A 144,179-nucleotide genomic window follows, 5' to 3' on the forward strand; every position below is an offset into this window, starting at 1 on the left:
AAAAGGTGAGGTACGCTCATTTAGCAGTACCTATGATTGGAATTATCAAGGCATTCAACCCAGAGGTCAATGACTGTGGACTATACATATTAAACGGGATATTATGAAATAACATTAGGAAGGTTATTTTGCTTATTGTCATGGTTCACAGACTTACAGCTTAGTGAGAACATTAACTTCACCAAATGCTGCAGATAGGAAGCTTGCGGAGCTGATCAGAAATCATTTTAACCACCGCCCCTTGATCATTAGGCTGAGATACAAGTTTCTTTCAGCAATCTGTGAGCCGGGGAGACAGTCTCAGGTTTCGTTGATAGTGCTGTGCCAGTCCCTTGAATCTATCAGTTCAGCCCAGCATTATCTGAAATGTTAAAGGACATAAAGGGTGGCATGGTAGCACAGTCGTTAGCCCTGCTGCTTCACAGCTCCGGGGACCTGGGTTCGATTCCCGGCTTGGATCACTGTCTGTGTGGAGTTTACACGTTTTCCTCGTATCTGCATGGGCTTCCTCTGGGTGCTCTGGTTTCCTCCCACAGTCCAAAAATATGCAGGTTAGATTGATTGACCATGCTAAAAATTGCCCTTAGTGTCCTGAGATGCATAGGTTAGAGGGATTAGTGGGTAAATATGGAGGGATATGGGAGTAGGTTCTAGTGGGATTGTGGTCAGTACAGACTCGATGGGCCAAATGGTCTCTTTCTGCACTGTAGGGTTTCTATGATAATGGCCTATGGTATAAACAGCTTAATAATACAAATAAAGCTACTGGCAGAGACCAAAATCACCTTCGGAAAAGCTGTATGTACTGGCCTAGGTGACTAAATGTGCAGAGCAGAGCGTAACAGAGTTGCAAAATTTGCAAGGTATGCCAAGCAAGATAAATTGTTTGTGGCAGGAAACAGCTGTGGTGCAAAACGACCCAGAAGATTGCAGGCAGTGCCTGAGAGAAGAAGTGCAACTTGGGAGCTGAAGTGCGTTTTCAACGTACGAGTGAACACTCCCAAAAAGTTCATTGGTGCAAGAACTATGCGTGCTTCAAGTGTATCAAGAAAGGTCACTTAAAGGACTGCTGCAGAGCAAAGCAACCAGAACAGTGAATGCAAAAAAAAAGTGACTGTTAGCTTAACTCCTGTAAAAACATCTGGAAGAGGGGCCCTACACGGGGTCTGACTCGTTCACCCTCAACCAGGTTCAGCTAAACAGAGGGACCTCAATAGAGAAAACTTTGCAAGTAAATGTCAAAATATTTATAATGCAAGTGGATACAGCAGCAGCAACACAGTCATAGCGAAATAGGCATTTTGTTATCTTCAGAAGAAACTTCAATCATTGAAACTAAATGAATCAGATGATATTTGTCCACAATCACTGGAGAGATGCTGCTGATTTTAGGTGCAGCAACACCTAAGGTGCACCACTGCATATCAGAATCGGGCAAAGCTGCCAGCATTGGTAATCACAGGTCTCAAACATTGTTCAGTTTGCTGTGATTGGTTAAAGCAGATATGTTAAACTGTTAGGAATTATTAAACCTGACAGATGGAGGCTTTCAGAAGCTGCTGTGTAAATATTTTGAGGTCTTCGGAGATTAATTAGGATGCATATGGGGAGCTAAAACTCAAATCTATCTAGATCAGAAAGCAATGCCTAATTTTTTTCAGGCCTGCCCGGTGCCTAATACCCTTCATTAGAAGGTGGAAATTGAGCTTAAGAGGCTGGTAGATTTGGCCATTATAAAGCCCATACAATTCTCTGAATGGGTTGCATCCAGTTTTAAAACTGGATTGGACAGTAAGAATTTGTGGAGCTTACAAATTAACTGTTAATAAAGGAGTACAGGTAGATAGATACCCTATACTCAGAATTGAACATCTCTATGCTAAACTGACAGGAGGTTTAAAATAGACTAAATAGGACCTCAGCCATGCTTATCAGCAGCTGGAGTTGGATACGGATTCACAAAAGCTAGTAAGAATCAACATGCCACTTGGAGTTTCATCAGCCATTTTCCAAAATATGATGGAGAGTCTCTTGCAAGGCATTCTGAATGTAGTGTTTTTTTCTCGATGATGTACTAATCACTGGTACCTTACCTGACGACAGTTTAAGGAAGGAGGGGTTAGGCTGAAACAAGAGAAATGTACATTTCAATCAGAAGAAATTGCCTTTTAGGATTCAGGGTCAATTCAAAGAGTCTGTATCCTGTGGAAAAAAAAGGTCAAAGCTATCAAAGCCACATTCAACCAAGTGTGGCATCAAGGAGCCCTAGAGGAACTGGAATTAATGGGTATCGGGGGCAAACTCTCCTCTGGTTGGAGTCTTATTTGGTACATAGGAAGATGGTTTTGATTGTGGAGGGTCAATCATCTCAGCTCCAGGACATCTCTGCAGGAATCCCTCAGGGTAGTGTCCTTGGCCCAACAATCTTCAGGTGGTTCATCAATGATCTTCCCCCTGTCAGATAGTCAGAAGTGGGGATGTTTGCCGATGATTGTACAATGTTCAGTACCATTCGTGACTCCTCAGATATTGAAGCAGTCCATGTTCAAATGTAAGACGGTCTGGACAACATCCAGGCTTGGGCTGACAAGTGGCAAGTAATATTCGCGTCACACAAATGCCAGGCAATGACTATCACCAATAAGGCACTCTAATCACTGCTCCTTGACATCCAATGGTGTAACCATCACTGAATCCCCCACTGTCAACATCCTTGGGGTTACCATTGACCAGAAACTCAACTGGACTCACCTCATAAACACATTGGTTACAAAAGCAGGTCGGAGGGTAGGAATATTACGGCAAGTAACTCACCTCCTGATTCCCCAAAGCCTATCCACCATCTACAAGGCACAAGTTGGGGCGTGATGGAATATTCTCCACTTGTTGGATGAGTACAGCTCCAACTACACTCAATAAGCTTGACACCATCCAGGAGAAAGCAGCCCACTTGATTGGCACGACACCTACAAACATTCAATCCCTCCACCACCGACACTCACTAGCAGCAGTGTGTACGATTTGCAAGATGCACTGCAGCAATTCATCAAAGATCCTTAGACAGCACCTTCCAAATCCATGGCCACTTCCACCTAGAAGGACAAGGGCAGCAGATAAATGGGAACATCGCCACCTGCAAGTTCCCCTCCAAGCCACTCACCACCCTGACTTGGAAATATATTGCTGTTCCTTCGCAGTGGCTGGGTCAAACTCCTGGAATTCTCTCCCTAACAGCATTGCAAGTCAACCCATAGAACATGGACAGCAGCGATTCAAGAAGACAGCTCACCACCACTTCTCAAAGGCAACTAGAGATGGGCAATAAATGCTGGTCAGCCAGCGATGCTCATGGCCCATGAATGTATATAAAAAAATCATGTCCCACTGTCAAATGACATATCCGAGCTGAAATCATTTCTGAAATCATTTCATAATTAAATTATGAATTTAAATTATTACGGTAGATTTTTTGAAAAATATTATCATTTTAGCCCCATTTCACCAACTATTAAAAAAACACCAAAGATGGAAATAGGGAGAAGAAAGCTTTCGCGGAAGTTAAACATGTTCTCCAATTGTCTGCCTTGTTGATCAATTCAACCCAAATAAACCCTTAATAGTAACTTGTCATGCTTCACTGTATGGAGTGGGAGTTGATAGTGCGGAAAAGTCGATTGCCTTTGCTCTAGGACAGTGCTCAATGCGGAGAAGAAATACTCCCAAATAGACAAGGAAAGCTTGGTTGTCATCCAGACGGTCAAGGAACTCCAAAAGAATATACATATATAGAGCCAACATTTTACAATAGTCAGAGACCACAAACTATTGTTAGTTCTATCCAGAGAAAATAAGCTTGTGCCACCCAACACTTCTCATAGAAGACAGAGATTGGCTCTTTTTCAACAGTATACAGTTGTACATTTCAGCATTGCCTCAGCATGCAGATGCACTTAACTGGTTGCCTTTGCCACAAACAGTAGCATCACTATTGGTTCCTCAAGAAATTATACTGGCTCTGTATTTGACAGATGCCTTGCCAGTCTTGGCAAAGCACATTAAGTTGTGGGCAGAAAGAGATCCTGTATTGCTGAAAGTGAAAAAGGTGGTCATACAAGGCTGGCACTATGAGAAGTCAGACATAAAGCCCTATCAAAGTAGAAGGTCTGTGAAGATGGGGTGTTATTGTGTGGGGGGGGGAAGAGGATAAAAGAATTGCATGACTCTCATCCAGGTCAAAGCAGAGTGAAGGCCCTAGATATGAACTATGTGTGGTGGCTGGGCATTGACTGAGATGGTTGGTCAATGCCCCAGTTGTGAACCTCAATAGGCTTTACCACCACCGGTGAATTTGTGACTATGGGAGTGGCCAGGCTGTCCATGGTAAGGCTACATATTGATTTTTCTGGGCCATTTGAGTCATGTGTTTCTTATATCAGTAGATGCACACTCCAGGTGGTTAGATGTGCAGTTGATGAAGTCCACAACAGCCTCAGCCACCATTGACAAGTTAAGGATGATATTCACTATCCATGGCATTCCAGAAGTGGTGGTGTCAGACAATGGCACATCATTCATGGCAGAAGAATTCCAAAAATTTCTCAGGCCCAATGACATTCACCATGTGAGGTCGGCACTGGACCACCCAGCATCAAATGGGCTAGCAGAGCAGGTGGTACACACATTTTAAGTTGTCAATAAAAAAACAGGTGAATGGGCCCCTTTCTCTACCTTTCTTTTATCATATAACATCCTGCCTGTGACCATAGTGGTCACACCAGCCGAAGTCAGTTATGCACAAGATTAGACATGACATTCCTAAATTTGAAGGGTGAAGGCTAGGCAAGCCTCCTAGAAGATAAATCATTACTTTGGAAGGAAAAACAGTATTCAAAGTGGAAGATGCAGTCATAGTCAGATACTTTGCAGCAAGCCCGGAATGAGCAGCTGGTGGAGGTACAAGGTTGCAGGCTTAGGAAACATGTGGACCACCTGAGGAGGACAACCATGTAAGAAGGAAACATAATTATGGATTATTACAACAATTTATTAGGGCAGACAACAATCATGCTTTATTAAGGGATTCTAAAGGTCAAAGGATTACAATCAAACAACCAAAAGAAACTAGTAACTTACTGAAGAGACTTTTCAGGGTTTTTTTAAAAACTATATAGTGTAGTATTGGGAAGGATAAGTAAAATATCACCCAGTTAACATGCTAATGTGGCATGTGGTTTACAGCAGTACTGGGAAACATGTCTGTGGTTTACTCCGATGGCCTGAATCAGCCGACAAAGTTAACAATGCAAGACCAAAGCCTGGTAGCAACAAGCACTGGGAAAAGAGACTGCATGGAGCTAAAGAGAGTTAAGACAGACAGATAATTCTCCAGATAGTAGGCACATTGTCTTGTGAACAGCCGCAAATTATTTAATGTAAAGCCTGAACCAGCCAATATTGGAATGTAAATAATGTCTTTCCTATTTTACCTACAATGTATAAATATTGTATGGTTCCTCAGCTAAAATAGAGTCAATCCCAGAGGCCTTCTCTGGGGTTGAGCGCTCCCAATGCGTTGGATAATAAATGATAGTTCTGTACTGGGTTTCTCCTGAGATAATTTTGCTCCTCAGAATCTGTAATGGACACAAGGCAATCCTTGCAGATGGTTCAAGGTTGCCAGGTCTGGCTATTGGATTTTGGTGGAGAATGTGGGGCCTGAGCCATCCACGTTAGAGGTGATGAAGGAACCTGGAGCCTGAATTGATTTAAGCCATTGGATACAAGATTAATGAGCCTGCCATTCTCATCTGTCCAATCTGGCCCTTTTAATGTAGACACTGGACTGAGGGACTCTAACAGTAAGTCTCTGCACCGATAGAACTTTTGATGAGTTTTCCAAAGGCTTCTCCTGATACCCTTTTTGTAGAAGAACATGTGGTGTTTCTACTAACTCCGTCCTTTGTTTTTCCTTTGCAGTGATTTGAATGTTAGGGGGAAGGAGTGTAGCAGCGTGGCCCTTTAAGGAAGAATATTACCTGAGACCATGTGATTAGTGAGGACCCTATGGATGGCCCCAGCAGGAGCTGACCCAATCAGCAGGATGGGGTGAACTACGGGTCAAGGAGGGACTGGCAGTTGGAGCCCAGGAGTCAAGAAGAGCAGTCTCATTTGTAATCTAGTCTTACCTTTTTGTACGTGTAAATTATTATTCTGTTAGCAGTAAAGCCTTTATTGTTCAAGTTGCCCTCTGTCTATTATAACGTCTGTATGTGGTAGGTTAAAAAAAAGCTTTCTCTTTGTTACAAAGGTTAGCACTTTGTACAACTTGCAAGAACTGTATAATCTGACCTCCTTAGCAATAACAAGCTTTGGAGTCAAACAGCAAAATAGTGGGTAGTCATACTAAGATAATTTAGGAGCATCTGCATTGAGTACAACATTAAATATGTGACTAATACAAAATGTACCCCTTTTTGGCAAAACCTATCGAAAATTAAACAATTTCTGTGGACATGCAAAGAATGGTACAAATATATGCAACTTTCCTGTAAATATCAGAGTTTGCTCCAAAGGCCTTTCTCTAAAGTAGAGCTCTCCCTGCATATGCTTAAATAAAGCGTATGGCTCCTGCTTTGCTCAAGACCACAAGGAACTACAAAAGGTCGTGAACATAGCCCAATACATCATGCAAACCAGCCTCCCATCCATTGACTCTGTCCACACTTCCTGCTGCCTCGTCAAAGCAGCCAGCATAATTAAGGACCCCACGCACCCCGGATATTCTCTGTTCCACATTCTTCCATTGGAAAAAAGATACAAATGGCTGAGGTCATGTACCAAATATTCAAGAACAGCTTCTTCCCTGCTGCTGTCTGACTTTTGAATGGACTTACCCTGCATTAATCTGATCTTTCTCTACACCCTAGCTGTGACTGTAACACTACATTCTGCACTCTCTCGTTTCCTTCTCTTTGAACGGTATGTTTTGTCTGTACAGCGCACAAGAAACAATACTTTTCACTGTATGTTAATATATGTGATAATAATAAATCAAAGCAAATCAAATCAAAACCTACTCTGAGTCTCCTGCGATTAGTTCATAAGAAATCAGTGATAACACCAGTGTTCAGTTGCACATTTCAAGATCACCCTGGAACATAGGTATCACATGCAGACGTCTTTGCCACAAACAGTAGCATCACCACTGGTTCCTCAAGAGATTATACTGGCTTTGAATCTGGTAGAGACCTTACCAGTTTTAGCTAAACATATAAAGTTGTGGACAGAAAGAGAGAGACCCTGTATTGTCAAAAGTAGAAAAGATGGTAATGCAAGGGAGGTGATATGAGAAGTCAGAGTTGCTAAAACCCTATCAAAGTAGAAGGATGGAAATAACATGTGAAAGCAGAGTGTTACAGTGGGGGCTAGAGTTATAATCCTACCCCTGGGGAGACAACTCCTGGTTACAGGAACAACATGACTTTCATCCAGGTCAAAGTAAAATGAAGGCACTAGCTAGGGATTATGTCTGTGGCTGGGCATTGAGAAGGAAATAGAAAGGATAGTTAGTCAATGTCCCAGTTCAAAAGCTGGAGATCTGAGTGAATGCCTCCCATTAAGCATATTTTTACATTGCTAAAAGTGAGTGAATCTCACCTGGGAGGCACTGCCAGCACCAGCTGGAAACTCTCTGGTCTTCCGTTTGATAAGAAATCTCACAATACCAGGTTAACGTCCAACAGGTTTATTTGGTAGCACAAGCCACTAGCTTTCAGAGCGCTGTCCCTTCATCAGGTGAGTGGGAGTTCTGTTCACAAACAGAGCATATAAAGATACAAACTCAAATTACAAATTGGAATGTAAGCCTTTACAGGTAATCAAGTCTTAAAGGTACAGACAATGTGAGTGGAGAGAGGATTAAGCACAGGTTAAAGAGGTGTGTATTATCTCCAGCCAGGACGGTTAGTGAGATTTTGCAAGCCCAGGCAAATTGTATGGGTTACAGATAGTGTGACATGAACCCAAGATCCCGGTTGAGGCCGTCCTCATATGTGCGGAACTTGGCTATTAGTCTCTGCTCAATGACTCTGCGTTGTTGTGTATCATGAAGGCCACCTTGGAGAATGCTTACCCAAAGACCAGAGGCTGAATGCTCGTGACCACTGAGGTGTTCCCCAACAGGAAGAGAACACTCTTGCCTGGTGATTGTCGAGCGATGTTCATTCATCCATTGTTATAGGCCTGCATGGTCTCCCAATGTACCATGCCTCAGGACATCCTTTCCTGCAGTGTATCAGGTAGACAACATTGGCCAAGTTGCAAGTGTATGTACAATATCCCTGGTGGATGGTTTTTTCACGTGAGATGATGGCATCCGTGTCGATGATCCGGCATGTCTTGCAGAGGTTGCTGCGACAGGGTTGTGTGGTGTCGTGGTCACTGTTCTCCTGAAGGCTGGGTAGTTTGCTGTGGATAATGGACTGTTTGAGGTTGTGCGGTTCTTTGAAGGCAAGAAGTGGGGCTGTGGGAATAGCCCTGGCACAATGTTCGTCTTCATCAATGGCATGTTGAAGGCTCCAGAGAAGATGTCAACTTTTGGTGGCAGCACTTGTTTGTGTTCCCCCTGAGAATCACAGCCATTATTTAGCATATGGTCCATAGTTCTGGTTTCTACATTACAAAGGAGTTAGAGAGGTATTGGACGAGGTACAAAAAAAATTTGCAACCATAGTACCAGAATGGAAATGTTATAATGATCAAGAATGATGGAAAAAGCTGAAATGCTTTTCTCCAGAAAAAGGAGGGTGGAGGGATTCCAAAACTAAGGGCCACAGATACTAAAAAATCCAATAAGAAAGCAGGAGAAATGTTTCTACACATAGAGTGATAAAAACAGGGGAGTTGTTTCTTTGGGATAGTTACGATGAATCATGTGAATGTATTGAAGGGGGAGCTAAATAAGCACAGCAGAAGGCAAGGAAGGGAAGATTATGCAGACAGAGTAAGTGTTGTAAATTCTCTGTAAGCTTATGACAGTACAAATAGAATTTAGTGCCAGGAAATAAGGGGATACAATCTTCCCTTTTGGCTCAATTATCTCATGGCTGTAAACATATCTAACCACAGCACTCAAGAAGAATTATTGAGAAAGATCACAGAGCAAAAGGCAGAATTAGAATCAAGAAATCGCAGAAAACAATTGGGTCAAATATCAATGACTACTTACATTTATCAATATTTGCATTGATATGGTTTTAGATGGGGAAACACCCCCAGGTATATTATAAAGGAATGGGGGGGAGATTTTTACTGGTCACTTGGGGTTTTACTGACTATCTGAGGTGGCCAGGATGTGGTCTTAAACTGAAATGGCACTTAGTCCACATTTCACACATATGATACTTGGTAAAATATTGAAGCCAGCACCAGGAACAGGAACAGAAAGCCTAGGGGTTTGTTAAACAGTGATTGCTGCTGTAGAAACGAGGCTACATAGCATTCTGGTCTCTAGCTTTCAACTAATGCCATTTCCTAACATCAACCAGCTGTTTGGGAATAAACAAGTGCCAAATGTCACTTTTAAGCCCAACTTAAAATATACTCACCATTTCATGTTCACTAGTTGTTGGAGCTGTGAAATGGATCTCTGAATCATATTTTGAGACTCTCCGTGATATTTTATCAAGAGTTCACCAACACTCAAATAACATTTACTCAATACCCAAAAAGCGTGACAAACAGCGTGATTTCACCTCATCTGACACCATCATTGAGTGGGCTGTTTTGTCTTGGGTGTTTTTGGAGCTGCACTCAACCAGGCAAGTGGATAGTATTCCATCACATTCCAAACTCCAGGGGGCAGGCTTTGTGGAGTTAGTGGGACAGCTACTCAATGCAGCTTTGCCAGCCTCTTTTTAGCTACAGTTTTTAGATGGCTGGTTAATGCTAACTCCGAGGTATTGATGGTGAAAAATTGATTCAGCGATGGTAATGCCAGTTATGCCAAGAGGAGATGGTTAGATTCTCTCTTACTGGAATGGTCATTGCTGACATTCTTGCTACTTGCCACTTGTCAGCACAAGCCTGACTGGTGTCTGGTAACATGCTCCACTTCAGTATCTGAGGAGCCGTGAGTAGCAATGAACATGGTGTAAAATTAGTGCCAGGGAGTTTGGAATAATGTCTGCATCAGGAAAGATTATTTTCCAAATTAGAGACATACATAGAAACAGAACATTGCAGCACGGTACAGGTCCTACGGCCCTCAATGTTGTGCCGAGCTATGTCCAATCCCAAGATCAAGCTATCCTACTCCCTATAATCCTGGTGTGCTCCATGTGCCTGTCCAATAACTGCTTGAAAGTTTCTAAAGTGTCCGGCTCCACTTTCACAGCAGGCAGTGTATTCCACACCCCAACCACTCTCTGAGTAAAGAATCTACCTTGGACATCCCTCCTATATTTCCCACCATGAACCTTACAGTTATGCCCCCTAGTAACAGCCACATCCACCCAAGGAAATAGTCTCTGCATGTCCACTCTATCAATCCCTCTCATCATCTTATAAACCTCTATTAAGTCGCCTCTCATCCTCCGCTCTAAAGAAAAAAGCCCTGACTCCCTCAACCTTTCCTCATAAGACCTACCCTCCAAACCAGGCAGCATCCTGGTAAATCTCCTCTGCACTCTCTCCAATGCTTCCACATCCTTCTTAGTGAGGTGACCAGAACTGAACACAATAGTCCAAATGTGGTCTCACCAAGGTCCGGTATAGTTCCAGCATAACCCCACGGCTCTTAAACTCAAACCCCCTGTTAATAAACACTAACATAGTATAAGCCTTCTTCACGGCTCTATCCACTTGAGTAGCAACCTTCGGAGATCTGTGGAGATGAATCCCAAGATCTCTCCGTTCCTCCACATTCCTCAGAACCCTGCCGTTGACCCTGTAATCCGCATTCAAGTTTGTCCAACCAAAATGAATCACCTCGCCCTTATCAGGGTTAAACTCCATCTGCCACTTTTTGGCCCAGCTCTGCATCCTATCAATGTCTCTTTGCAGCCTACAAGAGCCCTCCACCTCATCCACTACTCCACCAATCTTGGAGTCATCAGCAAATTTACTAACCCACCCTTCAGCCCCCTCTTCCAAGTCATTGATAAAAATCACAAATAGCAGAGGACCCAGCACTGACCCCTGTGGTACACTGGTGACTGGCCTCCAGTCTGAAAATTTTCCCTCTACCACCACCCTCTGTCTAATATGATACAGCCAGTTACTTATCCAATCAGCCAAATTTCCTCCTATCCCACACCTCCTTATCTTCTTCATGAGCCTACCATGGGGACCCTTATCAAACGCCTTACTAAAATCCATGTATATGACATCAACTGCTCTACATCCGTCCATAGACTTAGGTACCTCCTCAAAGAATTCAATCAAATTTGTGAGGCAGGACTTACCCCTCATGAAACCAAGCTGACTATCCTGGATTAAACTGAATCTTTCCAAATGGTCATAAATCCTATCTCTCAGGACCCTTTCTATTAACTTAACTACCACCGAAGTAAGACAACTGGCCTATAATTACTAGGGTCATTTCTATTTCCTTTCTTGAAAAGAGGAACAACATTCGCTACTCTCCAGTCCTTTGGCACTATCCCTGTGAAAAGACTGACAACACCAGGTTTTAGTCCAACTGATTTATTTGATAGTAAACTCACTAGCTTTCGAGGGGATTCCCTCTTCTTCAGGTGAATGGAGAGCTCTGGCCTCAGACAGAGCATATAAAGCACAGACAGTTTAGAGATTACTGATTAGAATACGAATCTTTACACCTAACCTGCTGTTCAAGTCCTAAAGTGGCTGACAATGTGTGTGGAAGGAGCACTGATCACAGGTTAAAGAGATGTGTATTGTCTCCAGACAGTACAGTAGGTGAGGTTTTGCAAACCCAGGCAAGTCACGGGGGTTACAGATAGTGCGACATGAACCCAAGATCCCTGTTGAGACCGTCCTCATGTGTGCGGAACTTGGCTATCAGTCTCTGCTCAGCGACTCTGCGCCGTCGTGTGTCATGAAGGCCGCCTTGGAGAATGCTTACCCGAAGGTCAGAGGCCGAATGCCCATGACCACTGAAGTGTTCGCCAATAGGAAGGGAACAGTCTTGCCTGGTGATTGTCGAGCGATGTTCATTCATCCGCTACGACAACGGATGAATGAACATCGCTCGACAATCACCAGGCAAGACTGTTCCCTTCCTATTGGCGAACACTTCAGTGGTCATGGGCATTCGGCCTCTGACCTTCAGGTAAGCATTCTCCAAGGTGGCCTTCACGACACACGACGGCGCAGAGTCGCTGAACAGAGACTGATAGCCAAGTTCCGCACGCATGAGGACGGTCTCAACAGGGATCTTGGGTTCATGTCGCACTATCTGTAACCCCCGTGACTTGCCTGGGTTTGCAAAACCTCACTTACTGTACTGTCTGGAGACAATACACATCTCTTTAACCTGTGATCAGTGCTTCTTCTACACACATTGTCAGCCACTTTAGGACTTGAACAGCAGGTTAGGTGTAAAGATTTGCATTCTAATCAGTAATCTCTAAACTGTCTGTGCTTTATATGCTCTGTCTGAGGCCAGAGCTCTCCATTCACCTGAAGAAGAGGGAATCCCCTCGAAAGCTAGTGAGTTTACTATCAAATAAATCGGTTGGACTAAAACCTGGTGTTGTCAGACTTTTTACTGTGTTTACCCCAGTCCAACGCCAGCATATCCACATCATGACTACTATCCCTGTGGACAGTGAGGACCCAAAGATCAAAACTAAAGCCTCCGCAATCTCATCCCTTGCCTCCCAAAATATCCTAGGATGTATCCCATCTGGCCGAAAGGACTTATCCACCCTCAGGTTTCTCAAAATTGCTAATACACTAAACAAGACCAAACTAGACCAAACAAGGAACGGTATTCCAAGAAATCAATTTTCCAAAATCAGATGCTCTCAGTGTCTATCCTGTCAAACTCCTTCAGTATCTGGTAGGCTTCAATGAGATCACCTTTCATTCTTCCAAACTCCAAAGAGTTAGACCTAATACATTTGTCCTCTCATCATGAGACAACCATTTCATTTGAGAAACCAATCTTGTGAACCTTTGCTTTACCACCTCCAAGTACTTCCTGCCATAAATATGGACACAAAACACCAGATTTTTGATCAGGTGGTGCTAAAGATAATACCACCAACACACTTCTTCTTCTGGAGCTACTTCTGTGTCATTCTCACTCGGTATAATAGCAAAGACAGAGTCATCAGGCAACTCAGATTTCCGCAGTAGTTCTCACAACAGTCTGGATGAAAGAAACTCGTGCTTCTGGAGATGTTTCTGGGAAGTCATTTTGAGATGATAACAATTGGTCAGCATGGCATTGCCAAACTAGTCCATCTTCTGTTTGAACCACGTAAAAATTAGAACTATGGCTGATACCATAGTTTTAGCAAATTACATAATTACACCCAAATACACGATCTCTTTGTTGAAATGAGTGTTGTTTCGCTCTCACTTCTCATCTTAACAACTTGATATTGTTGTTGATACTCTATTATCTCTGATGTTTCTGGAAGTAACAACAAACCAAAAGTTAGTCTCAGCTTTCTCTTTAAGAGTGATCATGCAGGTGAGATTGGGTAGTCACATAGGTAGTGTATCTAGAAGATGCCAAAAAGCTATTCACACAACATGATAATGAACCTTGCTCTTTTGAAGCAGGGTCCATGCACTGTGAGGGACTGTGTTAACACCTGCTTAGCTCTCTTGATTGGAGTAGTAGCTGCCTGACCTGCTGCCTGTTACTGTAAATGAGGCCTGGGATGCAAAGTCTGCACTCAGCCACAGTGCCTGTCCAGCAGACAGATTGCAGGGCAAACAAGTCGATACTCGTGGGGTTGATGGGTAGACCTCAAGTGGCACCCCTCGGGGGTCTCTCTGCAGCCAGAAGCAATGCACTCATGATGAGCCTGGAGCCAGCAACACCACCCATTCTGCGGACTCCAAGACTGACATAGGCCTCCCCCAAACCCCAGCATCCATGCAAACACCCAGCTAGCACTTTGCAGCACCGGGGTACTACGCCCACCCTCCTCCCGGCATGGCATCACACCAGAAAGGGGAGAAAGATACAGGATGGGAGAAATGTCTTGTCAAACTCACTAATGATATGGAAACTAACGCAAAAACATTTAAATTGATGTGCAAATCGTGCTAGAGAAAATGGCCTGGAAAGATTGCAGAAGGCCCAACACCGGGCGCGTTTCGTGTTTTTCTGCTTCCTGCACATTTTCCCTCCCTGCTTTGCTACTTGACCAACACAGTGGGGGAAAAAACCCATCCTGTATTTTTGCACTCAAAACACTTTTGTAATAACAGCTAGCAGCCATTTGCCTTCCTGGTTATATGCTGTATTTGCATGCTAACCTTCTATATTCCTGATATGAACACCAAAGTCACACTTAACATTTTTAAAACTCCTGCTTCTCTATCTTACAACTAAATTGAATAAGCTCATACTTCCCCACTTACTTTATCTATATCTCTTTGCAGCCTTGTGATGTCTTCTACATTGTTTACATACCTACCTATCTTTGTATTATCAGCAAGCTTAGATACATCGCTCCCAGTTTCTTTGCCTAAGTTGTTAAATATAGTTTGTAAATAGCTGAGGCCCCAGGACTAATTCCTGTGGGCACTCCACACTGAGAAGAAAATTTGCAGATGTCATTAATGCTGGCCAGGTAGTTAACATGACTAAAAAGTCTTGTAATTAAATTAAAACTAACCTTTATCATCAGCTCTGAGGTTGGTATCTCCAAGACAAATTTTAGTCCGAGAAGGAGGCAGCAAGGACAAAATGTGAGGAGAGGATTCCAGCTACATAAAAAAAATCAGGAAAAAAGTTAAAAAGAAGGAGAACTCAGGAGATGTTATTAATGAAAGTGTTAGACTTCAAAAAATGATACAAAAACTAGCATAAGGGCATTTTATCTGAATGTTCGTAGCATTTGAAACAAGGTAAATGAGTTGACGGCATAAATCATTGCGAACGAGTATGATTTGGTGGCCATTACAGAGACATGGTTGCAGAATGGTCACGACTGGGAGATGAATATCCAGGGGTATCAGACTGTTCGGAGGGATCGACAGGAAGGTAAGGTTGCTCTGATATTTAAGGATGATATCAGGACGGTAGTGAGGGATGATATAGGTTCTATGGAAAAAAAGGTTGAATCCATTTGAGTGGAAATTCAAAATAGTAAAGAGAAAAAGTCAGTGATCGACGCAGTCTATGGGCCACCAAATAATGACATCATGGTGGGGCAAGAAATAAACAAAGAAATAACTGATGCGTGTAAAAATGGTGCAACAATTATCATGGGGCATTTTAATCTACATATCAATTGGTCAAACTAGGTCAGTCAATGCAGCCTTGAGGAGGAGTTCATAGAATATATCTGCGATAGCTTCCTTGTAGGTAATGGAACCTACAAAATGGCACCGAAAACAAAACAAACTGCTAAAATAGATCCTGCACAAGAAACCTGACCTAAATAAATTTCTTAAAGGTGCAGTATCATTACAATATTAATGTAAAAGCAAAATACTGTAGATGCTGGAAATCTGATATAAGGAGAAAAATCAGGCAGTATCTGCAGAGAGAAAAAGTCAAAATTCGTATTGATGATGATTTCAAAGTACTAAACCTTGTCTAAACTGGAACAATTATTTGTGAATTGTTGTTTATAAGGAAACCAAAGTTCCCTTCATATAGTTCACATTAATGTTGTATTGTTTACATTTTCCCAAAGCCAGGTTTTACAATAGCTGAAACTGAAGCTATCAGCATTGTTATGGTGGAAATTAGTTTTGGCATCCACACATGCACAGTAAGACATGGAAACCTGCATTTCCCGATTCTCTCCTGATTTTCCCCCTACTTCACCGTCATTCTCTGACGGCAAGCTGAAAATCATGCCAAAAATGTCTTGTTGGAGAGCAGTTCAGAGAAAACAGGAAGTGTGGCTCAAAATGTCTTTGTAGTATCGAGGTATGCTGTAATACATAAAAGTTTGGGAACCACTTGGTACAGAGTTGACAAGGCTACCGGAATCAAAAGGCGAATATTTGGACAGAAGGTCAAGAAATCACGAAAATACTGATGTCAAAAGATGTTGGCGGGATTTTACAGCCTCATTTGTCCCAAAACCATAAAGTCCCACTCGAGGTCAATGGACCTTCCCACTGTCCGCGCCTCACCCCCTCCAATTCCCATGGTGCTGGGGCAGTAAAATTCCGGCCACTGTCATGGAACAGATTGATTTAATGTCAGATGTAACACATCTTTCTGATCCATATGACAAACATAGTTCTTATTTTCCAGAATTCACAACCAAACAACTGTCACATACTCGTGGGCTCCAAACCACTTTTCAAGTGAATATTCCCACGATCTGTCTCTAGAAATCTATTTGAAGAGCTCACTGACGTTCCATCAGACACAGTTTTGAGATTTCAATGAAATGCTGCCAGAGTGAATACTCCAATGAAAACAGAACTTCTGCTTTTGGAGCGGTGAAAATATTTGTCCAATTTGGTACAGCCAATACACGCAAAGCTGGATTTTAAAGAAATAGCATTAAATGGGATTAATGAAAACAAAACACTGAAGCACATTGAACATTGTACATGTGTAAAGATATTATTGTCAAAGACATCTTATGCGGAACAGTTGCCTAGCATCAACAATAAGCTTTACATTGTCAAACAAAACACTAACGAATATATGTAATGAATTGCATAATTATTTTAACACAGGAAAAAAAGTCTGCTTCTGTCACACAATTTGTAACACAGAAGGCGTGCCTTGGAAGCAAAAAGGTTGTGAACTCCTGCATTAGATTACATGGAAACTTTTGAAGCTTTGTACTTTCGTCTTTACAGTGTGCTCCAATATCAGCTAAACTGGCTGCACAGTAAATACAGTAAGAAGATTCACAACACCAGGTTAAAGTCCAAAGGTTTATTTGTCAGCACTAGCTTTTGGAGTCTCAAGCTCCTTCATCAGGTGAGTGAGAACTCGTGTTCACAAACAGGGCATATAAAGACACAAACTCAATTTACAAGATAATGGTTGGAATGCTGGTCTTTACAGGTAATCAAGTCTTAAAGGTACAGACAATGTGAGTGGAGAAAGGTTGGTTGGTTGGTCCCCCCATTTGGCCCTGTGCTTGGCCCTCTCTCCACTCACATTGTCTGTACCTTTAAGATTTGATTACCTGTAAAGACTCGCATTCCAAGCATTATCTTGTAAATTGAGTTTGTGTCTTTACATGCCCTGTTTGTGAACACAAATCCTCACTTACCTGATGAAGGAGCTTGAGACTCCGAAAGCTAGTGCTGCCAAATTAACCTGATGGACTTTAACCTGGTGTTGTGAGACTTCTTACTGTGCTTACCCCAGTCCAACTCCAGCATCTCCACATCGTGCATGGTAAATAGCAGATACCCATCTCACAGGGTACAACTGCAGCCTTAGCCACCATTACTTTGGATTTTTAAATTCTATCAAAGGTATTATTGCAAATTGTGGTTCCTTCTGCAAATATGTTCATTTAAAAACTTGTTTCAAGGTTGAAAGGTAGTCACTGAAATGCAGGAACTGACAGCTATTATTTGGTTATTAACCACTGGACTGGGTCAGAGGTGGAGGTGAGTAAGGGGCAAGTTCTGGAAAAGCTATAGCATGTCTCTTGGGATTTTGAAATAGGGATTCTACAGACGGCAAGGTCCGGTCTGATCTCCTGTCTGTGTTGTTGTGGTGGTGTACACTCCCTCTAGAATTATACAGTTTAATCAGGTATGCGGAACACCTTGTGTGGGGGTTGGGAGAGTGATACCTGGTTAATTAGACATTTCAGCAGTTAAAAGTGGAAAGGCTCACAAAATTTAACTCTGGCTAGTGGAGGATTTCCAAAGTAGGGAGAAGGTCAGCAATTATTATCCCAGTTTGCTTTAATCTATTTTGATTTGACGTGGTGCTGTTCACAGCTGGAGCTGGCAAGCTCTCATTGTGATTGTTAGTGTCAGCTATCGGTTTAGATGACTGGATTTATTAAGTCGAAATATTTTAAACATGAAATCGTGAGGTCACATGTTTGGCTTTGATTAAACCTTTGGGATGAAGCAGATACTACAAAAGGGGTTGGGACTCAGCCTGTGGGGTGCGGAATCTGTGTAATCAGAGAAGACTTGGTGAAGCTAAGCTGGGCGAATGGAAGTTAAAGTACAGATCAACCACGTTCTCATTGAATGCAAGATAGGTCTGAGGTTGAACTGGGGTGATCCTATGATTTTATGTAGGAAATATATAGAATATAGGAAAGGAAGTGGGCTTGGGAAAACAGACAGGAGACAGTCCAGATCTCCTGAGCATCGAGTTCACTAATAGCTTGAGGGAGGGAAAATTTTGAAATGGAACTCGGGACTAGCTCCGAAATAGGAAGAAATAGTGATACAAAAGCTGGATTTTCTTGGATGGAATCTAACGAAATCAAGCAGGTACAAAGCTATTTATCTCCAACCTGTCCATCTTAAATGTGAGGGAATCTGCAACTGCAGGAACTATTCCTTTTCAATATCCTTTGCATCCCTTCCTGTGCAATAACATCCTTCCTGTAATATGGTGACCAGAACTGAAGTGGCTGTGAACTCAAAGTTTTATGCAACTCCAACATGACTTTCCTGTTTTTGTAACCTATGTCGCAACTGATAAAGATGTATCCCATATGCCTTTTGAACCATTGTACTAACATGCTGTTCCACTTTCAGAGATCTATGGACAAATATGCCAAGGTCTATTTGTTCCACAGAACTTCCTAGTGTCATGCTGTGCATTGAACACTTCCTTGTCAAATTACACCTCACATTTTTCCAGGTTAAATTCTATCTGCCCATCGGGTCTATATCTTGTAGCCCAAGACATTCAGCCTCATTGTTAACCACCTGACCAATCCTAGTGTCATCTGCAAACTTATTAATTCTATCTCCCCCTCCCCACCTCCCCAGCCCCCCATCCCATTCAGCCATCTATGCCTTTTATATAAATTACAAATAATAGAGGATCCAACCCTGTGGTATACGTGGTATCTAGTCACCTGACAAAGGAGCAGTGCTCTGAAAGCCAGTGGCGTTTACTACCAAATAAACTTGTTGGATTTTAACCTGGTGTTGTGAGACTTCTTACTGTATCTAGTCATTAAAGCAGTCTTCTGTCATCACTCTCCGTCTCCCACAACTGAGTAAGAAGTCTCACAGCACCAAGTTGTGAGACTTCCTACTGTGTTTACCCCAGTCCAAAGCCGACATCTCCACATCATGGCTCTCACAACTGAGCCAATTTTGAATCCACTTTATCAAATTACCCTGTATCCCATGTGCATATATTTCCCTTTTTATAAGTCTCCCATGTGGGAACTTATCAAAGGCTTTACTGAAATCCATATAAACTACATCGACTGCACTGACCTCACCTACACACCTGGTCACCTCCTCAAAAGATTCAATCAAATCTACACACCGATCAGAGCAAAGAACCTCATTGGACACACCCATACCCTTAACACCACAAACCATTCTCACCGTCTCCCAGGCTCGAAAAGAAGCAGACACTCCAGAAAACATGGAAAGTGTGCATGCCTGCAGGTGAGAGTGAAACAATGTGGTCCCAAGGCCCCCCTCCCTAGCTTATTCCTTGCAAATGACCAGACTCTGGAAAACAAGCTAGACGATCTCAGAGCCAGACTCACTTTTCAAAGAGAACTGAGGGATGCTGTGTACTCTGATTCACAGATTCGTGGCTCACTCCTGCTTCACCGGACAATGCCCTACAGCCAGAGGGCTTCTCAATCCATTGAATGGACCATACAGCGGCCTCAGGCAAAGCTAGGGGAGGTGGTGTCTACTTCCTAATCAACACTTCATGGTGCCTAAACATAGCAACACTGGCAACTTTCTGCTCCCCAGACCTAGAATACCTTCAGCGGGAATTCACCTCCGTTATCCTGATGGCAGTTTACATCCCACCTATGCGGATGTGAAGATTGTGATGGACGAAAGATACATCATTACGAATAGCCTTGAAACAAACTATCCCAAGGCCTTGTTCATCATGGCTGGGGACTTCAATCAGGTCAAGCTTAAGAGCATACTAACAAGTTACCACCAATATATTGTTGAAGTGGAAATTTTCCTGTTTCTCGACTGTGGTAGAAAGGCTCAACAAAGTTCGTTCCAACAAAATAACTAGTCTTTATTTCCGAAAGACTGCACGCAAAATCTTGAGTTTGGAGAACAGTTGTTACGAATTGTTCATTCCTTCTCAAGTCTGCACTTTACATAAAGAATCAGTTCAGTATTTATACATAATCATTGTCAGTTTGTGTGTTCAGAGCTTATTCAGGAATTCGATCAGTAGTAGCGTCATAAGCAATACCATAAATCATGGTACAACCTGCTGACCTCCTAGAACTCTTTGTCTCATCAGTCATACCTTTATCTTGTCCTTTGATAGAACAGAAGAAGGTCGGTGACTCCTTCATCCCTGACCTTATCTTGTCTTACTCATACAGCCCTAGGTTATGTGGAATCCACCTTATCAGGTCTTGACCTTCTCCAGTCTTATTCATGTCTTAGGTTATGTGGAGTCAGTTTTCCTTACTTTGTACCAAATAGTTGACCAATTTTCCCATCATGCCACTACTTCATTCGTGCAACTTCACAATGCCTCCTTTTCCACCAGAGGCCCAAACATCCTAGACCACAGCTACACAAATATTAAACATGTCTACGCTCTATCACCCACCCACACTTTGACAAATCAGACCACAAGGCTATGCACCTGCTCCTGGCTTACAAGCAAAAACTGAAGTGGGAGCATCTATCAAAGAGAGTCACACTTCCTTGGTCTGATGAATCGGATGATCTCCTATGGGGCTGCTTGGAGTTCGTGAACTGGTCAATATTTAAAAATTCCCTGACCAGACTGAACAAGTACACCACTACTAATTAACTTCATTAGTAAGTGTATAGAAGACTGCGTACCAAAGAAGCAAATCCATGTGTTCCCCAAGTGGAAACCATGGATGAAAAGGGATATCCACTGCTTGCTGAAGTCCAGGTCTGAGGCGTTCAAGTCAGGCGACACTGACCTATACAAGAAAGCCAGATACGATCTAAGGAGATCCATCAAAGATACCAAAAGACCGTGCCATACCAAGCTAGAGTCCCAGGCTAGCACACCGACCCCACCGACTATGGCAAGGTCTGCAAGACCTAACAGGCTACAAGATAAAGGCATGTAAAATCGATCCTTATTTTCTTCAAGAAGACGACTATCATCCCGGTACCTAAGAATAACCAAGCAACATGCCTTAATGGCTTTCGGCCGGTAACCCTGACGTCCATCACTATGAAGTGCTTCGAAGAGTTAGTCATGGCACGAATCAATTCCAGCCTCCCAGATTGCCTGGATCCATTACAATTTGCCTGCTGCTGCAACACGTCCACAGCAGGCGTCATCTCCCTAGCCGTGTACTCAACCCCAGAACACCTAGATAACAAAGACACCTATGTCAGGTTCCTATTTATTGAACATAGCTCAGCTTTCAACACCATTATTCCCATGAAAGTCATCTCCAAACTCAGTGGCCTAGGCCTCGGCTCCTCCCTCTGCGACTGGATCCTGAACTTCCAAACCCACAAACCACAATCAGTAAAGATCGGTAACAACACCTCCTCCACAATCATCCTCAACACTGGTGCCCAGAAGGTTGAGTTCTCAACTTCCTATTATACTCCTTACACACCTATGACTGTGTGGTCAAATTCCCCTCCAACTCGATTCTCAAGTTTGCTGACAATACCACCATAGTGGGTTGGATCTCAAACAATGACGAGACAGAGTACAGGAATGAGATAGAGAATCTGATGAACTGGTGCGGCAACAATAATCTCTTCCTCAATGTCAACAAAACAAAGGATATTGCCATCGATTTTAGGAAGTGCAAAGGAGAACTTGCCCCTGTCCACATCAATGGGGATGAAGTAGTAAGGGTTGAGAGCTTCAAGTTTTTAGGTGTCCAGATCACCAACAACCTGTCCTGGTCCTCCCATGCTGACACCATAGTTAAGAAAGCCCACCAATGCCTCTACTTTCTCAGAAGGCTAAGGAAATTTTTGGCATGTCAGCTATGACTCTCACCAACTTTTACAGATGCTCCATAGAAAGCATTCTTTCTGGTTGTATCACAGCTTGGTATGGCTCCTGCTCTGCACAAGACCGCAAGGAACTACAAAAGGTCGTGAATGTAGCCCAATCCATCACACAAACCAGCCTCCTGTCCATTGACTCTGTCTACACTTCTTGCTGCCTCGGCAAAGCAGCTAGCATAATTAAGGACCTCACGCACCCTGGGCGTTCTCTCTTCCACCTTCTTCCTTCGGGAAAAAGATACTAAAGTCTGAGGTCACATACCAACCGACTCAAGAACAGCTTCTTCCCTGGTGCTGTCAGACTTTTGAGTGGACTTATCTTGCATTAAGTTGATCTTTCTCTACACCTTAGCTATAACTGTAACACTATATTTTGCACTCTCTCATTTCCTTCTTGATGAATGGTATGTTTTGTCTGTATAGCGTGCAAGAAACAATACATAATTTTACAAACTTTTAGCTGTCAGAGCTTTCTCATATTTCCCCTTTGCATTCCTAATTGCTTTCTTAAGTTCCACATCGAACTTCCTGTGTTTCAGTAAGGCCTCTGCTAATTTGCTCCTGTTATACCTGCTAAAAGCCTTTTTTGTCCTTCTCATCATATTGGATTAGTAATTCAGTGATAGTACCATTACACCACCACTTCTCAATCTTCTAAATGTCAATGGATACATGACCAACCTGTCCAACTTTTCCATTAAAGTAATTCCTCCATTGCAGGAATCAGTCGCGTGAACTTCTGATTGTTTCTCATGCAATTATTTCCCTGTTAAATAAGGAAATTTAAAGGTGTCCTCCTGTATGAATCAAAAAGACTAATGCACAGTACAGTGAATTATTAATAAAGCTAATAGAATGTTATTGTTTACTGTGAAGGGAATTGATGACAAAGTTGAAGGTTATGCTTCAGTTGTATGGGGCATTAGTGAGACCCCATCTGGAAAGACATAAAAGCATTAGAAGCAATTCAGAGGAGATTTACTAAACTAGTACCCCAGAAGTGGTTAGGTTTCTTATGAGAAAAGATTCATGAGATTAGATTTGTATCCACTAGCGTTTGGAAGAGTAAGGGGACTTGATCAAAGCCTTTAAATCCTGTGGAGTATTGACAGGTTGGATGTGGAGAGGATGCTTCCGCTTGTGAGAGAACCTAGAGCAAGGGGTCCCTGTTTAAAAATAAGGGGTTGTTCATTCAAGACAGAGATAAGGAGAAATTCTCTCTCTCAGAGGGTCTGAGTCTCTGAAACTTTCTGCCTCAAAAGGAAGTACAAACAGAATCTTTGAACATTTTTTAAAGCAGAGCTAGATAGATTCATGATTAACAAAGAGGTGGAAGGTTATCAGGGATGTGGGGATGAGATTACAATCATGATCTTATTGATCATGCTCAAGGGGTCACATGGCCTATGCCTGCTCCTAATTTGTAAGTTCCTAAGGCGACCACAGCATTCTAGTTGTGGTTTCACCAATGTTTTGTATAACTGCAGCAAAACATCTCTACTTTTATATTCCATTCCCCATGCACCAAACAGCAACATTCTATTTGCCTTCCTAATCACTTGCTGTACTTGCATGCCAACTTTTAATGCTTCATGTTATAAGATTTTGAGAGTTCTATTATTTTTTATAATTAGTAATATTTATGGATTTTATTCTGTACACACAGTTTCATTTTAAGTGGTTCAGTTCTGACTTGCTGAGCTATTAACACTCAAGATGGCTGGGAAAACATTTTGTACAGAAAATATTTGTGCAGAAACAAACTTGTTCTATTATTTTATGATGGAGCTCGTTTGAGTTGAGCTGAAGATATCTTCATAGAATCCCTGCAGTATAGAAGGAGGCCATTTGGCCCATTGAGTCTGCACTGACCTTCATCCAACCCAGGCCCTATTTCCATGACCCCATACATTTACCCCACCTAGTCACCCTGGCAGTAAGGGGCAGTTTTACATGGCCAATCCATCTAATGGAGACATCTTTGGACTATGGGAAGAAACCGGAGCACTTTGAGGAACCTCATGCAGACACGAGGAAAACACACAAACGCAACACAGACAGTGACCCAAGCCAGGGATTGAACCTGGGTCTCTGGCACTGTGAGGCAGCAATGCTAACCACTGTGCCATCATGCCGTCAGTTTGAAGGAATGGCTAAAACATTGTGAACTTAAATGGCATCTTACGTTAAATAAATTATGCATGCTTTAATGGATGTATACCAAAGAGGAAACTCTTATGCTCTGATATTATAATAAATGCTCTTAACTGTTGATCTGAATAGCTTTAGTGTTGAGCTTGGGTTAAGATATATTGACAAGAGAATGTGACTTTACTTATGGCTTCTCTGTAGTTGGAAGAAGATGTGCATTCGTTTTGATGGAATGTAAACTTCTGGAGTTTATGATCCATAAGGCAAAGGTGGGGTGACATGAGCTGAATTGTGTCCTATAGCCAATAAGATGAATGAATTTGGACCATCTCCAAAAACAAAGGAAGGGAGAATGGGAGACTGGGGGATAAAAGTTGAGAAATAGTTCTCATTGGCACAGTGATACCATCGCCAGAATTCAACTGCCCCTCCTGCCATGGAATCAGGGCAGGAGGGGCATCGTGGCTTCTGGGATGTGACTCTTCTGGAGTATGATGCTATTGTCAAGAAAGCCCACCAACGCCTCTACTTTCTCAGTAGGCTAAGGAAATTTGACATCTCCACTATGACTCACCAATTTTACAATGTACCATAGAAAGCATTCTTTCTGGCTGTATCATATGGGGTATGGCGCCTGTTCTGACCAAGACTGCAAAAAACTACAAAACATTGTCCAGTCCATCACACAAACCAGTCTCCCTTCCATTGACTCCGTCTACACTTCCTGCTGCCTCAGCAAAGTAGCCAGCATAATAAAGGACCCCATGCAACCTGGCCTTACTCCCTTCCACCTTCTTTCAACAGGAAAAAGGTACAAAAGTCTGAGGTCACATACCAGCCGACACAAGAACAGCTTCTTCCCTGCTGCCATTAAACTTTTGACCTACCTTATATTAAGCTGAACTTTCTATCCATCCTATCTGTGACTATAACACTTACATTCTGCGCCTTATCCTTTCTTACTCCTCTATGTAAGCTATGAACAGTACGTTTTGTCTGTGTACTGCACAAGAAACAATACTTTTCACTGTATCCCAATACATGTGGTAATAATAAATCAAATCACATAAAGAAAAATCAAATTATTTTCAAAAGTCTTTAAAATAAAGTTCTCACTGAAGAATATCCAAACCAACTTCTTTTCTCAAGAGTGAAATTAAAGCCTGGCTTATTCATTTTTGTGAACTGAAGGTCCGTTTCTTGATTCTGCAAGCTGATTATAACTTTGGTGCTCCTGATGTAACTATATGATGTTTTACACTAGTTATAAAGCATTGAGACCATTCTGAATATTATAAGAGTGGCTTTTGCTATAGTATACAGGTAAAACTACTTCCCTTATCTCAGCTTGTTTGGATGTAAAATGTTACAGGGTGTAGGACTTGTAGTTTACAAGATGAAGACATGTAAAATCGCCAACTCCAACGCTCTCCTTCCTGATGAGCTCAATGCATTCTATGCCCGTTTCGAGCAAGAGGTCAGCGAAAGCATGTCCTCCATCCTGGAAGCCTTCAATAAACCAGTGCAGATGTCACAGCAGCTTTCCATGGAAAGCAACTGGCCCAGATGATTCTTCTAAATGGGGCGGCACGGTGGTTAGCATTACTGCCTCACAATGCCAGGGGCCCAGGTTCAATTCCAGCCTTGGGTCACTGTTTGTGTGGAGTTTGCACATTCTCCCCGTGTCTGTGTGGGTTTCTTCCGGGTAGTCCGGTTTCTTCCCACAGTCCAAAGATGTCCATGTTATGTTGATTGGCCGTGGTGAATTGACCCTGGTATCGGGTGATTAGCAGGGTAAATATGTGGGGTTATGGGGATAGAGCCTGGATGGGATTGTAGCCAGTGCAGGTTTGATGGGCCGAATGGCCTCTTTCTGCACTGTAGGGATTCTATGAATCAAATCAAGCATTAACCAAAGCTATGTGCTAAGGTTTGACATAGATAATGATATCAGTCAATCATGTGTTAGACTCTTAAGGGAGGGATTAGAATTATGCCCAAGAGCAACGTTCCTACTTACTTAGATGCAGTACTAATAAACTAATGTTAAGCAGATGTCCGAGTATGAACAGTCTGCCTAAGAACAAAATCCATGCTTGGAGTCCAAGATAGAACAACACATCTTACTGCTTCATTTCCCCTTCAGACGGCTGACTCTGAAAAGTTCTGATTAATGTTAGAGTTCCAAGTCTGGCCTTTGTTCTGCAGCAGGTGTTAAAACAAAGCCATTTTGAAACCAGTGAGGTAAGTTGAGTCAGTAAGTCCTTTGTGCCTTAGTGATTTAGTGTTGTAATCCCTTGGGATCAATCTTAAAGATAAGTCAGAAAAGCCCAGCAAATAATAATATTAAGTTTGCTGATACTAGGAAAAGAAGAAAAATTATCGCTCGAGCAATCAAATTTAAGGTTTTAAAATGACTTAAAGCCAGAGAATGAGCAGTCAATATTGATAGAATGCTTAGACTACCATCTAGCTCAGTGGGAACAATCTGTGGTAACACTAAACAAAGCACTCAGATTGTGACATCTTTAAGTGCTAGCAGAGTAAATTAGACTGGAAGCAGCATAACGGACAATATGGACAGGCTGTTGGCAATCTAGATCAAAGCCCAAATCCAGCACCAGGTGCCTCTTAGTTTGTTAGCCGTTCAAGCAAAAGCTTATATGAAGACATACAGAATGAGCAGGGCAAATATTCTTAGTAGAAAGTTTTGATGCTGGTCTTAGATGGTTTCAATGTTTCAATTCTTATCTACACAATATTAAAGTGACGAATGGAGCCATTAGTGCTAATGTAGGATGAAACATAAAAAATATAAGTAGGAGTAGGCCATTCAGCCCTTCGAGCCTGCTGCACCATTCATTTTCATCATGGCTGATCATCAAATTCAATGGGCTGATTTTTCTCTTTCTGCTTGCCATGGAAACCATAGAGGGAGGGGTGGGGGGTGGGGGTGAGCGGAGAAGGACCAGGCAAAGGTCTGTTGACCTCAGGTGGGATTTTCCGGTCATGGAGTGAGCGCAGCCGGAAAATCCTCTCCAATACCCTGATCCCATTCCCCTATATCCTTCGATCCCATTAGTCCCAAGAGCTATACCTAATTTCCTCTTGAAAGCACACAACATTTTGGCCTCAACTACTTCCTGTAGTAGTGAATTCCACAGATTCACCACTCTCTGGGTGAAGAAGTTTCTCTTCACCAATTTGAAGACAATCATTGAAGAAGGTAGGCTATTCAACAAAATAAGGTTTTAAGGTTGATGGACTAGATTTTATTGGAAGCGTATGCCACAGAGAATGTACAATTCCAAAAGAGAAAATGGTGCCAGACTTAAAGCTGCCAAAGATCACCTGATTGCTGTGCTTGATGGGAAGATGCACAGGGTTTCAAGTTTAAGCCCTTGGTGGTGTATCAATCTGAGACACCCAGGGCTTTGAGGGATTATTCCAAGAAACACCTGTGCATGTATCCATTGGAATTCAAATATTCCTGGGTGACAGAGGCACTCTTTCAAAATGGTGTTCTCTGTATGTCAATCCTGCCTTAAGGACGTATTGCACCAGAGAAAATATTGCCTTAAAGATATTGGCAGGAACTCTACCACCTCACCCGCCATGGAATCAGCACGAGCTAGGATCCAACAACAGACCTCGAGTGGGAATTTCTGGTCTCACCCTAGCAAGCCCATAAAATTCTGCCCAATGTTTCTCTTGGTATTTGCCCAGGTCATCCTATCAACCTTGATGAATAGTCTGAAAATGTGAAGAGGATTTTCCTGCCATCTAACATAACTTCATAGATATATCCCATGGATCAGGGAGCATTTGCAATATTCAAGGCTGAATACTCATTGCATACCTTCTCCCAGTTTACCCAGGCAACTGATGATGAGAATGCACCATCCATCTAAGAATTTTGGTGTGGCTACAGCATTCTTCATGGCATCGACAATATCGCTGATTCATGGACTGAAGTCTGAATGGAATGTGGCAGAAATTGTAGCCCAAATATTTTGGTGATCACAGTGAATTTTATGACACTGTACATGAGGCTGAGCATGAAGTCATCACTTTGGTGAAGGAGGATGGCTTTGATGAAGTGGATGATGCTGGATCAATATCCTGAAACTCCCTCTCTAACAGCACTGAGGGTGTATCTACACCTCAGGGACTGCAACTGTTCAAGAAGGCAGCTCAGCGCCACCTTCTCAAGGGCAACTTTGGATGGCAGTAGATGCTGGTCTAACCAGCAATGCCCACATCCCACAAATGAATAAATAAAAAAGCAGATAGGAAAAATGGTGTGGAAGCTGTCAGCCCCAAGGGTAATTTCCTCTGCTGTGTTTTTAAGAACATAAGAAATAGGAGCAGGAGTAGGCCATCTAGCCCTTCGAGCCTGCCCCGCCATTCAATTAGATCATGGCTGATCTGAAGTGGATCAGTTCCACATTCCCGCTTTCTCCCCATAACCCTTAATTCCCTTGCCTACCAAAAACCTATCTACCTGTGTCTTAAAGATATTCAGCGAGGTAGCCTCCACCACTTCAACGGGCAAAGAATTCCAGAGATTCACCACCCTTTGAGTGAAGAAGTTCCTCCTCAACTCCATTCTCAACTGTCCCCCCCCATCTTGAGGCTGTGCCCTCTGGTCCTGCTATCCTTTCTAAGCGGGAAGAATCTCTCTACCTCTACCCATCCATCCTTTTCATTACCTTATACGTCTCTATAAGATCCCCCCTCATCCTTCTAAACTCCACCGAGTACAGACCCAGTCTATTTAGTCTCTGTTCATAGTCCAACCCCCTCATCTCTGGTATCAGCCTAGTGAACCTCCTCTACACTCCCTCCAAGGCCAATATATCCTTCTGCAAGTGTGGCGACCAAAACTGCACACAGTACACCAGCTGCGGTCTCACCAGTGCCCTGTACAGTTGCAGCAAGACCTCCCTACTTTTATATTCTATCCCCCTCGCTATAAAGGCCAGCATTCCACTCACCTTCCTGATCACCTGCTGCACCTGCAGACTAGGTTTTTGCGACTCATGCACAAGGACCCCCAGGTCGCTCTGCACCATAGCATGCTGCAGCTTTTCGCCCTTTAAATAGTAATCCCTCCTACTATTATCTCTGCCAAAGTGGATAATTTCACACTTGCTAACATTGTACTCCATCTGCCAGGTCCTCGCCTACTCGCTCAGCCTATCCAGATCCCTCTGCAGACTTTCCACACCATCTGCACAATTTGCTTTTCCACTCATCTTCGTGTCATCAGCAAATTTCGTCACCCTACACTCAGCCCCCTCCTCCAGATCATCTATATAAATGGTAAATAGCTGAGGGCCCAGCACCAATCCCTGCGGCACTCCACTAGTCATCAACCGCCAATCAGAATAGCACCCATTGATACCAACGCTCTGCCTCCTATTAGACAACCAATCCTCTATCCACGCTAACACCTTACCCCCAACTCCATGCCCCCTAACATTCTTAAGCAACCTTTTGTGAGGCACCTTATCAAACGCCTTTTGAAAATCGAGAAACACCACATCCACCAGTTCCCCTCTGTCTACCGCACTAGTCACATCCTCATAGAAATCCAAAAAATTCGTCAAACACGACTTCCCCTTAACGAATCCGTGCTGCGTCTGCTCTATCAAACCATTCCTTTCCAGGTGCCTTGCTATTTCTTCTTTGATGACGGACTCAAGCATTTTTCCAACTACAGAGGTTAAACTAACCGGCCTATAATTCCCTGCCTTTTGTCTGCTACCTTTTTTAAACAGCGGCGTAACATTAGCGTTCAAAGTGTCACAAACCACACTGATATCACCTGTGAGAGTATCCCCCAACTTTAAACTTTGGAGTTTTTTGGAATATTGTGAGGAGTCACATTAAACTCCAGTGAGGAATCAGCCCAATAGCCATACAACAATTATTAAAGGATATTTATTAACTTAAAAGAAAAAACAAATTCCCACTGAAAAGGATTACAATGCTCTAAGACACTTAAGTACAGAAATAACCAAACACACCTACCTATAGGAATTACCCCTGAACTCACTAAGACTTCTCTTTCCCAGACAACATCCAACTAAATAGCTCTCTAAGTCAAATCCAGCTTATGGTTACCACAAAATACAGGGCTGATGGTCAAGTTTAGGAAACACATTTTCCTGGTCCAGCTAAGATATTTAAACTGCCTTTACAAAAGATTTCCTGCAATACCTTGGATCTAAGACTTAGATGTAACCACTGTAGCATCTCTGAGAAGTAAAAATGTTATAGGACCCATTGGCTGTGAAATGGGTCCTAGCCTTTTGGCTGTGAGTTACAGACTGGCTTTTGGCTGTGAGGTGTGGACTGACCTCTGGTTGTGAGCTGTGGACTAGCTTGTTTGCTTCTGAGATGGACTAATAGTGATACTGTTTCCCCTTTTGGTATTTCAAAATTAAAAGGAGGCTGCCCACATAATTCGAATGGCTTCCTTTTGTGGAGCTTAGCATTTCTATAATTATTTAGGTAAACTCTTTCTGCTTGAAGAATTTAACATTTATGTAGGAGTCATCAGTTTCTTCTCCTGCAGCAATTTATACCTGATCCTCTTTAGATGCTTTCATGCCTTTAGAATGCCCTGATCACTTTTACAGCCTGGGTAAGACTGGCTGTTACTGCTATTAGGCAGATTTCTACCTTTCAGGCCTTTCTAAATTCTTGTTGCTGTTGCTGCTAGGCAAATTGCTGACAACAGTTGAAAAAAGTTAAGGGTTGGATCCCATGATGTCATTCATGCCCTATTAAAATAGAAACACTTACCGACTCACCAATCAACCCTCCTCCATGAAGCCCCTGCCCTACAGAATGCACCCATTCTTCCACCATGGAAAATCCTCCAGCACTACCCGCTGGCATTGCCCACCAGTACTGCCCATGCAGTGTCAGGGTGCAATGCCAGTGGGTAAGTGCAAGGGTACTGTCTAGGCACATCCCTTTCTCCCTGGGGATGTACTTATCTGCATGTTCTGGTGGGTTGAGCTTGACAGGTGCATGTTATGGGGGATCTGTCAGGGTTTACATTGGTATGATGATTATACTTAAATTAATTCCAATAGTACCCCAATGTCCAACATCAGTATTCCTGTTACATCATTGGCAGGGGGTGGGGAGACATTCAGAATGGGAAATCCCACAGGTGTAAACTGCATTTTTAGGACTCCCATGGTCTTCTGTGCTTCTGTTGCCAATCCCAGCCTCCCAAAAGAAGGAGAGAATCCACCCCAACCCCCACCAGCCTTGTTGTTAGCTTCTAGGAGACAGTCTGTCGGATTGTCAAGGCTTTGTGTGTTTATCTTCTCTCAATCATTTTACTGGTGGAACAGTGCAAGGAGTTATGATGTTATCTCAAGGTCAATGTTGTCTCACTTTACAATGGTAACCAATTGTCATTTTGACTTGTGAAGAAGCCGCGGAGAGTATGTCTGACCAGGGTTAGCAATCCAAAGTTTTTGCCTCATTGAAGCTTCGGTTCTCAGTTAAAAAGTATTTGTCACAGTTAAACAAAAATGTGATTTGAAATGTGGGGCCATATGGTGGCACAGTGGTTAGCACTGCTGCCTTATCGCACCAGGGACCTGGGTTCAACTTCGGCTTTGGGTGACTGACTGTGTAGAGTTTGCACATTCTCCCCACGTCTGCGTGAGTTTCCTCTGGGTGTTCCAGTTACCTCCCACAGTCCAAAGATTCGTGGGTTAGGTGAATTGGCCTTGCTAAATTGTGCTTTTGTGTCCACAGGTGTGTAAGTAAATGGATTAACCATGGTAAATGTGTGGAGGGATCCTCTTGGGATGAGTGATCACAATATAGTTGAATTTCTAATACAGATGGAGGGTGAGAAAGTAGTGTCCCAAACCAGTGTCCTCTGCTTGAACAGAGGGGACTACAATAGGATGAGGGCAGAATTGGCTAATGTAGGCTGGGAGCGGTAGAGGACACTAATAGCTGACTGAAAATTGGCAGTTGTGGAACTGTAGGGGGTGAGGACCTTAAAACGATTGCTATTACTAAAGAGGTAGTGCTTGGTAGGCAAATGGGTTTAAAGGTAGACACATCCCCGGGCCCGGATGGAATGCATCCCAGGATACTAAAAGAAATGGCAGAAGGAATAGCAGATGTGTTAGTTGTAATTTATCAAAATTCGCTGGACTCTGGGGAGGTGCCGGCTGATTGGAAAACAGCTAATGTGACGCCACTGTTTAAAAAAGGAGGTAGATAAAAGGCGGGTAACTACAGGCCGGTTAGCTTAATGTCCGTAATTGGGAAAATGCTGGAATCCATCATTAAAGAGGAAATAGCAGGACACCTGGGAAAGAATGATTCAGTCAAGCAGACGCAGCATGGATTCATGAAGAGAAAGTTATGTTTGACGAATTTACTGGATTTTTATGAAGATGTAATGAGTGCGGTTGACAGAAGGGAACCGGTGGATGTGGTGTTTTTAGATTTAGAGGGCGTTTGATAAGATGCCTCACAAAAGTTGCTGCAAAAGATTAAGGTACATAGAGTTGGGGGTAAAGTGTTAGCGTGGATTGAGGATTGGCTATCTAACAGGAAGCAGACAGTTGGAATAAATGGGTGCTTTTCTGGTTGGCAGTTGGTGACTAGTGGCGTGCTGCAGGGGTTGCTGCTGGGGCCTCAACTGTTTACCATATACATAGACGATCTGGAGAAGGGGACCGAGTGTAGGGGAACAAAGTTTGCTGATGACACAAAGATGAGTGGGAAAGCGAATTGCGTGGAGGACACAGAGAGATCCGGATAGGCTGAGTGAGTGGGCGAGGACCTGGCAGATGGAGTATAATGTTGGCAAGTGTGAGGTTATCCACTTTGGAAGGAATAATGGTAAAATGGACTATTATTTAAATGGTGAAAAATTACAACATGCTACTGTGCAGAGGGACCTGAGGGTCCTTGTGCATGAATCGCAAAAACTCAGCCTGCAGGTGCAGCAGGTGATCAAGAAGGCGAATGGGATGTTGGCCTTTATAGCGAGGGGGATAGAATATAAAAGCAGGAGGTCTTGCTGCAACTGTACAGGGCACAGGTGAGGCTGCAACTGGAGTACTGTGTGCAATTTTGGTCCCCTTATTTGCGAAAAGATATATTGGCCTTGGAGGGAGTGCAGAGAAGGTTCACCAGGCTGATACTGGAGATGAGGGGATTAGCTTATGAGAAGAGATTGAGTAGATTGGGCCTGTACTCGTTGGAGTTTAGAAGGCTGAGGGGGGATCTTTTATAGACGTATAAGATAACGAAGGGGCTGGAGAGACTATTGCCACTTAGAAAGGAAACAAGAACTAGGAGGCTACAACCTCAAAATAAGGGGGAGTCAATTTAGAGCAGAGTTGAGGAGGAACTTCTTCTCTCAGAGGGTAGTGAATCTTTGGGATTCTCTGCCCATTGAAGCAGCGGAAGCTACCCCTTTAAAATGTTTAAGACACAGGTAGATAAATTTCTGATCAATAAGGGAATTAAGGGTTATGGGGCGCAGGAGGGTAAATGGAACTGAACCACTATCAGATCAGCCATGATCTTATTGAATAGCGGGGCAGGCTCAAGGGGCTACATGGCCTACTCCTGCTCCTATATCTTATGTTCTTATGAGTTACGGAGATAGTGCAGGGGAGAGGGCTTGGGTAAGATACTCTGTCAGAGAGTCGGTGCAGACTTGATGGGCCAAATGGGCATCTTCTGCACTGCAGGGATTCTATGAGAAGCTAATTCATCTCCAGGTGAAGTCAGGAGACCATTGGAGAATGAGGATCAGTGTTCCTAACACACTTCCAAATTCAGATGAACACATCTGTGACTTCAGTGAGAAAAAAAGACTTATTTATAAAATAACTTTCACAACTGGGATATTCCAGCATGCTTCATGCTTTTGTAGTGTGGTCATTATTGTGATGTAGATAACCTGACAGACAATTTACACACAGCAAACACTTAAAGAAATGCAATAATGACTAGATCTTTTATAGTGTTGCTGGTTTAAGGGTAAATATTCACCAAGGTATCAGGAACAACTTCCTTGATCTTTCATACAGTTCCTGGGAATCTTTTACATTCACTTCCAGCTGAACAAATGGATCAGGAAGAGGAGTAGGCCACTCAGCCTCTCGAGTATGCTCTGCTAGTCAATATGACTATGGCTGATCTAGAATGATAGAATCCCTACAGTCCAAAAGGAGGCTATTCAACCCATCGAGACTGCACCAAACACAATCCCATCCAAGTCCTATCCCTATATATTTACCCTTACAGTGTCCTGACATTAAGGGGCAATTTAGCATGGCCAATCCACCTAACCTACTCATCTTTCGGACTGTGGGAGGAAACCCACACAGACACGGGGACAAGATGCAAACTCCACACAGTCACCCGAGGCCAGAATTGAACCAGGATCCCTGGCGCTGTGGGGCAGCAGTGCTAATCACTGTGCCACCGTGCCATCTGCGACCTGATTGCAACCTAAATTCTTGCTAACCATCACCCCTTGCTTATCAAGAATCCATCTACTTCTGCTTTAAAATATTCAAAGATTCTGCTTCCACCTCATTCTGAGGAAGGAATTCCAAAAACCTGGCAGTAGATAGGACCTCGGTTTAACACAGGCTGTGTTCAAGTCAGCCTCAACGCTCAGTTCATTGCTACTAACCCAGGCATGAACTATCGGTGACCTATAAAAAGTTCCGGCCACTCAGTAGTGTGGGGGAAATGCAGAGATTTGAATATGGTTACGTGAACTTAAAAATCTGTAGCTTTTTGTCAACAAATGTTCTCAAATTTCTGCAGTTCCCGGGGTCATCAATGAACTCCTTGTGATTTACACTATGAAGCTGCATCAGTAATTGAGACTCCGCCTACTCCTCATGTGTAAGACAGTCCAAGGCTCGGGTTCCTATAAAGCTGGAGGATGAGCGGCTGAAAGCAGTGAGCTATTTGCAGCGCTCTCTCGCTCAGAATGGGCTGTTCCTCCGCACTGCTGCTGCTGGCTCTCTGGCTGCTCAGCATCAGGGGCACTCTTCCCTTTGAGCTCACGATTCTCCACACTAACGATGTGCATGCCAGGGTGGAGGAGACCAGCGAGGATTCGAGCAAGTGCAGATCAAACTGTTATGCAGGTGTGGCCAGGAGACTAACTAAAATCCGAGAGATCAGGAAGCAGGAGAAAAATGTGCTGCTGTTGGATGCCGGGGATCAGTACCAGGGAACCATCTGGTTCAATTATTACAAAGGTACTGAGGCTGCCCACTTCATGAACAAACTGAAATACGATGCAATGGTAAGAGAACATTAATGAGCTGGAAATATTCATTTTCCAATCTGAGTCAGAGGAAATCCTTAATCTCATTCTGTAGAAAGGACTGTCCTTTGTCATCAGATGTTAGGTAAAGCTTTCGTTTGCTGTTTCCTTTCCGAGAACTTGCATTTACATAGCCTCCTTCACCATCCCAGAGCATCTCAAAGGGCTGTATAGTCAATTAAGTTCTTTTGAAGTGTAGAAATGTAGGAACAGCCAAGGTGCACACAATCAATCCCTCAAATAGCAAAATGATAAACATGCTTCAGGTGTTGGTTGAATTGTAAAAGTTTGCCAGAATACCAGGAAGAACACCCCTTGCTCTTTCAACATTTCATGGAATATTTTCATGCTTATATTTTATGTCTACCTGAGAATCATAGATGATGCTTGGCTTAATGTCACATCCAAAGATAGCCCCTCTGGCAGTGCTGCCCTTCTGGCAGTGCTGTGGAATGTCAACCTACATAGTGGCAGGAATTTTACCACCCCATCTGCCATGGGAATCAGAGTGGGCAAGAGGTGAAAGGCCATTTGATCTTGGGAGGGGGAAGGGGACAAGTAAGGCCATAAAATCTCACTCTCTATCCAAGAGCCTGAAGGTATAGTTAATATCTAATGAGCTGATTTGTTTCCTTTTGATTTTATTAGTCAGGCTAATAGGTGTTGGAAACCCTGACGGAACTTGGAGCAAATCCATGTTCCTTTCACAAATACACAGCTTGTGGTAAATGGATTGTTTTTTTTTGGAGCAGACTCTTCTGTTCTTTTGACCAAATTTCAAAGTTCACTCAATTTAAGAACTGTTCTTTTAGATTGGAAAATTGATCATGTTGTTCACTATTCAAGAAATGAGAGCGAGACACTATTCTAGACCAGATAGCCTAGCATCTGTTATCAGGAAAATACAACAATCTTTAACATGCCGTCTCCATTTATTGCAGGAGTTTGGAGGGGGTTGGGGGGTGTGGTTGGCAATGGGGTAATATCTTTGTAAATCTCCTGCACATTTTTTTTCTTTTTCTTCTTTAACATATATGGACTGTACATTATATTTTCTTCATAAAAGCCTTGTGTTTAGTGTGTGCCTCTCATACCTCAAAAGTAAGGGGAGGCATTGGCCTAAATGTTATTATCGCTAGACTATTAATCCAGAAACTCAGCTAATTTTCTGGGGACCAGGGTTTGAATTCCATCACATCAGATAGTGGAATTTGCATTCAATAAGAATGTCTGGAATTAAGAATCTGCTCAAGGCCAGAAAACCATTGTTGTTTATCAGGAAAAACCTATCTGGTTCACTGATGCCCTTAGGGAAGGAAACATGCCATCCTTACCTGGTCTGGCTTATATGTGTTTGCAGAGCCACAGCAGTGTGGTTGACACTCAGCTGCTCTCTGAAATGGCCTAGCAAGCCAAGGTTGGTATAAAATCTTGGTACCTACTGTGCAGAAGGAGACCATTTGGCCCATCGAGCCAGCGCTAACAACAATTCCACCCAGGCTGTATCTGCATAACCCCACATGTTTGTGCTCCTAATCCCCCTGACACTAAGGGTCAATTTATCATGGCCAATCAATCTATCTACACACCTTTGGAGCATGGTAGGAAACCAGAGCACCCGGAAGAAATCCACGCAGACATGGGGAGAATGTACAAACTCCACACAGACCGGAGGCCAGAATCGAACCCAGGTCCCTGGCACTGAGGCAGCAGTGTTAACCAGTGGACCACTGTGCCACATATTGAGGGATATGGGCCAACATGGGCAGTTGGGACTAGCTTATGGATTAAAACTGGGTAGCATTGACAAGTTGGGCCAGAAGGCCTGTTTCTATGCTGTAAATCTGTGACTCAGTTCAAGAACACTAGGGATGGACAATAAATGTTGACTGGCCAGCAATGCCCGTGTCCCATGAATGAATAATAAAAAAAAACACTCACAACTTGTTGACTTTGATAAAATGCTAACAAATTACAATTCAATTGTGTGAATCCAAAGGTCAGTTTAGGCTTTACTAGTGAAACATAGCACAGGGAGAAATGTTGCAGGTGAACTTCATTTACTGGAATGGATGGATTTACTAATTTCTCCAGAAGCAATGACCCCATGAATTTGAGACTCTTCACTTTGCTGGTGGAGTTATACAGTGCAATCAGCATTAGAAATACTTTTACATCCTGCGATTTTTTTTTTTGCAAAGCACAAATGAATTGTACAGTGAAAACAAAAAATGTTTTGTACTAGAAACACAAGGACTAACTTCCTTGCTGGCAGGTTTACTTGTTGTGAAGAGTTTGAATTAATTTGGCAGGGGAGGGAACCTAGATGAATAAGGAATAGGGACACACTATAACATTGAAATACAATCAGGTCAAAGGGAATACAGTGGTGGTAAGTTTCAAGGAAGTAAGACAAGGCTGGAGAACCTCTACTTTAATGCCAGGAGTATTAATGATAAATTGGATGAGTTAAGGGCAAGGATCGTCATGTGTAATAATGATATAATAGCCATCACAGAGACATGGTTGAGTGAGGGGCAGGATTGGCAGCTCAACGTCTCGGGATATGGAATCTTCAGACAAGACAGAGGAGGAGGCATTGCATTATTAGTTAAGGAGGCAGTTACTGCAGGAAGGAGATGATATTTTGGAGGGGCCATCAAATGAAGCTTTGTGGGTAGAGCTTAGGAATAAAAAAAGGGACAGCTATGTTGCTAGGTGTTTATTATAGACCACAAGATAGGCAGCAGGAAATTGAAGAGCAAATATGTGTGCAATTCATGGAGGGTGTAAAGATAATAAGAGGATAATTATAGTAAGTGATTTCAACTTTGCCAACATTAATTGGGATAGTCATCAAGGGCTGAGATGGAGTAGAATTCTTAAAATGTATACAGGAAAATCTTTTTGGTCAATATGTAGGGGATTCAACAAGGGAGGGAGCTGTGCTGGAGCTAATTCTGGGGAATAAAGCCAGACAGATGGTTGATGTATTGATAAGAACATAAGAAATAGGAGCAGGAGTAGGCAAACTGGCCCTTCAAGCCTGCCCCGCCATTCAATAAGATCATGGCTGATCTGTCTTGGCTCAGCTCCACATTCCCGCCCTCTCCCCATAACCCTTAATCCCCTCTCTTATCAAAAACCCATCAACCCGCGTCTTAAAAATATTTAGCGAGGCAGCCTCCACCACTTCAACGGGCAGAGAATTCCAGAGATTCACCACCCTTTGAGTGAAGAAGTTCCTCCTCAACTCCGTTCTAAACCGCCCCCCCCCCCCTTTATCTTGAGGCTGTGCCCCCTAGTCCCACTATCCTTTCTGAGCGGGAAGAGTCTCTCCACCTCTATCCTATCCATCCCATTCATCATCTTATACGTCTCAATGAGATCTCCCCTCATTCTTCTAAACTCTAACGAGTACAAGCCTAATTTATTCAGCCTCTCCTCATAGCTCAACCCCCTCAACTCCGGTATCAGCCTAGTAAACCTCCTCTGCACTCCCTCCAAGGCCAAAATATCCTTGCGTAAGTACGGCGCCCAAAACTGCACACAGTACTCCAGCTGCGGCCTCACCAATGCCCTATACAGCCGCAGCAAGACCTCCCTACTTTTATATTCAATCCCCTTCGCTATGAAGGCCAGCATCCCATTCGCCTTCCTGACCACCTGCAAGCTGGGTTTTTGCGACTCGTGCACAAGGACCCCGAGGTCCCTCTGCACCGTCGCCTGATGCAGTTTTTCTCCACGTAAGTAATAATCCTTCCTACCATTATTCCTACCAAAGTGGACCACCTCGCACTTGCCAACATTAAATTCCATTTGCCATTTGGAGGAGCAAAGCTAATCAACCTAACCCACGCATCTTTGGAGCATGGGAAGAAACCTGAGCACCCGGAGGAAACCCACACAGACACGGGGAAAACATGCAAACTCCACACAGACCAAGCCACCCAAGGCTGGAATCAAACCCGGGTCCCTGGCTCTGTGAGGCAGCAGTGCTAACCACAGTGCCACCATACAATGTATAGAGGGATATGGGCCAAAAACGGCAACTGGGGCTAGCTTATGGGTAAAACTGGGCGGCATGGACAAGTTGGGCCGAAGGGCCTGTTTCCATGCTGTAAATCTCTATGACCCTATGATTCCATGACTCAGTTCAACAACATTAGGGATGGACAAAAATGTTGACTGGCCAGTGATGCCCATGTCCCATGAATGAATAGTAAAAAAGAATCCCAACTCACGACCGGCTGACTTTGATAAAATGCTAACAAATTACAATTCAATTGTGCAAATCTAAAGGTCAGTTTAGGATTTATTAGTGAAACATGGCTCAGGAAGAAATGTTGCGCAAGTGTTTGCAGGTGAACTTCATTTACTGGAATGGATGGATTTGCTAATTCATTTCTCCAGAAGCAAAGACCTCATGAATTTGAGACTTTTCACTTTGCTGTTTTTAACGCTCATTGGTTGTCATGTTAATTTACCACATGACCTACTTATCAAACCGTTTTAAGATAAATAGGTGCTATAACACCCAATGTGTGACTTTGGCATGAATACATTAACCAGCTTGCTCAAGATGGTATATAGAGAATCCCTCACGATGTTAATAAACTGTTCATGATTACATGACCTGCACCCTTTAGATTAACCTGTGTATCGATGATGATAATAGATATCAACAGAGTAATTGTTATTGCATTACTCTTTCTAAGTCATAACTTAATCACTGCTAGATTATGGTGCAAAGATTAATTGTCACTGGAGTTTGTCCTTGTCTTATGGTGGTGGCACAATGGCTAGCACTGCTGTCTCTTAGCACCAGGGATCCAGGTTCAATTCCCAGCTTGAGTCACTCTCTCTGTGGAATCTGCATGTTTTCCCTGTGTCTGCTTGTGTTTTCTCCAGGTAGTCCAGTTTCTCACACACTCCAAAGATGTTCAGATTAGATTGATGGACTTTGCTAAATTGCCCTTTAGTAGGTTAGGGGAATTAGTAGGGTAAATATGTGGAGTTACAGGGGTGGGGCCTGGATAAGATACTCTGTTGCAGATTCAGTGCAGACTTGATGGACTGAATGACCTCCTTCTGCACTGCAAGGATTCTATGAAAACTACTGGGCAATAATTTGGGAACTCGGGAAAAGTGATGCCAAATGTGCACTATCTTGAAGAATTAGTTTGTTTTGACCCATGCTACAGAATTTAACTTCAAGCTGATGGTCAGGGGCAATAAAGCTTCTGGAGAACTTTCTATCAGAAGAATGATGAAGATCTTACCCATCTTTCTTCTGTATTGTACGTATTTCACATAAACACCAACCTTGTAAAAGTTTACAAGGTGGGTAGGCTCTACAGTTTCCAGCAATAGTCAAAAGGATAGATCTATCAAAGATTAACTGGGAAACAATTGTCAAATCCAGCAAATAGTGTTTTACAAAAGTGAGGCAGTTCTTCTTACAAACTATTTTCACAGCTACAGAAGTTAAGAAAACCCCCAGCAAGGCCACAACATGGGTTGGAATGAATTTGTAATAACTCTCTCGATTTGGACACGGTTTCAATTCCCAATTTGGGTCACTGTCCGTGTGAATTTTGCATGTTCTCCCTGTGTGGGTTTCCTCCGGGAGTTCCAGCTTCCTCCCACAGTCTGAAAGGTGTGCTCGTTAGGTAGATTGACCCAAACAGGTGGCAGTTAGGGGAATCCGACACTAACTTCATTGCAATGTTAATGTAAACCTTATTTGCGACTAATAAATTTTTATAATTGCATTTAGCAGTAGGAATTGCCTCTTGTCACACATTTATAATTGTCCTAATCATTTTATGGCCTTTTCTTCATTAACATCAGTGTTTGTTATAACTGGAGGGCCATAACAGAGATGTGATTGAGTGAGGGCAAGGGTTAGCAGCTCAGCATCCTGAGATATAGAATCTTCAGGCAAGACAGAGGAGCAATAAAAAGGAGGAGGCATTGGATTATTAGTTAAGGAGGCAGTTACTGCAGTAAGGAGAGATGATATCTTGGAGGGGACATTAAACTTTGTGAATAGAGCTTAGGAATAAAAAAGGGACAGCTACATTGCTAGTTACTTATTATAGACCCCCAGATAGTCAGTGGGAAATTGAAGAACAAATGAGTGCGCAATTCATGAAAGGGTGTAAAAATAATGAGGGTAATTATATTAGGTGATTTCAACTTTCATAACACTAATTGGGATAGCCATCATGCTAAGGGCTTAGATGAAGTAGAGTTCTTAAAATGTACACAGGAAAACCTTTTTGGTCAATATACAGAGGAGGGAGCTGTGCTGGAACTAATTCAGGGGAATGGAGCCAGACAGGTGGTTGTTGTGTTGGTGGGGGAGCATGAGCAATCAACCTAATCCCTGCATCCTTGGAGCATGGGAGGAAACCTGAGCACCCAGAGGAAACCCACACAGGCACGGGGAAAACATGCAAACTCAACACATGGAAGTTACCTGAGGCTGGAATTGAACCCGGATCCCTGGCTCTGAGGCAGCAGTGCTAACCACTGTGCCACCATGCCAAGTATAGAGGGATGTGGAGCAAAAACAGCAATCGGGGCTTTCTTATTGGTAAAATTGGACGGCATGGATAAGTTGGGCCGAAGGGCCTGTCTCCATGCTCTAAATTTCTATGACTCTGATTCTATAACTCAGTTCAGGAACACTAGATATGTTGGCCAGCGATGCCCATACCCCGTGAATGAATAATTTGAAAAAAACAAAACTCACGACTTGTCGACTTTGATAAAATGCTAACAAATTACAATTCAATTGTGCGAATCCAAAGGTCAGGTCATGTGTATATAGTTGATAATAATTGGTTCATTGCGTTCTCCTTATTAGATTATAACTTAATCACTAATAGATTATGGTGTAAAGATTAATTGCCACTGGTGGCACAGTGGTTAGCACTGCTGCCTCACAGCACCAAGGACCAAGGTTCAATTCCTGGTTTGGGTCACTCTGTGTGGTGTTTGCACATTCTCCCCATGTCTGCACGGGTTTCCTCCCACACGCCAAAGGTGATCAGATTAGGTTGATTGACCATGCTAAATTGCCCTTTAGTGTTCTGAGATGTGTAGCTTAGGGTAATTAGTGTGGTAAATGTGTGAAGTTATGAGGGTAGGGCCTGGGTAAGATGCTCTGAAGAATCAGCGCAGACATAATGGTCTGAATGACCTCCTTCTGCACTGCAGGGATTCTATGAAAATTGCTGGGTCTGGGCAATAATTTGGGGACTCGGGGAAAAGTGATGTCAGAAAATAGTTATTGCCAAATGTGCACAGTCAATATTTTGAAGAATTAGTTTGTTTTGACCCATGCTACAGTAAAAGCTTCTGTAGCGCTTTCTTTCAGGAAAAATAATGACGATCTTACCCAATGAGGGTAGTTCTCTCTCTTCTGTTGTGTGTGTGTGTATATATGTCATACAAACACAACAGAGTTGTAAAAGTTTACAAGGTGGGTAGATTTTACAATTAGTTTCCAGCAATAGCCGAAAGGATAGATCCATCAAAGATTAGCATGGGGACAATTGTCAAATCCAACAAATAGTGTTTTACAAAAGTAAGACAATTCTTCTTACAGACTATTTTGACAGCTACAGAACTTGAGGAAACCCAAAGCAAGGCCACACAATGGGTAGAATGAATTTGTAATAATTCTCTTGAGTTGATATATCCAATTGCATTTAACAGTAGTGATGGTCTCTTGGTTAGGTGGATGGACTCAAACAGGTGCCGGAGTGTGGTGACGAGAGGAATTTCACAGTAACTTCATTGCAGTGTTAATGTAAGCCTTACTTGTGACTAACAAATAAACTTTATAATTGTATTTAACAGTAGGAATTGCCTCTTGACACGTATTTAGAACTGTCTAAATCATTTTATGGCTTTTTGCCTCATTAATGTGATATGTGAATAAGATAAGAACATAAGAAATAGGAGCAGGAGTAGGCCATCTAGCCCTTCGAGCCTGCCCCGCCATTCAGTAAGATCATGGCTGATCTGTCGTGGCTCAGTTCCACATTCCCGCCCTCTCCCCATAACCCTTAATCCCCTCTCTTATCAAAAACCCATCAACCCGCGTCTTAAGATGGAGATGAGGGTGTGAGTGAGCACATTAAATACAGTAGAAGTATTATTGTAAATGAATGATCAAAAGTTATGCAGTGCAATCAGTGTTAGAAATACTCCTACACCCTGTGATTTTGCAAAGCACTAATGAACTGTACAGTGGAAACAAACATTTTGTAATGGAAACATAAAAATTGACAATAAGATGCTATAGAATAAAGAAAGCTCTTGCTCTATATTAAGTTCTGTATTAGCTAAAAACATGCAATAGTGAACACAAAGTTCCACTGAGTATTCAAAACTTAAACATGTTTAATGTTACATCAGTGACGGGCATATAGTCGGGTACTAGGTACTGGTTGGTGTTCGACTCATATCACTAAGGTCAATGTTGGATTGACCACCAGCACACTTTTAATGCAAGTACAATCCTGCGAACAGTAGATCAAGGAGTATTTTTTTAATGGCAAAGATGTCAGATTTAGTGCATTATCTATGGCAGTATTTTGTTTCTGTCTTCACGGAGGAGGACGTGAATAATTTGCCGGGTGTTAGTGATGGAAAGGTGGTAGGACTGGAGGGTCTTAATGACATTACTGTTACTAGAGAGGCGGTGCTCGACAGACTGGAGGGGCTGATTGTGGACAAGTCCCCAGGACCGGACGGAATGCATCCGAGGGTTCTGAAAGAAATGGCGGAGGTGATAGTGGATGCCTTGGTGGTTATTTTCCAGACGTCGCTGGATTCCGGGGAGGTGCCGGAGGATTGGAAAACGGCTAATGTTATGCCGTTGTTTAAGAAGGGTGCCAGGCAAAAGGCGGGGAATTATAGGCTGGTTAGTTTAATGTCTGTGGTAGGTAAAATGTTAGAATCCGTCATTAAGGAGGAAATTGCGAGGCATCTTGAAGGGAATTGCTTGATAGAGCAGACGCAGCACGGCTTCATTAAAGGGAAGTCGTGTCTGACAAATTTACTGGAGTTCTATGAGGATGTGTCTAGGGCGGTGGATAGAGGAGAGCCGGTGGATGTGGTCTTTCTGGATTTTCAGAAGGCGTTTGACAAAGTACCTCACAAGAGGTTATTGCAGAAGGTCGAGGGACATGGAGTTGGGGGTAGGGTGTTAGCGTGGATAGAGGATTGGTTGTCAAATAGGAGGCAGAGAGTGGGGGTCAACGGGTGCTATTCGGATTGGCGGATGGTGACTAGTGGAGTGCCCCAGGGGTCGGTGCTGGGGCCTCAGCTTTTTACCATTTATATAGATGATCTGGAGGAGGGAACCGAGTGTATGGTGTCGAAATTTGCTGATGACACCAAGATTGGGGGAACGGCAAATTGTGCGGAGGGTGTGGAGAGTCTGCAGAAGGATCTAGATAGGCTGGGCGAATGGGCCAGGAAATGGCAAATGGAATTTAATGTTGGCAAGTGTGAGGTGGTCCACTTTGGTAGGAAGAATGGTAGGAAGGACTATTACTTACGGGGCGAAAAACTGCAGCAGGCGACGGTGCAGAGGGACCTCGGGGTCCTTGTGCATGAGTCGCAAAAACCCAGCTTGCAGGTGCAGCATGTGGTCAGGAAGGCGAATGGGATGCTGGCCTTCATAGCGAGGGGGATTGAATATAAAAGTAGGGAGGTCTTGCTGCAGCTGTATAGGGCATTGGTGAGGCCGCAGCTGGAGTACTGTGTGCAGTTTTGGGCGCCTCACCTGCGCAAAGATATTTTGGCCTTGGAGGAAGTGCAGAGGAGGTTTACTAGGCTGATACCGGAGTTGAGGGGGTTGAGCTATGAGGAGAGGCTGAATAAACTAGGCTTGTACTCGTTAGAGTTTAGAAGAATGAGGGGAGATCTCATTGAGACGTATAAGATGATGAATGGGATGGATAGGATAGAGGTGGAGAGACTCTTCCCGCTCAAAAAAGACAGTAGGACTAGGGGGCACAGCCTCAAGATAAAGGGGGGGCGGTTTAGAACGGAGTTGAGGAGGAACTTCTTCACTCAAAGGGTGGTGAATCTCTGGAATTCTCTGCCCGTTGAAGTGGTGGAGACTGCCTCGCTAAATATTTTTAAGACGTGGGTTGATGGGTTTTTGATAAGAGAGGGGATTAAGGATTATGGGGAGAGGGTGGGAATGTGGAACTGAGCCACGACAGATCAGCCATGATCTTATTGAATGGCGGGGCAGGCTCGAAGGGCTAGATGGCCTACTCCTGCTCCTATTTCTTATGTTCTTATGTTGTGATGGAGCCAGAACTTGGCTGACCCTTAGTGTAATGAAACTGTAATTGTAGAGCTGAGGACACAAATTCGTCATTGATGTTGGCACAAAGATAGTGGGCACTTTGTATAACGTGGTAGTGCAATACAAGACAAATCTCCAACTCCTGGTCTCAGTGAATTTGTTTTAGTTCCAGTTGACTTTTCATTTGAGAAGGTTAACTTCCAATCAGTAAACAACACTGTCCTCCCATGTGGCTGACCAAAAAGAGGTACACATCCTTCTCCTTTTCTTACCATGTCAAACTAACATAAACATTTTGAATATACCAATTAGGAGCAGGAGTAAGTTCTCTCTCAAACCTGCTCTGCAATTTAATAAGATCATGGCTGATATGATTGTAACCTCAACTTCCATTCTTGCTTACCCTGATAACTTTCATGCCCTTGTTTATCAAGAATCTATCTACTGCGATGACGCACTGCCTTTTAGAAATATATGTACTTCATGTTTCTTGTAAGGGGTTTGTTTAGAATTCGGATCTATTTTGTAAGTTGTCGATTTATTAAGCAAAACCTTTAAAGTGATAGCTGGGAGCACAGGATAAGTGCTCACTTTAGACCTGGAGTGTTTGTTTTAAGCAAAGCCAATTCATTTGTGGTTTTTTTTTGGGGGGGTTTTCCTTGGGGGCTTCAGTGTAGAGTTTGGATCAACTCGATTGACAAGGACAGAATCATATCTTTATTGGAAAGAGCTAAGCTGGCAGGGAAGAAAAAACTGAGGGTGATTCTCCCATCCTGCTGCACTAATCTTTAAGTGGGTTGAGTTGGGAGAATCATGTGCAGGTCAGTTTGCTGGATTCACGCATGCGTTCCTGATGCGTGCGTATCTCCCAGCGCCAGAAAACCAGTGCAGCCAGGACCATGCTGGAAACCAGCAGGAAGAGCAGGTAAGTCATTTTAATCTTTAATCTTATTTAAATGTGATTTTCGGGCCCAAGACTGAAGTCTCCAGGCTGGCTAGCATCTCCCACCCTGCCAGTAAAATTTCACTCCAGTGGGGTTAAGACAAGCTCCCCACTTCCGGGAAACTAGCGGCCTGACCCTGCTGGAGTGAAGGGGGAGCAATCAGGTGAGTTGGACAGTGGGGTAGTGCCCCCTAGGCATGAGTATCCTGGCAGTGCCAGCCTGTGCCCTTGGCACTGCCCAAGGGGCAATGTGCCCATGCCCAGGGAGCACCTTGGCATTGCCCACTGAGTGGATCGTGACTGCTGAAGACCGAGGCACTCTGGGATGGAGGGTGTTGGGGCTGGCCCAGGAATGCTTGTGAGGGCCACGATTAGGCCATGGGATCAGCACTGTGGATGTCCTGGGCTGGCCAGCAAAGTGCAGGCTGACAGGCCACTGCGCAAGCTCAGAGGTCTGGAACTGTCAGACTCTGGTGTGAACAGACCCCATCCCTGAGCTTTTAATTATATTCATGATTGTGACCTCTGCATTGCACAGAGCGTGGGAGATTTGAGTAGGAACTCCCACCGAAAAAAAACAATTGCAACTTACAGTTTTCCCACAAATTCAACACTTTTATAACATTTTTGGGAGAATCACTCCTACTGTTTCGGCTTAATTTCTTTAACTGCAGTTGCTGTTTGGACTGCCGGAAGAAACAGGCATCTCTCTCTCTCTCTCTCTCTCGGTGTTCCGAAGGCTCTAGGGCTGTTGAACTAAGACGAGCAAGTATGCCTGTGTTTTGCTAACTAATGTTAAAAATGAGTTTTAAGTCTATAAAAGGAATGTTGCTTAATTGGAACTCATAGCGAGAGATGAGCAGTTAAGAATTGTATGTTATCTTTAAGTATTGTTCAGCTGTTAAAGTTAAGCTAATTCATTTGTTATAGTTAAACCATGTTGTGAAATAAAATTTGTTTTACTGCTTCCCACTCTGTCATCAGAATTGTACCTAGATTGAAACATGAATTTCCCAGCGCACTATGCTGCTCAAGTAGCACAGCAGGCTAGAAAATGCCAGTGGGAGAGCTGAAACAGAGTTTTGGCTGGTCTTCAAGGGGAGTGTGTGTGGGCAGGCAACTGGAGGGAGGTCAGGGCCAGCGATCAGGAGTAGGAAGTGTCCGGTCCAGCAATTGGGGGAGGTTTGGGTAGCCACTGGGAGGCGGGTGATGATGGGGGGGGGGGGGGGGGGGTCCAGTGGACCACTCAATGCACTGATGCCAGCCTCTCAAGTGAGATTTACCCCCCAACCCTCCACCACTGCCAGCATGTAGCCCATACAGACTCTGCAGCAGAGAGTGCCAGAAATTCAAATGACTAAGTATGCCCAAAATACGGGTGGGAAAACGTCCCATTTTCCCACCCATTCGACACTCGGGTTTTTTTTTGGAAAATCGCTCCCCATAACCACTCAAAGCCCAAAATGGCAAATTGTTGGGGTCTAGCCTGACTTCGTAATATACCTTGGGGTTTCTGATCTGCTATGCTAACACTACTTCTGCCGTAAAACTATTCAAAGACTCTTCCACCGCCTTTGAAGAAGAGTTTCAAAGCTTCAGTACCAATTGAGAGAAACATTTCTACCCACCTGTCTTAAATAAGTGACCTTCTCTGAATTGCTTCCACTTCATTTATATCCTTTCTTAAAAAGGAGACCATATACTGATGTGGTCTTGGCAATAATCTGTAGAACTGATGCGTAACCTCCTTTTTGTTTCAATTCCCTTTGCAATAAAATATAACATTCTGTTAGCTTCCCTAATTATTTGATGTACCTGCATATTAACCTTTTGTGGTTCTTGTACTAGGACACCTGAATCCCTCTGAATTTCAGAGCTCTGCAATCTCTCACTATTTAGATAATATTCTGCTTTTTAATTTTTCCTGCTAAAATGGACAACTTCACCTTTTCCCACATTTTGCCAGATATTTGCCCACTCATTTAACCTGCCTGTATCTTTTTATAACCTCCTTATGTCCTCTTCACAAGTACTTTCCTACCTATCTAAATACCATGAAGAAATTCAGCCAGTGTAACTTTGATCCTTTCATCCAAGTCATTCGTATAAAATGTAAAAATTTAAGAAGACCTGTATTATAAATAATGGCTATATTCTGATTTAAGGAACATTATACCAAATCATACAAAAGGTATGAAAACTGACATAAAGGATGCTTCAATTCCATTGCTCCTGAGCATGTAATTTTGAATCATAGAATGATGTATCACAGAGGGAGACCATTTGTTCAGCTATGCCTGTGCTGTCTCTTTAGTACAGCTATCTCAACTGATCCCACTCCCTCTTTTTTTTTGCCATAACCTTCTACTTATACGCATTCAACTACTTATTTAATTCTCCTTTGATTGTTCTTATTGAATCTGTTTCAATTATCTTTTTAGGAAATACATTCCAAATCATAAAACTTGCAATATAAAAAAGTATCCTCATGTGTTTGGTTCTTTATAGTTCACTTTAAACCTGTGTCATTTGGTTACTGATCCTCTTTCCACTGGAAACAGGGTGGTAAGGGTAAATTAACTGCACCATTCAAGACTTTACAATAACACAAGAAATAGGAGCAAGAGTAGATCGCAGAACTCATTGAGTCTGCTTATGAATGACAGTGGATTTCAATTTCATTCTCTGCCCAATCCTCAAATCCCTTAATTCCCTGAGAGACCAAAAATCTGATTATCCCAGTCTTAGATGTTTTCAATGATGCAGTATCTATTGTCTTCTGGGGCAAAGATTTCCAACCATTTGAGTGAAATCATTCTCCTCCCCTCAGTTCTAAATGATCCTTGGCCTTTTCCTTATCCTGAGACTGTGCCCTTGCCTTTTAAAGCCTTAGTCAATGGAAACAATCCCTCAGCATTGACCTAAGAACATAATCGAACTCTGAATAGTGTGGATGAACAGAGGGATCTAGGTGTATGTGTACATAGATCCCTGAAAGTTGGGAATCAAGTAGATAGGGTTGTTAGGAAGGCATACGGTGTCTTGGCGTTTATTGGTAGGGGGATTGAATTTAAGAGCCGCAGCGTCATGTTGCAACTGTACAAAACTCTGGTGCGTCTGCACTTGGAGTATTGTGTGCAGTTCTGGTCCCCACATTATAGGAAGGATGTGGAGGCTTTGGAGAGGGTGCAGAGGAGGTTTACCAGCATGTTGCCTGGTAGGGAGGGGAGGTCCTATGAGGAGAGACTGAGGGATTTGAGGTTGTTTTCATTAGAAAGAAGGCGGCTGCGAGGGGATCTTATTGAAACATATAAGATGATCAGAGGTTTGGATAGGGTGGACAGTGATAGCCTTTTTCCTCGGATGGAGAAAGCTAGCATGAGGGGGCATAGCTTTAAATTAAGGGGTGGTAGTTATAGGACGGATGTCAGGGGTAGGTTCTTTACCCAGAGGGTGGTGAGGGATTGGAATGCCCTGCCTGCTGCAGTTGTGGATGCGCCTAGTTTGGGGGCATTTAAGAGATCCGTGGATAGGTTTATGGATGGAAAGGGATTGGTTTAGGTTAGAGGGTCATTGTTTTTTAACTGGTCGGCGCAACATCGTGGGCCGAAGGGCCTGTTCTGCGCTGTAATGTTCTATGTTCTAAACCACTTTATCAAACAAGACCTTATCAAACCACTTCAAAATTTTGTAGGTTTCAATGAGATTGCCTCTCGTTCTTCTAAGCTCCATTGAATATTACTTAGCCTGTCATCACAGGCAATAATATAGTGAACCCTTGCAGTACTCCCTCCATGGACATTCGTTCTTTCTTAAATGTGGAGGTCATATTTAGTACTCCATATTCAGTAGTGCACATAGTACTCCAAATGAGATCTCACCAAAATCCTGAACAATTGCATCAAGGCTGCTTTATTCTTGTACTCCATCTGCCTTCTATTAAAGGTCAACATGCCATCTACCTTCCTAAATGATAGCTGCAACTGCATTCTAACTTTTTGCATTCCTTGTATATGCACACCCAAATCTACTTGAACATCAGTAATATAAACAAGTTTCCCACTTTTTAAAATATGACCAAAGTGAATTACTTCACATTTTCTACATTATATACCTTCTGTAATCTTGTGGCTCATTCACTTATCTTGTCTATATCTCTTGCCAGCCTCTGTGTCCTTCCCACTAGCTTGGTGTCATCTGCAAACTTAGGTACGTGATTTAGATAAAGAAACATAGTCATTAATATAAATTATAAATAGCTAGAGCCCCAGCACTAGTCCTTGCAGCACTCCACTATTCAGTGCTTGCTAACTGAAAACTTATTTTGTTCTGTTTTTGCCGCTCTGTGCTTTCTATCCATTAAGCAATCCTTTACCCATTTTAAAACAGTACCTCCAACTCCATGAGCCTTTATCTTCCCTGTTTCCCTTTGTGTCACACATTCACAAATGCCTTTTGCAAATTCAGATATACTACATCTACTGGTTCCCCTTCCCTATAAGTTACATCCTCAAAAAACTAAATGGCCTGTAGTTAACTGTTTTCCCTTTCCCTCCTTTCTTGAAAAGCAGCATAACATTTGCCAACTTCCAAACTAATGGAAGCATTTCTGAATCTAAGGAATTTTGGAAAACTATAGCCAGCTTAGCCAATAGCTCTGCAGTGATCTTTTTAGAATCCTAGGCAATCAGCTCTTGGGGATTTCAGATTTTAGTCCTTTAAGTTTTGTCACTACTTTTTTTTTGTTGCTGATGTTAATTTCCTCACTCTTTTAGCCCCTAGATTATCATTGATTTCCGGTATGGAAGTGTTTTCTACTGTGAGAACAAAGTATTTGTTCACTTCTGCCATTTCCTCACTTCCCCATGCTAACTTCTCCTTTTTTTGTTTCTTAGAAACAATGTTTACTTTGACAGTTTTCTCAAAAATCTGTTATTAATGGCAAGCTCACTCTCATTCTACTTTTTCCCATTTCTGATAGCCTCCTCGTTTCTAAAATACTTTTAGTAATCATACTTCATATGTTTTTGCAAAATTATCATCTCCTTTAGTCTAATACTGTCCTCTTGAGTGAGTGACAGATGGGTCTTCCTTGCTGAGCTTTGATGTTTTTTTTCAATGGAATGTATTTTTGTTGAAGATTTTGAATTGTTTTTTGTAAATGTTTCCCATTCGTCATTTACCTCCATACCTTTGAGTCGATTCACCCAATTAAGCCGAACCCTCATACCTGTGTAATTCGCTATGTTTAAGATTAATATTCCTATTTGAGATTGGAAGATGTCACTTTCATATTTAATGAGGTCAATGGTATTACGATCACTATTTCCCAGTAGATGTTTTATGATGATATTATAAATTAACTCTGCTTTATTATTACCCCTCTTGGTAATCTTAACATCCACACTGATTCTACTTTCTTATTAATATCCTTATGTTATCTTTTACTATTAGGGCTACCTCCTTCTTCGCCACTGTCTTTCTGAACTAATGTGTACCCCTGGAATATTTATTTCCCAATCTTGATAACTATGTCTCTTTAATGGTGAGTAAATCTAAAGCATTTACCTCTTTGTGTTATTCGTTCATCTATCTCATTGCAGATTCTTTTGTGCATTCAGGTTTTAAAAAAACTTTAATTTAAATGTTTTACTTTTATCCTTTGCAACATCATTAATTGCCACATCATTAATTGCCAATGTACAATTTTTGGTGAACTCAAAGGGGCCAATTTTCAGCTTGTTAGCCATTAGTGAGAAAGGCAAAACGGGGAAAATCCCACAGGGATTGAAAGGTAATTGCCACTGGCAAGATCCTGTTTTCTGATTTTTTTTTTCCTTGCCCCTTATCAGCAACGTGATGTAGTACATTCTCAAAGAGCAAGAACTTCATTTAAATATAAAATAATATACTTAACAAGCCCACCCCCCCCCCCCCCCACCACACCACATGATTTCCCCCTTCACTGAATATTCATACCTTGCCAATGAGAAGTCACATCGGAGAAGTTTACAACAGGTTCTGGAAAATGAGAATCAATTGAGGGGATTCCACCACGGCGTGCCAATATAATTATAGCCCCCAGCGGTAGTGCCAGGGTGAACTTTCTGGGGAGCCCCATGGGGAGCGAGGTTTACATTATGTTTGTTGGGGAGGAGAAGCTCCCAGTGCTGATGCTAGTGATGGGGGTTGGCGGCAGGGGGGAGAGAGGAGAAGCCAGTGATCCGTTTATGGGGGTGTCCCATATCTGTGGAGGCTGGGCCTTGAGAATGAGGTTTCATTTTGTGCTGATCAGAGCACTCCAGCTCTTTTTTTTTTGTATAGATTGCCCCATTCAAAGCTGGTTCCACAGTAACATAAATCATGCCTCCTGAAATCCTTCTTGATCAGAGAGGCTCAAAATCTGGACTAAAACCTGGGCTGTGCAGCTGGGGAGCTACAAACTGAGATTCAGTCAGAGCCTGACATTCTGGAAACATATGGGAAAATTCCTTCCTTTGCCAATTGGTGTCCCACTGCCTTTAAGCACATTGCTATACTGTTCTGATGTCTCAAACTTTCTTTTTGTGTTTCTAAATATCCACTCCACCCAATCACAACCTGTCAGATTAAAGCCTTATCCATAGCTCTGGTTACATGATTGACAAGGACACTGACCAATTTAAGTGAAACCCATCCCAACATAATAGCTCATATTTCTATGCCTCATGAACTGAAATCCCTTCTTGCCGCACCACTCTTTGAGCTACACATTTAATTCTCTGTTCTGCTAGCAGGGTTCAGGTAACAGTCCAGAGATTAGTATTGTTTATGTTCTACCCTTTAATTTGGTACCTAAATACTCAATTTTCCTTGGTCAAACATCATTTCTACCTATGTCATTTGTTCCCATGTGGAAAACAACAACTGGATCTTCCCATTCCCACTCCACAATGAGATATTCTTAATCCTAGCACTGACCGTGCAACATAACCTTCGGAGCTCCTGGTCACAGTTTCTAACCTCCTGACTATACTCCCCTCTACCTCATTCCTCTTCCCTCCCTTCCTCCCCACCATCACCACCCCCCCCCCCCACCCATCCATTTAAATGCCATCTATTACCATAATGCCATGGCCAATCTGTTCATCCACCTTGCTTCTCATCCATACAGGGAGCAAGCATCACATACTTGCTGGACAAAGTCAGAGCTGAAGCTCTCCCATCACTATATACTGGATCCTCAAACCTGCCTGACTCACAGTAGCATCCTCCTGTCTCTGGCCATTGACCAACTCTGAGGTTCTACCTAACCTAAGGGGTGTGATTGTCTCCTAGAACAAAGCGTCCAAGTAACTCTCCCAATCCCTGATGCCACACGGTGTCTGCAACTCAAACTTCAGCTTAACAATTCAGAGCCAAAGTTGCCTGAGCTGCAGATATGACTGTCCTGGGATTGCATTCCAGATTCCCACATACTGCAGTCACAGCACACAACCTGCCCTGCCATTTTTGTCCAGTTGAATTTATTTAGTTAGATGATCATTTATACTGATAAAATTGCACTCAACCAGCTTGAAGATAAAGAAACAAAACCCACCAACAACACTGGAGGCTGAAAGGCAGTAGAGAAAGAAAATCTTCTTTGCACCTCGGTGCTGAATTCCCACCTGAACCGATTTCCCACCTCACACTCATTCCATTCCACTCCAGCACAGTGTCCTTTCCACATATCCCTTACTTTTTACTTACTTTAAACACTTCATCAAATCTCTTCTTGGCCTTCCTGGCTTGGAGAGAATATCTTCTCATGCCTTGTACCATTCACAGAAACCTTTCCTATGTCCTTGATATCCTTCCAAATGGATGGTGCCTAAAACTGAGTGTAAGAACCCAATATTCAGCGGGAGGTGGAGGCTGTTTTCCCCCACTTGTTTAGCTTGCCCAATTTCCTTCCTTTTCTGCAAGTGGTTTTTTAGAGAGGATAGCCATCTGCTTGATAGCAGCAAGCAGACAATTATCTTTGTTAAGGAGCCAGTTGAGGTAATTTAAAAAATTGCTATTATTTCACCGTATGAGCATGGGCCTTGCGCTGTCTCAGCATCTCATTCAAGTAGATGAGGTGACTGCACAGTGACAAGTCATTGACTGAAATAGCAGCCATGTAAAATTATGTATAAATGGATTAATCATTAAGCAGCAGCTGATGTTTATCACTAAGCTGTCATTTCTGAAAGAGAATTGCATCATTAGTGTGGCTGGCAAAGAGAGGGGATCTTGACGAATGACTCTTGCATGTAAATGCAATTTTGGTCATAATGCATCACATGGGTTGGAATTTTATATCTCCTGGGAGTGGGCTGGCAATTGGAGAGGCAGTAAAATCAGGTCCCATGATAGCAGCATTGTCCTTGCTCCTATTTCTTATGTTCTTACTACCAGTGGAAGGGGAGCTGTCAGGTGGCCTGCCCACCTTTGTGTCATTTGCAGCCTTGAAGTGACAATTTAAGGGCCTGATTCAAGTGGTAAGAGATGTCCATACTACATGGCAAAGCAGCCATTTACAGGCTGAGCAGGTTGTCTCCACCGTACTTCTTTCCCCTCCATATTTTCCCCCCCCCGGTTTCTCACACGCACCCCTTGACAATGTGCACCCAGCAAAACCCTGAACTTAGCTGGGACTCTGGATCCATGGCTCCTTGCATTTGGGAACTGCCTACATGCCCAGTGACACTGCTGGGGCAGGACAGCTGCTAGCCACTTGATTGGCTGAGGTGGGTCCTCTTCCCTGGTGGGGCGAACATCATTCTGGGAGTGAGTTAACAGCCCAGGAGTCATAAGGGAATGGCCAGGAGAATTGGTGCAAAACAGATTTTTAGACCCGCACGTTATTCTCTGGGATTGGCATGATCTACCAAAGGCACAGTGAGATTAGAAAATCACTGCCGTGGTCTTGCCAGTGCTCTGTATCACTGAAGCATAATCTCCCAAGTTTTATTTTTGTTCAGTTCCCTTCACAATAAACTATAACATTCCATGAGCTTTCCTAATGAATTGTTTGCAATTCATGCACTAAGACACCCAATATCCTCTGTATCTCAGACATTTGCAATCTCTCACCACTTACATAACAAGCTGATTTTTTTTTTGTATCCCGGCAAATTGGACAATTTCACATTTCCCAAATCTTGGCTTTGGATTCTGTGCTTTTTGGAGGGTTGTTTTAGTGAAGGATAAAGATGGTAGGAATCGGCAGAGGCACCCGTCTAAAACACGTAAGCCCAAATTTTAATTCCTCTCCCTATGTTTAAGGGACACAGACAAAAAGGCAGTAGTTGGTGAGATTTGATTTCATTTTGATCCCTGCCCTTGATAACTACCTGTGGAGGAAATATTGTCAGCTACAGCAGCCTGAGCTCTGGGTTTTCAAACCTGAGCTGGTGTTGATGCAGTGCATCTTGAGCTTCATGGACAGCATGATTTTAAATGTGGTCACCTTTTACAGTTTGAGAGTACCCAGGGAGTGATGGAATGAGTGACTGCTAGCTAGCCATGAATAGAGGCAGGTAGCCCAAGAGACCCAAGGTGCATTTCATTCTCCAACCCGTGTTAAGCCGTGAATGCTAATGGGAGTGATGCTTCAGCTGTGGAGTGTAACCAGAGCCAAGTCCATTACCCCAGAGGTGGGTTAGCAGTACAGGATGACATGAAGGAGAAATTAGTGATAGGAGATTCAATAGTTAGGGGAATCAACAGGAATTTCAATGGCCGCAGATGTGAATCCAAAATAGCATGTTGCCTCCCTGGTGCCAAGGTCAAAGATGCCACTGAATGGGTGCAGAGCACCCTGGGGCATGGTGAACAGCCAGTGGTTGTGATCTGCATTGATATGACCAACTTTGGTGTCAGAGAATCATAGAAACCCTGCAGTGCAGAAGGAGCCAATTTGCCCCATCAAGCCTGCACTGACAACAATGCCAGTCAGCCCTATCCCTGTAACTCCACAGTTAATCTCCATAAATTAGTGTTAATCTCCATAACACTAAGGGGCAATTAAGTATGGCAATCCACCTAACCTGCGTATCTTTGATCTGTAAGAGGAAGCTGGAGCACCCAGAGGAAACCCATGCAGACACAAGGAGAACATGCAAACTCCACACACAATGTGACCTGAGGCCGAAATTGAACCCTGGTCCGTGGCTTTGTGACAACAGTGCTAACTGCTGTGCCATCGTGCCACCCAAAGGAAGGGATGCCGTCCTGTAATCAGAATGTAGGAAACTAATTAGCAAACGCGATCACTAGGGTAGGGACTTCTGGATTACTCTTGGCACCACACAAGTAAAGATGAATGAGTGGCGAGAAAGATGATGCAGGAGGGAGGGCTTTAGATTTCTGGGACATTGGCTCTGGGAGAGATGGGATCTGTATGGGCCAAACAGTTTGTGTCTGAACAGAGCCAGGACTCAGCTTCTTACAGGGCAATTTACAATTGCTTTTGAGGGAGGACTTAAACTAACATGGCAAGGGGTGAGATGTAACATTAGAGTGAAATACCAACGTGCGAAGAATACTGGGAGAGATAGCTAACACTAGGGAAATTAAAGAAAGCCAGCATGGATTTCTCAAGGACAGATGGTGTTTAACTAACAGAGAGTAATTCTGTTGATGTGATATACGTGGACTTTCGAAAGGCATTTGACAAAAATCCATATAACAAACCTGTGAGCAATGTAGAGCTCATGGAATAAAAAGAACCAAAGCAACATGGATAGAAAATTGGCTGAGTTGTTTTTTGGACTGGAAGAAGGTTTATAGTAGAGTTCCCAGGGGATTAGAATTAAGAACCCTGCTCTTCCTGATGCATATTGATAACTTAGACCTTGGTGTACAGGCACAATTTCCAAATTTGTAATTGATGCGAAGCTTAGAAGCATTGTGGACCAAGAAAAGGCTAATGTAGAACTTAAAAGGACAGAAACAGGTTGATGCAATGGGTGGACAAGTGGCAGATGAAATTTAATGGAGAAAATGGGAAGTGATTCATTTTGGTAGGAAGAATGGAGAGAGGCAATACATAATAAAGGGTACAATTCTAAAAAGAAATGTCAGAACAGAGGGTCTTGGGTGCACATGTGCATAAATCATCAAAGATGGCAGGACAAGTTGAGAGCACAGTTAAAGTGTACAATATTCTGGGAGTTACCTACAAAGGCATAGAGTGCAAAAGCAATGAATTTATATTAAACTCGTATAAAACACTGGTTCAACCTCAACTGGTGTATTGAGTTCTGGACACCATAGCTTAAAGATGTGAAGGCATTAGAGGGTGCAGGAAAAATTCACAAGAATGGTTCCAGGAATGAGGGGCTTCAGTTACTTAAAGATTGGAGAAGTTGAGACTGTTTTCTTTAGAAAAGCAAAGGTTAAGAGAAGATTTGAGATGAAGGTATTGCAAGCCTTTTCACACCCAATGATCAACCCTATGTAGCAGTCCTTTTGTTTGAGTTTGGAAATTTTTATGGGAAACAGTGGTGCAGTGGTCTTGTCACTTGACTAGTGATCCAGAGACCTCTGGTGATCTGGGTTCAAATCCCACCATGGCAGAATATAAATTTAAATTCAATAATAGAAAGTCTAATGATAACCATAAAATCATTGTCAATTATCATAAAAACACATTTGGTTCATTAATTCCCTTCAGAGAAGGAAATCTGCCATTCTTACTTGGTCTAGCTTACATGTGACTCCAGATCTACTGCAATGTGGTTGGCTCTTAAATGCCCTCTGAAATAGCCTAGGAAGCCACTCAGTTCAAGGGCAATTAGGGATGGACAATAATTGCTGGCCCAGCCAGCAACACCCACATCTCACATTGGCAGAGTGGTTAACACTGATGCCTCAGCTTCAGGGACCTGGGTTCAATACCCGGCTTGGGCCATTGTCTGTGTTGAGGCTGTACATTCTCCCCATGTCTGCATGTTTCCTCTGGGTGCTCCAGTTTCCTCCCACAGTCCAACGATGTGGAGGTTAGGTGAATTGGCCATACTAAACTCTCCCGAACAGGTGCTGGAGTATATCGACTAGGGGATTTTCACAGTAATTTTACAGCAGTGTTCAGCGTGAATAATGTGGGTTTGGACAAAGGAGCAAGAAGCAAAGTTTTAAAGTAATTGTCAAAGGGAGCAATGGGAACAGAAGAAATCTTTTCACTCAATGAATGTGAGGAGGAGGCATGGTAAATAGGGACTTTCAAAACAAAATTGGATTCTTACCTAAAGAAAGGAAATATTTGCAGAGCTATAGGCAAAAGGCAGGTGTGGGGTACTAGGTGAATTGCTCCTTTGCAGAGCCAACACAAATATGGTGGATTGAATGGTGCTGTAACCGTCCAGTGATTCAATGGCTGGTATCTTCTGTTCTGGTGTTGAAGCTTGATAGGGACATGGAAGCTAGAATGATTTCCACTGGGCTGCTTAATCTAGCACTGTTCATGGCAGTAACGGAACGAAGTCACTTCATGGAGTTAAAGGTCCAAGCATCATATTAAAAGGAGACCCAGGTATCCTGCACAATCCCCTTCATCTTTGCCTAGCTACTGCTTTATCCTTCCACGTTAACTCTTCCTTGGTCACTCTGCATGCAATTTGCACAGCCACCAATTAGTCAAGGATAGGTTGGCATTGACAGACACTACCCAGAGGACGATGCAGCAGCAACTCACCATTAGTCAAGAAAAATGGGTGTCAGCCACTAATATATCACTGTTCCTTCACTGTCACTGGGTCAAAATCCTTGAGCTTCCTCCCTAACAGCACCATGGGTGTACCTACACCACATGGACTGCAGTAGGTCAAGAAGGCAGCTCACCATCACCTTTTCAAGGACATTTGGGGATAGGGAATAAATGCTGGCCTGAATATGAACATTGCAATTTCTCACTGGCAGGGAACTGGAGGGGGAACTTAACTCTGATGAGCTGGTCCTTTTAATGAGTAAGAAGCTTTAACCCAATTTTAAGTCTCCAAAACATAATTACTGTAGTGCAACCTCCTGTTATCATTTTGGTCATACGCCAATTTAAGTTCTCCCACAAGCCAAGCTTCCCACTGCTGGTGGGAGTGGGAGATTCATCCCTATCACTCTAAGTTAGGTTAGAGATCAGTCAGTGTTTCTTTTCATGTTACTATTGACCAGAAACTGAACTGCACTAATCACATAAAAACGGGTCAAAGGCTCAGAATCCTGCAGCGAGTAACTCACCTCCTGACTCCTCCAAAGCCCCTCCACTATCTTCAAGGCAAAAGTCAGGAGTCTAATGGAATACTCTGCATTTGCCTGGATGAGTGCAGCTCCAACAACAACCAGGAAGCTTGACACCATCCAGGACAAAGCAGCCCACTTGATTGCTTCCCCTTTCACAAATATTCAATCCCTTCACTATCAATGAACAGTGGCAGTCATGTGTACTATCTACATGATGCACTGCAGGAACTCACCAAGCTTTCTTGGTCAATACTTTCCAAATCCATGACCACTACCATCTAGAAGGACAAGAGCAGCAGATACTTGGAAACACCACTACATGGAGGTTTCCCTCCAAGTCACTCATCATCCTGACTTGGAAATATATCACTGTTCCTTCACTGTCATTAGGTCAAAATCCTTGAGCTTCCTCCCTAACAGCACAGTGAATGTACCGACACCACATGGACAGCAGCAATTCAACCAACATCACCAAAGAAAAACAGATGACCCTTTTTTTCATTAAAACAGGAGACTAAAATAATTGGTAAAATAACATGTTTGTGGGACCTTGCTACATGTGACTTGACAGCTGAGCTTCCTACATTATTACTAGTGACCACACTTATAAAGCCTCAGCTATTTTTCACTCGTTCTTCCTTGAGGCATTGGATGCATCCCATCAGACTAAATGACTACTTTAGAATTGCCAACCCTTTAAATATCTCCTCCTGATCTATTTTTATCAACAGCTGAATTAAGCACTAAAATTGTCTGTTTAGGAGGATAATGCCAATTTGTGGTTAGCTAGTTGAATATCCTGTGCTGGTTTGAATGCTGCTGTGTCTTAGAATTGCTGGTACAATCCAATTGAAGTTGCAGTGCAGCTGATTCCTGTTATTTCTCATTCTTCCCGATCTTTCCCTGCCTCTTTAAACAGAATTGAATCAGGAGCAAAGTCACTGTCAGTGCAAAGGTATTGCACTGCATGACCACAAAGCTGGATCATTTGCCCATTTAGGATTTTTGTTTCTTGGTCTTTCTTCTAATACTTTATAACTTCCAGTATGAGTAACTTTCTTCCCCTTCTGTTATATCTGGTCAAACTACAGAAAGTGCGACCTCCTTCAGTTCCAAGACCAGAAAGGAAGATCTTCAGGCGATATGATATATTACTGACATCTTCTGAAGGTTGTAATTATTCCTTTCTAGTGCGACTTCCCTTTTTTTAACCCATCTATTGCAATATGATTTTTGCAGTCACTAATGCTGGTCAGGGTTGACCCTCACAGGTCAAAGAGGTCATCATTAAGATATTTTCACATGACGCACTTCCTTTATACACTCTTGCACTTGGATGGGATGAGGCTGTAAGGGTTTTATGTAGCCCACAAGAGCGGAAAGGGGATGACTCAATTAGGTAAGAGCTGAAATTTTGATTTGCTGATAACAGGTTGAGATGCAGAGATTAAGCCCGTGGTCTGGTTAGGGGGGTCGGGCCTCATGCCGTACTCTGGCATGTTTGTACTCTGAATATATTTGCATGCAAAGAATCTCATTAGCATGAACTGTTTTTAATAAAGTTCTACCTTAAAGTTAGTGGCATGTGGGAATCTTATGGCAGCACCCAGCTCACGTTCATTTCAAAGTGGCATGCAACAGCCAGTTTTGTGTAGTTGTCTCTGAGGTCAGTGGTTTTCTTTGAACTGTGTGGCACAGTGGAGGAGGTGGCAAGAGGATGGCACGTTGAATGGAGGCTCAGGCTTGGTGAGGAAGGAGGGGATTGCGGAATGGAGCTGTGGCATGGAGGAATAGAAAGAGGATCTAAGGGAGGAGTGGCATCAGAGTGTGGAAGAGTGAAGAACCTAGTATGCTGAGTGTGGCTGGGAACAGTCAGTCAGTCAAGGCTAAAAATCAATGACCTAAAGAACCACGCATGGGTCTGTGAATTCACCCACATTTGAATTCTCCCTACTGAGTGCTTTCGGACATGTCCTTTACAATGTATTGAAGGGCAAATCGGTTGAGCCTGAAAGTTCAACTATGTCTCACCAAAGACTGGATAAAACATTGGAGACTACCATAAACAATTTAACATAAATAAAGAGTAAATGCCAAGACGCATCATTATTTTTCCATAATGAAGAATGTCTCTTAATTCCCTGTAATCATCAGTGCCAACTGTGACATAAGGTGTGTCAGTACATTTAATTCTCAAACGAACCTTCTCTATTAATAACGATGATTCACACTTGAAGAACATGAAACATTGGTATTAATATTTAAATTTGAAAATCACTCATATCACCTTTGTGTACATCTTGTGTTAATGTCAGTGGAGGTTGTGGATGTGATGCAGAGGGTCCCTGTTTGTCCAGAAGGCTCTTTTATAGCTTGACAGTACCACAGTGGCTTTCTTGGCACTGAGCGATCTCATGTGCAAGCCACCAGCGCTTAAATTTTAATAGCAGTCACTTGGGAAAGAGCGTAAAGAGTGAAGGTGATAGCCACTTTTTTTTTCTGCTTGTCGAGAGCAATGCAGCACAGTTAAAATTCCACCCTCAGCGTTAAAACTTATCAACAAGATTAAACAAAGGGCGTGACACCATTTCTGGAAAAAAAACTGGGGGAACAGTCCTCCCAAAAGTGCTGAATTGGTGAGAAAACTGGTGTAAATCACAACTTTTTTCAGTTCAACTTCAGTAAAGAATCTGTGCACTGCAAAGATCACAATCGTGAGTCTCATTAAAAGCTCAGGAGATGGGGCCAATTCATGCTGCTGATGCCAGATGGGCAGTGCCAAGGTGCCCCCTGGGCATGGGCACTTTGTCCCTTGGGCAGTGCCAGGTGTCCATGTCCAGGGGGTTCCGATTGCCCACTCCTTCACTCCAGCGGGGTCTCCTGCTAGTTCCCCACAAGGGAGCTACTCTAAACCCTGCTGGAGTGAAATACGCCTGGCAGGGTGAGATGTTATTGGGCCTGGAGAATTTGGTGCCGGGCCCAATAATCACACTTAAAATACATTTTAAAAAGACTCTTCCCGCCGGTTCCCAGCGTAGTCCCGACTGCACCTGTTCTCCTGCTATGGGAAACGTGCATGCGTTAGGATCACATGCTTGAAATCCCACAAAATGGCTGACACGTGATTCCCCCATCCCGACGCACCAAAAACCATCTGAGTCGGGATGGGAGAATTGGGCTCTTGATTTCTTCATTTATGTAACAATAAAGAACATTTCCCTCAGACCCAGCATTGTAAATAAATAAATAAATCTTATACTTTCAACACATTTATCGCCTTCCTTATGTACTTAAACTGATAAGTTATGAGTAAATCCAAGATTCCATGTTATAAACAATCCCCACTGCACTGTGCTGGGACCAATGTTCATGCAAGCCGGAACTAGAGAGGGTTTTAAACAAAATAGTGTGGGTATGGAATCAAATTTGGGAAGATATGGTAAAGGCAAAAGAGAAAGTATTTTTATTGGAAATGAAAAACAGACTAACAAAGGGCTAGAGAATTCAAATCTAACAGTAAATCAACAAATTGGACTGGAGGTTATAAAAAGGATAAAATTAGAAGCTATATTCCAATGCAAGTAGCGTTCAAAACAAAACGGATGGACTGAGAGTACACATAGAAATAAGTAGGTACGATTACGGACACATGGCTGCTGGAGGACATGGATTGGACCCTGAACATTGATGGGTAATGGATATTTAGGAGGGTCAGGAAGCAAGGCAGAGGTGGAGGGAGGGCTCTGTTAGTTGGTGATGGTGTTTGCACCATAGAGAGGGATGACCTAAGTTCAGGAAACCAATGTAGAAACGATTCGGATAAGAGATAAAAACTGATAAAGGCAAGAAGTCATTTGTGTGAGTCATGTGCAGACTCCTAACAATAACCATGTAATAGGGTGGAGCATTAATCGGAGCTTTCCAGAAAGGATAGTGATTTATCACGGGAGATTTTAACCTACACAGTGACTGAAAATGTCAGATGGACAAAAATAGACTAGATAACAAGTTTCGAGAATGTTTTCAGGATAGTTTCTTAAAGCAATATCTTCTGGAGTCAACCAGAGAGCAGGCTATACCAGACCTGGTAGTCATAGAATCACTCGACTATTCGGCCCATCAAGTCTGTACTGACCACAATCCCATCCAGGCCCTATTCCTGCAACCCCAGGCATTTATAATACGACTGAATTTTATATTCAGTTCAAAGGAGAGAGGAGTGGGCCTGAGACTGAGTGAAATTTTAAAGTGGACTTGCCAGCAAGTTCAATAATGGGTGGCATAAAACTAGGTTTGTATCCATTTGGAGTTTAGAGTAAGCAGTGACCTTAGCTACTCTCTGAAATGACTGAGTGAGCCACTCAGTTGTATCAAACTGTTGCCAAGGTAGGTAAAATAAGAACAAAGTATGGGAAGTCATGTTGCAGCTATGTAAAACCTTGCTTAGGCCACATTTTGGAGTGTTGCAAGTAGTTCTGGTCACCAGACCACCAGAAGGACATGGAAGCTTTGGAGAGAGTGCAGAGAAGGTTCACCAGTATGTTGCCTGGTCTCAAGGGCATTGACTATGAGGAGAGGTAGAATAAACTAGGATTGTTCTCACTGGAAAGACTGAGGGGACACCTGATAGAGGTCGACAAAATTATGAAAGGCATAAACAGGGTAAATAGCCAGAGGCTTTTTCCTAGGGCAGAAGTGTTAATTACAAGGGGGTATAGCTTCAAGATGAGAGAGAGAAAAGTTTTTCATGCAGAGAGTGGTGGGTGTCTGGGACACACTACCAGAGGAGGAGGTGGATGCAAGCACACTAGCGAAACTTAAGAGGCATTTGGATGGGTACCTGAATAGGGAGGGAATAGAGGGATACAGATTACGTAAGGGCAGAAGGGGTTTTTAAGCTTAGTTAGGGCATCATGATTAGCACAGGCCTGGAGGATTAAAGGGCATCTTCCTGTTCTGTACTTTTTTGTTCTTTGTATAACGGGTTGGACTATTCAGAATTGACATAGGCGTTAGATTCAGACACAGAGGCACACCAGTCTAGGTTAACTTAGAGTCATCTAAGGGCCCTGTTTGTCAACAGAACTCCCACTTACCTGATGAAGGAGCAGTGCTCCAAAAGCTAATAGCTTTTATTACCAAATAAACCTGTTGGACTTTAACCTGGTTTACTGAGACTTCTTACAATATATTTCCAAATCAAGATAATTGACTTGGGGGAAGATCTCCAGGTGCTGGTGTTCCCAGGTGTCTGTTGCTCTTGTCCTTTTATATGTTAGTGGTCGTGGGTTTGGAAGGTGCTGTCTAAGGAACCTTTGTGTTCCTGCAGTACATCTTGTAGATGGTACACACAGCTGCCACTGTCCCTCGATGGTGGAGGGATTGGATGTTTTTTGTGGAAGGGGTAGCAATCAAAGGGTGCTGCTTTGTTCTGGATGGTGTTGAGCTTCCTTAATGTTGTTGGAGCTGCACTCACACCAGCCAAGTAGGGAGCATTCCATTATAGTCCTGACTTGTGCCTTGTAGATGGTTAACAGGCTTTAGGGAATCGAGGTGAGTTACTTGCCTTTGACCTGCTTTGGTAGCCACAGTATTTGTATGGTTAGTCCATTTCAGTTTCTGGTCAATGGTAACTCCTAGTATGTTGATAGTGGGGAATTCAGTGATGGTGATGCTGTCAAATGTCAAGAGATGATCGTTCGATCAGTTGATACGTTAGATTGGCACTGCCAGTGTGCCATGTGACACTACCAGGTTGGCACTGCCCAGCCATATCGCCAACCACCCAGGGGCCTCAGTAGCCTCTGAGCCCTCTTGCGTGGCCATCACACCTGGTCTCCATTTGTAGAGATCAGTAGTGATTCTCACCAGGTTTTCATTGTGCTCGTGGGTCAGAGAATCCGGGGAGCAGGGAGAATCCAGCCTCAGATGGACTAAACCTGTTTAAATATGGTTCTCCTCCTCAGTGGGCAGGAACCTGGATACATTTGGGCGCGGCAGCTGGGAGGATTGCAGTGGGGTTTTGCATCAGTGAGTACGCTAAACCCCTCACCCACAATTCACCGACCTCACGCCGCCCCAATACAATCAGTACCGGGCACGGCATGCCAGAAAACCACAGCCAAGGGTTCCACATCCAGTGAGTCAGATCAAAGCTCTGCATCAACATCCTGACTAGATGAAGTTCCAGAACTAACTGCAGCCCTAAGCAAACTGCTACAACAAAGCTGCTACTGGCATTTACCTGACAAATTGGATTTGTCCCGCTTTTTGTAGGGCAATTTTAAGAACATAAGAAACAGGAGCAGGAGTAGGCCATCTAGCCCCTCAAGCCTGCCCCACCATTCAATTAGATCATGGCTGATCTGTCGTGTCTCAGTTCCACTTTCCTGCTTTCTCCCCATAACCCTTAATCCCCTTGCCTACCAAAAACCTATCAACCCGCGTCTTAAATATATTTAGTGAGGTAGCCTCCACCACTTCAACGGGCAGAGAATTCCAGAGATTCACCACCCTTTGAGTGAAGAAGTTCCTCCTCAACTCTGTTCTAAACTGCCCCCCCCCCCCATCTTGAGGCTGTGCCCTCTAGTCCTACTGTCCTTTCTGAGCGGGAAGAATCTCTCTACCTCGACCCTATCCATCCCATTCATCATCTTGTACGTCTCTGTAAGATTCCCCCCTCATCTTCTAAACTCCAACGAGTACAAACCCAGTCTATTCAGCCTCTCTTCATAATCCAACCCCCTCATCTCCGGTATCAGCCTAGTGAACCTCCTCTGCACTCCCTCCAAGGCCAAAATATCCTTGTGCAAGTGTGGTGACCAAAACTGCACACAGTACTCCAGCTGTGGCCTCACCAGTGCCCTGTACAGTTGCAGCAAGACCTCCCTGCTTTTATATTCAATCCCCCTCGCTATAAAGGCCAGCATTCCATTTGCCTTCCTGACCACCTGCTGCACCTGCAGACTGGGTTTTTGCGACTCATGCACAAGGACCCCCAGGTCCCTCTGCACCGTCGCCTGCTGCAGTTTTTCGCCCTTTAAATAGTAATCCCAAATTTTCCAAGGTTTTTTAACACCTCAGAGCCGAGCAGAGTTAGGCAATCCCTCACTGACCAAGTTTCTTCAAAGCAGCCTCTGATTCTATTCTCAACAAACAGGCAGACAAAACTTGGGTTAATTATATCACCAGCAGCTATGCAGACTGTTGCCTATTCCCCAAATCTAGTTGATCAGCAGCTAATCACTCTGCTCTGTTTTCACTGCCACCTCAAACAACTTGATTGCTTTCAGATAGACAGCCTCACTGAGGGACTGGAGACACTCATCCACTTTGAATTCCAAAGATAAGAAATGTTTTCAGATCTGATTTGGCTGCGAGTTGGATAGAGGACAGCAGCAATAATGGTGGTGTCATGGTAACGTCACTGGACTACTCATTCTGAGGCCCGGGCTGAAGCTATAGGGATGTAGCTCCGTACCCACTACAGCTGGTGGAATCTAAATGCACCCAATTAACTAGTCCGGAACTGAAAGCTAGTTTCAGTAACGATGGGACAAAGTAGAAAAGGCTGAGAGCTTCAAGTTTTTGGGTGTTCAGATCACCAACAATCTGTCCTGGATCCCCCATGCCAACACTATAGTTAAGAAAGCCCACCAATGCCTCTACTTTCTCAGAAGACTAAGGAAATTTGATATATCAGTTACGACTCACCAACTTTTACAGATGCACCATAGAAAGCATTCTTTCTGGTTGTATCACAGCTTGGGCAGTTCCTACTCTGCCCAAGACCGCAAGGAACTACAAAGGGTCGTGAATGTAACCCACTCAAGCAAATCAACCTCCCGTCCATTGACTCTGTCTACACTTCCTGCTGCCTTGGAAAAGCAGCCAGCATATTTAAGAACCCCACGCACCCTGGACATTCTCTCCTTTTTTCTTCTTCTGTCAGGAAAAAGATTCAAAAATCTAAGGCCACAAACCAATCGACTCAAGAACAGCTTCTTCCCTGCTGCCATCAGACTTTTGAATGGATCTACCTTGCATTAAGTTGATCTTTCTCTAAACCATAGCTATGACTGTAACACTATATTCTGCATTCTACCTTTTCCTTTTCTATGAACAGTATGCTTTGCTGTATTGCATGCAAGAAACAATACTTTTCACTGTATGTTAATACATGTGACAATAATAAATCAAATCAATTTCTAACCCTTTCCCCTTCCCTTGGTCATGCTCCGCTCAACTTGTACTCAAGCACAAGCTGGCATTTTCAGGCACATCATGGTGGCACAGTGGTTAGCACTGCTGCCTCACAGTGCTGGGGACCTGGGTTCGATTCTCAGCTTGGGTCACTGACTGTGTGGAGTTTGCACATTCTCCTCATGTCTGCATGGGTTTCCTCTGGGTGCAACGGTTTCCTACCACAGGTGCAATGATCTGGACAGGCGCCAGAGTGCAGTGACTAGGGGAATTTCACAGTAACGTCGTTGCAGTGTTAAGGTTAGCCTTACATGTGACTAATAAATAAACTTTTAAGTGGACAATGCATCAGCAACACTGTTGATGGTTGGAATCAGTCTCACCAGGTGGTCACAACGTGTGTGCAGTCATGAATATGAAAGTTCTAATTTCTCACTGGCAGGGAGTTTTAATTTGGAGGGGAACTTAATTCCCGGGAGATGGCCTTTTAATGAGCACGTACGCACGCAAAAAGACATTCCAGAATTGTTCATCCGTGATCTTGGCCAATCTGTAAAGTATCGAGAAACATAATTGCTAATGTTTAACCAAACATTGGGAAACTGATATTTGGCCTCATGCCACATAAATTTCCCGTGCCCACCTGGCTCCCCACTGCTGATTCTTCCTTCTGTGTCAAATTGGCCAGAACCTAGGGTGACACCATACCCAAACTGTTTAATTTCCCTTCCAGTTCACTCTGTGATTCACTGTAAAATTAAGATAGAATTGAAACAGATTTCACCCCCTATCTCCATTTGCACTCACTGTTTAAATTGAACAGATTGACCAATACAATCATAAAGCAGACTGAATTGAGGCTGATCAATTTTAATGCCCTGTATGGTTTTGTCCTTGTTTTAACTTTGTAACTCGATTGCTGTTGTGTTCTTTAGGCTCTGGGGAATCATGAATTTGACAATGGCGTGGAAGGTCTCTTGGACCCCTTTCTTAAGAACGTTTCCTTCCCAGTGCTGAGTGCGAATATCAAAGCAGACCAAAGCTTATCCCAAAAACTCAGCGGCTATTATCATCCTTATAAGATCCTACAAGTCAATGGGCAGAAGATAGGTGTGATTGGATACACCACCAAAGAAACACCAATACTTTCAAGTCCAGGTAGGTACTGATTGAAACTGAGCTTCACTGTCAACTGGAGCTTTGAAATGGGCAACAATTAATTTTTTATTTATATATTCCAGGCCCACATCTAATCTTCGAAGATGAGATTGAAGCTGTGCAACGTGAAGTAAACAAACTCTCAACTCTGGGGGTTAACAAGATTATCGCCCTGGGTCATGCAGGATTCGAAACAGATCAAGAAATTGCAAAGAAAGTGAAAGGGGTTGATGTTGTAATCGGAGGACATACCAACACTTTTCTTTACACAGGTAAACATCTCAAACAACTCCTATCAGTTCTGTCAAAGTTAGAGAATTTTACAGCACAGAAGGAGGCCATTTTGTGCATTGCACCAGGGCCAGTTGTTTGAAAAAGTTCTCAGTCATACTCTTTCCCCCCAGCAAATTAATCACGTTCAAGATTAACATAAATTCTCTTTTGAGAATTCTCTATTGAATCTTCTTGAATCCCCTCACCTCTGCAACTTTCCCACTTCTGCACCCTGACCACTGTGCCCAATCTACCTTTAGTCAGTCAAATATCTGTCATGCATCGCAACCCAACATCAGAAGATTGTGGATGAATTCAATGTGGGAAGTTCTTGGGCTAGCAAAAGATAGATTAGTCTATTTTCTAATTGTCACGAAGCTAGGAACTGGGGAGAAACCACAAGGTCTTGAGCCCCAGACACACAGGATAAAGCCAATGGACAACTATAAAAAAAACTAATTCAAAAGGCTACTGGAATGTTGCATTTATTTTAAATGCTTTATAAAGGAGTGGCAGTTTTGTTACAGCTGTACAGGGCTCTGATCAAACTCTATTTAGAACTGCATTCAGCACAATTGGGAAGGATACATTTTCCATGGAAAGAATGCAGTACAGATTCATCAGAGTAAGAACTTACCTAAAAGGAGGTTGGATAAACTTATGATGTGGAAATGCTGGCGTTAGACTGGAGTGGGCACATCTCACAACACCAGGTTAAAGTTCAACAGGTTTATTTGGAATCATGAGCATTGGGTGAATCACGTGATCAAGGAGCAGTGCAAGTAAACCTGTTGGACTTTAACCTGGTGTTGTGCGACTCCTTACTGTACATAAACTTAATTTAGAAGATGATAGCATGATCCAATTGTGGTGTCAAAAAAGGATTTGATAAGAAGAAACTATTTTTCCCTGGTAGGTGAGTTCAGGACCAGGTGAAAGAAATTTTAAGTAAGTTAGGCCACTCAGGGCTGACGTGAGAAAGCACTTCCTCGTTCAAAGGGTTTTGGAAAATTAAAACTCTTAACCAAAAAGCTGTTGAGGCTAGTTCAATTGAAAATGTCTAAACTGAGATGAGTAGATTTTTGCTTATGGAACTCGGGTAGAGAAGTAACCACAATCTATTCGAACGGTGCAACAGGCTTGATAAACTAAATGATCCTTTGATCCAAGAGGTGGACTTACAATGAAGCACACAGAGCTGCAACGCAGGGCCCCAGTCCAATACTGAGAGATTGGTGCTCCCACAGCAATCAGTCTGGTAGCTCTGAATTTGCGTGGATTTTGGGGAGTAGCGACACCACATGACCAGAGGTCAGGGCTGAGGAGAGAGGACGGTATGTCAACCATACTGGTGAGGGCGAGTCGGTCAACCGAGGCTGAGAGCAGAGGCCAGGGTAAGCCAGATAAGGCCAGCAGCCAGTAGTGTAGCTAGCGGGGGAACAGGGGGAACAATCGCTTCCCCTGAGCACATTGTTCAAAAGTGGCGCCCTTTCAAAGGGGTGTTCGTCATGGGCCCCTCAGATCTCTCCCCGAGATCTGAAGTCCTCGATCCGTGTACTGCAATCGTGGGATACGATACGGGTACGGGGACTTCAGGCAGCAAGGAGGGCACGCAATCTCCCAAGAGGGGATGCAATCACGAGGATAATTGCAGAGGCTACAAAGGTCACAAATCTGCAGCCACTGCAACGATCGGGCAGTTGAGACCCAAGTATCCCTCGCCAATGGACATCACCAGCCGAGATTGGGTGAGTAAATAGATTTGGTGATTATCTTAACCTGTCCACATTGTACGACATTTTTCTGATCTTGCCACTAACTAGTGCAGCTGCGGAACGATCCTTTAGCCGGGAGACTCGAGCAGAAGCCATTTTGCAGGCTCCCCGCTGGGCACCACAGCTTTCCAGCGCTGTCAGCTCTGTGCTGGAAATCAGCGCAGAGCTGCATAATTTATTTAAATGTTAATGTTAATCTATTTTAAGTATCATTGGCAGGCCCGGGGGCGGAGGGGGGTCAGGACCGCCGTTGAGGGCTTGGAGGGGATTGTGGGGGGGATTGGGATGGGAGGGGCACAAAGCTGGCCCGGACATGTTCGCGGGGCCAGCAGTTAGGCTGTGGAGGCTCGGAGGGGCAGCGATGAGGTGTCACGGAGCTGGCCAGCGATCAGGGGGCCAGCAGTGCAGGGCCAGTGTGCATGCGCAGTGGCCCACTCAGTGCAATGCTGCCAGCCTCTCCAGTGGGAATAGGCCCTGCCCACTGATATTTGGAGTGAAAGACACTAGTGCACTCTGCAGTGCACAGAATGTGGGAGATACGTTTTGAAAACCCCAGCGGGATTTACACCAGTTTTTACATGAATTTGACACTTGGAATTAGGTTGGGAGAATCACTACCAATATTTTTCTTGTGATCCTGTAACATTTAATGTATTGTCATGTGAAACTGAGAGAAATTTTGGAATATCGATTGCAAAGTGAAGAGCTGAAGAGGCCATCAGAGCTGTGAATAGATCAGTCAGAGGGTTGGAGTGGTGAATTGTTGAAAAGGCATTGCTGCAAGCATTAGGAGTGTGTATTTGAATGGAAGCGATTGGAAAGAATAATTTCATTGTTAAACAACGACCTGAAAACAGAGCTCTACTTTGAAAATTCATTGAGCCCAAAGCAAGTCCCCTTATTGCCCACTATCCACCAAGATAATATCAAACTTTATTATTAATAATAATTTATTATTATTCGCTAAGTGTGAGGGCCAGGCATGTCCCAGCATGCTTTTCAGGAAGCAATGAGGCACCTCAATCCAACACCAGGGCGGAGAGTGAGAGGGGGCTGGTTGACAACCAGACTAGAGAGGGCAAGAGCAGAGGCCAGGCCAAAGAAAGCCAGCAACAGCAGTCAGCACCCAGCCAGGAGCACACACAATTGTCAAGGCTCATCACCCTGGTCAGGAAGTGTGAGGGCCTGGTAGGCGCCAACTGGTTTTTAGAGAGCAACCAGGCAACTCTACCAGAGGCCAAGGCTGAGAATGAGGGGCACTCGGCAATAGGACCGGAGAGGATAAGGCCGCCAACAAGAGCAGAGGCCAAGGCATGCCAGATAAAGCCAGCACCAGCAGCCAGTTAGCCATTGAGCCACCAACACATTTGTGAGCTCAGATCAGCAAAGGGGAGTCAGCTGCAGTGGTGACTCAACCCCCAGACCACGGCTGGGCAAGTGAGGGAGAGGCCCTCACTGGTAGGTAGGTTGCCACATCATTAGGGGGCAGGCTGTGACTTCATCAAACCCTTGCAAAGAAGAAAAGTGTGGGGTCCCCAGAAGTATAAGGCTGCTTTTGTTCCTGTGTAACAGTCTCTGACCCAATATGAAGTTACAGAGGTGGACTTACTGTTTGATGGTTATGTGTTCTTCCCCATGTGGAGTGGGTAATTGGGGCCAAACCTTCCCAAATTGATAGGCCTTAGTCTAATTAAAGGCCTAGGAATTGTGTGTGCAAGGCTACAGCTGACTTTTAAATCAAGTAATGCCCAGCTCACAGTGATGTGTCTCCTGCCCCATGTGGGCCAAACAGCATCAGCAGTTTCCTAGACTTAACCTGGTTCAGATATCAGATCATCAAGGTGGACATAGTTGGTTCATTTTCATCAGGCATGCCACCTTGGAGTGAACAGATTCCTAAAGGGTCTGTCCTCAAAGGAGGATAATCACTATTGTTTAATTTTAACATCATCTGCACTTTCTAATGTCACAGGCTATTTAATATTCACAATGTTTCTACAATTTATATTGGGCCAAGTCTTGCTGTTAGGTAGACATTTCCCTCAGCTATCAACTCAGAGGAAATATTTCAGCAAGTTGCTGCAAGTGTGAGATGATAATGGAATGTCAAGGACAGCAGGACTCTGGGGACCCTGGTGAATGATGAGGCAAAAAGCAAGGTTTGAGGATTGGAAAATAAATAGAGGACCAATAGAGACAGAGGATGATAGAGGTTGAAGCAGGTACAGAAAAAATATATAGAGAGGAAAGAAAGATTGGAAAAAGAGAGAAAAGTAGAAAAAAAAGTGTGAGACTTGAAATTTTAATAATTGCTAACAACATTTTACAAGGTGCATGTGTTATGATCTGATGCATATGAATTGCCATACAGACCAAATCCCAAATGGAAACTAGCCTACATATCGCAACTCTTTTTGTTTTTTTTTAATAATGAGAAGGGACATTTACACTGAATCCTGAAGCCACAAATTCTTGTAACATTTTTTTAGGATTTTGAATGTTTAAATTAAAATATGTATTAACAAAAAATACACAAGATTTCATTTACAGTGTTAATATTAAATTTACAGAACATTTCCCAAAATGAATTTCCTACTTGGTTAGACTCTCAAAATGAACATCCCTTTCTTTTTAACTTTAAAAAGTTCAGTGGTATGACCACAAGGCAAACCCACTGTTGCTGCAGAGAAGGAATATTCCAGGGTTTCTCAGCTCCCTCACTGCTGTAGAAATTCAAGTCACTTTGAAATAAAACCCTGCTTTCTGAAAAAGCAGATGGACACTTTTCTGGCTGGACTGGATAGAAGGTTAATCACTTTTCCAGCACAGAATAATCTCCATGAGCTCTCACATGGCCACTCCCACAGTTTTCACATCTCTCCTAAACCAGTTTTTCCTTATTTCCTCTCATTCCATTGTCCTTATCCTTCTTTGAAACTCGCCTTTCCCAGGAGATCAAAATCTATTATGTTCTCCCTACTGCTCCCACTTTCAGTAAAATAAAATGTAATTTTCGTTAAGGGGAAGTCGTGTCTGACAAATTTACTGGAGTTCTGAGGATGCGTCTAGGGCGGTGGATAGAGGAGAGCCGGTGGATGTGGTCTTTCTTGATTTTCAGAAGGCGTTTGACAAGGTGCCTCACAAGAGGTTATTGCAGAAGGTCAGGGGACAGGGAGTTGGGGGTAGGGTGTTAGCGTGGATAGAGGACTGGTTGTCAAATAGGAGGCAGAGAGTGGGGGTTAATGGGTGCTATTCGGATTGGCGGTTGGTGCCTAGTGGAGTGCCTCAGGGGTCGGTGCTGGGGCCTCAGCTATTTACCATTTATATAGATGATCTGGAGGAGGGAACCGAGTGTATGGTGTCGAAATTTGCTGATGACACCAAGATTGGTGGAAAGGCAAATTGTGCGGAGGGTGTGGAGAGTCTGCAGAAGGATCTAGATAGGCTGGGCGAATGGGCCAGGAAATGGCAAATGGAATTTAATGTTGGCAAGTGCGAGGTGGTCCACTTTGGTAGGAATAATGGTAGGAAGGATTATTACTTACGTGGAGAAAAACTGCAGCAGGCGACGGTGCAGAGGGACCTCGGGGTCCTTGTGCATGAGTCGCAAAAACCCAGCTTGCAGGTGCAGCAGGTGGTCAGGAAGGCTAATGGGATGCTGGCCTTCATAGCGAGGGGGGTGAATATAAAAGTAGGGAGGTCTTGCTGCAGCTGTATAGGGCATTGGTGAGGCCGCAGCTGGAGTACTGTGTGCAGTTTTGGGCGCCGTACTTACGCAAGGATATTTTGGCCTTGGAGGGAGTGCAGAGGAGGTTTACTAGGCTGATGCTGGAGTTGAGGGGGTTGAGCTATGAGAAGAGGCTGAATAAACTAGGCTTGTACTCGTTAGAGTTTAGAAGAATGAGGGGAGATCTCATTGAGACGTATAAGATGATGAATGGGATGGATAGGATAGAGGTGGAGAGACTCTTCCCACTCAGAAAGGATAGTAGGACTAGGGGGCACAGCCTCAAGATAAAGGGGGGGCGGTTTAGAACGGAGTTGAGGAAGAACTTCTTCACTCAAAGGGAGGTGAATCTCTGGAATTCTCTGCCCGTTGAAGTGGTGGAGGCTGCCTCGCTAAATATTTTTAAGACGCGGGTTGATGGGTTTTTGATAAGCGAGGGGATTAAGGATTATGGGGAGAGGGCGGGAATGTGGAACTGAGCCATGACAGATCAGCCATGATCTTATTGAATGGCGGGGCAGGCTCGAAGGGCTAGATGGCCTACTCCTGCTCCTATTTCTCATGTTCTTATAACCTTGCTCTACTTATTTACATCATCTGTGGCTGGGATTCTGCAGAGTCGAGGCTGTAAACGGAGATTTGGCTAAGCACCAAATTCTCCAGTCTTGCAGTGGTGGTGGGGTGTGAGAGCAGAGAAAGTCAGACATGATCTTTTCCAAGTTGTAAGCCCTTTAACAACAAAAAGTCCAAATCATCTCTTATTTCCCAGTGCAAGTTCCCCTACTGGTTTAACCACCTGTAGAGAATTCCATTTGGCCACATTTACTTTAAGTGCATCCCTCTCATCACTTCTTTGACTAAATTAGTTTCTTTTTTTTTCTGACTCACATATATATATATACACACACACACACACACACACACCCTAAAAATATGAAAAATAATGTCTTCACACATGCATTTTTTTAATTTATTTATTCATTTGTGGGACATGGGCGTTGCTGGCTGGCCAGCACTTATTGCCCATCCCTAGTTGCCTGAAGGCAGTTGAGAGTCAATCACATTGCTATGGCTCTGGAGTCACATGTAGGCCAGACTGGGTAAGGATGGTAGACTTCCTTTCCTAAAGGACGTTAGTGAACCAGATGGGTTTTTCCGACAATGGGCAATGGTTTCATGGTCAACAGTAGATTCTTAATTCCAGATATTTTTCAGCAGTGGCAGGATTCAAACCTGGGTCCCCAGAACATTAGCTAAATTTCTGGATTAATAGTCTAAGGATAATATAATTAGGCCATTGCCTCCCCTAACTCATACGTATCTCCATTTCTCCAGCTCGCTGGTTGATTAGTGGATCAATAATTGGTGGCATCATTCACATGCTATTTTCCAAAAACATGTGATCCATTGACCCCTTCATCAAAAAAATGTAACTTGTGATAATTTGAACCAGATTATGATATTTTATGAAATCTGTTTTCACATCTGGAACCTTTATTTGGGAAAGAGGAAGAGTGGATGTACTTTGAGGAATCAAAGATGGAGAATTGTGGTTCAGTAAAATTGATAAAACCCTAAATCCAATTCTTGGGTGCTGCTGAAACGTTGACTTGTTTGTTTTCTCCTGTGGTTTTAATATGATGCTGTTTCTTCATTTACTTCAGCCCCATTTTAAGAGAATCTGCACCTTGATATCAACTGCTCATCCACCCCCAACACACATCATGTAGTAATGACAACTTCAAATTGTTGCTGCTGCAACAGAAACAAAAGTGACAATATTAGAAATAAATGACCAAATATTCTCTCTCCTAATCCCAGAGAGAAAAGCAGTTAACTTCTAACCAATATTTACCCCTCCACCTAAAACAGATTTGTTCTTTGAGAGGGATATGATCCCCAGAAGGGTCAGGGGTTTTAGTTCAGTCGGACAGCATAGTCGGTGCAGGCTTGGAGAGCTGAAGGACCTGTTCCTGTGCTGTAATTTTGTTTGTTCTTTGCCTGAAGGCAGGTCTGATCTGCATTATGGGTAGGACAAGGAAAGGCTTCCTGGATCTACCCCAGCTGGAATGGAGATCAAACTTTGTGCTTTTGACACTCATCTGATCTTTACCAACCAACAAGCCTCCAATGAATTGGAGTTGCTGAGGCAGTGCTCATTTTTCAGTGCATGTTGTAGCCTGGGGCTATGAATAGTGATAATAAGGCTTCAATTTGTTTCTGTTTTTTGGCTGTATAAATGCATCTTCCATGGCCAACATCAGGTCCTGGAGTGGGACTTCAATCCAGAGCATCTGGCTCCGAGGCCGGGGAGCTGCCCACTGTGCCACGGGATTTTATTGTCATTATTGTTGTTTGAGGCATTGTGCTGTGTACAATTTGGCTGCCATGTTTCCCACATTATAATTTATACTTAAGTATTTGACTGGCTGTTCAAGACTTGGGATTATCATGCAATTCTTCCATCTTTTTCCTGATGTTTACAGGGAATTGTTAGTTTGTTTTATTGGCTGTTGAACTGAAGGATCAAATCAGGGAATAAATAACTCAGACATTGAGGAAAGCATTCAGAATCCTCACCCTTATACATTGAAACAATAGGGTACAAAAACAAGAACATTTTGCTAAGTCTTTACAAATCACTAATCAGACCCGAGCTGTTTATTGGTCCAGTGTTAGACTCCATACTTTAGACTGGATAAAGCCTTGAGTACAAGAGCAGATTTATTCAACAGGAACCAGGGATGAAAGATTTTAGCTCAATGTTGAGGCTCGAGAAGTTGGGATTGTTTTCCTTCAAGCAATGGTTAAGGAGAGATTGAATAGAAAATGAAGGGTTTTGATCAAGAGAAAATGGTTCCACCGGGAAGGCGATTGGTAACTCGAGGATGATTTTAAATAATGGGCAGAGAAGATGAGGAGAATTTCTTGTTTATTTTTTTACAGTTTTATGGTCAAGATTGCATTTCTAGAAATATGATGAAAGCAGATTCATCAATAACCTTCAAAAGGGAATTGGATCTATATTGAAATGAAAAATCTACAGAACTTTGGGAGAGTGCAGAGTGTTGGGATATTTAAGTTCATCCAATGAACCGACACAGGCTTGATCAGCTCAATGTGCTGGACAATTCTATGACTAAGGCAAATAAATTGGTCCTTGCCTATCTTCTCTACTTATTACATTGTATGTTTTAACCCAACAGGCAAGGCTCCTTCCAATGATAAGCCAGTTGGTCCTTACCCCTATATGGTACATTCAGACGATGGCAGAAACGTTCCTGTCGTACAGGCCTACGCTTACGGAAAATACCTTGGATATCTGAAGGTGACATTTGATGCGAAGGGACTGGTGACCAAAGCGAAGGGAAATCCAATACTGTTAAACAGCAACATTCCTCAAGGTAATATGACAAGTAGACATTGCAATGAATAATCTCCCCAGCAATTATAAAAATTTTTGAAGCAACTTTTCATTGCCTTGTGTCATGGCTCAAAATGCTATGAAAAGAATTTAACTGGATTGGATACAATGACTGATGCTCAGTGCAACTGGAGGAGGCTGGATTGCTGTCTCTTGCAGCAACCATTCAAATTTCCCTCGTTTTCTATCCAATCATTATATTTATTATTGATCCTCATAAAATTCATCATGTTACTTTATTTTGCCCTTATGCTTGAATGTTATTTTCTTTGTCTTTGTACTTAAGATGCATGATCTAAAGATGGCAGTCTCAACTCCTACATAATTGTTGCTTTTTATTATAATGTGTATAAAAATAGCTTATTCTACTCCAGAACTTCTGAGGAACTGGACTAGAATTGAGGAGACTGCTTTGTTGACATTCCTATAATGCATTACTTGCATCCAGAGCAGTGCCTGACGCTGTGCCCAGTGTCGGCCTTGGGTACCATCCTCGTCTGTGAGTCAGAAGCCTGTGGGGGCATGTCTACTCCAGGAACTTGAGTGCATTAACCAAGCTAACACCTCAGTGAAAGAAAGAAGTAAACCAATACATCGCTATGTAGTGTGTCATATGATTACTTGGTGACATCAGAGGCATTTGGGAGATTTTGTTTTTTCTCTCTTCCATCCGGGATTGTGAGCAAGCAGTGCCTATCTAATAAAGCTTCACCCACCAACTGGTTAAATAACCCATCGCGTGGTAATCTTTTTATTATTTTACCTTTGCTGTTAAAGTGAGCTGACCACTTTAATACACAACAGTAAAAGACAAAGTTGGTGACAAAGATGGTGAAAATAATTAGAAGAAATAATTCAGACCTGGACCTTGAGTTAAGAATTTATTTTCAGGAGACCACTCCACCATCAATTGGAGTGCAGTAAATCTGGTCATTGGAAATGGACTTATAGCCTTTGCTAAGGGTGTACATCAGTTTTAAAATGGATAAAAAGCACTCTGGACCATTCTCTAATTTTTTTTAACTTCACTGCAACCTTGTAAGCTCTCAGAATCGGAGTAGGAAAAGAAAAAACATTTCTTCAGCCAGCATGTCGCCAGTGATATTGACTGATTAAAATAATCAGTGGGCTCTGAGAACATGAACGAGGTGCAAAAATAAGAGTGTAGGCTGTGTAGAAACAGCTTCACTTACTGAAGCTAGGGATGTCTTTTTCAGCAGCTGCCTTCATACGTGGCAGGCTGCAGCATCGAGTCCTCAATCTCAGAGAGAGAGAGAGAAACCTACTTTTGGAGTACCCACTACTCAATAAGGAAAACAAATAACACAATTGTAACCAAGATTAAGCAGAACTAAAGCTGAAATCTCCTTGTTTTGAAACAGGATGTTTGGGAAAAAAAGGAGAAAATGTTTTCTCCAAGCTGCAGTCCAAAAAAAAGAACATTTTAAAGAAACAAAGAAAACAAATAACATAAATTAGATTGGAAGAGAAAATAAATCAAACAAGATTTAGATTTAGAAGGATGTTGCCCGGATTGGGTGGCATGCCTTATGAGGTTGAGGGAGCTTGGTCTTTTCTCTCTGGAGAGACGAAGGATGAGAGGTGACCTGATAGAGGTTTATAAAATGTTGAGAGGTATAGATAGGGTGGATTCTCAGAGGCTATTTCCCAGGGCAGAAATGGTTGCAACGAGAGGACACAGGTGCTGGGGAGTAGGAACAGGAGATGTTAGGGGTAAGTTTTTTTTTCACTCAGACGGTGGTGGGTGAGTGGAATCGGCTGTCGTCGGTAGTAGTGGAGGCGAACTCGCTTGGGGTCTTTTAAGAGACTTCTGGATGAGTACATGGGATTTAATGGGATTGAGAGTTATAGATAGTTCTATGGCCTGGTAGGTATGGATACGATCGGTGCAACTTGTGGGCCGAAGGGCCTGTTTGTGCTGTAGTGTTCTATGCTCTATGTTCTTAAGAGGAAAAGTTAAAGAAAGTATTACAAATTAAGAATGGATAACGGCGATGGCAGAAGCAGATGGTATTATGTGAGTATTCATGAAGAGAGACTTCAATACTCCTTGCTGCAAACAGGATACAAGATGAAATTAAAATAGTGACTTTCCTGAGTGTGATAGTGTGGAAAACCTATTATAAAATCTTGTTCCTCCTGCTAAACCTTGTTTAAAAACATACAAAGAATTGACAAAGACTCTTGAAGAATACTTCTTACCTAAAGCTTTAATCGTAGCGGAGAGATTCAGATTTCATCAACAGAGCCAAGACAAAGGTGAAAATATTCCACAATTTGTATCTGTACTACGGGAACTAACAAAGAGTAATGAATTTGGCCTGACCCTTGAAGACACTCTGAGAAAGATTTGTTTGTGGACTTTGAAATGAAACTATTCAAACACGATTGTTCACCAAATGCTCTTTAACATGAAAACTTGCTGGTGAGCTAGCAGTGCCCATGGAATTGGCCACTAAGTTTAGGCTGGTGGCTAAATACACAAGATGAATACTGAAGAAACAGTATCTATCAACACACAAGCATGCCATAGGTGTACCCAGGTGGGGCATTCTCCACAGGGAATGTTGGTGTCGAGAAAACAAATATCGCAACTGTGGCAAAGAAGATCATATAACCAAGGGGTGTTGGACCAGACAGAATCCTCGAACAAGGATAAACACAAGAATACAGCCAAATTTACGCAGAAGGTCTATAGAATAACCAAAAGCTATGGAATTTCCCAAGAAGATACATATGTACGTGGAGATCGAGGATCTAAAACTTGGTGTATTATAGATACAAGGCAATACACAGAGATTGTGGGCCTAACTGAAACAGAATGGGAACAAAATAAAAATGGAAGTAGATATGGGAGCCACCATATTTCTTATCTCTAACATATATATCAACAAAATCACTAGACTGTACCATTACAGATAGTGATGAAATCTCTTGATTCCAAAAACTATACTCAGGGCTTCCTGTCCTGAGAACTTGCATGGAATAGTTCCAGTTATACCATGGTGCAGGTTGAAACAAGTGGTCAATCTGAAAAATTGCCATTACATGTTGTGAAAGGAAATTTTCCTGCACCTTACAGAAGAACATGATTAAACCAAAGTCAGACTAAATTGGCAAGCATTTAACCAATTGATTGATGGAAAGAATAGATTACAGAAAGTCTTAAAAGAATACAAGAAGGTATTTGAAAATGCTTTAGGGGAAATGACAGGAGTCGAGGCACAACTTAAGATTAAACCTAATAGCAACACATAATGACTAAAGAACTATGCCTTACACTAACCATCCTAAAGTTGAAATGGAACTTGAAAAGATGGAATGATCAAATTTGTAACCACAAGCGATTGAGCAACTCTAATTGTCCCTGTCATTAAATCAGATGATTCTATAAGAATTTCAAAACAACGAGAAATCCAGTACTGTTGACCTGTATCCCTTACCATTAATTGGGGATCTATTCACTGGATTGTCTGGGAGTCAACAGTTCAGTAATAGACTTTTCCCAAGCATACCTTCAAATGCAGGTGGAACTGAGTCACGTCCTAAGTGGCCTCAATGTCATTTGGACAACATTTTTAATCATCGGGAAGGATGAACAGGAACATTTACAGAATTTAGAAGAAGCAATGGAGAGTGTAGAGAAGTACAATCTTCATGTGAAGAAGAATAAGCTATGTTTGCCGTGTAATTGATGAGGATAGATTCACAAGGGAGCTAAGCAGGTGACTGTAATTTTAGATGCACCTAGATCGCAGAATATATCACAACTGAGATCTATTTTAGAATTCATCAATTACGATGGAAAATTTATTCCAAATCTTGCTACCAAATTAAAACTGTTATTATGTATGAACCAATAATGGATTTGGAAAAAAGACTGCAAAAAGACATAATGAAGTCAAAAATAAGCTCACAAAATTGGAAGACTTTGTTCATTTCTATTCTCATTTAAAAGTCCAACTCGCATGACACCGCCTAATGGGGTGGGTGCAGTTGTCTCTCATTTATAATGCCATATGGAGTTGAAAGACTAGCCTTCACTTTGAGAACATTGACAAGTGCTGAACAAAATGATGCTCAATTGGACAGGAAGCCCTGAGTATAGTTTTTGGAATCAAGAAAGAACATCACTATCTGTTTGGAAGACATTTTGCCTTGTTAACAGATCACAGGCCTTTGACAATTATCTTTGGTTTAAACATAGGAATACCATCCCTAGCTGCAAGAGATTGTCCCTCATTTTATTAGCGCATAATTATAAGATTAAATACAGAAGGTCTGAACAGCATGTGAACACCGATATTCCATGTCTATCAATTCAGAACAAAGCTGAACCACAGGAGAATCATGTGAACATCTTGTACTTTTCCTAGGTTGTTAATGTACCTATTGCAGCATCTCAAGTGAAAAGACGCACCAGATCAGATCCAGTGATGGGGAAAGGCCATTGACATGATTTTGAAAGGAATATCATCGGATAATCAGAGGAGGAATCAAGAATTCAAACTTAATGAGTTAACACTAGAAAACAGAGTACTGTTATTGGGGAATCAGAGTAATCATTCCTCCATGTTTGAGGAGTCATAATAGACTAACTTCTTGAAGGACATCCAGGAATTGTACGTACGAAAGAACTCAAGGTGACTGGGACTAGATTCACAGAATAAAAGAGTAGGGCAGTATTAGTCTTGTGCTAGGATACAAAATACCCCATCTCTTCAACCACTTCTCCCGTGGAATTGGCTGAGACAGCCATGGCAAAGAGTTTGTTTTGATTTTTTGGGGCCAATTGAGGGATTTATGTTTCTTGTTCTACTGAATGAGCCATTTGAAATGTGCAATCATAATGGTGAAGTCAACGACTAGTGAAAAGACAATCAAATGAATAGATGCAATATTTGAACGAATGGTTTGGCAACCCAGAGCAATTAGTAGCAATAATGGGACTCAGTTCATATTGAGGGAATTCATGGACTACCTTAGAAGTCATGGCATGCATCATATCAAAACTGTGCCTAATCATCCTTCCACTAACAGATTGGTGGAGAGGTTGGTACAGTCATTGAAGAATGCCACTAAACCATCAAAAAATGAAGGCCTGTGAGCCAGAAGTAAACAACGTTCTGTCTTAGAGACAAAAGCACCACCAACTGAGCCACAGCAGACAAGTACTGAGAATGCAGCACTGAAAGATGCAATGTTAAACTAAGGCCTCATCCAGCCTGCCATGTGGACATAAAACATCTCTGGCACACTCAAAGCTCTGTACTCTTCCAAATTTGAGCCGTTGCATATTTCTGGTTTTAATCACTCCACCATTGGTGACTACTTTCAACCCAAACTCTGGAATTCCTTCCCTAAATTTTTCCAGCTCTCTACCCTCCTTTAAATCCTCCATTACACATTGTTGTTTGACCAAGTTTTTGGTCCAGTATTTCCCCATGTGATTTGGTGTTTGATACTGTTTTTGTGCAATGCCTTGGGACTTTTCCTATATTAAAGGCACAATATAAATTCAAATAGCTGTTGCTGTTACTTTGAATAATAGCAGGGGAGTTCTCCTCTGGTGCAGAAAAAGAAAAGCTGTCGAGGAGTATTATTTAATTCTGTAAATCAATGGCATTAACACTTTCTGCCCTGTCTGACCTTCAGATGAGACGCTGCTGATGGATGTAAACAACTGGAAGAAAGCACTTGGCAATTTTTCAAAGGAATATATTGGGCGAACATTGGTCTACCTGAATGGAACCACGGACGAATGCAGGAACCGGGAATGCAATATGGGGAATTTAATCTGTGAAGCCATGGTAAGAAACACTTTCAAAATTCATTCATGGGACATAGGCATTGCTCTCTGGCATTTATTTTCCCATCCCTAACTGCCCTTGAACTGAGGACATTTAAGAGTCAACTGCATTGCTATGGGTCTGCAGTCACATGTAAACCAGATTAGATAAGGATGGCAGATTTCCTTCCCTAAAGGACATTAGTGAACCAGATGGGTTTCCGCAACATGGGTTTCATGGCCATCATTACATTTCTAATTCCAGATTATTAGTAAATTCAAAGTTCGGCATCTGCCATGGTGAGATTCCTAGTCCAGTGATAAAGCCACTATACCATTACCTCCCACTTGTGTGAACAACCTCAGTGTCATTTACTTCACTGATATCAACCCAATAGTATATGATGATCTGACATTATTTAATTGAAACAGGGGAAGGCTGTCTTCATTCCATTTTCTGTCACTTGTTCAAGTGATCTGGGTTGCACAATCATCAAGTGATAGGAACTCCTCCAGTTTCTTCCCTGTTCTCATTGCTCACCTCTGAAAGATAGAAATTTATACTTAGATATAGTTTGCCATTCTCTCATGGATGTTCACACAGGCAGCAGCTGGTGACTGACTGAAAGCTTAGACTGTCAAACCTGCCATTTACATGTCAGAGTTCCATACTTGACCAATATGTCTGAGTGGTCAAGTCATAAAAGTTGGATAGAATCTACAGGAAGCAATTTCTACTCCTGCGATGATATTAGGAGCGCATTACATCACCAACTTTTGATGATATTAGGAGCACATTGTATCACCAACTTTTGATTTTGTACATCCTGCTCTGAACTCTGGTTCCATTTTCGAGTTATTTAGTTTAATACTGGGTTAAGTAACAGAACTGAAACAGCTGAAGGAAGGAGATTGAGGTGAAGGTGCAATGCAATAGAGCACTGGAATTCCAAGAAACTATTTCAAACTGAGGAGGAGGCATTTATAACAGGCGCCCCCTTATACGCTCAACCAACAGCACTGAACACAGATTGGCTGCTCATTATTACAATATTGCTTGTGGGAGTTTATGAGCATAAACTGACTGCAGCATTTCCATCCACAACATCTGAGGCAATGGGCTGGACTTTTATCTTGGGCCCGCCAAATGTGGGTTGGGCCATTTCCTCACTTTAGAAACTTAAGCTTGTCACCTCTGTCACAATGTGACATGTTTTTATCTCCTGGAGGTATGGATGGACATGGTTCAGGTTGTCCAACCCTCAAGGTTGTGTCAAAGGAGTGAGTGCTGGTGGCAAGATGGGCTAATCAAATGAGGAGTTGCACACTGGGTTTTTCACCTGGTCCAGCACTTGGAGAAAAAAATGTAAAATTTTGCCCTGTGATTTTTTTTTTCCTGAGCTATACCAGATGTCCTATCAATCAAAGGAGTCCCAGAGGTGGTTGCTGTTTTTTTTTTGTTTTGCTATGCAAAATAACACTGGGCATTTAAATCAATTCAGATCATAATGCAAGACTTTGCAAGCATTATTGTTTTCAGTTTTGAGACTGTAGGAAAGGTACTCTAATACATTTCAATGTACACACAATGCCAGTCAATGTAATAGTCAACCTACTTTTGCAAAATAGAATTTGATCAAGCACTGCAGTAAAAATGCATCAAACCTATAAAAGAAGATCCACTAATAACATGTGAAGCCATCAGACTATTTAACACTTACCTGTCAGAATGTTCCCCGCTCTTCAGCAGGCTTTTCCCAAGATTCATAAACTGTTAAACAAACTGGGTTTTGCAAAACCCACCTGACTTGACAAAAGCACTGCGGGACAGGGAAAACAGATTTCCGCTGGGGCTGTAAATGACCCTGATATCATAGGACGTTCACACAGGGTTGTAACCTGAACCTGATCTAGACCTTTTCCCAGTCCTGGGAAGTTTGTGCAGGCTACTTTTCCGGTTGGAAATTAAAAATTGCAGCTCCACTGACCTTTGTTGTCAAACCAACATCCATTCCCAACATTTTTGGGACACGTAGATCTGGACCTTTGCTTCAAAAGGTATTTGAGAAACACACTGGGACATTCTGAGGTCATGAAAAATGTTCTGCAAGTCACTTGCTTTCATCCTGTGGATATCTACATTGACCTTGCTCATTGGCATTTACAAAACAATTAGCAGGAGGAATTCATGTTGAATCTTCAGCACCCACTGAAACATAAGCATGTTTCAAAATGGATACAGCGGGGTTTGAGGTGGTATTTGTATCACAGAATCATTACAGCATAAAAGAAGGCCATTTGGCCCATCATGCCTGTACTAACTCTCCAAATAGGCATAATGACTTAGTGCCATTCCCTTGCCTTTTTCCTGTGTCCCTGCATGTTGTTTCTATTCAAGTAATAATCTAATGCCTCAATTAAACCTGCTTTCACCATACTTCCAAGCAGTACATGTCACAGTATCAGGCTCTGGAGTGTATCTTTTCAGATGGACAGAATTTTCAGATCAGACCTTGAGCCAGTCCGACAAAATAAAATGAGGGGCATATTTATGCTGTCAGCCTGGAGGGGCAGTGTCTGATAGAGACGGAAAGGCCCACCTTGCAGCGATCAGGACACCACCTTTTAAAGGGCACCCCGATCAATACTCGTGAAACTCCCTCAGAACCCCCACCTACACCATAAAGATATCGGGGGCTCTTCCCCGCCACCCCCCCACCACCACTGCACAATTATCAGGGGCTCTCCACACCCCCCTTGGCCATATCGCTGGTCTTTTCCCCCCCCCCCCCCCCCCCCCCCCCCCGCCACCCCACCTCACTGCCAAGTTGTCCGTCCTCCCCCTCTTCGCTGCCAGCACTCCCAACCCTCCCAATGCCAGTTTCCCTCCCCTCACCGCCAGCACTCTCCCTGCCATTGCCAAGTACTCCCTTCAAAAGCCTTGGTGCTCTACCCACCCCCCTCCACACCTACCCAATAGGACTCTCCTCCACCCCCCCCCCCACCCCCCGCCCTGCACCAATTGGGCTGCCCAGAAGGCTTGCCCTGGCACTGTCACTGGCATAGGTTGGCACAGCTGGCAGTGCACTGCCCTCTCCCATCAAGAACTATAGCAAGCTTGACACCTCAGTGGGATCCTCTTGACTGTTTACTGTCTTCATAAACCTATTATGAATCTTGCTGATGTGACCTTACATTAATGAGATTGAATATTCAGTGAGGGTGAGGGGGAAATCATGTGGCATATAGGCCCTTTAATAAAATGTAAATTCATTCAAATATATTTAACTTGGGTCTCTGCCCTTCGTGGACAGGAGCCTCACTGGCACTGGCGTGAGGCAGGGAAAACCAGGAGACAAAATTTTGCCAGCAAGAATCCTATTTCCCAACTCTTGCAAGATTCCGGCCCCATCGTTGTTTACACTTATCAGATTTTTGAATGGACCTACCTTGCATTAAGTTGATTTTTCTATACACCCTAGCTATAACTGTAACACTACATTCTGCACTTGTTTCCTTCTCCATGAATGATATGCTTTGTCTGTATAGCACGCAAGAAACAATACTTTTCGCTCTACACTAATGTGTGTGACAATAATAAATCAAATTAAAATCAATTATGCTCACTGCAAATGCAGGCACAAAATTGCTCTGGTTGTGTAAAAACATTTTTCTCAGATCACATTGATTTCTTTTTGCAAATCACTTTAAACCTGTGTCCTCTCATTTATGATCCTTTTACTAATGGGAATGGTTTCTGCCCATCAACTCTAGTCCCGCTTCCTTGGATTTTGAACATCTCTGCAATACCTTCTCTTAGCTGTTTTCTCACCAAGGAGAACATTGTGATTGTGAGATTGTGAGGAAGGGTGTCGAAGTTTGCAGGGTGACTTGGACAGGTTGCAGAGCTGGGCCGCGAGGTGGCGGATGGAGTTTAATGCGGAGAAGTGTGAGATAATCCATTTCGGTAGGAATAACAGATGTGTTGAGTATAGGGCTAACGGGAGGACTTTGAATAGAGTGGAGGAGCAGAGGGATCTAGGTGTATGTGTACATAGATCTCTGAAAGTTGGGAATCAAGTAGATAAGGTTGTTAAGAAGGCATACGGTGTCTTGGTGTTTATTGGTAGGGGGATTGAATTTAGGAGTCGCAGCGTCATGTTGCAACTGTACACAACTCTGGTGCGGCCGCACTTGGAGTACTGTGTGCAGTTCTGGTCCCCACATTACAGGAAGGATGTGGAGGCTTTGGAGAGGGTGCAGAGGAGGTTTACCAGGATGTTGCCTGGTATGCAGGGGAGGTCCTATGAGGAGAGACTGAGGGATTTGGGGTTGTTTTCACTGGAAAGAAGGCGGCTAAGAGGGGATCTTATAGAAACATATAAGATGATTAGAGGTTTAGATAGGGTGGATGGTGATAGCCTGTTTCCTCGGATGGAGAAATCTAGCACGAGGGGGCATGGCTTTAAATTAAGGGGGGGTAGTTATAGGACGGATGTCAGGGGCAGGTTCTTTACCCAGAGGGTGGTGAGGGACTGGAATGCCCTGCCTGCTGCAGTTGTAAATGCGCCTAGTTTGGGGGCGTTTAAGAGATTGGTGGATAGGTTTATGGACGAAAAGGGAGTGGTTTAGATTAGTGGGTCAATGTTTTTTTTTTAAAAATAAGACTGGTCGGCGCAACATTGTGGGCCGAAGGGCCTGTTCCGCGCTGTAATGTTCTATGTTCTATGTTCTATGTTAACAGTCCCAACCTTTCCAATCTATCTGCATGACTGAAGTTTCTCATCCCTCGAATCATTTATGTAAACCTCTTCTGTATCTTTCCAATAGTGCGGCACTCAGAACTATACACCATACTCTGGCTGAGGTTTACCTAATGTCTTGTATAAATAAGTTCAGCATAACCTCCTTGCCTTTTACTTGATGTCCCTATTAATAAAGCCCAGAATTTTTTATGTTTTATTAATTGCTGTCTCTACCTGTTCTGCTATCTTCAATGATCTCTGCACAAATACACCCAGGTCCCTCTGCTCCTGCACTCCCTCAACAATTGTATTCCTTGGTTTATATTGTCTCTCCACGTTCTTCTTTCCAAAATGCATCACCTCACACTTCTTCACATTCAAATTCATCTGCCTCCTATCTGCCCACTTCACCAATTTGTTTCTGTACTTTTGAAAATTCTGTACTGTCTTCCTCACCGTTTACAATTCTTCCAAGTTTTTAATCATCCACAAACTTTGAAATTGTCTCCTGCACACCAAGGTCTACATAATTAATACACATCTGGATAAGTAAGGGTCCCAATGCCAATCCTTGGGGAATTCCTCTACAAACCTTCCTTCAGCCTAAAAAGTATCCATTGACCATGAATCTCTGCTTCTTATCATTCAGCAAATTTTGCATCCACATTGCCACTGTCCCTTTTCTTCCATGAGCTAGAACCTTCCTCACAAGTCTGTTGTGTGGCCCTGTATCAAATGTCTTCTGAAAGTCCACATACACTATATTAACAGCATTACCTTCATCGACCCTTTTTGTTAAGTCCTCAAAAAACTCCAAGTTAGTAAAACGTAATTTCCCTTTTGGAAATATATGCTGGCTCTTCCTAATTAACCCACATTTTTCCATGTGATTAATTTTGTCCCAAATAATAATTTATTGAAGCTTGCTCACAACTGATGTTAAATTAACTGACCTTAATTGCTGGGGCTATTCTTACAATCTATTTGAAAAAGGGTGTAACATTTACAATTCTTCAGTCCTCTGGCACCTCCTTGAGTCTAGTGAAGACAAAGAAGATGATCTCCAGCACCCCTGAAATTCTGTCTTCCTTCAATATCCTTAGTTACATCTCATTTGGTCCCAGTGCATTGTCAACTTTAAGTACTGACAATCTATTCAACACTTCCTCGTCAATTTTAAACACTTCTAGTGACATTCCTCATCTGTCACCATGTCCTGGTTAGCATCCATCTCCTTGGTAAAGAGATACTTCAATTCCAGTTTCAAAATGAACATCAATGCTAACCTTCTTTACACTTCCTACATTACTGTAATTAAGTATGAAATTTCAATGTTGGTGCAGAATTAAAGGTAAATTCGAGCTGTGGGTTATATGCACAATGGAACTAAGGTAAGGCCTCACTTAAAGTTATGATTGCATTTCTGAAAATCAATGTTTTAAGTGAAACTAATTGAATCATTGGTTTCCGTTGGAATCAATGTTAAAATCAGAGTTACGTTCCTTTTTATATTTGTTGTTGGAAAACCCAATGTACCGGTTGAAATACGGTAACATGCACCTACGGTACAATGTATTCATAGATGAACTAATTTACAAAGTAAAATAATTCACTAAATATAAAATAAATACTTTATACTGAGGTACTGTATACTTTTTCTCAGCAGAAGGAAACATTAAAACATTTTAAGTTAAAGTGCTGTGCATTCACAGGATGCAGTCATCTTTAGCTAAGCCAGCATTCATTGCCCATCCCTAATTACCCTTGGGAAGTTGGTGGTAACCTCTCTTCTCGAACCGATGCAGTCCCTGTGGCATAGGTACACCCTTAGTACTGTTAGGGAGAGAATTCCAGAATTATGGCCCACTGCTTAGTGAAGCCTGGAATGGGAACACAATTCCAAGTTAGGATGGCATGTGGCTTGAATGGGAATCGGCATTCATTTGTAACAACTAAGCTTAAAACTGAAATACATTTTAAAATACTAAAAAATACGATAACCATAATTAAATGTTTAAAAAGCTACACCTGCCTGGCTTTAGATTGACCAGGTTCCATCTAGTGACAGAAATTGGTTAGTGTAGGTAACAGCTGAAGTCCCAGGATTTAAGTGTGATTTCGGAGAGGAAAGGGGAGCAAGGAAAAGTGCAGCAGCTGAAGAAGTCCCCAGTCATGGCAACAGAAACAGGGGACTATAAAGATAAGAGGTGAGAATAGGAGTGGGTAGAAGAGGGACTGAGGATGGGAGTGGGAGTTGGAGCAAAGTCAGGAGCCATGAAGGGAGCAGAGGCGGAAACAAGGCCAGGGGTAATGCTAGGAGCAAAATTTAAGAGGAGCAGCTAAAGGATTTCCCAGTGGTGACAATGCATATCAGGAACTTTAAAAGTAAGAATGAAGGGTGGGAATGGGAACACGATGGATTTTAGGACTGAGGGGGTGGAATTTAACCACTGGGAAAGAAGGTCATGTGCGGAGGCAGCCTAGAGATCAGGAAATGTGAGCAACCAGTATGTGAGCGAAGCTTGTGACGGTAAATGGATACCTCAACACCAGCTGGAATTTTACCCCCAGGCCTGCTACAGGAATTGGAGCAGACAAGGGGTGGGGAACATGGAAAGGTCTGCTGACCTTGGGCGGGATTTTATGGTTTTGGAACGAGCAAGACCATAAAATCTGCTGTAAATCAATAATGCTAAAGTGAGTCAACATTAAGTGGGGCTTACTATCAGTTGAGTTTATATCAAAACCAAGTGCATGTCCTTCTATTAGTCAATAGAAACATAATATTTATTCCATTGCATTATCTGCATCCCTCATATTCATTAATCATGTCACTATATCAATTTAGAGTAAAATGCAAAACATTTTTATAGTTATGATAATGATCATAGAGTCATAGAATCTCTACTGTGCAGGAGGAGGTTATTCAGCCCATCAGGCCTACACTGACAACGATCCCACCTATGCCCTATCCTGTTACCACATATATTTATTCTGCTAATCCCCTGACACTACTGGACAATTTATCGTGGCCAATCCACCTAACCCACACGTCTTTGGACTGTAGGAGGAAACCCACGCAGACATGGAAAGAACATGCAAACTCCACACAGACAATGACCCAAGCCGGGAATCGAACCCAGGTCCCTGACATTGACTCAGCAGTGCTAACCACTGTGCCACCCATAATGATTGAGTCATTTATGTTGAAATATTCAAACCATCACGAAAACCATTTCCAACTTGGTAGCATCAACTTCATCCATCTCAGTTCATCTGCTGCTGAAATCCTCATCCATGCCTTTGTCACCTCGAGGCATGACTATTCCTATACACTCCCAGCTAGTCTCCCACAGTCACCCATAGTCTCCCTTTGCAAATTTGGTCATCCAAAGCTCCGCTGCTTGTGTCTTATCTTGCAGCCAGTCCAGTTCCCCTGTCATCCCTGTGCTTGTTGACTTACAGTGGCTCCCTGTCAAGCAACACCTTGATTTTAAAATTCTCATTCTTGTTTTCAAATCCTTCCATGGCCTTTCCCCTTTCTATCATTTGACAAGGTGATGCACCAAAGACTGCTACATAAGATAAAGGTGCACAGTGTTATGGGTAACGTATTAGCATAGATAGAGGAGTGGTCAACTAACAGAAAGCAACGAGAGGGGGTAAATGGGTGTTTTTCTGCTTGGCGATCAGTGACTTGTGGTATGCCTCAGGGATCAGTGTTGGGACCGCAATTGTTTATAATTTACATCAACGATCTAGATTAGAGGACCAAGTGTAGTGTGTCAAAATTCTCAGATGGCACTAAGATGGGTGGAAGTGCAAAGTGTGCTGAGGACGCTGAAGGTCTGCAAAGGGATATAGATAATCTAAGTGAGTGGGCAAGGGTCTGGCAGATGGAGTACAATGTTAATAAATGTGAGGTCATCTATTTTGGTAGGAATAACAGCAAAATAGACTATTATTTAAATGGTAAAAAATTGCAGAGGGACATGGGTGTCCTTGTGTAGGAATCTCAAGGAGTTGGTTTGCAGGTAGAGCAGGTAATTAAGAAGGCAAATGGAATTTTGTCCTTCATTGCTAGAGGGATGGAGTTTAAAAACAGCAAGATTATGTTGCAGTTGTATAAGGTGCTAGTGAGGCCACACCCGGAGTACTATATACAGTTTTGGCCTCCTTACTTGAGAAAGGATATACTGGCACTGGAGGGGGTGCAGAGGGGATTCACTGGGTTGATTCCGGAGTTGAGAGAGTTGGCTTATGAAGAGACACTGAGTAGACTGGGGCTATACTCTTTGAAATTCAGAAGAATGAGAGAGATCTTATAGAAACATATAAGATTATGAAGGGAATAGATAAGATAGAAGCAGGGAAGTTGTTTCCACTGGTGGGTGAAACTAGAACTAGGGGGCATAGCGTCAAAATAAGGGGAAGCTGATTTAGGACTGAGTTGAGGAGGGACTTTTTCACATGAAAGATTGTGTAACTGGAATTCCCTGCCCAGTGAAGCAGTTGAGGCTACCTCATTGAATGTTTTTAAGGCAAGGATAGATAAATTTTTGAACAGTAAAGGAATTAAGGGTTATGGTGAACGAGTGGGTAAGTGGAGCTGAGTCCACAAAAAGATCAGCCATGATCTTATTGAATGGCGGAGCAGGCTCGAAGGGCCAGATGGCCTACTCCTGCTCCTAGTTCTTATGTTCTTATACCTCTGTGATCTCCCCCAGCCCCACAGCCCTCTGAGATATCTGTGCTCCTTTAATTCTGGCCTCTTATGCAATCCCATTTATAATTGCCCCAGAACTAGGGACCATGTCTTTAGTTGCCAGATCCATGCCCTCTCCCTTTATCTCCCACCTCACTTTCCCCCTTTTGAGGCTTCTTGGAACCCAATTCTTTGATCAAGCTCCTGGCCAGCTCTTTATAGCTTGGTGTCACACTTTGTCTTAGATATGCAAAGCATCTTAGGACATTCCATTACAGAAGAGTTCTACATAAATACAAGTTGTAGTTTGTAGGTTGTAGTTGTAGTTGTAGTAGTATCTCACTAACCAGGAAATGTCTGTGACAAACTACATGCATCTGAGCAGTGATTAGAATGAACGTCAGACAGAACTACAGCGTATCACATAACTGAGCTAACAGAACCTACATTGCTATTCTCTCTTTATCTTCAATAATTTTAGATCTATGAAAATATCCGAAAGCCAGATACAAAGTCTTGGACCCATGTATCCATTTGTTTGCTTCAAGGGGGTGGAATCCGTGCACCCATTGATGAACTCAGTGGCAATGGTTTGTGGATCATTTATTATTTTCACAAATACTGTAGAGGGACCACAGCTGTTTACCGACTTTGCTGCTTTCAAGTGACCAGTTGAAGAATTTTAGAGTTTTAAAATCTATAACTACAGCTAGGGCTCCAGTACACCAGCTGGTAGCGCATTCCAAAGCACTGGCTGCAGTTTCACAAACAGATGTGTGTCCAGTTTCAATTACAAGTAATTAACATATACCAATCAGATATATTGAAGTTATCTATATCCACTCAAAATTAACAATTGGGACTACATATGAATAACATGAGTTTACTTGTCCAATTACATCTTGTGCATGTCTACCTAATTATAACATCACCAGGCCATATTTCTTTCTACACAATTATCAGTTATCTTTCTAACCCCTCATTGTCTTCCCCTGTCCCTTATCAATCTCTCATGGCTTCCCCTGTCCCACTGTCTCTTGTTAGAATTGCAGTTGTGAATCATTCAATAGAGATTGTGTGTGTGTGTGTGTGTGTGTGTGTGTGTGTGTGTGTGTGTGTGTGTGTGTGTGTGTGTCTGTTTTCATCAAGACCTATGGTTTTCTCATACTTGTCCTGTGTGACTGAGTTTAGCATCTTGCATATTGTGATTTTTAAACTTGTGATTATTAACCCTTTCAAACACTTTGAGCACTACTGTCCATGAATAAACCTGATGAAACTTTCATGTAAACATATGTCCACTGGAAAAGCCCAAATTCAGCAAATTTAGTGAATTGAAAATGTAAAAGAAAGTTTTGTCTAAAACAAAAAGATCCATGAGCTTTATTATGATTTAGAAGTTGTTTGGTGTTTAAAAAGAATGCCCCTCAGAGGTAGCTGTAAAGCTGTAACAATTAAGAAAGAATCTTCCAGACTCAAAACAACTCTGGTGGAAGGCCCAAAACATGATTTATTGCTGGTGGGATTTCCCATAGCTACTATCCTTGGCACCCCTCTCCTCTCTTATCTCATCTGCCCCCATTAATGATGTAACAGGAATCCTGTCAAAGTCCCTTTTATTAGCTGTGATGACATATCAATATTTCCACAAGAAGATTGGTCCCAGGTTGTCAAAACCATTAGATTTAAATTTAATAGGTTCTTGGTATCTGCATGCCTATTCAAATTGATTGATTGGCTGAATTCAAAAGCCTGTTGTCTTAGTAACACTGCTGCTTGTTCTTAGGATACAAATGTTTCAGTTTGGGGCTCTATGCGCACTTTTAAATTTTCTAAGCACAGGAAAAAGCACCACCTTTTAAAAGAACCTAGCATTTTACAATTTTACAAACGCTAACCTACAATTACTCTACTCAACTTCGCAACATTAGCTCTAGATAAAGGGAATGGAAAGTGAGTGCAAAATTCTCCAGTCTCACTGGCAGCGTGTGAACACAGTAAAAAGTCTGACAACACCAGGTTTTAGTCCAACCGATTTATTTGATAGTAAACGCACAAGCTTTTGAGGTTTCCCTTTTCGTCAGGTGATTTACCCCAGTCCAACGCTGGCACATCCACAGCGTGTGAACAGTCAGAGAATTCTGGCCCTTATTTCCAATTATCTCACAAATGTCCACAAAAATGTACCTTCTACCATCTGTTTGCTTTCTATCGCCACAGCAACAGCTTACAGCTGTTTCACAGGATGGGAATCGGGCACAAATTTATCAACTTCTTCATATTTTCCTTCTGGCATTTGCTTTCCTCCTCAATGTTTACCAAGCCTGTATTGTCATTGGTAGGTTTTGAGATTGTGCTAATTCAAATTATATCTGTGTATATCTAACTGCCAACTTGGTCTATCCTATGCAAGATCCATTTGCCTTCATTTGGTATCATAAATGGATATAAATGGATTGTTAGAGGAGACGTTTCACAAGAGGATCAGGAAGTTCTGTTATTAAAGCTAAAAAAGGCAAGTTGTTAGAAAATACAAACATAAAGCACAAGAAGAAATGTAGCAACATGGATGGTTGTCTGATACCAAATGAAGGCAAATGGATCTTGCGTAGGATAGACCAAGTTGGCAGTTATATATACACAGATATAATTTGAATTAGCACAATCTCAAAACATCTGTGTATATCTAACTGCCAACTTGGTCTATCCTACGCAAGATCCATTTGCCTTCATTTGGTATCATAAATGGATATAAATGGATTGTTAGAGGAGACGTTTCACAAGAGGATCAGGAAGTTCTGTTATTAAAGCTAAAAAAGGCAAGTTGTTAGAAAATACAAACATAAAGCACAAGAAGAAATGTAGCAACATGGATGGTTGTCTGATACCAAATGAAGGCAAATGGATCTTGCGTAGGATAGACCAAGTTGGCAGTTATATATACACAGATATAATTTGAATTAGCACAATCTCAAAACATCTGTGTATATCTAACTGCCAACTTGGTCTATCCTACGCAAGATCCATTTGCCTTCATTTGGTATCAGACAACCATCCATGTTGCTACATTTCTTCTTGTGCTTTGTTTGTATTTTCTAACAACTTGCCTTTTTTAGCTTTAATAACAAAACTTCCTGATCCTCTTGTGAAACGTCTCCTCTAATAATCCATTTATATCCATTTATGATACCAAATGAAGGCAAATGGATCTTGCATAGGATAGACCAAGTTGGCAGTTAGATATACACAGATATAATTTGAATTAGCACAATCTCAAAACCTACCAATGACAATACAGGCTTGGTAAACATTGAGGAGGAAAGCAAATGCCAGAAGGAAAATATGAAGAAGTTGATAGATTTGTGCCCGATTCCCCTCCTGTGAAACAGCTGTAAGCTGTTGCTGTGGCGATAGAAAGCAAACGGATGGTAGAAGGTACAGTTTTGTGGACATTTGTGAGATAATTGGAAATAAGGGTCAGAATTCTCTGACTGTTCACACCCTGCCAGTGAGACTGGAGAATTTTGCACTCAGCCAAATTTCCATTCACAGCAGGGACTGGAGAATCCCAGCTGCGGACAAGGTTGAAGGATCCAGCCCAATAACTCTGTATGAGATAAAGCAGTCCATCAGAAGATGGAGAAGGGAGCAGATGGTTACAGAGAATAATTGGTTTGGACACGTTATTCCCTGAAGTGAGGATGTGGATGAATAAAGGCAACAACATTGGGCAGAATTTTATGCTATCCCCATGGCAGGGTCTGAGGTTGAGGCTGGGGGGGCAGGGGGTAGTCACTGGGGAGTGTAAAATTGAATGGATGTGATTCCCCACAGAGACCACTCATCCAAACCCTAATGCAATTTCACATTGAATTGGGCAGGACCTTGGGCAGGAATTCTGCCCCTTTTAACTTATTAACTTATGTGGGCAAAAGCGGGACTCCAGGATGGTGGTCTGCCTCCCTGGAGTTGGGGTACAGGATGTGTCGGAGAGGGTAGAGGGAATCTTGAAGGGCCAAGGGACCCAGGCGGATGTAATTATACATGTAGGAGAGAGGGACATAGGAAGGAAGAGTAGGGGGGAAATACGTACGCAGTTCAGGGAGTTGGGAGCCAGGCTGAAGTGTAGGGCCTCCAGGGTGGCAATCTCTGGGCTGCTGCCAGTGCCCAGCAATAGCGGGGATAAGAATAATGAGATCCTGCAGCTGAATGCGTGGCTGAGGGATTGGTGCAGGACAGAGGGTATTAGTTTTGTTGACCATTGGGAAGTCTTTGCAAAGGAAGGGCACTTGTATGAGAGGGATAGGGAACACTTAAATGGGAAGGGGACACATATTTTAGCTGGGAGGTTGGCTGGAGTGTTTAGGCAGGGTTTAAACTAGCATGGAGGGGCGGTGGGGAGGAGAGAGACAGCTCAGGCACTGGGAGTGAGTTGGAGGTCAGGGTAAGTCTAGTTGATAGGAAAATCCCCCAGGAGAAGGAGGATCCGAGAGGGACTGAGGGTCTTAGGTGCATCTGTTTTAATGCAAGGAGTGTGACGGGAAAGTCGGATGAACTTAGGGCCTTGATGTTCGCGAGGAATTTAGGTGTGGTGGCAGTGACAGAGACGTGGTTAAAGGAGGGGCAGGACTGGCAGCTAAATGTTCCAGGGTATAAGTGTTTTAGGCGTGATAGGGGAGGGATGAAAAGAGGAGGGGAAGTGGCACTCTTAGTTAGGGAGCAGATCACAGCAGTGCAGAGGGAGGATAACATGGAGGGGTTGGAAATTGAGTCTTTGTGGGTGGAGTTGAGGAATAGGAAGGGGGCCATTACTATGCTAGGAGTGTACTATAGGCCACCCGATAGCCCGCGGGCAGTGGAAGAGGGTATATGTAGGGGCATTTTGGATAAGTGTAGGAAGAATAGGGTTGTTGTAGTGGGAGATTTTAATCTCCCTGGGGTGGATTGCAAGGTGCCTAGAGCTGGGGGGTCTGATGGGGAGGAATTCGTAAGATGTGTATTAGAAGGATCCTTGCAACAGTATGTAGATAGCCCGACTAGAGAGGGGGCGATACTGGATTTAGTTCTGGGAAATGAGCCGGGTCAGGAGGTTGAGGTTGCGGTAGGCGAGCATGTGGCTAATAGTGACCACAACTCTGTCTACTTTAGGATACGAATGGAAAAAGATGAGAGCTGCCCTAAGGGGAGGGAGCTAAATTGGGGGAAGGCTAGATACAGCCAGATTAGGCAGGAGCTTAGGGATACAGACTGGGATAGGCTGTTGGAAGGCAAGACCACGTTAGGCATGTGGGAGTCTTTCAAGGGAAAACTGCAAAGGGTGCAGGAAAGGCATATGCCGGTTAGGAGGAAGGATGGGAAAGGTAGGATTAGGGAACCATGGATTACTAGAGATATAGAAGACCTGGTTAGGAAGAAACGAGAGGCGTATGTCAGGTCTAAGCAGCTGGGAACGGAGAGAGCGTTGGAGGAATACAGAGAGAGTAAGAGGGATCTCAAACGGGGAGTTAGGAGAGCAAAGAGGGGGCATGAGATGGTTTTGGCAGGTAGGGTTAAGGAGAATCCAAAGACATTTTACTACTATCTTAAGAACAAAAGGGTGGCTAGGGGTAAAATCGGTCCTCTCAGGGACAGACGTGGGGAATTGTGCTTAGAGGCAGAGGGAATGGGGGAGATCCTGAATGAATACTTTGCGTCGGTATTCACGAAGGAGAGGGGCTTGATGTCTAGTACGGTCATTGAGGGAGTGGTAGACCGATTGAAAGATCTATTGATTACGAGGGAAGAGGTGTTATGGCTTTTAGAGGGCATTAAAACAGATAAATCTCCGGGGCCTGATTGCATTTATCCTAGGCTGCTTAGAGAGGCGAGGGATGAGATTGCTGGGCCTCTGACGCAAATCTTTGTCTCTTCTTTGGACATAGGTGAGGTCCCAGAGGACTGGAGGATAGCGAACGTGGTACTGTTGTTTAAAAAGGGTAGGAGGGATAGCCCAGGTAACTGTAGGCCGGTGAGTTTAACGTCAGTGGTAGGTAAGTTGATGGAGAGGATTCTTAGGGATAGGATGTATGCGCACTTGGAGCGTTGCGATCTGATTAAGGATACGCAGCATGGCTTTGTCAAGAGGAAGTCTTGCCTTATGAATCTGGTAGAATTCTTTGAGGAGGTGACAAAAACGGTTGACGAAGGACGAGCCGTTAATGTCGTCTATATGGATTTCAGTAAGGCGTTTGACAAAGTCCCTCATGGTAGGTTGGTACAGAAGATTAAAGCTCATGGGATATGTGGTCAGGTATCTAGATGGGTAGAGAACTGGCTTGCAAAGAGGAGTCAGTAGTTGTGGAGGGGTCTTTTTCTAGCTGGAGGTCTGTCACTAGTGGTGTGCCGCAGGGCTCGGTACTGGGACCTCTTCTCTTTGTAGTGTATATAAATGATTTGGAAGAGGGAGTAGGTGGTGTGATCAGCAAATTTGCTGATGACACCAAGATGGCTGGATTGGCGGGCAGTGAGGAGCAGTGTCTGGCAATACAGCAGGATATTGATAGGCTGGTTGATTGGGCAGATACATGGCAAATGGAGTTTAATCCGGATAAATGTGAGGTGACGCATATTGGCCGGAATAATGTAGGGGGGAGTTATATGATAAAGGGTAAGCCCGTAAGGAGTATAGAGTCACAGCGAGACCTGGGGTGCAAGTGCACAAGTCTTTGAAGGTGGCAGTGCAAGTGGAGAGTGTGGTGAAGAAAGCCTATGGTATGTTAGCCTTTATAGGAAGGGGTATTGAATATAAGAGCTGGAGTCTAATGTTGCAGTTGTACAGAACGTTGGTTCGGCCGCATTTGGAGTACTGCGTACAGTTCTGGCCGCCTTACTACCGGAAGGACGTGGAGACTCTGGAGAGAGTGCAGAGGAGGTTTACCAGGATGTTGCCTGGTATGGAAGGACTAGGGTATGAGGAAAGATTGAAGAAATTGGGGCTCTTTTCCCTTGAAAGACACCGATTGAGGGGGGATCTAATAGAGGTATATAAGATTATGAAGGGTATAGATAGAGTAAACAGAGGTAAGCTATTTGCTATAATAGAGACATGTAGGACAAGGGGCCATGGGCTTAAGGTGAGGGGGGAGAGGTACAACACAGATATTAGAGGGAGGTTTTTCACACAGAGGGTAGTGGGGGTATGGAATGCTCTGCCAAGTAAGGTGGTGGAGGCAAACACGCTAGAGTCCTTTACGAGTAACTTAGACAGGCACATGACTGAGTTGGAGATGGGTGGATATAGGAGAACCTTTTAAATAAGAGTCATTAGCATTGGGGCGTCCCTGGTAATGTAAATGGGTATAGTATGATAATGTTTTTTCTCTTTTCATTCACAGGTTTTAAGTCGGTCCACCTCGTGTCCAACGAGGGGTATACACGCGATGGGTCGTACTTGGGCTGCTCTTGGTTGTTCGAGATTGGCCTAGTGCTTCATGTCGTTAGTGTGTGCCTAAACTGGACCAGATACTGGGCAAGATGACAGCTCAGTGACTATCACTGTTTGCTGTGCAGACACATGGATTTGGGCCGGTATCTGTGGGAGTTTGCGCATTCTCCCCGTGCTTGCGTGGGTTTTCTCCGGGTGCTCTGGTTTCCTCCCACACCCCAAAGATGTGCTGTTAGGCTGATTGGCAGGAATAAATTGTCCCTAAATCAGTTTCCCTCAATCTGGATGGCCACAAAACATTAGATAGGGGTCGTGGGTAGAGAGGTGGACTGGTGGTGTTGGGATGGCGGCGCGGGCTCGTTGGGCCGAAGGGCCTGTTTCCCAAGCTGATTTTGTTCTTTGTTCTTAAGTGGTGACTTCCTGCGCAGGCTGGTGGATGCAGGTAGGATAGGAAAGTGCCAAAAAATAAATGTCTCCATCTAAGGCGATTTAGAGCGGAAAGAAAAGGTGGGCACTTCAGTCTGAATGCAACCCCTGCACCCCCCCCCCCCCCCCCCCCCCCCCCCGACAGAATTGCGACTCTGTCTCCTTCAGGACATTGAAGCCCTGGGATCCGCTGCCCCACAGCTGACCATTTGACACCATGATCGATCACCCAGATCCAAACCGCCCACCCCCCACTCAACTCAATGTGCCCCTTACCCACCCACCCTGGGGATTCCTGGGACTTGGTTCCAGGCAGGGTGCTGCAGTACCGCTTCTGGCCACTGCAACACTGCCTGGCCGGTCTGGGGAGCTTTCAGTCAATCTGACCGACAGCTCTCACAGATGGGACTGACCTTCAGGTAAGCATTCTCCAAGGCAGCCTTCATGACACACGACAATGCAGAGTCGTTGAGCAGAGACTGATAGCCAAGTTCTGCACACAAGGACGGCCTCAACCAGGATCTTGGGTTCATGTCACGCTATCTGTAACCCCCATGACTTGCCTGGGCTTGCAAAATCTCACTAACCATCCTGGCTGGAGACAATACACATTTCTTTAACTTCTGCTTAACACTCTCTCCACTCACACTGTCTGCATCTTTGAGACTTGATTACCTGTAAAGACTCGCATTCCAACCATTATTTGGTAAATTGAGTTTGTGTCTTTATATGCCCTGTTTGTGAATAGAACTCCCACTCATCTGATGAAAGAACAGTGCGTGCTCTGAAAGCTAGTGGCTTTTGCTACCAAATAAACCTGTTGGACTTTAACCTGGTGTTGTGAGAATTCTTAGTGTGTTTACCCCAGGCCAACACCGGCATCTCCACATCATAAGTATTTGAGGGCAAGATAAATAATAGGTGAATTTGAAATGTAAAACTCTCCAGTTTGGGGGATTAAAAACTCAATGAATAAAGCTAGAAATAACTTAATGTGTTTATCTTTTCTTTTCTATGCACAGGAACAATACTAGCAGAAAATGTTTTAACTGTTTTACCATTTGGAAATACCATTGATCTGCTGAAAGTTTACGGTTCCACTTTAAGAGCAGCTTTTGAGCATTCTGTTCACAGATACGGACAAGGAAGAGGGGAGTTCCTGCAGGTGGCTGGTAAGGTCATTCTACATCACTGAACACAAAACTATCCTACAAGACAATTGTAGCTGCAGTACAATAGGTAATCTCTGGCAAAAATACACTTCAATCATTCATACTTCTTGGAACACTGTTGATCATTACTTTAAATCTATCAAGTAGTCATAATTTATAATTTGGAGCCAATTTTAACTTGCTGAAAGCACAACTTCCTCAAAATGGGGTTGGTAGACATCCCACCTTCTAAATGCTTGTATTTGCCCATGGTTACTTTTGTTCATGGGGTATCTGAAGAGCCTTCATGTTTTAGGATCTTTTTTAATTGAAAAAATAGGAGGCTATCTCATAGGACACCTATTGGCATTCTGGGAATAGTTGGAACCTGCAGAAAAGCCGGTCAGAGAGGTAAATTAGTCTTTAGGCAGCACCTTCCAAACCCATGACCACTACATCTAGAAGGACAAAAGCAGCAGATATCTGGGAACACCCAGAAGTTCTCCTTCAAGTCACTCATCATCCTGACTTGGAACTATATCATCGTTCCTTCACTGTCGCTGGGTCAAAATCCTAGAAATCCTTCCCTATCAGCACTGTGGGTGTACCTATAAGAAAGGAATCATCATGGAGATGCTGATCTGAATATGATGACACTCCGATGCTGTCTCCTTCCCAAGGGTCCTGAGAAGACCAGCCAGAGGACCTGAAATTTCAGGTGGGCAGTCACGTGTAATATTTAAACAGGATGCTAAAACATGTATATTATACACAAATGAAGGGTCTTCATCCCACAACCAATAGAAGAATTTCATTTATCAAAAGCAAATGAAAGGGGAAGGGCTCAAAGAGAAGAGAGGAGTCCAGTTGGAAGGGAATTAAAGCAAACAGGTTCAGGGACACACACAGTGGGTGAAATTTTCCTATTCCGCCCACCATAGGGATTGTAGTGGGTGGGGGTGGACCATGCACAGGTCTGTTGACCTCAGGTGGAAATTTCTGGCCTTTGGGTGAGCCACCCATAGGTGCCAAATGTGATTGTCTATGTCTATGATGTTAATTCTCTCCTTACTGCCAATCTGACATTTTTTTTCCTTAGGCGTCCACGTGGAATTTGACCTGAGTAAAAAGCCGGGTCACAGGGTGGTCAGACTGGATGTTCTCTGCTCAGAGTGCCGAGTGCCACACTATGAGCCACTCAAAGACTCCAAAGTTTACAAAATTGTTGTCGGCTCTTATCTTGCTGGAGGTGGAGATGGGTTCAGCATGTTGAGGGATAACAATCTGAAACATGATACTGGTATGTACACATTTTCACCTAATGTTCAAATCACCAACCTATAATAATATGCAGTTTCTAACAGTCCACACTGTCCTGATTAAGAACAAAAACAGCCCGGGAAACAGGCCCTTTGGCCCAATGAGCCCGTGCCGCCATTTTAACATTACCAGTCCCCCCTCCACCCATGACCCTTATCTATGCTTATGGCATTCCACATTGAGGGAAAACTAATTTAGGGACAATTTATTACCTCCAATCAGCCTAATAGCACATCTTTGGGGTGTGGGAGGAAACCGGAGCACACGGAGAAAACCCATGCAAGCACTGGGAGAATGCGCAAACTCCCATAGACACTGGCCCAAATCCATGTGTCTGCACAGCAAACAGTGATAGTCACTGACCTGTCGTGTTGCTCAGCATCTGGTCCAGTTTAAGCGTACACTAACGACATGAAGTACTAGGCTATTCTCGAACATCCAAGAGCAGCCCTTGTACAACCCATCTCGTGTATGCCCCTCGTTGGACAACAAGGCGGACTGACTTAAAACCTGTGAATTAGAAGAGAAAAACATTAGTATCATTCCATATCCTTTTACATTACCAGGGACGTCCCAATGCTACTGAACCTTATTTAAAACAATCTCCTATATCCTTCCATCTCCAACCCACTCACGTGCCTGTCTAAGTAAGTCTTAAACAACTCCAGCGTGCTTGCCTCCACCACCTTGCTTGGCAGAGCATTCCATACCCCCACAACCCTCTGTGAAAAACCTCCCTCTAATATCCGTGTTATACCTCTCCCCCCTCACCCTAAGCCCGTGGCCCCTCGTATTGTGCATTTCTAACATAGGAAATAGCTTACCAGTGTTTACTCTATCTATACCCTTCATAATCTTCTATACCTCTATTAGATCTCCCCTCAGTCGCCGTCTTTCAAGGGAAAACAGCCCCAATTTGCTCAATCTTTCCTCATAACCCAGTCCTTCCATACCAGGCAGCATCCTGGTAAACCTCCTCTGCACTCTCTCCAGGGTCTCCACGTCTTTCCACTAGTAAGGGGACCAGAACTGGAGGCAGTACTCCAAATGCGGCCTAACCAACGTTCTATACAACTGCAACATTAGATTCCAGCTCTTATACTCTATACCCCTTCCTATAAAGGCTAACATACCATAAACTTTCTTCACAGCCTTCTCCACATGTACTGCCACCTTCAAAGACTTGTGCACTTGCACCCCCAGGTTCCACTGCGTTTCTATACTCTTCATAGGCCTATCCTTTATCATATAACTCCCCCCTACATTATTCTGGCCAAAATGCATCACCTCACATTTATCAAGATTAAACTCCATTTGCCATATATCTGCCCAATATACCAGCCTATCTATATCCCGTTGTATTGCCAAACACTGCTCCTCACTGCCCGCCAATCCAGCCATCTTAGTGCCATCTACAAATTTGCTGATCACACCACTTACTCCCAAGTCATTTATATATACTACAAAAAGAAGAGGTCCCAGTACTGAGCCCTGCGGCACACCACTAGTGACAGACCTCCAGCTAGTAAAGGACCCTTCCACTACTACTCTTTGTCTCCTCTTACCAAGCCAGTTCTCAACCCATCTAGATACCTGGCTTTGTATTCCATGAGCCTTAATCTTTGCAACCAACCTACCGTGAGGGACTTTGTCAAATGCCTTACTGAAATCCATATAGACGACATCAACGGCTCGTCCTTCATCGACCGTTTTTGTCACCTCCTCAAAAAATTCTACCAGATTCGTAAGGCAAGGCTTCCCCTTTACAAAGCCATGCTGCATATCCCTAATCGGATCGCAATGCTCTAAGTGATTATACATCCTATCCCTAAGAATCCTCTCCATCAACTTGCCTACCACTGACGTCAAACTCACCAGCCTATAGTTACCAGGGTTATCCCTCCTACCCTTTTTAAACAACAGTACCACGTTTGCTATCCTCCAGTCCTCTGGGACCTCACCTGTGTCCAAAGAAGAGACAAAGATTTGTGTCAGAGGCCCAGTAATTTCTTCTCTTGCCTCCCTAAGCAGCGTAGGATAAATGCCATCGGGCCCCGGAGATTTATCTGTTTTAATGCTACCTAAAAGCCCTAACACCACTACCCTCGTAATGGATAGTTCCTTCAGTTGGTCTACAGCTCCCTCGAAGACCATACCAGACATCAAGCCCCTCTCCTTTGTGAATACCGACGCAAAGTATTCATTCAGGATCTCCCCCTTCCCTTGGACTCTAAGCACAATTCCCCTCCTCTGTCCCTGAGAGGACCGATTTTTTTTTTTCCCTAGCCACCCTTTTGTTCCTAACATAGGAGTAAAACACCTTTGGATTTTCCTTAATCCTACCTGCCAAAGCCATTTCATGCCCCCTTTTTGCCCTCCTAACTCCCCTTTTGAGATCCCTCCTACTCTCTCTGTATTCCTCCAATGCTCTCTCCGTTCCCAGTTGCTTAGACCTAACATATGCCTCTCGTTTCTTCCTGACCAAGTCCTCTATCTCTAGTAATCCACGGCTCTCTAATCCTACCTTTCCCATCCTTCCTCTTAACCGGCACATGTCTTTCCTGCAACCATTTCAGTTTTCCCTCGAAAGACTCCCATATGCCTAACGTGGACTTGCCCTCCAACAGCCTATCCCAGTCTGTATCCCTAAGCTCCTGCCTAATCCGGCTGTATCTAGCCTTCCCCCAATTTAGCACCCTCCCCTTAGGGCAGCACTCATCTTTTTCAATGGGTTGATTTGGTGGGCAGGGCACATGAACCATGAGGCCAAATGAAACATTAGATGTACATCGGCTTCCAGTGCTTGCTATTCACAGAATCATAGAACCCTACAGTGCAGAAAGAGGCCCTTCAGCCCATTGAGTCTGCACCGAACACAATCCCACCCAGGCCCTACTCCCATATCCCTACACATTATACCCACTAATCCCTCTAACCTACACGTCCCTGGATACTAAGGGGCAATTTTAGCATGGCCAATCAACCTAACCTGCACATCTTTGGACTGTGGGAGGAAACCGGAGTACCTGGAGGAAACCCACGCAGACACGAGGAGAATGTGCAAACTCCACACAGACAGTGACCCGAACCAGGAATCAAACCCAGGACCCTGGAGCTGTGAAGCAGCAGTGCTAACCACTGTGCTACCGTGCCGCCAGTTGATCGCCAGTTTGAGGGATGTTGGTGGTGGGGAGGGGTAAAAAATAGCAGAAAGTGAGGGGAGCCCAACAAAAGAGTTCCTGTGGCTGGAGGAGGATGATGGCACGGGAGGGAGCAGGAAATGGCACCGAGGAGAACAGCATGTGAGGAGAGAAATGGCATTGTGGGGGATCAGTATTGGGGGTAGACAACTTGGCAGAGGGTTGAGGCATGGGAGATGCCCAATGGATTGGATTGAATAGGGGGAAGGGGTGGGATAGAGCTGGGCATGAAGTGAGAGAGAGGAGAGCAATGGGTATGGCCTGGGATGGATGGAATGGCACAAGATGGGAATTTAAGGATGTATAATTGCAATAAAGAGTGGGTGAAATCTTACAGAAATGGCAGTGTTGGTTCCAGTAAGAAAAACAGTGGGCAGGATTTTCCGGCCACACGTCCAAGAACTCCCACCGCCCCCCACCCCCCCAAGGTTAACAGACCTTTGCAGGGTCTGACAAATTTTCTGTCCTGCTTGCTACAATTCCCATGGTGGATGTGACAGGAAAATTCCACCCAGTATGGGTCAGTTTTCTCTCCAGATCTTACCACACTCTGCCACAAAAAGAACAACAGGGCATGTTTCCATAAGATACAGGAGCAGAATTAGGTCATTGGTCCATCAAGCCTGCTCTGTCATTCAATCATGAATGTTAAGTTTTTCAACCCTATTCTTCTTTTTCCCTGTAACCTTTGATCCCCATACCAATCAAGAACCTCTCTTAAACTGTCTTAAATACACTCAATGATCTGGCCTCCACAGCCTTCTGTGGCAATGAATTCCATAGATTCACCACCCTCTAGCTGAAAAAATTCCTCCTCATCTCAGTTCTAAAATGTTTTCCCTTTGCTTTGATGCTGTGTCCTCGGATCCCTCGTTTCTCCTACTAATGGAAGCATCTTCCCCACATCCACTCTATTCAGGTCTTTCAGTATTCTGTTAGTTTCAATGAGATCCGCCTCAACCTTCTAAACTTCATCAAATGCAGACCCAAATTCCTGAAATGGTCCTCATACATCGAGCAGATCATTCTCACGAACCTCCTCTGAACCCTCTCCAAGGCGAGCACATCCTTCGTTAGATACGGAGCCCAAAATTGCTCACCAATATTCCAAATGCGGTCTGACCAGAGCCTTATAAAGCCTCAGCACTATATCCTTGCATTTGTATTCTAGTCCTCTTGAAATGCATGTTAAAATTGCATTTGCCTTCTAACTATCAACTCAACCTGCAAGTTAACAGAGTCCTGAATTAGGATTCCCAAGTCCCTTTGCGCTTCCAATTTCTGAAGTCTCTCCCCATTTGGACAATAGTCTACACTTATATTCTTCCTACCAATGTGCATAACCTTACACTTTCCTAAGTTGTATTCCGTCTTCTTTGCCCACTCTCCTAATCTGCAGCTTCTCTACCTCCTCAATACTACTTGTCCCTCCACCTAGGTTAGATGGGCTTTAGATTCGTTTCATAGGCTGACGTGACATTGAGGGCTGAAGGGCCTGTACTGTGCTGTAATGTTCTAAGTTCTACCTTTGTATCATCTGGAAACTTAGCCACAATCCCCTCAGTTCATTTATCTAGATCATTGATTTGTAAAGTGAAAGGTTGTGGTCCCAATTCTTACCCCTGCAGAACTCCACTAGTCACCGGTTGCCATCGTGAAAAGGACCCATTTATCCCCACTTTCAGCTGCCTTCCAGTCAGCCAATTTTCTATCCATGCTAGTATCTTGCCTCTAACAGCACGGGCTATTACCTCACTCAACAGCCTCCTGTTTGGCACCTTGACAAAAGGCCTTCTGGAAATCCAAGTAGATAATGTCCACTGGCTCTCCTTTGTCTAACCTGCTCATTGTTACCTCAAAGAATTCTAACAGATATTTTCAGGCATGAGCTCCACTTGATGAAACCATGCTAACTCCACCCTATTTTACCATGCAATTCCACATATTCTGAAATCTCATCCTTAATAATGGATTCTAAAATCTTACCAGTGATCAAGGTTGGGCTTATTGGCCTGTAATTTCCGGTCTTTTGCTTTCCTCTCTGCTTAAACAGGGTTGTCACATGAGCAATTTTCCAGTCCTCTAGGAACCTCCCTGCTTCCAGGGATTCTTGAAAGATCACTAATCATTTTGCATTATCTCTTCAGCTATCTCCTTTAGAAGTCTGGGGTGTAGTCCATCTGGTCTAGATAATCTATTCTCAGACCTTTCAGTTTCCCAATCATATTTTCTTTATTAATAGCAACTACACTCATCTCTGCCCCCTGACTCTCTTGAATTTTTGGTATGTTACTGGTGTCTTCCACTGTGAAGACTGATGCAAAATACCTCCGCCATTTCTTTGTTCCCATTACTACTTCAACGTTATTTTCTGGCAATCCAATGTCCACTCATGACTGTCTTACCCTCTTACATATCTTAAAAACTCTTGTAATCTTCTTTTATATTCCTCGCTACTTTACCCTTATTTCATCTATCCTTTATTGCTCTTTTCGTTGTTCTCTTTTGGTTTTTGAAGGCTTCCCAATCTCCTGGCTTCCCACTAATCTTTGCTACGCTGTATGATTTTTCTTTTGCTTTTACGTTGTCCCTGACTTTCCTCGTCAGCCATGGTTGCCTTGTCCTCCCCTTGGTATGCTTCTTCTTCCTTGGGATGAAACTTTGCTGTGTTTCCCCAACTTTTGCCAGAAATTCCCACCATTTGCTGCTTCACCGTCTTTCCTGCGAGGCTCCTCGGCTCTGGTCAGCTCCTCCCTCATGCTGCTTTAGTTACCTTTACTCAACTGTCATCTGATTCCAGCTTCTCCCAGTTTCCAGTTTCACGCCATCAAGTAGGGAGTCGGGGCCACCACACGCCTGCAAAACCCAGCTGCACTGAGATCGGGGTGCCATGTTCAAAGGGCACCTCAATTACAACATGAAGATAGCTTCCCCCACCTCAGCCCACAACAGAGATCTAAAGGGCTCGCCCCAGCTGCCCCCACTACCCACCCTTCCTAATCAAAGCTGCGATTCAGCCCCACCATCAGCACCCCCTGCCCAAATAAACCTAAATAGTAGCCAGCATTCACCCCCTACCTAATGGGAGTCAGAGCTGGAACCTCTCCAACCCTAGCCATTCCCCACTCCCCAAACACACACCGCTAGCATCCCCAGCTCCCAGCCACCATCATATATAAATGAATCCTCTCCGATGACGCTCCCACTGGGGTCTGCCCCTTGGCACAGGTTGGTACTGCCAAATTGGCATGGGTGTGATGCCAGCCTTTGTGGGGCAGTGCCCAGGACACTGCCTGGCCGTGGCCCTCTCCTCCAGGAATTATAGTCCCCTTTATGCCCTGGGGGACGGGGGAGGTGGGTGGCGGGGGGAGGTGGGTGGCGGGGGGGAGGGGGTGTGCCCATGACTGGTTTCGTCCACAATTACCTGTTGTAAACTCATTGGGGGGGGTCAATATACGATGGGGAGGGTGGTTTAATAAAATGCAATTATATTAAAATTAATGTAAACCAGGTTCAGGCAATCATTTATGGGGCTGAACGAGATTACGTTACCGGTGAATGGTAGGGAACATCGGAAGTTGTAATCTCGCCAATTAAATCTGTGAGTTCCATAGTTTCGCCAACTCTAACCCCCACTGCCATTCTTGCAGACAGTGGAAGCAGGTTCAGGATTGTCTCCAGTCTGATTTCACTGTAAATATTTTGTGGATCTCTGCTAGTATTAATGTAAAATGTAACTTTAAGTATTCTTTTGCTATTGCAGGTGACACTGATTATTCAGTTGTTTCGAGTTACATCAAACAAATGCAACGGGTTTATCCTGCAGTTGATGGAAGAATATCATTCATTGGAAACAGTGGCACGCGGTCATACATTAATCTGAAAATGGGATTGCTTTTTCTCTCACTTTTTGCATGCTCCTTCCATTTATGATGATTGTGACAAATTAATTAGTTCAATGAATTCACCGTTGATCTTCTTAATGAAATCTTGTTTTGCATATTCCCTGAAATTTGCACATTCCCAGAGAAGTTAATCGCATTTTCCATTTAACACAGATGATCCCCAGTTTAGCTGCTCATTGAGGAGGCACATAGATTTCTAGATAATGGAGTGGAGCTGCTTAGAGCAATTAACAAATGCACTGAGAAAGACTTCCATTTATTTAGTGCCTGTCACAGCCCCTGAATATCCCAAAGGGCTTGTCTGTCAATGTACAAGCCATAACACTATTTCGATGAAGAGCATGATTATGCTTCACTCATTAACTGAACTGGTAAAATTTCATCCCTCAATCAAGAACTAAAAACATCTTCTGGTCATTTATTTCAGTACTTTTTTGAGGGAGCGTGTATAGAAATTGGCTGCATTGTTTCCTGCATCACAACATGTCTGTACAATTACATAGTAATATATGCTTCCAGTCATTGAGAGCCATGAAAGATCAACCCCTTCATCATAAAATTATTTTAAAATTAACTTATAAATCCTTACTGATATACCAAGAATGATTTCCTTTCACTTTCTAAAACATCTTTGGTAAAACATTGTTTCTATACTCTCTCTGAAAGTGATTTGATTTCAACTTAAGAGATATTTCTTGACATATAGAAGACAAAGAAATTATTTCACTATCAGGAGCTACATATTCCATAATTTCACGCAGTGACACAGTTACTGCCTCCAATCTATTGCCATCTTAATATTTTTGTATCTAATTGATCAGTGAATTGATTTTTTATCTGTTGGAGATTGAATAAAGATATTTAGTTGTTTACTTTGTGTAATTGCTTTTCTTCAGATTTTACTCTTGCAATTTTTTTTAACTATGCAAATTGTGTGAACAAACAAATGTATTTGAGTGTGGAAGTGTAGGAAATTTGGACATTCATGCCAGGTTAAAATCCAGCCCTTTATTAATTGGAAAAGAATCTCTTTCTGATGGCTGATTATAGGCAATCTAAATCCAATTCTAAATGGGTGACAGCCCATAGTAACAGTCTGTGGTCAATGATTTACCAATAACATGGATCATTTATCACGATAAAATAACTATAAGTGCTCTTGGACTCTGCGCTAGGGTTGCCAATGCTCTAAAGACTGGAGATTGGAGAGAAAGAGCTAGTTAACTGCCAGTCAAAATTCATCCATTCAGTACAGAAAGGATCAGATGAGCAATAGCAGGAGCATATGGAATGGGATTGTTGGAGACAGGAGGGGAATGGGATGATCGATCAAATATCCTGCAGACGTGCATCACTCATCCTGAATTTGCCCAGTTCCACCAACAGAACAGACTCTCCAAAGCAGGGTTAGTATGTTAAGTAGTCTAAGGGGAGTGGTCCTGGAAGTCCTCAACCATAAAGTCTGATGAAATGAAATAAAAATCATTTTAGCAATCAACAATTGTGCAAGTTTCAAAAGATATTTGGTACTCAAAAGTTAAATCTGTTTTATTTGTGTGCCAATGGAAAAACATTTTGCTTTAGCTGTGTTTTTTTTAATCATGGCCTATCTTCATCTGATTATTGAGTCATAGAGGTCTACAGCATGGGAACAGGCCCTTTGACCCAACTTATCCATGCTGCCCAGTTTTTAACCACTTAGTTGGTCCCAATTGCCTGCGTTTGGCCCATATCCCTCTATACCCATCTTACCCATGTAATTATCTAAATGCTTTTTGAAGACAAAATTGTACCCACCTCTACTATTGTGTCTGGTAGCTCACTCCAGACGCTCACCCCCCTCTGAGTGAAAAAAGTGTCCCTCTGGACCTTTTTGTGTATCTCCCGTTAAATTTATACCCTCTAGTTTTAGACTCCCCTACCTCTGGGAAAAGGTATTGACTATCTACCTTATCTATGCCCCTTATTATTTTATAGAAGTCTATAACATCATCCCTAAGTCTCCTATGCTCCAGGGGAAAAAAGTCTCAATGTATCCAGCCTCTCATAACTCAAACCATCAAATCCCAGTAGCATCCTAGTAAAACTTTTCTGCACTCTTTCTAATTTAATAATATCCTTTCTATAATAGGGTGACAAGAAGTGTACAGTATTGCAAGTGTGGCCTTACTAATGTCCTATACAACTTCAACAAGACATCCCAACGCTTGTATTCAATGTGCTGACTGATGAAACCAAGCATGCCGAATGCCTTATTCACCAATCTGTCCACCTGTGACTTCACTTTCAAGGAGCTATAACACGTAATCCTAGATCTCTTTGTTCTGTAACTCTCCCCAGCGCCCTACCATTAACTGAGTAGGTACTGCCCTGGTTCAATCTACCAAAATGCATCACCTCACATTTATCTAAATTAAACTCCATCTGCCATTTGTCAGCCCACCGGCCCAATTGATCAAGATCCCATTGCAATCCTAGATAAACCTCTACACTGCCCACTATACCACCAATCTTGGTGCCATCTCAAAACTTACTGACCATAATTAATCCATACTCTGCCATGTTGGACACTCTTTGGAAGCAGTACTGATGGTAGCAAGAACACAGAATGTACTCTGGGTTGGAGACTGAAGGGGCTGGCTTAGCCCTGGAAAATGTAAATACCAGATCAGATTCATGGCAGGCAATGAGAGAGCCAACATGGGGAGATAATCTATTTGGCCTTGTCTTCACCAATTGATTTTACCTTCACCAATCTAGCTACCTCAAACATATCTGTCCATAACATAGTGGGCCACCCCAAGTCCTTTGGAGATCAAGTTCCATCTTTATATAAAAATCATGCACCACCGTATGTGACACTAGTACTGTGGTAAATGGGATAGGTTTGTTCTGAATCTATCAGCTCAAACTGGGGGTCTCTGGGGGCAGTATAGGTAGACATACCCGAAGATGTGCTGCTAACTCAGTGAAGATATAATACAGGACATGTTAAAGAGCAGAAACAGGATGCTATAGACAGAGTTAAGAAATTCCACAATCAATAGATCACCGAATCACAGTATAGAAGGAGGTTATTTGGCTAGTTGTATCTGCAGCCATTCTCCAAATGAACAGTTCATCTCGTACAAATCCCCCATAACCCTGCACATTCTTCCTTTTTCAATCCATTTCCCTTCTGAATGTCTCGATTGAATCTGACTCCATCACACATTCAAGCAATGCATTCCAGATCCTAACCAGTCTCTGTGTGAAAACATTTATCCATACGTTGCTATTACTTCTATTGTCAATTACCTTAAACCTATGCCCTCTCATTCTTGATCCTTCCACCAATAGAAATAATTTCTCCCTCTCTACTGTGTCCAGACCTACTATGATTTTGAATGTGTCTTATCAAATCTCCTCTCAGCCCTCTCTTCAAGGGTCAGGTCAAAGCTCTGCAGTCACCCCATGACCATTCATAAATGGTGGTGAACAACTAAGCAAAACAGTACTGGCAGGCCTTGCAAAATCACAGGACTGTGTCCTGAGTGCCATGTAAGGCCACCTTGGCTCCGTTTATGGTTCCTGAATGTTCTCGGAAAACCTCTGGGTATTTGAGCAGGACGTCACTCAAGCAACCATTTTCTAACTGGAAGGTATTTATCCACTCCAGGTGGATTTCTCTCAACAGTTTCACCATGCTAGGCTTCGGCCTGAACTCTCCATTTCCATTAATGGTAAGCAAACCAGCTGCTTTTTGTAAGTGATAGGAACAAAGGTTGTACTCTCAACTCCCAGCAGATTCCCCTGTATAACATCTTGATTAAAGTTGAGGTTTGGAGTCCAGTGCAAAGTTTACTGAATACTGATTCTTTAACCACCAACACACCTGTATCAACCTCCAACAATACTGGACGCCCACTTAATCATGGTTATCTTAATTGGTTCAAATTTGGACATTACTGTGCAGTTTAATTGTTCCACATCAGATTTACGTGGACATTCATGATTTGCGCTCTCCTGGACACTGGGCTATATGTCATTTTCCTAAATCTAGGTCTTGAAGACTTACTTTGCTTTTCTGACTCCACATTACAGACACAATTACAATGTCTTGCCAGATGGGATTCTGAATGGACTGTTGACTGCCTGGTCAAAGCTTGGTTTTGTTCTATTTTCAGTAATGGTGACATTGAAAGTCCAGCTTGGGTCCTGTCTGTGTGGAGTTTGCATGTTCACCCCGCGTCTGCATGGGTTTCCCCCAGGTGCTCCAGTTTCCTCCCAAGGTCTGAAAGACATGCTGGTTAGGTGGCGACTTGGGTAACTTCATTGCAGTGTTAATGTAAGCCTTACTTGTGACTAATAAATAAATTTTACTTATAATTCAACACAACAACCCATCTGGTTCACCAATATTCTTCAGGAAAGGAAATCCACTGTTCTTACTTAATCTGGCCTATATGTGGCTCCAGATCAACGTGGTTGACTCCGAACTGCCCTCTGAAAAGCAAGCCAGTCAGTCATGCTAAGCCATTATAGAAAGTCAAAAGAGAATAAAACTCAGGACAGAACACCCAGCACCAGAAACAAAAAAGGCAGACCCAGCTCAATCGACACTCATGTGGGAAATTGAGCCAAACTGGGCCATGGGGATTTCAATCAGGCCAAGCTCAACGCATTCTATGCCCGTTTTGAGCAAGAGGTCAGCCAGAACAAGCCCTCTATCCTGGAAGCCTTGGATGAACTGTATCTGTGGTCACCATTGCAGATGTCAGAACAGCCTTCTCAACGATCAACTAATGGAAAAGTGACTGGCCTGGATAGAGTATCTAGACGAGCACTCAAATCCTGCGCAGATCAGCTGGCGGGGGTATTTGCAGAATCTTCAACAGCTCTTTACAACAATCTGAGATCACTATCTGCTTCAAGAAGATGACCATCATTCCGATACTTAAGAAAAACCAAGCAGCGTGCCTTAATGATTATCATCCAGTGGTTCTGACATCCATCATTATGAAGTACTTCGAAAGGTCAATCATGACAAGAATCAATTCCAGCCTTCCGAACTGCCTGGATCCACTACAACTCGCCTACTGCCACAACAGGTCCTCAGCAGATGCCATCTCCTTGCCCCTGCACTCAACTCTGGGACACCTAGATAACAAGGACACTTATGTCAGACTCCTATTTATTGACTAAAGCTCAGACTTCAACACCATTATTCCAATGAAACTCATCTCCAAACTCTGTTGGCTGGGCCTCGGCACCTCCCTCTGTGACTCAATCCTGAACTTCCTAACTCAGCGACCACAATCAGTAAGAATAGGCAACAACACTTCCTCTATGATCATCCTCAACACCAGTGCCCTACAAAGCTGTGTTCTCAGCCCCCTACTACACTCGGTATACACCTATGGCTGTGTGGTCAAATTCCCCTCCAAATTGATTTTCAAGTTTGCTGATGTCATGACTGTAGTGGGTCGGATCTCAAACAATGACGAGACAGAGTACAGGGATGAGATAGAGAATCTGATGAATTGGTGCGGCGACAATAATTTCTCCCTCAATGTCAACAAAGTGAAGGAGATTTTCATCGATTTCAGGAAGCATAGAAGACAACATGCCCCTGTCTACATCAGCGGGGACAATGTAGAAAGGGTCAAGGGCTTCAAGTTTTTAGATGTTCAGATCACCAACAACCTACCTGGGTCCTCCCATGCCGGCACTACTGTTAAAGAAGCTCACCAATGTCTAGTGGCACCATTTATTCTTTGCTTATTCTTTCATGCAATTGGGTGTCACTGGAAAAGTCAGGATTTGTTGTTCATCCCTAATTGTCAGTGGTATATAGTTGGGAGGCAGGAGCCTTGTGAGTACACAATATCAATAACAGACCCTGTGAAGTCTCATGACATGGAGGTAAGCAGGGGCAAGGAAACCTCCTGCTGATTACCACCCTCAGCTGATGAGTCAGTACTTCTCAATGTTGAATACTGCTTGGAGGAAGTATTGAGGGTAGTAAGAGGCCAGAAAGCACTCAGGATGACTTCAATGTCTAATACCAAGGAGCACCTTATCTGACCAAGCTGGCTGGATCCGAAAGGGCATAGCTGCTAGACTGGTTCTGCAGCAGGTGGTGAGGGAACCAACAAGAAGTAAAAGCCTACTTGACCCCACCCTCTCAAATCTAGCTGTTACAGATGCACCCACTCATGATAGCATTGGTAGGAGTGACCACCACAAAATCATTGTCTAGGCAAAGTCCCATCATCCCACTGAGGATGCCCTGCATCGTGGTAAGTAGCAATATTAAATGTTAAATGGGATAGACTCAGAACAGATCTAACAGCTCAAAACATCCATAAGATGCTGTGGACCATCAACAACAGTAAAATTATTTTCAACCATCACCTCTAATCTCATGGCCCATCATATCCCTCCCTCAACTATTACATTCCACTACAAGAAATCAACCTTGGATCAATAAGGTGCCACCATGGTGGGGCTACAAAACAGGACACCATGCAAGCCAAACAGCATATCCAACATGTGACATTCAGGGCATAAGGTTCCCACAACCTACAGACCTGCAGCACTGCTACATCCTATTGTGAATAAGAACATAAGAAATAGGAGCAGGAGTAGGCCATCTAGCCCTTCGAGCCTGCCCTGCCATTCAATAAGATCATGGCTGATCTGTCGTGGCTCAGTTCCACATTCCCGCCCTCTCCCCATAACCCTTAATCCCCTCTCTTATCAAAAACCCATCAACCCGCGTCTTAAATATATTTAGCGAGGCAACTTCCACCACCTCAACGGGCAGAGAATTCCAGAGATTCACCACCCTTTGAGTGAAGAAATTCTTCCTCAACTCCGTTCTAAACTGCCCCCCCCTTTATCTTGAGGCTGTGCCCCCTAGTCCTACTGTCCTTTCTGAGCGGGAAGAGTCTCTTCGCCTCTATCCTATCCATCCCATTCATCATCTTATACGTCTCAATGAGATCTCCCCTCATTCTTCTAAACTCTAATGAGTACAAGCCTAGTTTATTCAGCCTCTCCTCATAGTTCAACCCCCTCAACTCCGGTATCAGCCTAGTAAACCTCCTCTGCGCTCCCTCCAAGGCCAAAATATCCTTGCGTAAGTACGGCGCCCAAAACTGCACACAGTACTCCAGCTGCGGCCTCACCAATGCCCTATACAGCTGCAGCAAGACCTCCCTACTTTTATATTCAATCCCCCTCGCTATGAAGGCCAGCATCCCATTCGCCTTCCTGACCACCTGCTGCACCTGCAGGCTGGGTTTTTGCGACTCATGCACAAGGACCCCGAGGTCCCTCTGCACCGTCGCATGCTGCAGTTTTTCACCACGTAAGTAATACTCCTCCCTACCATTATTCCTACCAAAGTGGACAACCTCACACTTGCCAACATTAAATTCCATTTGCCAGTTCCTGGCCCATTCGCCCAGCCTATCTAGATCCTTCTGCAGACTCTCCACACCCTCCGCACAATTTGCCGTTCCACCAATCTTGGTGTCATCAGCAAATTTCGACACCATACACTCGGTTCCCTCCTCCAGATCATCTATATAAATGGTAAATAGCTGAGGCCCCAGCACCGACCCCTGGGGCACTCCACTAGTCACCAACCGCCAGTCCGAATAGCACCCATTAACCCCCACTCTCTGCCTCCTATTTGACGACCAGTCCTCTATCCACGCTAACACCCTACCCCCAACTCCATGCCCCCTTACCTTCTGCAATAACCTCTTGTGAGGTACCTTGTCAAACACCTTCTGAAAATCAAAAAAGACCACATCCACCGGCTCTCCTCTATCCACCACCCTAGACACATCCTCATAGAACTCCAGTAAATTTGTCAGACACGACTTCCCCTTAACGAAACCGTGCTGCGTCTGCTCTATCAAGCAATTCCCCTCAAGATGCCTCGCTATTTCCTCCTTGATGACGGATTCTAACGGTGCTGAACAAATAAACAACTGACTGAAGGAGGAGGCTGAAACATCTATAACAATTTTAAGGTGGAAGTGTCGAATGGATGATTCATTCTAGCCCCCTCCTGAGATATCCAACCTTATAAATATCTATTCAATATCAAGAAATGGCTGAAGACATAGGATTCAAGAAAAGATGTATGAACAACTGTGGCATCAAGGCACCTTAGCAAAACTGGCGTCAATGGGAATCAGGGTGAAATTCTCCGTTGGTTGGAGTTATACCAGCACAAAGAAAGATGGCTATCATTGTTAAAGGTTAACAATCTCAACTCCAGGACATTTCTGCTGAAGATCCTTAGGGCGTGCCTGTCCTTGATTGTGGTTGTATAGTGCACTAAGCAAGACTAGCAAAGACTCAACTTCAGGCATCCATTTTCAGACTAACTTTATTTACACCTTTCCAACGTAAACAGAGGACAACAGAGAGGAAGGTTTACACTACACTCCCTCCCCGCTCAAAAACAAAACAACTTTTAGATAAAATGTTTAATGGGGGTATAGGTGCATAATTTCCCAGAATACAATATGAAAAACCAATAGCAACAATACTTGAAGTTTAATAGGTTGGCTGTGTTTTTATTTTCTTCTTCATTTCTACATACTTTCAATTAATCTATCAGGGTTTTCTCTCTTTCTGTGGATATCTGTCTCCATTTCCTTTTCCATTAGCCTGTCTCTGTGTAGTAACTCCATGAAGGTGAAAGTCCCATTACAAAGTTACTTCATTTACACTATACTTCTGTACACAGCCAGCTCTCCAGCTTTTCAGGACCTGTCCGATTTATGCCGGGGAGACTTCCAGCTGGAGGGGTGGGAACATCTCGAGAGACCATTGAATCGATCTCCTAGCCTGTTAATGAGATGCTGAAGAGGTAATTTGAATATTAATAGGCGTTGGAAAGGGAACTTGACTGGGGCTGGAAGCACAGGATGGGAGCTTGCAACAAGTCTGAGTGCAGAGTGCAAAACCGACTTTCCCACTAACTCCCAATTTTCCGAGCCACCTCAATTCGCGATTAGAGCTAGTGGACTCGGAGAATTCCACTCCCCCCTCTCCTTCCCCCCAGTATCTTTTTAAGCCAATTTCTTCCCATCAGGGAGACTATGTCCTCCTCCTATTATAACTTATGGCAAGTAATAAGATGTGTTAAGCAATGTGAACTTACCTGTAGAGGCTGAGGACTTGATTTTCTAGCAGGTCCAAGAGTTCAGACACTTTGTGGAATGTGGCAAGGTGACAGGCCATACATCTTCAGCCCCAGCACTCTGGACTCCTCAAAGTCATGGCAGAGATTACCTTGGAGCCTGCAAAGTACTAGTGATGTAAAAACCTGACCACTGGAACATGGTGCTGGGACAAAGAGAGCCCCACATGATCGAGTGTGTTGGGAAGGCAGCAGAAGAGGCTCCAGCCTGAAAAAAGTATTGCTGCAACAGGAATCAGCAAGTGATAGCCCAAGAGAAGCCCTGATAAGATGAGAAAGTGGCAGGAGTTTCTGGCTCCATCGGAAAGGGATAAGGCTCAGAAGAAATCCTGGGAACCAGTTATAGTTATAGTTGAGCCAGGTGCCTGGAGTTTAGCGAAACCCAGGGGCAATGCCAGCTCAATGAAACTAATGGTCTGCTAAAGAGTTGAAATTGTGCCAGTAAGTAGATGCTGGATAGCAGCTTTGTGAATCCTAGGAAAGACTGACTCAGGAGGAGTTTGAACCAATGGGGGCAGGTGTGCAGTCATTGAGGCAGTCTGAGTCTTTTGAGGGAATTCAGAGGCTATGGGGGGATTTCTTCCATTCCACCCGCAACAGGAATTGTGGCAGATGGGTTGGGGGGGGGAACAGCATGCAAAGGTCCATTCACCTCAGGCAGGATTCCCTGGCATTGGGGCGAGCGTGACTGGAGAATCCCACCCCAGATCTTGGAAAATGGATTCTTGCAATCCCTCAGAGTTATGTAGCTCACCATGGACACTGACGTTTGGGTGGGGTGCTGAGTAATTCAAAGGAACTAAATTGGTCACATCTGCTTCCTAACTTCCTTCCCGACTGAATCCACATAGTAACTTTTGAGAATCTTGAACAATGATTCCCAAGTTCCTTTATGATTTCCTAAGCATTTTCCCATTTAGAAAATAGTTTATGTTTCCAATCCTCCTTCCAAAGTGCATAATCTCACATTTTTCCACATTGTATTCCATCTAGCAGATTTGGGATTATCTACTTTAAACAAAAATATTGTCTCTAGATTTCTCTACTTTAAACAAAAGAATTACTGGATCATGAAACACAGTTCTTCATATTTGACCATAACATTAACTTAACCTAACACTATTGGAATATTACTGGAATCACTAGTCAGTTTTGCACCAGTTTCCTGCAAGGAAATCTGACTTAGGGACTTATTTTATTCTCCAGAGATAACAGACACTATTGCAACAGTCTCAATGATAAAAGTAAGTTGTAAATTTTTGACATTCATTTCTACTCTGGGGTCTGGCATTATGTCTTCAGTCCTGTTCTTACCAAATGCTGTTTTTCTTACTATCCGACTGGGAACAATTCTTGACCTTGTTAACATTAACTTCTATTCCCAAATCAATCACAAGTGCATTCAAGGACTTCTGGGCTTCTGAACTATCTTTAGATCTCCCACAATCTCGACTGAGTGTATTATGTCTTCAATCAGGAGCTTTACCACTCCCTGAAGTATTACTGCTTCTTCTCTTCCTGCAAGTCATCTGGATATGACCAACTTCCCCACTACGCCTGAAAATGGGGTCATGAGACTGTAAGGTTGGACGTCATGGCCAGGATCCTGCTGAAATCTCCCAGCCCCATCCTGTCAGCTCAGGAACTTGCTACTTGCAAATATCTCTTTCTGCCATTTCAATGGCCATGGCCTCATCACAGTTCTACTTCCACGTCTGCTTATTCCCATAACTCAAAAAGCTTGGCCTGGATTATATTATTCTTTCCGTTTTCTATGTACGTGAGTCTGAAATTGATCTTTAAATTTCCAATATACTTACTTCTTTCATATGAGAATGTCGTCTGCATCAGTTTCATCTTTGGCAGTTGCCTCCTTTCACAGAATGTAATTTTCAGCGTCATTTAATTTTTAGTTATGCCATAATATAGGCTTGTCCAATGCCCAGCCCACAGGCAGCCCCTGAGACTCTTTGATGCAGCCTGCCACATTGATAGAATGCAATTCTCGGTGTAATTTCATTCTTAATCATGCTACAATAGGTGACCAGAATCAGTATGTTGCACAATACTAGGGTCTCACAGGCAACATTGGTAACACACAACAGCAAAATCAACTAACCCCATCAAAGTGAGGAAAACATTTGCTTTATTCTCACCTCCTATTCAGTTGTTTTATGAATCACTTTCTCTCTGTCACAAAATCAGAAGCGAGGATGTTCACAATATTCGGAACTACAGTCACAACTCTGCATACATTGAGGGAGCTTGTGCTCGGATGCAATGAATCTAGACAATATTCAGATGAGCATTATGCGCACGACACAAGTACCCAGCAATGGCTATCTTGAACAAGGGAGAATCTAATCCTTTAATATTCAATGGCATTATCGTTGCTGAATTTCCACCATCAAAATCCTGGCTGGTTGTCATAGACCAGAAACTGAACCGGACCAGCCATATAAATACTGTGGCTAATAACAGCAGGTCAGAGTCTGGGAATTCTGTGACAAGTAACTCATCCCCCGACCTCCCAAAGCCTGCCCACCACCAATATGGCACAATATTGTAATAAATACTCTCCATTTTCCTGCAGGGGTGCAGCTTCCACAATACTCAAGGTTAATACAATCCAGGACAAAGCAACCAGCTTAATCAGCACCCCATTCACCACCTTAAACCTTCCTCCACCACCGATACACAGTGGTACCAATGAGTACCATAAGATATACTGCAGCAACTTGCCAGGCATCCTTTAATAGCTCTTCCCAAAACCTCAACATCAACCACCTATCAGGACAAGGGCATGCGATGCATGGGAACACCACCACCAGCAAGTTCTGCGCCAAGTCACATACCATCCTGACGTGAATGTGTTATACATGTGTTGTGACTTTGGTTCTGAATATCGTGAATCATCAGTGACTTACTAACATAAGAACATAAGAACATAAGAAATAGGAGCAGGAGTAGGCCATCTAGCCCCTCGAGCCTGCCCCGCCATTCAATAAGATCATGGCTGATCTGTCGTGTCTCAGTTCCACATTCCCGCCCTCTCCCCATAACCCTTAATCCCCTCGCTTATCAAAAACCCATCAACCCGCGTCTTAAATATATTTAGTGAGGCAGCCTCCACCACTTCAACGGGCAGAGAATTCCAGAGATTCACCACCCTTTGAGTGAAGAAGTTCCTCCTCAACTCCATTCTCAACTGCCCCCCCTTTATCTTGAGGCTGTACCCTCTAGTCCTACTGTCCTTTCTGAGTGGGAAGAGCCTCTCCACCTCTATCCTATCCATCCCATCCATCATCTTATATGTCTCAATGAGATCTCCCCTCATTCTTCTAAACTCTAACGAGTACAAGCCTAGTTTATTCAGCCTCTCCTCATAGTTACATAAGAACATAAGAAATGGGAGCAGGAGTAGGCCATCTAGCCCTTCGAGCCTGCCCCGCCATTCAATAAGATCATGGCTGATCTGTCGTGGCTCAGTTCCACTTTCCCGCCCTCTCCCCATAACCCTTAATCCCCTCTCTTATCAAGAACCCATCAACCAGCTTCTTAAAAATATTTAGCGAGGCAGCCTCCACCACTTCAACGGGCAGAGAATTCCAGAGATTCACCACCCTTTGAGTGAAGAAGTTCCTCCTCAACTCCGTTCTAAACCGCCTCCCCTTTATCTTGAGGCTGTGCCCCCTAGTCCTACTGTCTTTTTTGAGCGGGAAGAGTCTCTCCACCTCTATCCTATCCATCCCATTCATCATCTTATACGTCTCAATGAGATCTCCCTTCATTCTTCTAAACTCTAACGAGTACAAGCCTAGTTTATTCAGCCTCTCCTCATAGCTCAACCCCCTCAACCCTGGCATCAGCCTAGTAAACCTCCTCTGCACTCCCTCCAAGGCCCAAATATCCTTGCGCAGGTGCGGTGCCCAAAACTGCACACAGTACTCCAGCTGCGGCCTCACCAATGCCCTATACAGCTGCAGCAAGACCTCCCTACTTTTATATTCAATCCCCCTCGCTATGAAGGCCAGCATCCCATTAGTCTTCCTGACCACCTGCTGCACCTGCAGGCTGGGTTTTTACGACTCATGCACAAGGACCCCGAGGTCCCTCTGCACCGTCGCATGCTGCAGTTTTTCGCCATGTAAGTAATAGTCCTTCCTACCATTATTCCTACCAAAGTGGACAACCTCACATTTGCCAACATTAAATTCCATTTGCCAGTTCCTGGCCCATTCGCCCAGCCTATCTAGATCCTTCTGCAGACTCTCCACACCCTCCGCACAATTTGCCGTTCCCCCAATCTTGGTGTCATCAGCAAATTTTGACACCATACACTTGGTTCCCTCCTCCAGATCATCTACATAAAGGTAAATAGCTGAGGCCCCAGCACCGACCCCTGGGACACTCCACTAGTCACCAACCGCCAATCCGAATAGCATCCATTGACCCCCACTCTCTACCTCCTATTTGACAGCCAATCCTCTATCCACGCTAACACCCTACCCCCAACTCCATGCCCCCTGACCTTCTGTAATAACCTCTTGTGAGGTACCTTGTCAAACGCCTTCTGAAAATCAAGAAAGACCACATCCACCGGCTCTCCTCTATCCACCGCCCTAGTCACATCCTCATAGAGCTCCAATAAATTCGTTAGACACGACTTCCCCTTAACAAAACCGTGCTGCGTCTGCTCTATCAAACAATTCTCCTCAAGATGCCTCGCTATTTTCTCCTTGATCACGGATTCTAACATTTTACCTACCACAGACGTTAAACTAACCGGCCTATAATTCCCTGCCTTTTGCCTGCCACCCTTCTTAAACAACGGCGTAACATCAGCCGTTTTCTAATCTTCCAGCACTTCCCCGGAATCCAGCGACGTTTGGAAAATAATCACCAAGGCATCCACTATCACCTCCACCATTTCTTTCAGAACCCTTGGATGCATTCCATCCAGTCCTGGGGACTTGTCCACAATCAGTCCCTCCAGTCTGTCGAGCACCGCCTCTCTAGTAACAATAATGTCATTCAGGCCCTCCACTCCTACCATCCTTCCATCACTAACACCCGGCAAATTATTCATGTCCTCCTCCGTGAAGACCGAAACAAAAAAGTTATTCAAGGCCTCAGCCATTTCCCCATCCCCTACCACTAAGTCCCCCCTCTCATCCTCTAAGGGTCCAACGTTCACCCTAGCCAGCCTCTTTCTTTTTATATATTTATAAAAACTCTTGCTATCCTTTTTTATATTAAGCGCTAGCCCAGCTTCATAGTTTATCCTACCCTTCTTTATCAACTTCTTTGTCATTCTTTGTTGACGTTTAAACCTCTCCCAATCCTCTTCTCGCCCACTACTCTTAGCTACTCTAAACGCATCCGTTACATAACACCAGATCCAAGATAGCTTGCTCCCTCGTCAGCTCCAATACACACTGTTCAAGGAAACTATCCCGGCAGCATTCCAAGAACTCTTCCTCAAGCCCATCGCGTCCAGCATGGGTCGACCAATCAATATGTAGATTGAAATCCCCCATAATTATTGCTGTTCCATTCCTGCACGCCGCATTTATTTGCGCGTTAACAGCCCATCCCACCTCCAGATCATTATTTGGGGGCCTATAAACGACACCCACCAGCATCTTCCTCCCTTTGCTGTTCCTAATCTCCACCCACAACGATTCCACTTCCTGCTCTTTGGCTCCTATATCATCCCTTACTACCACCCTGATGCTATCCTTAATCAGCAAAGCTACGCACCCCCCTTTTTCCTCCTGCTTATCCTTCCTAAACACTTGATACCCCTGGACATTCAGCTCCCAGTCCCTGTCACCTTGCAGCCACGTCTCTGTAATGGCCACCAGATCATATCCATTTGTGCTGATCTGCGCCACCAGCTCATTCACTTTATTCCGAATGCTTCGTGCATTCAGATAAAGTGCCTTCATCCCAGCCTTCACCTGTACCCTATTTGCCAGAATGCCACCAACCATACTCATGCCTCCTACTCCTTTTATTATTGAGACATTCTTGGCCTCTTCCCTTACCTGTACCCTCTCCTTTACTTTAGACCCCGTAATGTCACCTACCCTCGCACCCTCCCCCCCCAATTAGTTTAAAGCCCTATCTACAGTCCTATCTACACGATTCGCCAGGACTCTGGTCCCAGCACGGTTCAGACCAACCCCATCCCACCTGAACAGGTCCCACCTACCCCAATACTGGTGCCAGTGCCCCACAAATTCAAACCCATTCCTCCCACACCAATCCCTGAGCCACCCATTCACTTCCTTAATCTTATCAACCCTACGCCCGTCTGCACTCGGTTCAGGCAGTAGTCCAGAGATAACCACCTTGTTGGTTCTACTTTTTAATTCCATTCCCAGCTTTTCATACTCCCTCCCCAGATCCTCAGTTCGCATTTTGCCTACGTCGTTGGCACCCACATGTACTACAACGACCAGATTCTCACCCTCCCACTCCAGGTTCCTCTGCAGCCCAGATGCGACATCCTGGACCTGAGCACCAGGCAGACAACACACCCTTCTGTGCACTTTGTCATTGTGACAAAGGACAGTGTCAATACCCTTAACCACACTATCCCCAATTACTACTACGTTCCTTTTCACCTTCTCTTTGCCTATATCCTGTGTCTGCATCACTGTACCGTGTGCAGTTTGCTCACCAACCTCACAGCCCTCGTTCTTGTCCACACTGGAAGCAAGAACCTCAAACCTGTTATGCAGATTGAGAGGCTGAGGCATTTGATCCCCACCCTCCTTCCTCTAGTCCCCACCCTCCTTCCTCCGGTCTCCACCCTCCTTCCTCCAGTCCCCACCCTGTTTCTTCACTACCACTGGGTGAAAATCCTGTAACTACCTTCACAACAGCAATGTGGCAAAGGACAGCAATGGTTCAAGAGACCCCCTTCACAAGGGCAATTAGGGATGGGTAACAAATGCTGGTTACGCTGGTGACATCACATCCCTTGAATGAAAAAACAAAATTGTCCCTCAGAATTGTTTTCAGTAATTTGTCCAGTGCCCAGGTTAGACTGACTAGCCTGTAATTAATTGGTATACCCCCTCCCTCCATTTGAAAACATTTTAACAGACCCCAGCACCACATCTGCAACTAGAGAATGATCAGAGCCACAGGTTTGTGGGATGTGGACATCGCTGGCTAGGTCATTACTTATTGTCCGTCCATAATTACCCTTGTGAAGAAGGGCGAGAGCACAGTCAGATCATCTCCGATTTTGTGTGTGAAGTGTAGCAAGATTGAAATTGCTCCATAAACACTTTCCAAATATTTCTTTGGAGCTCACATCATTGCAGAGAATATACAGCACAAAAACAACTGCTCTGTGCCAATGTCTCAATTAAAATGCTTGACAAAAGTATTCTTCCACTCTATTTCATCAAACCAATTGCCTGAACTTCATCCCTTTCTCCCACATGGCACTTTGCCGTCTTAAAGGCATCAAGAGTAAGATTTCTCCTGAATGGTCCTCGGTTTATCGCCCACTACACCACTGTGGTATTACCATTGCTCTCAACAATCTTTATTCTGACCTCTCTCTGTAGCGGGCAAATTCTATGTTAACAAACAGTTTCAGCTCGGAACTGTATGGACACTCTCCAACTTCGCTTCACAAAAAGGTCTTTAGTCACTGACAGAGAATGCTTTCATCCCAGCTCCGAGCTGCATTCGGTTCTAGTTGCGGAAGTGAAAGGGCATGTGGTAATCCTCAATCATACTCAGACCTGCTACAGCCCTTGTTGCTAAACATGAGCCAGCTCCTGAGTCCATTTAGTTTACTTTTCTGATTCATGCTGAAGAGGTGTAACTGGCAGGACTGTTAAAACGCAAACCTCAGTTCCTGAATAAACATTTACCGGCAGTGGCTGAATTAAGTACTGATGTTTCCTGTCATATTTTTGTTGTGCGCTAATAAGGGAGAAAGAGTTATCCATTAATGGCCTCGTGAATGATACCACTGACATTCAGACAATGAGGAACACTAAGGGCTGTATTTTGGCTGAGGTGAGATAACCGGATGCTCACAGACTGCACAGCTGACTTTTCCCACCACGTGCTGCAGCAGTCCGCCTCGGTGGCCACGAGTATCTTTTGGTGAAAGGTGAGAGCCTTTGACAGTCTTACCCCTCGACAGTAAATATAGAAAGACTTGAGTTGACGTTTCACAATCTGGAAACATTCCAAAGTGCTTTGCCGCCAATGAAAAGCTTTTGAAGCACAGCAAGATCCCACAAACAGCAAACATGATCATGACTGGACAATATATGCTAAAGTTATTTTGGCTGAGGGTCAAAGTTTGGCCAGGGCAGCAGGGGAAATTCTCCTGCTCTTTGTCCGGGGAGTATTTTTCATCCACGTGGACAGCAGCTCCCTCAGCACCACAGTGGAGCATCCGAAGGGAAATTGTTCCAAAATCTCTGAAGTGGTATTTGAACTCACAAACTCCTAACTTAGAGGTAAGAGTGTCGAACCTCTGCACCAAACAGAGACAAGCAGGGCAAAAGGGAACAGGATTGGGGGAGGTGGGGGGGAAGGGGCTGTTCTGAAGACTGTGGATGAACAACAACATTAATGCATATTAGCTGTTGTTTATTTTGTAGAAAGGAATTGGTGGCCCCAAATCTGGTTAAGTGGTCAGACTTCAAATAACCTAAAGAGCAGCGTCATCTAATATCTTTGCATTTTTCTATGATGCTGGAATTTAATTTATTTACAATTATTTAAAATTTAGATAACTTTCCTTCCTTCTATGATATTGTATTTTAAACTCAAATATAACCTGATGTCCCTTAACTATTTTCCTGATTTTATTTGACCTTTCACCTAACTGGTAGTTGACCATCTTGCATGGCACTAATCACCATGGAGTGTTAAGGTGTACCAGCAGATGCATACAATCCAACTCTGAGAAGGCCATTCTGACACTAAAGCTGGTGTTGGTGACAGAAGACCCGATGGACTGAATGAACTTTTCTTTTGCTGATGAAGAGCAGCATCGCAGCTCAGCAAATAAATGAACAATTCTAATAAAGCACAGAGATTTATTTCCAGGGACACTAAAGTAGCAAATTTATGATTGACTTGTCTAAGCCCAAGGTCAGTCTGCATCTGGAGTATTGTGCACAGTTCTGCTCCTCCTACTGTAAAAAAGGTCATGGAATAACTGGAAAAAGTGAAAGAAACATTTACAAAAGATTCACTGAGTGCCACACCCCCACCCTCTTAGCCCATTTCAGATAATGATCCAATTCTCTCTTTAATGCCTCAATTGAAACTGCCTCCTCCACATTCCAGGAGTGCATTTCACATCCTAATCACTTGTTGAGTGAGAGCATTTCTCCTCATGTCACCACCGTTTCTTTTTCCAATTATCTTAATAACTGTCCTCTGGTTACCAGTTCAATTTCTCCCTATCTGCTCTGTCCAGACCCCTCAAATCGCTCAAACTTCTCCAAGAAAAAAAGCCCTAACTTCTCCAGCCTATCTTCATAATTTAACTTCCTTATCTCTAAATTTATTCCCTCATCCCTGGAACCACTCTTGAATTTTCTGCTCTCTAATACCTTCAATTCCTTACTAAAGTGTTTAACACAACACCCTTGCTCCTATACTTGATGCCCCGCTTAACAAAGCCCAGGATACTGGATGTTTTATTAATCTTTCAACCTGTCCTGCCACCTTCAATGATTTATTCACATTTCACACAGGTCCCTCTGCACCTGCATCCGCTTTAAAATTGTACCTTTTATACTGTTTCCTGCATTCTTCCTACCAAATTAACCACTTCACATTTATCAGTATTAGTGTTACCTGCCACTTATCTGCCCACTCCACCATGTCTTTTTGAAGTTCTACACTATCCTCTTCACTGTTCGCAATACTTCCGAGATTTGTATCATCTACTAATTTCGAAGTTGTGTCCATACACCAGGATGTAGGTCAGGATTATTCAACCTGATCATATGGGGTGGGGCAGAGAAGGAGCACATTTCAACGTCACACACACACACACACACACACACACACACACACACACATGCACCTCTCCCTCACACACACAATCACCCCTCCTTCCTCGTGTCTGTGTGGGTTTCCTCTGGGTGCTCCGGTTTCCTCCCACAGTCCAAAGATGTGCGGTTAGGTTGATTGGCCATGCTAAAATTGCCCCTTAGTGTCTAAGGATGTGTAGGTTAGAGGGATTCGTGGGTAAATGTGTAGGGATATGGGGATAGGGCCTGGGTGGGATTGTGGTTGGTGCGGACTCAGTGGGCCGAAGGGCCTGTTTCTGCACTGTAGGGTTCTATGTTCTAACACAGCCTCTCTCTTTCGCACACACACTCCCTCCCACACACACACATACTCATCCCCCTCTCTTTCATACACACACACACACACACACACACACACACACATACCCTCTTTTCCACTTTCTCACACACACTCACCATCTTTCCCTTTCTCACATACACACTCATCAAGAAGATGTTAAACACAAACTCACCCTCTTTCCCACACACTCACCTTTTTACTTCTTTCTCACACACACACACCCTCTTTCCCTTTTAAACACACTTTCACCCTCTTTCCCTCTCTTAAACTCACACTCACCCTCTTTCCCTCTCTCACACTCACTCTCTTTCCCTTACACACACACACACACACACACTCGCACCCTCTTTCCCTCTCTCATACACTCACCCTCTTTCCCTCTCTCATACACTCACCCTCTTTCCCTCTCTCATACACTCACCCTCTTTCCCTCTCTCATACACTCACCCTCTTTTCCTCTCTCATACACTCACCCTCTTTCCCTCTCTCATACACTCACCCTCTTTCCCTCTCTCATACGCTCACCCTCTTTCCCTCTCTCACACACCTTTCCCTCTCTCACACACATTCGCCCTCTTTCCCTCTCACACACACACACTCATTCTCTTTCCTTCTCACACACACACACCCTCTTTCTCTCTCGCTCTCTCTCTCTCTCACACACACACACACAGACACTTGAAAATCAACCTGCTGCATGGTTCATGGATAATGTGTGTAAATCACTCATGCTCTCAACCATTCTCATTCCCTGCCTCACCCACCCTCCCACTCACTTACCCACTTTAATACTCACTCCCCCACTCACTTACCAAAAGAGAAAATGCTGGAATATCTCAGCAGGTTTGGCAGTATCTGTAAGGAGAGAAAAGAGCTGACATTTCAAGTCCTGATAACCCTTAGTCGCACAGGGTAATCTGGACTCAAAATGTCAGCTCTTTTCTCTCCTTGCAGATGCTGCCAAACTTGCTGACATTTTCCAGCATTTTCTCTTTTGGTTTCAGATTCCAGCATCCGCAGTAATTTGCTTTCTTCCCCACTCATTTACCCTTACGTTCACTCTCTCACCATTGCACTCTCACCCACCCTCAATCTCACTGACTCACCTACTCTCACTCAGTCCCTCACCTTAATTTGATCAAGAATGTACCATTTGTAATTCACCAGACTTCTGGCCCTGCCTAAAAAAGACTAAAATATTGTAGGCAGTGCTTCCTCTATTTTCATTCTTACTTTCCTTAGTGTCTTTGGATGGCTGTCATCCAACTTTAAGTACTGACATTTGATTCAGTACCTTCTCTTTAAGAAATTTAAGCCCTTCATGTGTCTAAAATACTTCTGCTTTCACCATGATCTGGGCAGCATCTTTTTCCTTGGCAAAAGCAGATGCAAAGTATTAATTTACTACCTTAGCTATATCCACTGCCTCCATGTATATCCACCCCCTTTTCAGTCCCTAATCAGACCTACTCCTTTCTTTTATCATCTTTTTACTATTTATATGATAGAGGTCTTTAAATTTATAAATGAGTTTCATAGGAATATCATAGAATCTTACAGTGCAGAAGGAGGCCTCTTGACCCTTTGGGCCTGCACCGACCACAATCGCATCCAGGCCATGTCCCCATAACCTACATATTTACCCTGCTAATCCTCCTGATACTAAGGGGCAATTTAGTATGGCCAATCCACCTAACCCACACATCTTTGGACCCTGGGAGGAAACAGGAGCACCCAGAGGAAACCCACGCAAACACAGGGAGAACGTACGAATGCCTCACAGACAGCCACCCAAGGCCGGAATCGAACCTGGGTCCCTGGTGCTGTGAGGCAGCAGCACTAATCACTGTGGCATCATGCTGGGATGTGGAGAAACCATTTCCATTTATGGGAGAATACAAAACTAAGATTGTAAATGGATGAGGATTACTAATAGCTCCACAGAGAAATAAAGACAAACTTCTTACTCAGAGTGATTAGTTGAACTTAATATCCTCAAATGCTTTCAAACTAGATTGGTGTCATGAGAGAAAAAAGGAATAGAAAAATATTCTGAAAGGCTGGAATGAGATAGCTAGAATTGGAGGAGATTTGTATGGTACAGAAACACCAGCAGAGGCTATTTGCACCAAACTGTGCTGTATATTCTATGTAAGTTTATTTGTTTATATTCTCAGGATGAAATGGAGAAGAATCTGACTTCATTTCACCAAAGTCTTGGATTACAGTAAGCTTTAAATTCTACTGGCATATGCTGATGTCTAAAGTTACAGCAGTTACTTGGCCAAGTGGTATGTTGAGCCTACGCCAGCTCTCTGCAACAGCAATTCAGTGAGTCCCCCAATCCTTCATCCCGTCAATTTTACAGCACAACACTACAATATTTTTCTCTTTCTGATCCCCTTTTGGAAGTTAAGACTGATTCTGTTTCCATTGAGGGGAGGCAGTGATGTAGTGACGTTGTCAATGGACTAATCATTCAGAGAGCCAGGTTAACACGCTGAGGATCCTGGTTCAAATCCTTTTAACTCAAGTAAAAGCTGGAATTAACATTCTAATGAAACCATTGTTGATAGTCATAAAAACCCATCTGATTCACTAATGACCTTTCACCCTTACCTGGCCTGCTCCAAATGTGACTCCAGACCCACAAGCAAGCCACTCAGTTCAAGGGCTATTAGGGATGGGCAACAAAGTGCTGGCTTGTGAGTGACACTCACATTCCATGACAAACTAAAAAGAAAACATCCTTTCAGATAGCACATTCCAGATCTAAGTACTCAATACATAAAAGTGTGTTTCATTGTGCGGGTAAGAGCCAGGTGTTAGATTTGTTTGTGGGAGAGCACTTTGGAGATAGTGACCACAATTCGGTGTCCTTCATTATTGCAATGGAGAGGGATAGGGTCACATGGCAGGGCAAGGTTTATAATTGGGGCAGGGGTAATTATGATGCAATTAGGCAAGAATTAGGAAGCATAAGATGGGAACAGAAACTGTCAGGAAGAGGCATAAATGAAAAGTGGAGCTTGTTCAAGGAACGAATACTGCATGTCCTTGATATGTAAGTCCCTGTCAGGCAGGGAGGAAATGGGTGAGGAAACCATGGTTTACAAAAGATGTTGAATGACTTGTCAAGAGGAAAAAGGAAGCGTTTGTAAGGATGAGACAACAAGGTTCAGTTGGGTCGCTTGAGGGTTACAAGGTAGCTAGGAATGAGTTTAAAAAAAGGGCTTAGGAGAGCTACGAGAAGGCATGAGAAGTCCTTGGCGGGTCGGATAAAAGAAAACCCCAAGGCTTTTACTCTTATGTGAGAAATAAAAGAATGACCAGGGTGAGACTAAGGCCTGTCAAGGATAGTAGTGGGAACTTGTGCATGAAGTCAGAAGAGATAGGAGAGGCGTTGAATGAATACTTTTTCTTCAGTGTTCATCAAGGAGAGGGGCCATTTTTTGAGGGTGAGAGTGTGATACAGGCTGATAGGACAGAGGAGGTAGATGTTCTGAGGGAAGATGTATTAGCAATTTTGAAAAACCTGAGGGTGGATAAGTTCCTTCAGCCAGATGGGATACATCCTAGGATACTTTGGGAGGCAAAGGAGGAGATTGCAGAGCCTTTGGCTTTGATCTTTGGGTCCTCACTATCCACAGGGATAGTACCAGAGGACTGGAGAGTGGCAAATGCTGTTCCTGTCTTCAAGAAAAGAAATAGGAATGACCGTGGTAATTATAGACGTCAGTCTTACTTTGGTGGTCGGTAAGTTAATGGAAAAGGTCCTGAGGGATAGGATTTATGACCATTTGGAAAGATGCAGCTTAATCCGGGATAGTCAGCACGGATTCATGAAGGCTAAGTCTTGCCTCACAAATTTGATTGAATTCTTTGAGGAGGTAACTAAGTGTGTGGATGAAGGTAGAGCAGTTGATGTCATATACGTGGATTTTAGTAAGGTGTTTGATAAGGTTCCCCATGGTCGGTTCATGAAGAAAGTAACCTCACGATGCTCCACTTCTCCAGCTTCCACCCTAAACATGTTAAAGAAGCCATCTCCTACGGACAAGCCCTCTGTATACACATGATCTGCTCAGATGAGGAGGATCGCAACAGACACCTCCAGACACTGAAAGATACCCTCATAAGAACAGGATATGGCACTCGACTCATCAATCAACAGTTCTGGTGCGCCACAGCGAAAAACTGCACCGACCTCCGTAGAAGACAAACACAGGACATAGTGGACAGAGTACCCTTCGTCGTCCAATACTTCCCCGGAGCTACGACCTCTTCTCCAGAGTCTTCAACAAGTCATTGATGAAGACGACCATATCAAACAGGCCATCCTCACACCCCCACTTCTTGCCTTCAAACAACCACACAACCTCAAACAGATCATTATCCGCAGCAAACTACCCAGCCTTCAGGAGAACAGTGACCACAACACCACACAATCCTGCCAAAGCAACCTCTGCAAAGACATGCCGGATCATCGACACGGATGCCATCATCTCACATGAGAATACCATCCACCAGGTACATAGCACATACTCTTGCAACTCAGCTAACGTTGTCTACCTGATATGCTGCAGGAAAGGATGTCCCGAAGCATGGTACATTGGGGAGACCATGCAGACGCTACGACAATGGATGAATGAACACCGCTCGACAATCACCGGGCAAGACTGTTCCCTTCCTGTTGGCGAACACTTCAGCGATCACAGGCATTCGCCCTCTGATCTTCGGGTAAACGTTCTCCGAGGCGGCCTTCACGATATACAACAGCGCAGAGTCACTAAGCAGAAACTGATAGCCAAGTTCCGCAAACATGAGGACAGCCTCAACTGTGATCTTGGGTTCATGTCACACTATTTGTAGTCCCCATGACTTGCCTGGGCGTGCAACATCTCACTTACTGTCCTATCTGGAGACAATACACATCTCTTTAATCTATGCTAATGCTATCTCCACTCACATCGTCTGCACCTTTAAGACTTGAATAGCAAATTAGCTGTAAAGACTCATCAGTATTCTGTAAACTGTGTGTGCCTATATATGCCCTGTTTGTGATCAGAACTCCCCACTCACCTGATGAAGGAACAGCGTTCTGAAAGCTAGTTGCTTTCATAAAAGACAGAGGGTGGTGGTGGAGGGAAAATTTTCAGACTGGAGACTAGTTACCAGCGGTGTGCCACAGGGATCAGCGCTGGGTCCTCTGCTATTTGCAATTTTTATCAATGACTTGGAAGAGCGGACTAAAGGGTGGGTCAGTAAACTTGCTGATGATACCAAGATTGGTGGAGTAATAGATGAGGTGGAGGGCTGTTGTAGGCTGCAAAGACACATTGATAGGATGCAGAGCTGGCCGAAAAATGGCAGATGGAGTTTAATCCTGATAAGTGCAAGGTGATTCATTTTGGTAGGACAAACTTGAATGCGGATTACAGGGTCAACAGCAGGGTTCTGAGGAATGTGGAGAGATCTTGGTGTTCATATCCACAAATCTCTGAAGGTTGCCACTCCATATAGAAGACCTATAGTGTGTCGGCGTTTATTAGCAGGGGGTTTGAGTTTAAGAGCCGTGGGGTTATGCTGCAACTATACCAGACCTTGGTGAGACCACATTTGGAATATTGTGTTCAGTTCTGGTCACCTCACTATAAGAAGGATGTGGAAGCATTGGAGAGAGTGCAGAGAAGATTTACCAGGATGCTGCCATGTTTGGAGGGTAGGTCTTATGAGGAAAGGTTGAGGGAGCTGGGGTTTTCTTTTTAGAGCGGAGGAGGATGAGAAGTGACTTAGTAGAGGTTTATAAGATGATGAGAGGGATTGATAGAGTGGACGTTCAGAGACTATTTCCTCAGGTGGATGTGGCTGTTATTAGGGGGCATAAGATTCATGGTGGGAGATATAGGAGGGATGTCCGAGGTAGATTCTTTACTCAGAGAGTGGTTGGGGTGTGAAATAGACCACCTGCTGTGATAGTGGAGTCAAAGACTTTAGGAACTTTCAACCGGTTATTGGATCGGTACACGGAGCACTCCAGAATGATAGGGAGTGGGATAGCTTGATCTTGGTTTCGGACAAAGCTCTGCACAACATTGAGGGCCGAAGGGCCTTTACTGTTCTATGCTTCTATGTTTCTTTGGTTCTTTTGCCAACTGGTTTAAATTGGGATCCTGCGATTCTGGACAGTTTCTCTCTCTATACATGTCTAGACTCCTCATCTCTATAAAATCTCCTCTCAAACTTTTCTCTGAGGACAACAGTTGCTCCAATCTATACCCTTAACTGAAGGTCCCCATCCCTCAAAGCATTCTAGTAAATCTTTTCTGTGCCCTCTCCATGCCTTCACACCCATCATAAAGTGCAGTGCATGGAATTGTTCACAAAAATATAGATGAGGCTGAACTGGGAGACAAGATTTTCCTTTGCAGGCCAAAGTCCATGGTATGGGCAAGAACTGGAAGTGATTCTCATCCTGGAGGTGGGGATTTGTGCCAAATCACATGACATGGGCTAATTAATTATGCTGTTGAGCTTTTCCAACATTTTGTGTGGCAGAATGGCTGAATGATATGCATTCCACCATCACATCCAGGCTCCATATTTAAAAAGGCACCTAGACATCAACTTCCTTCACACTCAGCATTGTAGTGGAGGCCAGGAGAGACCTGTACCTCAAGGATGGATGGAGACAGCTGAGACTTGTGATCATGCAAAGGAGCCAGTCTCCAGGGTGGTCAGTACTCATGGCCTCCATCAAAGGACTGCCACAAACTGATGAATGACCTCACCTTAACCACCAGGATAAGTGAATACCCTCTTAACCTTTACCATCCCTTTCTATCATCAACTCCCTCAGTATTATACCCACACATACCCCCCCATGCTCCTTCACACTTGCACATCCATAGAACCATAGAAAAGTTACAGTACAGAAGGAGGGCTTTTGCCCCATCTTATCCATGCCAGCCCGAGGACAACTATGTGCCCTTTCTAATCCCATCTTCCTGCACTTAGCCCATAACCCTGTAGTTTACAGCACTTAAGGTGAGGGTCTCTGCCTCCACCAGCAATTCAGACAGTGAATTCCCATACCCACCACTCTGTGTAAAAAAAATCCTCATGTCCCCTGTACATCTACTGCTACTTAACTTGAATCCATGTTCCCTGGTTCTAGAATCCTCCATCAAGGGAAACAATTTTATCCTGTCCAGTCTATCTACATAAGAACATAAGAAATAGGAGCAGGAGTAGGCCATCTAGCCCTTCGAGCCTGCCCCGCCATTCAATAAGATCATGGCTGATCTGTCGCTGCTCAGTTCCACTTTCCCGCCCTCTCCCCATAACCCTTAATCCCCTCTCTTATCAAAAACCCATCAACCCGCGTCTTAAAAATATTTAGCGAGGCAGCCTCCACCACTTCAACGGGCAGAGAATTCCAGAGATTCACCACCCTTTGAGTGAAGAAGTTCCTCCTCAACTCCGTTCTAAACCGCCCCCCTTTTATCTTGAGGCTGTGCCCCCTAGTCCTACTGTCTTTTTTGAGCGGGAAGAGTCTCTCCACCTCTATCCTATCCATCCCATTCATCATCTTATACGTCTCAATGAGATCTCCCCTCATTCTTCTAAACTCTAACGAGTACAAGCCCAGTTTATTCAGCCTCTCCTCATAGCTCAACCCCCTCAACTCCGGTATCAGCTTAGTAAACCTCCTCTGCACTCCCTCCAAGGCCAAAATATCTTTGCGCAGGTGCGGCGCCCAAAACTGCACACAGTACTCCAGCTGCGGCCTCACCAATGCCCTATACAGCTGCAGCAAGACCTCCCTACTTTTATATTCAATCCCCCTCGCTATGAAGGCCAGCATCCCATTCGCCTTCCTGACCACCTGCTGCACGTGCAAGCTGGGTTTTTGCGACTCGTGCACAAGGACCCCGAGGTCCCTCTGCACCGTCGCCTGCTGCAGTTTTTCGCCCCGTAAGTAATAGTCCTTCCTACCATTCTTCCTACCAAAGTGGACCACCTCACACTTGCCAACATTAAATTCCATTTGCCATTTCCTGGCCCATTTGCCCAGCCTATCTAGATCCTTCTGCAGACTCTCCACACCCTCCGCACAATTTGCCGTTCCCCCAATCTTGGTGTCATCAGCAAATTTCGACACCCTACACTCGGTTCCCTCCTCCAGATCATCTATATAAATGGTAAAAAGCTGAGGCCCCAGCACCGACCCCTGGGGCACTCCACTAGTCACCATCCGCCAATCCGAATAGCACCCGTTGACCCCCACTCTCTGCCTCCTATTTGACAACCAATCCTCTATCCACGCTAACACCCTACCCCCAACTCCATGTCCCTCGACCTTCTGCAATAACCTCTTGTGAGGTACTTTGTCAAACGCCTTCTGAAAATCTAGAAAGACCACATCCACCGGCTCTCCTCTATCCACCGCCCTAGACACATCCTCATAGAACTCCAGTAAATTTGTCAGACACGACTTCCCTTTAATGAAACCGTGTTGCGTCTGCTCTATCAAGCAATTCCCTTCAAGATGCCTCGCAATTTCCTCCTTAATGACAGATTCTAACATTTTACCTACCACAGACTATCTACTTATCTACAGACTACTTATCACAGACTATCTACAGACTATCTACCTATCTACTTCCCTCAAATTTGTACACTTCAATCAAATCATCCCTCAGCCTTCATGTTCCAAGAAAAATAACACCAACCTATCCAATTGTTCCTCATAGCCACACTTTTATAGACCTGGCAACATTGTGCAAACCTCCTCTGCATTCTCTCCAGAGTAATTATGTCCTTCCTGTAATGTGGTGACCAGAACTGCACACATACTCCATCTGTGGCCTCACTAGTGTTTTATACAATTCCAACATTATATTTTTACTTTTATATTCTAACCTCTGCTAATGAAGGGGAGCATTCCATATGCCTTCTTCTACTGAACTGCTGCCTTTAGGGACCTGTGTACTTGTACAGCAAGATCACTCACTTCACCGACCCATCTTGGTATTTTCCCATTTATTGTGTACTCCCTATAACTACTTGACCTCCCTAAATGCATAACCTCACACTTTTCTGTGTTAAAATTCATCTGCCACTTACCGCTCACCACTCACTCCACCAATCCATCAATATTGTATTGTAGAGTATAGCTATCCTGTACACGATCCACTACTCAGCCTATGTTTGTGTTGCCTGCAGATTTTCCAATCACCACCCACCCACGCCCATTGTCATCTACACACCCTTCCCAAGCCCATTCACACCTACACTCCTCCGCATGCTCATTCTTACTTCCACATCCCCTCATGCCGATTCACACCTACAGACCCTCCACACATTCATTCTCACCTACACACCCTCCCCATGCCCCTTCTCACCTACACACCCTCCCCATGCCCCTTCTCTCCTACACACCCTCCCCATGCCCATTCTCACCTACACACCCTCCCCATGCCCCTTCTCACCTACACACCCTCCCCATGCCCATTCTCACCTACACACCCTCCCCATGCCCATTCTCACCTACACACCCTCCCCATGCCCCTTCTCACCTACACACTCTACCCATGCCCCTTCTCACCTACACACCCTCCCCATGCCCATTCTCACCTACACACCCTCCCCCATGCCCCTTCTCACCTACACACCCTCCCCATGCCCCTTCTCACCTACACACCCTCCCCATGCCCCTTCTCACCTACACACCCTCCCCATGCCCATTCTCACCTACACACCCTCCCCATGCCCCTTCTCACCTACACACCCTCCCCATGCCCATTCTCACCTACACACCCTCCCCATGCCCCTACTCTCCCACACACTCTCCCCATGCCCCTTCTCACCTACACACCCGCCCCATACCCCTTCTCACCTACACACCCTCCCATGTCCCTTTCACCTACACAACCTCTCCATGCCCCTTCTCACCTACACACCCTCCCCATGCCCATTCTCACACCCCCCATGCTGATTCTCACCTACAGACTCCCCATTCCCATTCTCACTTACACAGCCCCATGCCCATTCTCACCTACACACCCCCCCATGCCTGTTCACACCTACACACTCCCATGCCCATTCTCACCTACACTTCCCCATGTTCATTCTCACCTACACTTCCACGTTCCTATTCTCACCTACACACTCCCATGCCCATTCTCACCTACACACTCCCATGCCCATTCTCACCTACACTTCCCCATGTTCATTCTCACCTACACTTCCACGTTCCTATTCTCACCTACACACTCCCATGCCCATTCTCACCTACACACTCCCATGCCCATTCTCACCTACACTTCCCCATGTTCATTCTCACCTACACTTCCCCATGTTCATTCTCACCTACACACACCCATGCCCATTCTCACCTACACACTCCCATGCCCATTCTCACCTACACTTCCCCATGTTCATTCTCACCTACACTTCCCCATGTTCATTCTCACCTACACTTCCCCATGTTCATTCTCACCTACACACTCCCATGCCCATTCTCACCTACACACTCCCATGCCCATTCTCACCTACACTTCCCCATGTTCATTCTCACCTACACTTCCCCATGTTCATTCTCACCTACACTTCCCCATGTTCATTCTCACCTACACTTCCACATTCCTATTCTCACCTACACATCCTCCCCATTCTCACCTACACATCCTCCCCATCCTCACCTACACACTCCCCAATGCTGTTGTGGGAAATTTATCACTTTGGAGTCAGGTTTCAAAAATACAGTTTTATTTCGGACAAAGCTTTGGGGAAAGCACTCTAATCACTTTAATTCATTCATTCATTTCTTTGTGTAATTTCAGCTGGGTCCAACGTTTCCATATACCTTTCCCTCTTATGTCTAGACAGGCACAGGGGTCTCCACTAATTATAACTTTATATGGCCCATTCCATTTTGGTGCAAACCCTGGTTTTTCAGGTAATGTTTTTACTAGGACACAACTTCCCGCTGTTGGGACGTCAGGGAGCACTTCAAGCTCTCTCTGTGCATCTCTTTTTTCTTGATTATCTTTTACCAATTTGCACATCCCTTTTAGTTCGGCACTTAGTTCCAAAACATATCTTCTGATTTTATCTTTTAGCGGACCTACATCTGTCCCACCAGTTATGATGCTTTCTGGTAATTGCATTGCCCGTCCTGTCATTAGTTGTCCGTTTTGTGGTAGCTCTTAGCCTCATTAATATAGTGGACAATGCTTCTGTCCACATTTTTACCAATATTTGTATGATTTTAGCCAGTGCATTCTTAAGTGTACTTTTCATACATTCTACCATTCCAGAACTCTGTGGATGGTAAGGGATGTGTAATTTCTGTTTTATCCCCATTAATTGGCAAACTGTTTTTACCACCTTTCCAGTGGAGTGTGTCCCTTGGTCCGAATCGATTTGCCCAATTTCACCTACACACCCCCATGCCCATTTTCACCTATACATCCTCCCCTTGCTCATTCTCACCTACACATCCCCCATGTCCATTCTCACTTATATATCCACATGCCCATTTTCACCTGAACACACTCCCCATGTTCATTCTCACCTACACCTCCCGTGCCTATTACATCTTACACACTCATTCCACCCTACACACCCCCATGTCCATTTTCACCTACACAACCCCCTGTCCATTTTCACCTGTATACCCACATGCCCATTTTCATCTTAACACTCTTCCCATGCACATTCTCACCTAAACACACTCCCCATGTTCATTCTCACCTATACCTCCCGTGCCTATTCCATCTTACACACTCATTCCACCCTACACACCCCCATGTCCATTTTCACCTAGACGCCTGCCATGTCCATTCTGACCTACATACTCCCCCATGCCCATTTTCACCTACACGTCGGCATGGGGGAAACCAGGAAAGGTTGTTGGTGATCTGGACATCTAAAAACTTGATGCTCTCGACCATTTCTAATTCATCCCCATTGATGTCGACAGGGACATGTCCTCCACTACACTTCCTGAAGTCGATGACAGTCCCCTTCATTTTGTTAACATTGAGGGAGAAATTACTGTCATTGCACCAGTTCATCAGATTCCCTATCTCTTTCCTAATTCTCATATCTCATTCTCATATTTAAGGAACGATTTACTTGCATTGGAGATAATATAGCAAAGGCATGCAAGATTGGTCCCTAGGATAAGAGTGTTATCCTATGATAAGGAACTGAATAAATGGTGTCTACATGGGCATTGGAAGAATGAGAGGTGATCTCATTGAAATATGCAAAATTCTGAAGAGGCTTGACAGGGCAGGCACAAACATGAGTCCATAGTTTCAGGATAAATGGCTGATGATTTAGGACTGAGATGAGGGGAAACTTCTTCACTCAAAGGACTGTGAATTCTCTATCCAAGAGGATTGTTGTTATGCTAGTATTGAATATATTTGAGGTAAGATAGACACATTTTTGTCTCTCAGTGAATCATGGGATATGCAGAGTGGACAAGAAATTTGATGTCCAAGGTTGACCATGATCATATTGAATGGCAGAGCTTGCTTTGTCTTCTCCCACTCCTATTTATTATGTTTTTCTGCTCACACATACCCCTAGGTCCGGAGTTGAGGGGGTTGAGCTATGAGGAGAGGCTGAATAAACTAGGCTTGTACTCGTTAGAGTTTAGAAGAATGAGGGGAGATCTCATTGAGACGTATAAGATGATGAATGGGATGGATAGGATAGAGGTGGAGAGACTCTTCCCGCTCAGAAAGGACAGTAGGACTAGGGGGCACAGCCTCAAGATAAAGGGGGGGACGGTTTAGAACGGAGTTGAGGAGGAACTTCTTCACTCAAAGGGTGGTGAATCTCTGGAATTCTCTGCCCGTTGAGGTGGTGGAGGCTACCTCGCTAAATATTTTTAAGACGCGGGTTGATGGGTTTTTGATAAGAGAGGGGATTAAGGGTTATGGGGAGAGGGCGGGAATGTGGAACTGAGCCA

General features: G+C 43.6%; 1 protein-coding gene across 1 annotated transcript; it reads left to right on the plus strand.

Annotated features, from left to right (window-relative positions):
* The first annotated feature begins 35,456 nt into the window (after positions 1 to 35,456).
* Positions 35,457 to 112,444, plus strand: LOC145350875 (5'-nucleotidase-like). Its single transcript, XM_080200282.1, has 9 exons — positions 35,457 to 35,812; positions 69,501 to 69,723; positions 69,807 to 69,995; positions 78,705 to 78,902; positions 84,599 to 84,753; positions 94,663 to 94,771; positions 103,053 to 103,202; positions 104,281 to 104,481; positions 111,465 to 112,444. Exons 1-9 carry the CDS (start codon positions 35,492 to 35,494, stop codon positions 111,632 to 111,634), a joined length of 1,716 nt encoding a protein of 571 aa, XP_080056408.1. The 5' UTR covers positions 35,457 to 35,491; the 3' UTR covers positions 111,635 to 112,444.
* Positions 112,445 to 144,179: the final 31,735 nt, after the last annotated feature.

Source organism: Carcharhinus amblyrhynchos, chromosome 12, assembly GCF_965287045.1.
Source record: "Carcharhinus amblyrhynchos chromosome 12, sCarAmb.v2.hapA, whole genome shotgun sequence".
NCBI lineage: Eukaryota > Metazoa > Chordata > Chondrichthyes > Carcharhiniformes > Carcharhinidae > Carcharhinus > Carcharhinus amblyrhynchos.

Coding starts and splice junctions, on each gene's coding strand:
- LOC145350875 (XM_080200282.1), top strand. CDS start 35,492: ATGGGCTGTTCCTCCGCACTGCTGCTGCTGGCTCTCTGGCTGCTCAGC. Junction 94,772..103,052: donor TGATGAACTCAGTGGCAATG/GTTTGTGGATCA, acceptor TTCTATGCACAG/GAACAATACTAGCAGAAAAT. Junction 104,482..111,464: donor CAATCTGAAACATGATACTG/GTATGTACACAT, acceptor TTGCTATTGCAG/GTGACACTGATTATTCAGTT.